Genomic DNA, 132,877 nt, shown 5'->3' with positions numbered 1-132,877 from the left:
GGTTGTTTTTTGTTTTCCAAAACACTTTTCACCAATTCTAACAGCTTCACTACATATGTGCTGTGTGCTGCTCATGTCATGAAAGATGCTATTGTGATGCATAAACAGAAGGGGGCAGATTTAAAAGTTGCTATGGGAATCTCAACTCATCAGCTTCCTGACTCCTGCAGGATTAATATCTGTACCTTAATGATGCAGTTACATTTTTACACATAATTCAGGCCCCAGTCCTTAGAAAACACTAAGGCACATGAATAGTCTCATCCAGTGAATGCACATGAAGTTAATCAAGTGCTCACACCTTGCACAATCATGGTCTAAGGTTGCACCTGACTTTCCTTTAAAATCCACTGAGATATATATATCAGCCACAGAATTTGTAGGTTGCATACCCAGATGAAAAATAATTCATGACGAATCAGTGAATCAGACAAGGGGTTCTTGAATCAGGACCCTCCAAAAATTATATGGGACTGTGGTATTGGCTGTCTGCTTGAAAGGGGGAAAAAAAAAAAAAAGGCTGTCTAACATATTACATCAGCGAACTGCCTGTAATGTGATGGCCAGTATTTCCCTAGTGTGGAGTTGAGGACCATAACGTTTTATTTGGTGACAAAATGCAACTAAAAGCCAAAAATGACTGGGATTGTATAAGAGATTGTTCCTCTGTTGTTCATGAAAATGGGGCTGGAAGAGTGAACAATGTCAATATAGCTGGTTGGGTAGCAGTGAAATGCCTAACCCATGATTCACATGGTCCAACGTCACTTTTAATACAACCCTCTACTGTCACTCGTGCACTTAATAAAAATGTTGCAAAGATGCAGTTTAGAGTGGACATACCTGTGAAAGCAGTTTGATTCACTATGTTCCTTTATCAATAAAGTAATGGGCCCATTCCTATCTTTGTGAATCTCACTGAACAAAGCATTCTCTCCCACCCCCCGCCCCACGAAAGCTTCCCTGTGGTTTGTAAAGCAGAAAGCAATACCGGGTACATCATGTATATGGCTAGAGTAGTTATTGAGCCAATGCCTAATTCGCTCTATAAAAGCAGCAAAGAGGCCTGTGGCACCTTATAGACTAACAGACGTTTAGGAGCATGAGCTTTCGTGGGTGAATACCCACTTTGTCGGATGCATGTAGTGGAAATTTCCAGGGGCAGGTATATATATGCAAGCCAGAAGCTTGCACATATATACACACACATATATATACCTGCCCCTGGAAATTTCCACTACATGCATCCGACAAAGTGGGTATTCACTCACGAAAGCTCATGCTCCTAAACGTCTGTTAGTCTATAAGGTGCCACAGGCCTCTTTGCTGCTTTTACAGATCCAGACTAACACGGCTACCCCTCTGATAATTCGCTCTAGATACCTTCTCCTCTATGGCAAATAACCTTCTTTATATTGCCAGAGTGAACTTGCATAGAAACTGTGTGATAAAAGTGTTTTCTTTCTCAGTGGAGCAGTTTTGCGGAGACCCAAGTCAGAAATTCTGGTGAGATTTTTGAGTATTTTTCCAAGCAATATAAGTAACAATCTCCAACTCCCCACCTCTTACTTTTTTTAAAGAATGGACAGTAGTTTTGAAAAACAATTATGCACTATCTGGAACACATTAGATGTAATCTTGTTATTACTTAAAATACTTGCTTCACCCCTAAGCATTTCCTGTGGTTTGGGTCATTTTTAGAACAATTTTTTTTCCCCTTCCATGCTAAAGACATCACTCAACTGCTGTTACTGCAACTGTGTGTGTGCATTGTTGTCTGACCATATTCGGGGCCTGCACTTCCTGTGCGAGGCAGATAAAAACCACATTGGCTGCAATGAAGAGTAGGCACTGACCCATTGCAGAATACTGTAGAGCCAGGCACAGCAGCACCGGCCCTGTTCAGCAGAGCATTTAAGCATCTGCATAAGTCCATCCCTACTCAGCACCAAGCATGTGCTTAAAGTTAACCAAGAGCTTGTATTGAATAGGGATGAATTGGGTATCAAATTCCTGAAGAAACATATGCCCTAGTCAAGCTCTTGTAAAAGAAAACTCTTTTTGCAGAGACCCAAGATAAACCCCCTTTATCTCTGGCTGGGTGAAATACACCACCACGCAGTTGAGCAGCACATGCCTAAGTGCCACTTAAGACTTCCACCTCCGCACAAGGTTGCACCCAGGGAGCCCAGCCGTGGGTAAAGGAACTATTGTTTTCATAGCCTCCTTTCAAACCACACATTAAATGAGATTATATGGAACATGCAACTCCTTGGCAGTTTCACAGTCCCATCCATTGATAATGGCTTTTTCCGGTTGGCCATGGCAAAGCCTTCAAGCAGTGAGTTCCTCTCGATGCCCCTTCCAGGGGAGGGAGCTTTTCTTTCCTGGTTTATCATCTTGACAGTTCCAGCCTGTCATAAATATTTTGCCATTGAGATAGCGCCCTGCCACAGACTCAAACATCTCATGGAAATTGTAACCCAAAATGTGTTATTACATCAGGAGAGAACTGCTGCGCTCCCTCTCCAGCTGTCCCTCTCAACCACCCCAGAGAGCTGCTTGCAGGAGTGCAGGATCCTAGATACCATTTCTATGTACTTCAGCACTGTTACACCAGCCCTGGATCTGGGTGGAAGGAATGCTTGTCTGCGTGCAATTAGAGAGGGGTGGGCGTCTGATCCTAGAGGCAGATATCATGCATTAATCATGCCACAGCAAATCATTCAAAGAACTGTATTTTTTTTCTCCTTGCTTCCCTTAGCTGGCTGATTCATGTCTGCCTCTGGACATCATCTCTGCTGGTGACAGTAAGAATGAACCACCCCTCGCCTACCTCCTCCCTCAGTAAAACTCAGAATCATCATCAGGGTTTGTTATTACAGTAGCCCCCCAGAAGACAGCCCTTGCCCCAAGAAGCAGTGTGAACGCACAGATAAAGAACATGCACTGACTGGTTGTACATTGGTGGGCAGATTCACTACCTGGGACAGTCCAAATACAGTCTAAATACTCCGGTCAGGTTCCATGGCCTTTTCCTCAAAGCAGGTTTCCTTAAATAACAGAAGCTGCAAAAGTCTCCAGGTAAGTAAAACAGCACATTTAGCAACAGAGACTTACCCCACTTTCTGAAAACTGAGGAGGGCACTTCCCTGCCCAGTAGGAAACCCTTCCCAGCCATTATAGGACACCCCACCTTCCATGTCCTAGCTACATCCCCCGCTATTGAGGGTAGGCTTTTCCATTTATAGCAGGCATCACTTCCAACCTGGAGTCACATGACCCCTCTGTCATGTGCTCCCGACCTCATAGACTTTAAGGTCAGAACTCAGAAGCAGGGCCGGCTCCAGACCCCAGTGCACCAAGCAGGCGTGTGGGGCGGCAGTGTCCTGGCAGGGCGGCATTTGGCTCCGGCGGACCTTCCGCAGTCATGCCTGCGGGAGGTCCACCGGAGCCCCGGGACAAGCGGACCTGCCGCAGGCATGACTGCGGCGGGTGCGCTGGTCCCGCGGCTCGGACGGAGCTCCCGCAGGCATGACTGCGGATGCTCCACCGGACCCGCCGGACCACGTGACGGTCCGCAGGCACTTCTGCCCCGGCCGCGGGACCGGGGAAGGGCGGCGCGAGCGGTGCGGTGCGCCGCCCTGCTTGGGGCGGCGGAATTTCTAGAGCCGCCCCTGCTCAGAAGGGACCATTATGATCTTCTAGTCTGACCTCCTGCACAACGCAGGCCACAGAATCTCACCCACCCACTTCTGTAACAAACCCTGACCTATGTCTGAGCTACTGAAGTCCTCAACTTGTGGTTTAAAGACGTCAAGGTGCAGAGAATCCTCCAGCAAGTGACCCGTGCCCCACGCTGCAGAAGAAGGTGAAAAACCCCCAGGGCCTCTGCCAATCTGCCTTGGAGGAAAATTCCTTTCTGACCCCAAATATGGTGATCAGCTAAACCCTGAGCATGTGGGCAAGACTCACCAGCCAGCACCCAGGAAAGAATTCTCTGTAGTAACTCAGATCCCACCCCATCTAGTGTCCCCTCAGTCTCAGAAGCATAAGCCTTAGAACCTGTGCACTGTTACCCAGGAATCAAGAGGTCTGGGGCTCCATTGCCATGCACCTTGTGTGGTCATTCACAACAAGCACAAAGTGGGTATAACAGTCTACCAGGGTGACTTGTCAGCCTTTTATACTCCCAATGCACCGGTGCACATGGCTGTGCAAGGTACAGGGCAGTGGAGAATCAGGCCCAAGATTTATAGGGGGCTGTATTGCAGCACAGGTTGCAAAAGGGATAAATACCCAAAGCCATGCTGCCTAGTGACAAGCAGGTGACAGGTTTAGAGGCACTTCATTATACCCTTTAAAATGTCTTTTCAGGTGGGTGAAAGGTGCTGCAGCTTCAGTTACCCTCTGCTTAGGTGGCTCCTTTTTAGCTCACAAGGTCATGTTTCCTAGTCAGCCAGTCACCAAGGTGTGATTGGGTGCATGGTGGGGAATGCAGTTTTTATCATTTCTGTCTCTTATATTCACTTTAAAATTCCTTTGTACCCAGAACATTTTTGGGCAGCTCCTCCAGCCCTGGGAATGGCCAAGCACATAATGATAACTGTGAGTTACACATAAAACGATGCACGTGTTTACATATGAGCATATAGTAAATATCTGCAGAATTATTATGTAAACACCTATAAGCACAGCTGCAATCATAAATATGTGTGCATAATGCAGTTGCAGTATGCAAACTCTCTGTGTAGGAAAAGAGTTGGGTGAACTAGTCTCAGTAAACAATTTATCTGGTGAATGGAGCCACTTTTTCTTTAAGTGAATTATCCACAGATGGATTTGGCTTTTTCACAGCTATTTTTCTTATTTTGAATGATTTAATTGCTAGTTTAGGCTAACGTATTTCAGCCTGTGGGCTGCTTGCAAGCTATTTGCCATTCTGTATAATTGTTCACCTAAGTTACATGGGGGCCAGATTTTCAAGAGCTCAGCTCTCATGAAGGCACCAAATTAATTGGCCAGCTTTTCAGAAGAGTTGGGTCCTGAGGCCTTTTAAAAACCTAATTCTGGGTGCTAAGCACTTGAAAATGTGTCCCATGCTGTTGTTCCTGCTTTTTGACTGGGTGTCTCCCACGTTCTTTGGGAGATCCCAAGCCAGTTGCCTGAATACATCTGACATGAATACTTGTGATCGTGTGCAGAGGCACATTTACACGAGTACTTATGATCCTTCCCCTTTCTGGGAATAAAATGGTGCTTGCACAGACGATAGACAGCAAAAAGTAAACAAGTCAATACATGTGAACACCCTCAAAATTAATTAATGCCTTTTAATTAATTAAAAAGGGAAGGTGCTCAGAGTGTCGCAGCTAAACACAAGATCACACAGATAGTTTAGCACAAGGAGTTAGGGCATATTCTAGACGTATGTCTACACGGCAAACAGGGCCGGCTCCAGGCACCAGTTTACCAAGCAGGTGCTTGGGGCAGCAACTCCGGAGTGGGGCGGCACTTTAAGGTATTCGGCGGCAATTCGGCGGAGGGTCCCTCACTCCCGCTCGGAGCGAAGGACCTCCTGCTGAATTGCCGCAGATCGCGATCGCGGTTTTTGGGGGTTTTTTTGGCTGCTTGGGGCAGCAAAACCCCTGGAGCCAGCCCTGACAGCAAAGACAAACCCGCGGCTGGCCTGTGCCAAATTAAGCGGCCAGCTTTTCAGAAGGGGTCAGTACGTTGGGGCCTGAGGCCTTTTAAAACGACTCAGACTCGTGGGGCCCAGGCTAACGGGATGTTTCATTGCTGTGCAGATTTCTGGGCTTGGGCTGGAGCCTGAGCTCTGGGACATTCCCGCCCCGCAGGGTCCTAGACCCTGGGCGTCAGCTCAAATCCAGACATCTACACAGCAATGAAACAGCCCTGCAGCCCGAGGTGGCTAGCATGGGCCAGCTGAGGGTATCTAGTTGCTCTGTAGATACACGCACCCCAAGAGACCAGTCTAACTCCTTGTGCTAAACTAACCCATTTGATCTTGTGTTTAGCTGTGACACTCTGAGCACCTCCCCCAGGCCTGAAGAAGAGCTCTGTGTAAGCTCGAAAGCCTGTCCCTCTCACCAACAGAAGTTGGTCCTATAAAAGATATCACCTCACCCACTTTGTCTCTCTAATATGCTGGGACTGACCCAGCTACACCACCACTTTTGTTCATATAAACGTGTGTAACAAAAAGTTAGACCTCCCAATCTGGGCTTTTTCATTAGTCTATCCAACAAGTTTGTCTCTTCTAATTATTCTCTGCTTTCCACTCTTTCCATGTGCTCGCTTCCCCCTTGGAAAGTCCTGGTTGATGTCTGTTAGTATTTCAGACTTAGCAGGAACGTCTTTGGGGCAGATACAGTGCTCTGCTCTGCTAAGCAAGGCTCTGATCAGCGTTCTCACCCAGGCGGACACTTTCTGCTGGATTTCTCTTTCAATATTTCCACATGCAGCACAGAAATGGCATTTTTCACCGGCGCATGCTCAGACTACCCCTGCCAACTCTTTTTTCCTTTTTTTTTCTGGCTACTTTGCACCGATTAAAATGTTCCATGGAGTATTTTTAGATCGGGGCATCTTTTGCAGACCTTGTGACTGCACTAAGGCCTTGGACTGAAACAGCCCTGTTTTCTACTAGCAGTCACATGGGAGCAGATCACGTGGGCACTCCCGATATAGTTAGGGTATCTGGGCTTTTTTCTCTCTGGCTCCTCATTTTTTTTTTTTTTTTTTTGTGAGGCTTTGCCTGTTTTCTACTAGCAGTCACATGGGAGCAGATCACACGGCACTCATATAGTTTAGGGTATCTGAGCCCTTTTCTCTTGTGGCCCTGATTTTTTTTTTTTTTTTTTTTTTGGTACAAACTCCCTTTGGAGAGTGGGATAGTATATGCATATAACTGATCAATGATCCCATCGCTGCACCAAGCCTCAGAACCCCCAGCTCCCCCTTCTCCAGCCGCTGGGGCTGGGGGAAGCAGAACAGGAACTCCCTGATGAGGGTGTTGTGCCAGCCCCTTGGAGCAGCAGGGACTCCCTCAGCAACAGCTGGGATCTGCAGCAGGGCAGGGAGAAGCCCAGCCAGAGCCCCCCGCCTTTCTCAGCACTACCAGAGCCGGCTGGCCCCCTAGAGACACCAGGTCCAAATTCCCCATTCCCTTCCCCACACACGGATTGGCAGAAACAGAACTGGGGGGAAGAGGGCGGACCATGGAGGCGTTGGAACCTTCCTCAGCAATAGCCAAGAGGAGCAGCAGGGGCTTGGCAGGGCAAATCCCAGCTAGTGTGGCCTACCTCCTCCTTCCACTTTTCCCATGCCTTCCTCGCCCTGGGGCACCATCAGACTCACGGTCCAGCTGGCTCAGTATCCTGTCTGTGGGCGAGAGTGGTCAGCACCACATGCTCCAGTGCAATAATGCCACAGTCAGCAGATGTGCAATCTGTCCCCATCCAAACTCTTGATAGACATTGGCGTAAGCCTTGAAGCAAGAGGTTTTATATCCCTTCCAAATTTTTTATTAGCATTAACTGTTATAACTCTGGGTATTCTTGTTAGCCATATAAGTGTTCAGTTCCTCTTTGAATCTTGCTCAGTTCTTGGCCTCAATGGCATCATGTGGCAGTCAGTTCCACAGTAAACTATGTGTTGTGTTAAAATATTTTCTTTTCTCACTTTTGCATTTGCCACTTTTCAATGTCAGTGCATGTCCCCTTGTCTTGAGTTCTGAGGCAGGGAGACTCTGCAGACTTCACTATAGTCTGAGCTCTGGACATGATCTTCTGTTGGCAGATTGTTATTCTGCCCCAAACTCTACTCTCAGCCTCCCTTCCCCTGACCTCCATGCTTCTCCCCATTATATGGTTAGAGCACCTACAAGCCCCATTCATGGACCAGAACCCCATTGTGCTAGGCGCTGCACAAACACAGAACAAAAAGACAGTCCCTGCCCCAAAGAACTTACAGTCTAAGTAAAAGACAAGACAACAGCTGGATACAGACAGACAGGGGAATACAAGGAAACAATGTAACACTCTTGGGCAGCGGTCCAGCTTACCCTCTCCCCTTTGTCCCTCTCCCCTTCCTTGTTTTTCAATTTGCTCCTACTCATTGCCCATTTACCTTATTCCAGTCCCATCATACAATAATAATGACAATACATACATTAATTAAATACATACAATCATAGAGAAATGAGAAATGGAGCTAAGAAAACTTATGGCCATTCCAGTAGGGCCGACTCCAAAATGTTCACAAATCATAAGTCCGCTTTCACTTCAAAATCATGAACCAGAGCCCAGCACCATGAGATTGGCTTAAATCTGATGGGATTTTAAACAATAATAAATGTGTGTGTGTGTGGGGGGGGGTCTGTTTGTTTGCCTGCTGTGCCTTTAGGGTTCAAATTTTCAATCTTTTTCCCACAATCATGATGTCTAGAAATGCCCCCCGCCCTTTTAAACAGCAGCTGAGATTCTAAGATAACATGACTCCAGGATCTGGGGCTTTAATACAATTCCCAAAATCACAAGTGTTGGCACCCCTGCCATTCTCCCCCAGTCACTTTATTTGCACGTTGTGCTGCTTATCTCCACCATGGGTTGGCTGTTTGTCTCTTTACACTGTAAGCTTTTCAGGGCATGGCCTGCACCAGCCTATGGGTTTGTGCAGCACCCAGCACAATGGGGCTCCTGATCCCAATAGGGCATTAAGTGCTACCACAATATAATACATAATAGCCACATGCTGCATGCAGAACACACCCTTCATTATGAGTTCAAAGGCACAGCGTGGTGGGAAGAGGAAAAGCAAGATCTCCCAGCAGGGCTGATTGTAATAAGCAGAAGCTGAATTAGTCACTGTGAAAGTTTAATCTCTTTAGTCTCTGTGGACACACAAAGTGCTACTTGTTCAGGGCTGTGTAGCTCATATGACCATGTAACGTGCTAAGAACTGATGCTTCAAGCTCCTTGAGAAGAACAGCGTCATTTCTATGGAGCCATCTGGCTCTTGTTGGTTGGGGTGGGGGGGGAGGCAGCACAGCAGGGTCACATCCTCTAATGCAGCATGCTGTGATGGGTGTGCCCAGAGCAGACTCAGGGGCCATGATTAGTTCATACCCAGCTCTGGGTATATTTATAGTCTAGGCCAGGCTCACATCTATACAGTCAGGGAAGGAGAAACCAATCCCCCAAATCCTTGCGTAAACCTGAAAGAACATCCAGTTCTGCATTGGGTTGGCCAGTCAGGGGGCCAGCGGCATCACGCCAGTGAGACTCACCTCCCTGGCAATGCCCAAGGCCCTTGCTGTCTCTGGCTGACATTTGTCCTTTTTATTGATTCATTCTAGTGGAAGGATGTCCAGTGGTTAGGGGACTAGCCTAGGACTTGGGAGACCTGGCTCCAGTTCCCTGCTCTGCCAGAGACTCTCTGTGTGACCTTGGGCAGCTCTGATGGTATAAACTGTGTCCACCCTAGGGGTGCTTTGCTGGCACAGTATAAGGTGCAGCACTCCTCATACAGACCTGGCCTGGGTGAGCTCCTAGTTAGACAGGGAGAATAGGGAAGCAACTCAATAACAAAGGGCTTGGCTACACTTGCAAGTTGCAGCGCTGGTAGAGGCTTTCCAGCGCTGCAATTACACCTGTCCACCACACACAGGCAGCACCAGCGCAGCAACTCCTGGCTGCTGCAGCGCTGCCACACACCCAGGTCTGCTTGGGGGTAAGGGTTGTTGCAGCGTGTGTGGCTGCTGGTCATCAAGACACACACTCACCAGCGCTGCCTTTTTGGCCCAGGGTATAAGGAGTATCCCAGAATGCTTTTAACTAAATTATTTTGTTTTGTTGTCAATTCGGAGCTCCGTGCACACACCGGGCTGCTTTCAAACATAGCTCCTGTTTGCTGTCATTAATCTGTAACTACTGTCAACAATGAAATGAGATAACCCTGCAGGGGTTGGAGTTTGCTTTGCTTGAGAGAAAACGGGGGAGGGAGGGAGGGAAGACAGTATGTTGGATGCAGGTTGTTTGCAGTTAACAGTAAGGGGTGGAAAATTTTCTGATTTTGCCCTGGTCCCTGGCACACAGCCCCACACCCCCCGCCTTTGAAAAGCACGTTGCTGCCACATGAATGCTGGGATAGCTGCCCAAAATTCAACACACCCAACAGCGCTGCAAATGCTAAATGTGGCCACACTGCAGCGCTGGTAGCTGTGAGTGTGGCACAACACCAGCGCGCTGCACCTGACTTGATCCAGCGCGCGCCAGCGCTGCAGATTTGTAAGTGTAGCCATACCCTAACTCAGGGCCTATTATACTGCTAGCTTATGGCTTAGCTGTGAAATGAAAAGCAATATCTTTGATGTGCTTTTCAACTGCAGAGTTTATTTGACTTCTACCTGGCTTGGTCTCTTGAGATTTAAACAGAAAACAATCTGAAACCCTCTGACTCTAGCGCAGAAAGAAATTAGGGCAAACGTATGAGCTGCTAAACTGTTAGTTTTAACAACATCCAGCATTACAGTATTACAGCTAGCAGGTAGGCTGGTTTAGCAGCTACCGGTGTATTTCACATTTCCTTTATTGTTGTAACAGCTGAGCTTTCGTAATGAAAAGCATGACACTGCGCAGCATCACGTCACAGGGAACTCAACAGCAATTTCCCAACGACAGCCACTGCAATGAAGATGGGATAGTGAAACTGCGTTGAATCCCCTGCGTTCCTTGTCCCAGCGCTGGAGTCTTTCTGGGGCCCATTGCAGTCATCACTGAAACAGCACTCCAGGGTGGCCCCGCTCGCACTCCTGTACCAAGCCTGGTCACAGAAGGACTTGTAGGAACAAGACTTAATGACGCTATCTGAAAAGAAACACGCGTATAAGCTGTTACATATTGTCATGGCAGTAGGCTACTGTATTGAACAATCTCCTTTTCTCCTGGGATAAGCTGATCTGTCGAGTCCCATCACTGAGTGAGCTAGAGACCTCCTTTATGCTAGAGATGTGGAGTAAAAATGCCACCTTCCCTGCCCCAGAACTGACTCTCCACCAGGAGATACATCAGCTGAGACAGCTGAACAGCAATGCAGTGCTGCACAGTGAGCCTGGGGAATAATCCACAGAACTGATATGGGTTCAAAGCCCTCCAGAATCAACTCTCACCATCCCACTGTGCAGTAGGTGGCTAAGTATTGTTCACAGCCACATTGTTTGAAAGGCCAAAGCTACACAGTGGAACAGTGGCAGAGCCCAGAGTAGAATTCTGGCCCATCTGCCTTCCAGCCCTGTGCTCTCTGCTCCACACCACTCTGCTGTCTTTCAGCTCCTGGGTTGGAGGGAACTTTCTGGTGTCAGACTGTTGTTTCTGGAGGACCAGAACAGCGCATCGTAAAGAAGGACTTTCTCTGCGGTGGAAAATTCTTGCTATATATCTCAGACCAATTGTGATTATTGTACAGGATGTCACTGCCCTGTGCACTCACTACTAAAAGCAGAGAATGCCACCAATACCCACAGCTGCTGCTACTTCTTAACCAGAAGTCAGCATCAGAGCTGCGACGGTGGGCAACAATTATGGAAACTGCTGGGAAAAATCCCAGTTGCACAACAGGCTTCCTACAAACCAGCAGGTGATTGCACACAATCAAGACCAGCACATCTCTGCCTGGGATACAATTACAAAAATGCATGAGTTAGGGGTTTGTTATAGAAGTGGATGGGTGAGATTGTATGGCCTGCATTGTGCAGGAAGTCAGACTAGATGATCATAATGGTCTCTTCTGACCTTAAAGTCTATGAGTCTATGAGCTATGGAATTCTTAGTTTCTCCAGAAGAAAATCTAGGGGGAAATGGTGAGATTTTACTTTTGACCAAATTCTCATTAAAATCTCAGTTTCTGCACACAAACCTTCTCCAAGTGAGGATGGATTATTTCTCCCAGCTGTCCTCAGCTGACCTTTAGAAATTCCTATGGCTTTTAGGCTGCTTTCATGCCTTAAGTATTGGAAACATCACCACTTGAATTAAACTGTACATATTTCTGCATAAGCCAGCGAAAAATAAATACATTCATTTCTTCTGCTCAGACTGTTTATGTTTTCATAGCTGGAAAGGAATATCCTTGAGCCCAGACTATTTTACGTATTCTATTTATTCATCTTTATGTTTTCCTGGAGCTCTCATTGCTGTACTCTCTGAGCTCCTCTAATGGAGTTTTCTGCACATCTCTCAAGAAATACTTTCTCCATTACACTGAGCCACAGTGAGGGTAAGGCTCCGATCCTCCAATGTACTGAGGTATTAAATATTTTTGAGTATCTGGGCCTACGTGACTTGCTGAAAGTCCAGCAGTGAATCTGTGACAGAGATTGGAATGGGGCCCAGCTCCTCCAAGTTCCTTACCTGCAAGCCAGCCCATCCTTCCTCTGACTGGTTTGTTGAACTAACAGTGTTGCTTGATTTGAATGGCAAAGGCAAGTCCCAGTGGAATGGTATCATACTGACAAAAGCACCCGGTTTTTATGCACACTTCAGTAACAGGAAGTCTTTTAAACAGCCAGGCTCATTGGCCATTGGTAAGCCCACTTACCTAGGGATGTGGTGCATTTTTTGTCACTTGGATGCAGGAACCACTGGATACAATTATCTGGCCTGTGCTATGCAGGAAGTCAGCCAAGAAGCTCAGAACTGGTCCCTTCAGGCATTAAAAATCTCTGTATCTATGAGTTTTGGCTCAGCGTAAACGAACCTGCTGATTCAGTGCAGACCAAACCTCATCCTTGTTAAAGCTGAGCTGTGAACTAACCACAACACACTTTTACTACCTATAAGCCGTCTCAGCATTCTCCTTACTTACCCTCTGCAGTGCATGGAGTCTAAGGCCCCTGCTGAGCACTCTGCTTACTCCCTACCGGCCTAGGAAGCCATGTTAGCTGTTAGGTCATTAACACTTCACTATATTGCTTCTTAGTGGAAACAAAGTCAAGCCAATTCCAGTGCTGTTTCTGGCAAGTCTGCTTAGCCCCAGGAGACTGGCTGTTTGTTTGCTGTAGCATTTCTCCAGCTTGAACATTGACAGCAGCTAGACATTTATTTAGACGTCTCAAACAGGATTTATGGACTTCTGGGATGGCCCAGAACCCAGGACTGCTGTTTTTCATTTGGCCTTCACTGTGACTTCTACTCAAAAGCTTGGAAGCCTTTGCTGAGTCCTTCCAGCATGCTGCTGACGCTGAACTCCCGGTGCCACAGGAGCAGGCTCTGCCAAGCCTCAGTTCTTTGATCTTGCAATCTGGACGAACCCTCCAGCTAATACTGCCTCTGACAAGCCCTTTCTGTGCACCCCCTTCCATCACAGCAGCAGACTCTGGACATCTGCAGAGAATCCCCTTGGGGAAAGTGCTGCTTCTTTTCCTGGAACCAATTGAAACCTAAAACGAACATTTTAAAAATAAACTCCTTGCTGGGGAAGGTTTCCCCTGCTCCGTTCTGAGCTCTTCGTCCTTGGGTTCTGCCGGGGACCCTTTCTCCTCTATAGCATGTATCCATTATTCTAGCTTTTGCTCATTTTGTGGGGACTATTTTTTCTCTGCCCAGAGTCATCCCCAGTCTCAGTTACCTTTGCTGGCCTCCTAACCGCAACCCCCCACCCAATTCTCTCACCTCCATCTACTGCAACCTACTCTCCTCATTCTCAGCACCATCTGCCCCTCCCATCTTGCTCCAAATCCAATTCAGAATTGCTCTAATGGCTTTGGAAACACTCTCCCTCACTCCATAGCCACCAGCTTTCCAACTCACTTCTTCCAGCCTGGATCCATCACCCCTCCTTGCTAGCTCTCCACAGGTGATGACTGCACATTCCTGAGTGCTCCCTCATGTCCCTAAAACTCACTTCTCTTCCTCCAAGACACTGTCTTCTCCTTTTAAAGTCTCTTTTCTTTTTAGCTTGCATCTGACTTTTTTAAAGAAGTAATTGATGCTGCTGCATGTGAAGTGTTATGTTCCTGGTATATGCACACAGAGAAGTTAGATAAAAACATAAATGCTCTTGCTGGAAGGTTGCAATGTAACATGACTTTATGTCTTAGAATTCAGAACAATAACACCCAAGAACCCCAAAACAGAGAGAGACAAAGCAGGCTGCTCCCTAAAACACAGAGGCACAACTCATTCCACCTTACCTTAGGCTGGCTGCCAGCAGACTCCTGCTGGTAGGCCCAGGTCTCACACTTCCCTTCAGATCCCTAACCTGTAAGCAGGCCCAGAACCTGTCCTACACTTGGCAATTTAAAGTGATAGCCTACAATTATAAACACAGTTTTCAATACACCACATGAAGGTCACAGTATAGGAAAAATTTGTGCTGCTCTATGGAACATGCCTTTTGGGCCTGACTGTGTGTTTGCTCCCCTAGATATACATTCACTAGCAATTGCTTTGTACTTGTCAATAGGGACTTACCTGTTGCAACGATGGTGGAGCAGGCATCTGCATAGTGAGGACAGCTGTGGGATCCTTGCTGGTTGCAATCATCCTCATTCGATGCAATGCAGCTGTGGCACTTTAGAGCCATCCCTTGGCAAAGAGGACAAGAGAAGAGCATGAGTGGAATTGTGCTGCATGTCCTGCAGGCCCAGCCTGCTTTGTGGTGCTTTTCTGACCAAACAGCAAAAGGCCGTATGAGGGTTGTGACACCTCACTGCATGTCCGCAGGAAAGCTTGATCGTGGGTACCACTGCATGACTTGTCAGGACCACAAGAGTTCCCATACGGAATCAGAAGCCATAGATCCGTCAAGTCTTATTGCCTGCCGCCAATGACCAATAGCTAATGCTTCAGACAAGGGTCCTCTTTGATCCCTGTGGTGATTGGTTTATGTCCTGATTCAGGAGAGCCAATTACGCGTTATTGCCAGCTACACGAATTAGCAATGCTCATAAAATTATCCTGGCCTTTTATCTGTAAACACCTGGAAGATAATAGGGTTATAAGGAATAGCCAGCATAGATTTGTCAAGACCAAATCAGGCTAAATCAGCCCAAGTTCCTTCTTTCCTAGTGGATGGGCGGGGGGGACAGCAGATGTGATATACCTTGATTTTAGTAAAGCTTTTGACACAGTCCCACATGATATTTTCATGAGCAAACTAGGGAAATGTGGTCTAGATTAACTTACTATCAGGTGGATGCATAACTGGTTGAAAGACTGGACTCAAAGTGTAGTTACCAATAGTTCACTGTCAAACTGGGAGTTTCTCTTTAGTGTGGTCCTGCAGGGGTATCTATTTAGTGTGGTCCTGCAGTGGGTCCCGCACTATTCAATATTTTCATAAATATCTTGGCTAGTGGAGTAGAAAGTACACTTAGAAAACGTGCTGATGACTCAAAGCTAGGAGGGGTTGCAAGCTCTTTGAAGGACAGGTTTAGAATTCAAAATGACCTTGACAAATTGGAGAATCAGTCTGAATTCAGCATGATAAAATTCAGTGAAGACAAGTACAAAGTACTTCACCTTGGAAGGAAAAATCAAACGCACAGCTACAGAATGGGGAGTAAGTGGCTAGGCAGTAGTACTGCTGAAAAGAATCTGGTGGTTATAGTGGATCACAAACTGAAAATGAGCCACCTATGTGATGCAGCTGCGAAAAAAAAGCTAATATTCTGGAGTGTATTAATAGGAATGTTGTATGTAAGACAAGGGAGGCAATTGTCCCATGCTACTTGGCACTGGTGAGGCCTCAGTTGGAGTACTGTATTTAATTCCAGGCAGCACACTTTAGGAAAGATGTGGACAAACTGGAGAGAGTTCAGAGGTTATCAACAAAAATTATAAAAAGCTCTGAAAACCCGACCTATGCGGAAAGGCTAAAAAAACTGGGCACGTTTAGTTTTGAGAAAAGAAGATTGAGACTGGACCTGTTAAATAGGATAAAGGCTGTTCTAAAGAGGACAGTGGTCAATTGTTCTCATGTCCACTGAAGGTAGGAGAAGAAGTAATGGGCTTATTCTGCAGCAAAGGCGACTGAGTTTAGGTGTTAGGAAAAGCTTTCTAACTCTCAAGTAAAACTATTTCCCCATGTTTACTTTTTCCCCCTACGGTTCCTCACACCTTCTTGTCAACAGCTGAAAATGGGCCATTTTGATTACCACAAAACGTTTTTTTTCTCTCCTGCTGGTAATAGCTCACCTTAACGGATCACTCTCGTTAGAGTGTGTATGGTAACACCCATTGTTTCATGTTCTCTGTGTATATATATATATCTTCCTACTGTATTTTCCACTACATGCATCCGATGAAGTGGGTTTTAGCCAATGAAAGCTTATGCCCAAATAAATGTGTTAGTCTCTAAGGTGCCACAAGTACTCCTGTTCTTTTTGCGGATACAGACTAACGGGGCTGCTACTCTGAAACTCTCAGGGGAGTTACTCTCTGGAACAGGCTTCCAAGCGAGGTGGTAGAATCCCCAGCACTGGGTCTGGATTTGATGCCCTCGTGAAGGCCCTTCCAGCCCTATAATTCTATGATTTGATTTGATTGTCTCCCACCGCCGTGAATTTACACGGTAATCTCGTTATCACACAAAACTGTGCCCATAGTAAAGACAATTCTCTCTGCTATGTGACAGGCTTGATTCTGTCAGTCACTGATTGATTGGGAAGAAACACCTGACTAGTGCTTGAGCTAATTAACTGTAACTTTCCTTTGCAGAACCTATCAAAGGTGCTGCTCTCAGGAAGCAGTAAAGGGGAGAAAGTATGAAAGATCATTTATAGCACTATTAATGCACAGCCCGTGTGGTCCAGTGGGTAAGGGCCTTGCTTGGGAGTCAGGAGATGTGAGTGACTTTAAGCATGTCACTTCATCTCCCTCTGTCCCTCACTTTCCCCTGTGTGTGCGAGGGGAAGTGCTTTGAGTCAAGTCTCTCTCACACATGCAAAATATATTCAAAATCTTCCAGAAGTGACTCAAGCTGATGAGAGCAAAGCTAAACTGGACCCTCCGTTCCTTCCCAGTTCTCGTTCTGCAAAATCTTCCTGACGTTACTCTTTCCCCTATTCCCTTAATCTTACAAATCACCAAAAAGAACATTTTCATTAAAAAAAACAATTAAAATAACCATCTATAACTCTCTGTGGCCTTTTGTGCTAAATTCCGCCCTGATGTAACTGTTTATGGTGGCGTTTTCAGACGGCAACAGGCACAGTATACAAACCTGAACAGCACAGACACCCTTGCAACCAGCAGTTTTACCAGGAAAATCATGGCACAAGAACTGCTGTGATGTTGCCGTGGCCTCTGCTGTTCTCATTGGAGAGTAATAGCTGTAAGAAATGACTTAGCAGGGGCATTAGTGCAGTTCTGGTTTCCAGAGCAAGCAGGACCTCCCAGAGGATTCAGGGGGCCTGGCGGTCCCGAGGCGGAAGGACCCCCCGCCACGGATCTTTGGGGCACTTCGGCGGCGGGTCCCGGAGTGGAAGGATCCCCCGCCGCCAAATTGCCGCCGAAGACCCAGAGCGGAAGAAGCTCTGGGGGCTCGGCCCTCACAGGAGTTTTCCAGGGCCCCAGAGTGAGTGAAGGACCCCGTTCCAGGGGCCCCGAAAAACTCTCGTGGGGGACCCGCAGGGCCCAGGGCAAATTGCTCCACTCCCCCCCCGGGCAGCCCTGAGCACAAGTGGCATGCTATGGGAAAGGCCCAAATGCCACACAAACTACTCAGGAGCCTGAAGATATGGGTAAATCCAGCCTGTTAGTATATAAGCATGTCAACATGGACTCCGACACTGGGGAGACCTGCCCATTACTCTAACACATCTCTATGAGCTCCTGGGGCAATCCTCCCATGCATTGCTCTCAGGCTTTTGCATGGTGCCTTCCAAAGACCTGAGAAGAAAGCCTTGTGCTAAAGTAGGACGTGCCATGGGTTGAGGCTCTCTGCTTTGGAGAATAGGAACAAAGTCCCTCAGTGCTCCACCCAGCAATTGGTGGTGCTCCGGCTGCAGCTTCTCTGACCTCACACCCCCACAGGCTAACCTCCACTTCCAGAGTATTCTCAGCACCTGCCAGCTGTGCACACAGCAGAGTGTTTGGAGCTTAAATCCATAACCTCAGGATTGACCCAAACACGGACATGCTTGCATTATGACATACGGCATGCACATTGGATATGTTGTGCATTTGAATGAATGAAGCTCTGTCGCATGTAGCACCTTGCCTATAAGCTGCATCCCAGTGTGCTGTACAGGAAGAGATTAAACACAGGGTTAAAATGATTGTGGAGCATCACCTGCTCACATAGACCCGCTGAGAAGGTGCTAACATGTTTGTGTCACTTGAGGACAAGAGACTTTAAAGCACGACACTGGTTTACAACACCTGCAGACCAAAAACCTCAACAAAAACTAAAGAATCCCATCTGAGTCTAAACCTTGGTATCTACGAGTGTTTGATATTGAACCATCCCTACCGAGATGATATTTATGTGGTCAGCTGTACCTCATGCCAGTACCCATGTTCTCAGCTGAACAGAGCCCTCTTGTGGCCAGAAAAAGAGCTCAGGATACCACTGGGAGAGCAGCTGGGTTTGAATAATCTTGGCTGCCTATTCTGTTGTTGCTGCTGCTGCTGTGTTACGAGGTTTACCTCAAAGGAAGCGAGGGACTGGATCTCACAAGGGAAATGGGACCGTAATGGGGCCAAATGACAGTAAACACTAACCATTCTTTCCAAGAAACAGTATAGTCCAATTCATAGAGCTCTGGCTCGTTCTCTGTAGTGCCAGCGCAGTGCAGGTGAGTCCTGAAAACCCAACTATTCTGCATGGAACCACTTGGAGGATTGGTGGTGCCACCCTCCTGTGAAATGGCAGCGTGTGCACCCTCTCTGTCGGGGAGAAATTCTGTAGCCAGTGGGAGCGTGGCTTATGTAAAGACTGGGTCAATATTGAGTATGGACATCAGGATTTGGCCTTAGAGACATGGATATGCCCCTGGCCAGTGCTCCTGGCTGTATCCTGGCCCCCATATATGCACTGCCCTCCCCTCCCCCAGCATGTGCACCTGTCTGTATCCTGCCTCCTCACCCCTGCCCTCCAGTATATGAACAGATGGATACGACCTTCCTGCCCCCCTGGTATAGGCAGAATTCTATGCTGGTCCCACATACTGCACAGAGATCTAACTCTCACCTGTCTGTGAGAGAGGAGAACATTTTAAAATATCAGCCATTGCAAATCGCAACATCTCTACAACTTAGTGCACAACACGAACGACAGTTACAGCAGTAACAAGTTTCTATCTGTAGTTCCAGCCATCCCTTCTGAACACTGCAGTGTGAATCTGGTTACGTTTACAGAGGCTCTTGCCTCATTGTTTTAAGGTGTCACCCGCTCGCAAACCAAACAGCTCCTTGGTTTCTATCTAATTGTTTCTCCCCAGGATGTCAACGTAGAGGTTCTCCTAGCCCACCGAGATGACTGCTAGCCCAGTCTGGGGAAGCAGAGTGAGGCTTCCAATCCTCCATTGGAGAAGTGGGCAGATAAGACTCCCCGCCGTCACTGCCTGAATGGGAAGGGAGCTGGCAGGAAGAGAGAATTCTCAACGGGCCTTTCCTGCTGGGAGGAGAAAACATCCTTGGAAATGGTGCAGAATAGCCTCTAGTGAATGAATAAAAAACGCCAGCGTCTGTTCAATGAGGTTGTCTAATAGCTCGTCGTACCCTTCTAGCCTGGCTGCCTTTGGTTTTGCTGAGAAGCAAGTAATAGCGCTGCACTAGACTATAGGACCCGTAAGTCTATATAACAACACACTCTACGCCATGGCATGGCACTTTCAGCTGCAAAACAGCTGCTCTGCCTCCCTGCTTCAAAGTAGCTTTTCAAAGAAATGATACCAGAGAGCGAAGTTTTAAATTTGCAACCAACATCCTAGCAATGAAAACATCACCCTAATCAGGGAACAACTTGGATGATCCAGATCTCCAAAACACAAGGAACCAGCCATTTCTCTTGGGAGAAGCTAGTTCTGGAGTTTCCACATAATGCAAAGTGGATTTTACGCCTGCATTTCAAACATCCTGAAGAGGAAAGTGTGAAGGGAGGTTATTTCCTTTTGAGCCCTCTCCGAAAGAGAAGGCACTTTCCTCTGAACAAAAGTGAATTCTCTGCTGGGGAAGGAACGCACTGTCCGATAGGTGAGGTATTACGCTCTATAGAGATGAAACAGGGCATAAGACAGACAGATAAGCTGGCAGCTAACAAGCAGTGCCGAGTTATGCCAAGAGCTGTTTCTTCTACCATCAATTCCCACTACATGGCACTTACTTTCTGCTGCCAGGGACATGAAGATGACCAGTGCCAGGAGGGTCTTCATAGCAGACATTTCCTGGAGTCTCTGGAATGTTCAGGACAATTTCTGGTGTGTAGTAAGGTCTTCCAAGTAATCTGCCAGAGTGATGGGCTCAGCTGTCCAAGGATAACATACTTAGTGCACAATCTGTGGTTAATACCTTCTTAGCCACATAGGACAAGAGGCAGCATCCAAGGGCACTGCCAGACCTGAATACAGGGAAGGGTTGACTGTAGGCTGTACTCTGGGTATCTCAAGGCATAACTTAGTTTTCAAGGATTTTTTATCCTGTGAAAGAATAAATCAGGAACAGTCAGTGACTTACTTAATGTACCATGGGTGGCTTTGGAGGGACCTTGGTTTTAGCAAAGCACCTGACCACAATATTCTTCCATCAATTTAGACGTAAGCTCCTTAGGGCAGAAACTTTGTCTTTGTGCCTGTCAGTAGAATGTCTAGTACAGGTAGCATTATACAAAAGATAAATGATAATGGTACGCCTGGCTTGGATGAGTACCTCGTCCCTGTCACCTCTAATCTCTAGAAAGCACAATGCAGATACTTCTCCTCTGAGTGAGTAGGTATTGGGTGAAAACAGGCTCATTCAGATGAGCGAGGTCTATCTCCAAACCACTTCTTATAATCACAATGAAAAACAATCCCACAGGCAGGAACTGAAAGCAAGGTTCCCTACCTTTATCGGGATTACCCCTGGATCAAGGGTTGGAATAACACACTCAGAGAGACGCAGAACTGTCTAGTGGTTCATGCAGGCAATTCTGAGACAGAATACCCACAAGCTAATCCTGTGCCACTGTGACCTTGGCCAAAGTCAAATAATGTCTCTGTGTCTCAATTTTCCCACCTGTTCAAAGAAAAGGGGGAACAGTGACACTGCTCTACTCTTGCCAAAGCATTCTGAGATCCTCACACAGAGAGGATCAAATACAGCATGGAAGCTGGAAATACAGCATGGAAGTACAATGTCCCACTCGTTTTTGCATATAGAATGCTTCTCAGCTGCTGGAAAACACTGATGTTGCGGTGGATTTTTAAAATGCTGATAACGCTGATTGACAGTGCTAAAAAAGGAACCCGCCTCCTCCCATTTGATGGAGCTCAGCCTGTACAGAGTTCTCCCTTCCCAAATCCTCCACCTCCATTTACTTTGAAACTCTCCCAGCCTGACGATTATCAGTGATGAATATTAACACTAAGCATTTACAATGTGCGATGCTTCCTTGCCCTTCACAACCCCACGGTCAGGCTGGGAAATATCTGCCTTTTTACAGATGGAGAAGCTAAAGAGGAGAGGTTAAGTGATTTACCTGAGGCCATCAAGAGAATTGGTGTCAGAGCTGGGATTAGAACTGAATCCTGTCTCCTGATCTATGACCACAACCCTCTATTCACCCTTCTGCAGCCAGCCCGCCCAAAGTCTGTCACCATGTAAACCCACAAAATACAGGGAACATCCCCTCAAATTAGTATGAAACTATAAAGCACGTGACCTCAGGGCCATAAAAGCCAGTCTCAGGATTTGATTCTGATCACACTTGCACTGGTGTAAATCAGGAGTAACTGCATTGAAATCAATGGAGTGACACCTAACCCTGTGTAAATGAGGTCAGAATCAGGTCCTCAATACACATACAATAAACCAAAACAGGAAAAACATCCAAGAATGGTAAATACAGTTTTTATTCAGGCAATGAAACATGGAAAAAATATATTAGTAATCATTATTATAATCTCATTTGTGTGAGTATAACTCTTACAAATATTTACCTGACATATAAAAGGGAAATTATTGTACATATAAAATTTATGCAGATGGCAGTTACATACACTGTACAAAGCAATCCTGATAGTAGTCAATGCAGAGTTCTTCTTCCTGCCTCTGGGAGGGAAGAGACTGCACGAGGGATGCAGTGGAAACAGATTTGCAGTCAGGATGGTCATTAATTGGCACTTTACTGCAGACAAGAGATCTATTGCAAATGTACACTTGTAGACGGCAACATTAATAATTTTACAGGCAGGCAACTTTGACAGTTAAAAGGGGTGGTGCAATTCTACTGGAAAAAAGAGAGAGATCATGCTTTGAACTTGGTGCATGGCCATTTGCAAGTTTCCGGGTATTAGCGATACATCTTGGCTTGTTCATTAGGGAAGGAGTTTTGTGTTCACAAGACACTTGTAAAAATTACTCAGCAAAGCTTGAGTATTGCCATTATCTCCCTGTACAGAGAACAGCAGCAACTTTCAGATCTTCCTGCAAATGCTACTGAATGGCAAAAGATGAAGCGGCATCTTTACAGACCTGAATAGAAGGGTCTACCGATGATGAGCCAGTGTATACCAAAGCTTTGCCTCTGGGTCTGCACACTATAAAGCAGCATACAAGATAAAACATTCTCACTGATTTAAAGTTCCATACATCTTCCATTATATATAACTATAACCATTATATATGTAACTATAACCATATTATAGTTAATAAATCATTCCTTAGGAATCTCATTTGCCCAAATTCTAACGGCATGCTGAGAGGCACAGAAATGGAACAACCAGATGATACAGACAGTGAAAGTGCAATCACTGGACTCTGGGGAACAGATACAAATGGGAAAATGCTCTCAAATCAGATTACTACTGAGGGGGAGAAAGGAGCTCTCTGCAGAACTGTCTTGCATTTCAGCTCTCTTACCTTTGGAGGAGAGGGAGGTTTGTTAAAGATTTACTTCGCAATTTGCAAGCTACAGTTCTGTATAGATGCTGAGACTCATGACTGTATTTTATGGAGCTGTGTTCTCTGGAGTTTATCAAAACCTCTCTGCCAGGACGCATCATCTAGAGCTACCGAAAAAACCTCACAGAGAGACAGCTACCTCAAAACATGCTAAGATTTGAAGAATCAGTCTCCCGGCGCCCTAATGCGCTGGATCTCCAGACTTTAGCCCTCAAGAAGCAAACCTTTCCTGCTTTTGTTTTAGTCCCTTATGGCCCCAGTGAGATAGCAAATGCAACTACGTTTGCTCAGAAATCTAATTTCGCTTCTCTTAACACAGGTGGGAGTGAACATGAGTGGCATAATATGGGGCCGTGTATCTGAGGGCAGAGATCACATCAAACAACTATTCATAACAAAGAAAGAATGGACCTAACGGACATATTTTACACTTTTTATGTGGATTTTTTTGGGGATGAGGAGACCCTGTGATGTGACTCAAACATAAAAGGGGTTTTTATTAAACACACTTTATTAAGAAAGCTCTTCTCAGTTCTGTGGCAAACTCTTGTTTATTCAGAGGCTTTTCTCATCGGGTAGTACAATAATGTTTTACAAAAACTCAGATTTGGTTCTGGAGCTGCCAGGCAGGTTTTCAATGCCATTTGGTTACTATCTAAACTCTGCTACAACATGGACACTGTTTGCAGAGAGCAGGTCAGCCCGGGATCCTGGCTGCTCTTTTACAATCTATGAACGGCTTTATTTAAACGCAACATTTTGAGCACATTGGGTGAAATTCACACCTGTGCAGAGGACTAGTGCCAAGACTAGGTACCACTCAAGTCTTATCAAAATCACATGCGACATGAGTGGTGCATGGACCTTGTGCTGGAATTTTGCCCATTGTTACTAGGGGGGAGTTAAATGGATCCCGATTAAATCAGAAACAACCTGAAATTTGCCCCCAACTCAAAACTAAGCCAAAATAACAAATAACATCTTCTGAGATCTGAAAAAAACTTGATAACTCTCCTCCCTCACACAACTTTTTTTCCTCTACTTTTTACCCATCCCTGCCGGGGCTGGAAGTGGAGAGGCCAAGCTCCTCCCACAGAATGGTTGCTCTCAACAAGGTTTCTAGCCCAAATCTGCAGACCCCAGAGGTTCAGAGCTGTATCTCAATGTTTGGCTTCTTTCCTTTGGGGGCTCACCTTTGATTCATCTATTTGCCATTGTCCACTTGCAGTAACATCTAGCTAACGCCTGCCAAGAAAGAGTCATTATTATTCAAGAATCACAACACGATTTAGGTACGTTCTGGAAACAAGTGAGTGAAAGAGAATGGTCCTACTTCAGTCTGGCCATACTCAAACTATGGTATAACCCAGGGGCAAGCAATTATTTTTTGTCAAGGTCCAAAATTTCTTGGTTAAGGTATAGTCAAGGTCTAGACTTCAGAGAAAATAATTTAAAAAATAACAATAATGACGATAATAAATAAATTAAAAGATTCTGGCATCCGTTCTAAAGCATCTGGCCATCTGGATTTGGCTACCTCTGGTGTAACCAGATCACTGACGTTGACAGGAAGAGCAGCCTCGTGGCTGCATGCTCTCCTTTGTGTGTGGTTGGCTCACTTACTGCCTGGACAGAGGTGACCCGTCCCCCTCTGTAGATCATCTGATACAAGCTTTCCTACCAACATGCTTGAGGGCTGTGTAACTACTGCACCCGGGGGAACAGCACAGGAATGGGGGGGTTCCTTTCCTGCCACCACAATAGTCACAAAAACGCTGGGGGTCCATATCCCATCAAGGGAACTACCCTGGGCTAATTTTGGAGGGACCTTCTCCAGTGCACAGCAGGATACTACTTTCAAAGGAGGCATGCTAAACTAGTCCAATTAGCTAGTCATGCGCTAGGGGCAGGGTGGCATCATCTTAGTCTTGTTCAATGTATAATCATCATCTCCCTACAGAATACATTTCATAAAGTATATTTTAGAACTATGGCTCCAACAGAAACAGACGTGCTCTGCATGGTCCATGTTAGGAACCAGAAAATAGAAGAGTTTGATTTTGGTATGAAACAATAGCAGCCAAAAGTCTTGCTAAACTTTTACATCTGCCACCAGCTAGGGCTCAGTTCCAAAACAGCAAATCCTTCCCTGGTTTGATACTTCACCACTATCCACTCAGGACTTTAAAATAGGATCCACTGCCACCCCTCTGTTGCCTAGCACAGCCTATGTTTTGTTCTGGAGTTACATTCTCTGTCTGAAGGGCAGGACTGCTTTGCACAAAACCTCAGACAAATGGTTCCCAAGCATAATTCCCTGACCAAGAGAAATTAGCATGGACAGAACAGTTCATACAGCTTATGAGCATCACTGCTGTCAGGCTAGGGGTACTGCACCCTAGTGAATGCCATATGGATGAGACCAGCTGCAACTCTGCAGGGTGGGAAAGCATTGCCAATGCGCAAACTGGTAAAAGTCATTGCTAACGTTGGCTCATGCAACAGCATTCCAAGTATGGTACAAAAACAAGCTACATACATTTAAATATACGTCACCCTGCAGAACTTCTGGGTCTCTACTGCAGTATGAAAGGTGCTTCAGCAATTCTGCATGAATTTGGCTTGGTCCAAACAAAGGGAAAATGCACACTACAGTTCCACTGAGTGGTTTGCTTTCATAGCTAGTATGATTTGGTTTCCTGCCCATTTGGACCTGTGAGTTTATTTAATGGCTGTTTGCAACTGACTTTGCTTGTACTAGTTTCTGGTTCTTTTAGTATTCGTAAAACTGCAAAGGCATTTCTGAGAGCAAGACACAGTCCAGAGCATTTTGCATCATTTTAAATGGCATTCAGTATGGACTTGGAGAAAAGGATTTTAGGACATTCACCAGATGCATAAATTAGGGCCTGCTCCCTTTTTTCTGCAGTCCCCAAAGGGAGAGGTCACTCCTCTAATCTCACAGCAGCATTTTGAACCAATACCAAAGAGCTCTGCTTTGCATATTTTGAATTACTATGAAAATACTACTAATCAATGCCAGGAAATGATGGTGCTGGAGGGCAGCACTGGGGAAGTGGTACCACCCCAACAGGATATGTACAAAGTAGGTTACCAAATATGCACGCACATCTGTCTGGATGGAAGCTCCAGCTGTGCAGCTGTGAGGAAGGACCCACCAAGGCTGATGAGAGAGAACAGAGAGCCCTAGTGCAAGGACAATAAAGTGCACTGACCAAGGATACCTCTGCACTGCAATCTGAGCTGTGACTGCAGCTCAGGCTAACACACCTGCGCAAGCCTGGCTAAAGGCAGCAATGTAGATGCGCAGGACAAACACGCCAGGGACCCTGGGTACCTACGTGCATTGCTGAAGCCCATGCTGCTGCCTCTACATTGCTATTTTACCCATGCTAGCACAGGTATGGCTACCTGAGCTGCAATCACAACTCAGAGTGCAGTGTAGACATATCCAGAGAGACACTTGGGCTTCCCTCCCTAGCTGCTGGCAGGACATGGGATCAGGACTTGCTAGGACATGTTACATGAATATACACTCGGATCAGCATATCAGAAATGAATCAAACCACTTTCAGGCAAACCACTTCAGGTGTAGGATTAACCAGCTAATCAAAACCACATGCTGTGGAGTGTGTGTGTGTGTGAGAGAGAGAGAGAGAGATTTCCTGTCAGATACCCCTGATTTTAACATCATTACCTCCCTATCCCAGACACTTCTACTTAGACCCCACAGTGCCTTCCTTTCTCAAGGTGCCAGTATTGCCCGGTCAGCTCTTGGCATCTGGGTGTGGGCTCAGCATCACCGCTGGGACCTCCCCGTTGTTTTTATGAGAAAAATGCCAGCTGGTTAGGTGCTCGATAGAATGTACCCAATAAAAATCCCAGCTCTCATATAGGTACAACTGAAACCAGCTCCCTAGCTGCCAGGAAGGGACCCCAGAAAATGTCCACAGGCCTAATTGAGGTGCTGTCTGTAGGGGTGGGCATGTGGCTGCTGATGACACCATAGGAAATGCACATGTCCTGCTGGATTAGGGAGAAACTGAGCTGAGCCCTAAAAACCTGGGGCTGCAAACCCTCTGAAACAATCAGACTAGAACCCTTTGGGACACCAGCTTTGACTCTGGGGTGATGGGATCCTGCAGTCAAGTGGGGCAGGCAGCTGTGCATATGTGCTTTTCTCTGCTCAGGGGAGATTATTCCTAGAGAATAAGGCAAGGTGCGCAACGTTACAAAAAAAGCAGCCAAGTGCAGAGTGTTGGACGAAGGGCGGCGAGGCTCAGTCAGTCTTTCCCATCTTTGCAATCAACTCGTCACAGATCTTGGTCAACTCTTCAATTTCTTGGTTCTGAAAGACAAATGGTCACATGGAGATGAAGAACTGAAGTTCCCCGACGGCCACAGATAACCAGTGAGTGATCAATTCCAGACCCTTTCCCCACCGGTAATACAAATAAATCATCATCATCATCATAAAAGGGAAGGCATGGCCCCTTGGGGGTAGGGGGGCAGAGCCAATCTGCTTCTACTGCTGACCCTCTGCAGGGACTGGGGCTCTATCACATGGCGTGCGGGGGCCAATGAGATTGCTCTGCAGTTGGCACTGTAGTTCAGGGCATTCGTTTCTGCAAACAGCATTATGGCTACTAATCCCTTTGTAATGCCATCCATTGCATTTCAAAGCAGCTATCCTTGTACTATGCAGGCACTCTGGCATGTGCCAGCTGAGTGAATGGCAGAGAAGCATGTAGAAAAAGAGACTCACTATCCACGCTGATCCCCAGGAGATCTCCCTAGAATGATGCCAGGGATCTGCATTCCAAGATAGTCCTGCAGGATCTGCTGTCTAGGCTGATCCTGGGGGATCCTAATCACAATTTATTGCTCTCAAGCTCCATATAACTGCCCACCAGCCCAGGTCCCTGTCTAGGAGCACAATCCTGATACAGCTCAAGGCGAGGATCAGCTGGGACACACATTCCATGGTGCATGTGGGTTTAACAGCCGCATGGAGACACCCCAGTATCATTTATCGTCTGGATTTCATGTCCCCAAGTGGACGGTGCAGCTTGAAATGCAGCTGTTCCCAATAGCCACAGCAATATTCCAGTGTGATGGTAAGTGGGGAACAGGCAGAGATTTAAAGAACAGAATTTATATTCCTCCCCTCCTCACTCTGCCTGGCTTTGGGTTAGCTTTTCTGAGACCCTCTCTCTCACGCCGGCTGTGATCTGAGGAATGATCCCAAGATCAGTAGGAGACACTTTAATGGCAACTGTTTCCACTGAAATCAATAGCTAAACAAACACCACTTCGGGATCCAGATGGGGGCAGTGGCCAAGGGGCCTTTACCTTCTGTTGGAGGGCTCTCTCCAGCGATTCCACCTTCATCTGCTCTTTGCGCAGCCCAGCATGGAGAGCTGCACTCTCAGCTTTTGCTTTTGTGCGCACCTGAGCAATTTCTTCATTGGCTCTGCGTTGGGGTTTAGAGAGAGAGACACACACACAGAGTGAGCAAGAATATTTATCGCATTGGCTACAGCCCAAGAGAGTAACATTACACAGTGCCACAGGGTACAGTTATCTAAACGCCTAACAGAGCAAAGGATAAAGTCACCTGTTAAAGCAACCAGTAACAGCTGCACTTGCTGTGCTGGCTCCAGATCTCCTCCATGTTTATGAGCAATAGATTCTGAGGCTGTGTCTACATGGGGATGTTGCAATAGTTTAAACTTAAATTGGCTTTTAAACTGGTTTATTTAAGATGGGCAAACCCCTGTGTAGACACACTGCTTTCAGTTTCAGAGCAGCTTTTCTTGAGGTAGCTTAAGTCAACTGCAACAAGTTTAAGATGAACAAAAATAAGCTCCTTATACCAAAATCAGACTGTCAACACAGGGGTTTGACTGGTTTAACTACATCAGTTTAAATTCACACCTTCATGAGCTAATTCAGTTCAAACTAAATGGAAGGATAAACAAAAATGGATCTGTGACTAGGGTTTTTGTTTCAAAAGGGCTAACTTTACAAAATTAAGGAAATTAGTTAGGGAAGTGGATTGGGCTGAAGAACTTGTGGCTCTAAAGGCAGAGGAGGCTTGGAATTACTTCAAGTCAAAGTTGCAGAAACTATCAGAAGCCTGCATCCCAAGAAAGGGGAAAAAAATCATAGGCAGGAATTGTAAACCAAGTTGGATGAGCAAGCTTCTCAGAGAGGTGATTAAGAAAAAGCAGAAAGCCTACAAGGAGTGGAAGATGGGAGTGATCAGCAAGGAAAGCTACCTTATTGTAGGGTGACCAGATGACAACTCCAAAATATCGGGACCGCCGCAGGGGGAGCGCCTTTTCAGTTGTTACACTCACCGTGTCCGGGTCTTCGGCGGCACTCCGGTGGCCGGTCCTTCAGTCACTGATGGTCTTCGGCGGCATTTCCGTGGTGGGTAATAAATCTTGCCGGCAAAGAAAGAAGTACCCACTGCCGAAATGCCGCCAAAGACTGTCAGCGAGTGAAGGACCCGCCACTGAAATGCCACCAAAGATACGGACATGCCAGGTGAGTGTACCAATTGAAAAGGCGCTCCCTCTGCTTGTCACCGCTGCCTAAGCAAAAAAAAAAAAAGGCCACCCTGCACGAAACAAAATATCAGGACAAAAGACATCCTGACCATACTTCGGTTGGGACGCAAGACAAACTGCTCAATATCAGGACAGTCCCAATTTTATCGGGACATCTGGTCATCCTACCTTATTGAGGTCAGAACATGCAGGGATAAAGTGAGAAAGGCCAAAAGCCGTGTAGAGTTGTACCTTGCAAAAGGAATTAAAACCAATAGTAAAAGGTTCTATAGCCATATAAATAAGAAGAAAACAAAGAAAGAAGAAGTGGGACTGCTAAACACTGAGGATGGAGTGGAGGTTAAGGATAATATAGGCATGGCCCAATATCTAAACAAATACTTTGCCTCAGTATTTAATAAGGCTAATGAGGAGCTTGGAGATAATGGTAGGATGGCAAATGGGAATGAGGATATGGAGGCAGCTATTACCACATCCAAGGTAGAAGCCAAACTCGAACAGCTTAATGGGACTAAAATCGAGGGGCTCAGATAATCTTCATCCAAGAATATTAAAGGAACTGGCACATGAAATCGCAAGCCCATTAGCAAGAATTTTTAATGAATCTGTAAACTCAGTGGTTGTACCGTACGACTGGAGAATTGTTAACATAGTTCCTATTTTTAAGAAAGGAAAAATGTGATCTGGGTAACTACAGGCCTGTTAGTTTGACGTCTGTAGTATGCAAGGTCTTGGAAAATTTTTTGAAGGAGAAAGTAGTTAAGGACATTGAGGTCAATGGTAATTGGGACAAAATACAACATGGTTTTACAAAAGGTAGATCATGCCAAACCAATCTGATCTTCTTTGAGAAGGTAACAGATTTTTTAGACAAAGAAAACGCAGTGGATCTAATTTATCTCGATTTCAGATATAATGACAGGAGACTCAAAGAGCTTGGCTTGTTTAGCCTAACCAAAAGAAGGCTGAGGGGAGATCTGATTGCTCTCTATAAATATATCAGAGGTATAATTCCTCTCCCTCCCTGGTATTTATTTAAACTCAGTACCAATGTGGACACAAGAACAAATGGATATAAACTGGCCATCGGGAAGTTTAGACTTGAAATTAGATGAAGGTTTCTAACCATCAGAGGAGTGAAGTTCTGGAACAGCCTTCCAAGGGGAGCAGTGGGGGCAAAAGACATATCTGGCTTCAAGACTAATCTTGATAAGTTTATGGAGGGGATGGTATGATGGGATAGCCTAATTTTGGCAATTAATTCATCTTTGACTATTAGCGGTAAATATGCGCAATGGCCTGTGATGGGATGTTAGATGGGGTGGGATCTGAGTTACTACAGAGAATTCTTTCCTGGGTGCTGGCTGGTGAGTCTTGCCCACATGCTCAGGGTTTAGCTGATCACCATATTTGGGTCAGGAAGGACTTTTACTCCAGGGCAGATTGGCAGAGGCCCTGGGGGTTTTTCACCTTCCTCGGCAGCGTGGGGCACGGGTCACTTGCTGGAGGATTCTCTGCAGCTTGAGGTCTTCAAAACACAATTTGAGGACTTCAATAACTCAGACGTAGGTTAGGGGTTTGTTATGAAGTGGATGGGTGAGATTCTGTGGCCTGCATTGTGCAGGAGGTCAGACTAGATTATCATAATGGTCCCTTCTGACCTTAAAGTCTATGACTCTATGAGTCTATAAACAATGAGCAGGACCCTTCTCAACGTTACAGATTCTTTCAAAGACTCTGGTCTGAATCTAATTTTTTATTTATAAACCTGGTTGAAAGACTGAAATCAAAGCTCATTCTTGTTTCTCCCAAAGTTCCAGACTCAGCCTGCATTCGGCAGAGCCCACATCTGGGATTCTTACTTGTCTAGTTTTTCTTCTGCATGGATTTTCAGGGCTTGATACCGCTGCTCTTCCTGTTTGACCCGGGCTAAGTAATCCTGAGCACATTTTTTCAAAGCTTCTTCATTCTGGAAGATAAAAATTGCAAAACAATGGTGACTACTTTGAAATGGAGTTGAGCACGTCACACTGTGCTGATACGAACTACAAAACTGACACCCAGATGGAAATTGAGGTTCACAATTTGAAGTATTTTTTATTCGTCTGACAGATTGCTCATTTATGCTACGGCCTTTTTACGCCACTCTGATAATGTTTTTATAATACCTTGCCTTTGCTCCAGCCCTTTGCTTGTATCCCTCTACCACTTCTGGTGTCTATTGTTCACAGAGTACAGGGAGAATGTGACCGTAAAATCTATAAAGAGGAACAGGCTCCCTGCTGCGATCAGCTCCAGCAGCTCTTATCACTGGCTTCCTGTGACATTTACAGCCCAGAAAGGTACCCTGCTTATTCATCCCAGTGTTGACAGATAAACGCAAGCACTGGAAACATCCTTCAACTGAGGGCAAGGAGTAGAGCTGGGCAATTTTTTGACTTGTTTTTGGTGAAAAATGAAGATTTGGCGACATTAAAACAATTTGCAAATTTGTGTCAATTTTGCCAGATTGTTTCAAATGAAAAAAAATCTGAAAAAACCTAAACATTTAAACTTCAACGTTTTAAAAATAAACCATCCTGATGTTTTTATTTGAAATGACTTTTAGCTTAGAAATGTCCTTTAATTTTATTATAAAAAATGCTCCATAGCAAAACAAAACGTTCTGGTCACCCTGAAATGATTTTTTTTTACTTTCTGATTTGCTGAAAATTTCAAAAAATTTCATTTTCAGTTTGACCTGAAACAATTCCATCTCCCTTCCCTCTCCCCCGCCGCTCCAAAATCTTGGCCTTGCCAGTGTATTGAGAAATCTGTTTTTGCCCAACTCTACCGAGGAGCATTGATTCAAAGTGGCATTGGGGACATAGGACGACCAGAACAGTATTGAACAAGAAACAGTAATAGCCTGTGTGCTTCTATAACCCCTTAACCAGAAACCATCAGACAGAACATCACACAGGCAGCACAGGAGGTACAACAAGGAAGAGGAAAGCAAGTCTCCAAAGAGAGTAAAGGACCTTCTTAAACCCTTCCAGAATGCCCTTCAGGTTCTCGTATCTCCGAAACAGATCCGACAGGGACCTTTCTACGGAGTTCAGGTCTGCCAGGGCCTGTTCCTTTTCCATCGTGAGCTGCTGCAGACTCTTCTGGGAGGCCATGTTTGTCCTCTGTTCATCTTCTGTGAATTAGAAGTAAATTATATTTACATCAAAACTCTCCTTTTCTGAAATGGAGACTGCTGCCGCTACGCCCCGGGGTTATCGCTCCAAATTGCCCCGTGACAGCCCTGGCTTGGATTCCAAGCAGGAGGGACTCCCAGGAGCAAGCAGGGATGAAAGTACAGCTGCCGTCACTGCAGTGGTCCTCACTGGCCAACTTCAGATGTTGCTGATGGCTCTTCCAGGGGAGCTTCTGTCAGCCCACTTTGGCTGGACGATACATCGTCACGGTGGAAAGCCAGGGGCGGCGGGATGGGGTGGGATGTCTAACAGAGAGGAACGTCCAGGCTATGGGAACACATGGAACCTCCCACTTAGAAAACCTAACGGTCATTTGTCAGAATGGAGAGAAGCTGGTCAGGGCAGATGGTGCAGTGGGAATAAGGGATTCTGCTGCATGCTCCTTATGGAGGCCAGTCCTGGTTGTAACAGCAGATGGGCACTGAACATGGGGAAGCAGATGAAACTGGGTCCATTTTTCTCTGTGTTGTTATTGTGATCAGCATCCCACAAGCCATCCCGAGGCCACCAACTTCCTAACGCTAGTGACGGCTGCCACCCAGAGAGGCCTTACCTATCATCTGGGCAATGGTCTTTTCATATTCAGCCACGATTTTCCTAGAACGAAAGGGGACAGGGGACATTTACACACAGTCTGGGGTTTTGTTTGTATCTGTGAAGTTCTGTTGCTGGCAAACTGCAGCTGGTATGTTGTTGCCAAGCACACTTCTTAAGGCTTTGGAAAACAAAATGACACCAGCCAGTTCCAGAGGCAGCCTGTGTGCACAGTCTGAAACTATATATAGTCCCTGAAACAGTCTAGATTATAGTTCTGATTCCTCTCAATCACCTCTTCTCTTCTCCAGTAATATCTGCCTTCAGCTTCCACCCAGCTGACCTGGCCTTCCCCTGGGCTCTCAGACATGCACAGTTAATAGGATTTTACTCTTAGCACAAAGAACATGACAGACTTGTTACAGTCTGAGCATGATGAGCTCACGGCTTGTAACATGTTCCATCCTGAGCATGGCTATTCATGTTATCTTATTACCACCAGAGCGAACTAAACCACAAGAATCACAAAAGAAGAGATGCATGAGCAGCTTTTCAGTACCAACCAATTCAGCACCCCAAAATCAACAGCTTTGCTTCAATATACCCCAGTGGCTGCATGGAATGTCCCCCAAGAGTCAGGCATGATTGGATCTGTAGCTCTGTGTGGAAATGCTAAAGGATAACGCTGGAGGGGTGAACACCTGAGAGCTCAGATTTTTACCTCATTTCCAAGACTTCTTGTCGGCTCTCCTCATATTTTTTCTTCCATTCATTTGCTTCGATCTCCTTAGTGATTATCTACATGATAAAGGAAACAAAATGCAAACTCTAACTCTCCACCTCCAGGCATACAAGGGCTGTCTTCTGGGAGGTGGAGCCCGACAACTGAAGCTCAGCTTCAGACTGTGACTTGGGAATGTCATAGAGTATAATCAGAGACATTAAATCCAACCACTAGCAATGCAACCCGAATGCTCTGATATCAGCTGAAGACAGCTCTTTACGGGGGAGGGAGAGCTCAGTGGTTTGAGCATTGGCCTGCTAAACCCAGCGTTGTGAGTTCAATCCTTGAAGGGGCCATTTAGGCATCTGGGGCAAAATCTGGGGATTGGGCCTGCTTTGAGCAGGGGGTTTGACTAGATGATCACCTGAGGTCCCTTCCAACCCTGATATTCTAAGATTACTAGCAATGGGCAAAGATTTAATCTAGATTCAAGTGCTGGCTCAAAATGTTCAGAGCCTCTAATTGCAAACATTTATGAAGCATTTCTGCTGAAAATTACATGCTTGTGCCACTTGAAAAATAAACGTTAAGTGGCAAACTTGAGGCATAAGGAGATGATTGCCCCAAAGCCTGCCACTGCACATCAACACAGGTGCTCACCTGGGGCTTTACAGTAAGGGACCTGTACAGATCTTAGATACATTCATGGCTACAAAACTCTCCCCTTTTGGAGTCTTGCTTTTACCACAAGACGATGGAAGTATGAGAGTGGGGGGATCTGCTGCTATCTTCTTTGCAGGCACCTTCTGCAGGCCAGGAGAATTGCTAGCCAAGCAGTAGGAGGGTACCCAAGAGGAACCAAAAGATTCTCCAGCACTCGATGATTTAAAATCCAGACTGGAGGCCTTTCTGGAAGGTGTGCTTCAGCCAGACACAAGATTTTGGGCTCAGTACAGAGTAATGGGGTGAAATTGTAATGGCCTGTGCAATAGAGGTCAGCCTAGATCTACTGTTCCCTTCTAGCCTTAAACTTCATCCCCTGCTCCACCTTGTCCGCTGAGAATGTCACCCCGCAGAATCTCTGCCTCTCTGGGAGGCTAGTTCCCACATCCTGGATACACCTGTGATGTGGGGCAGCAGAGGTTATAATGTGTGGTAGTCCCTAGAGGCCCCAGTGGAGATCAGAGCCCCATTGTGCTGGCTGCTTCACACAGGCAGAGACAAATTCCTGCTCTAGGTGAACATGTTTTGCTGCCCTAAGCAGGCACCAGCCCCGACGGTGCAGAGTCACCATTACCTCTTCTCTTATTAAAGTGAGCACGGCTGTTTTGTCAGATTCACTGAGGCAAATGCTTTCCAGAGGACTTTCACTTCCACTCGCTCCGGTTGTCATGGCCCCAGGGGCTTTGTCCTTTGAGTACAGGCCACAATCGCCCTGCGGTGACAAGAATTACTGCTCAATGATACATTCAATCTGCAGCTTTTCTGCCCAACTGCCCGTCTTTGGGGTATGTCTCCACATTCTAAAGTCCTTCCTTCACCCATCCTGTCTTTGTACACTGAACATTCAGAGGCCCATCTCCATTGTGGGAAGGAAACAGTGGAGTGTCTGGTCTGGATACAAACCCTATCACTCCGGTCATGCCCAGTCCCCTTCAGGTCCCATTGTCTATTGAGCCAATTCCACCCTCTCTTGAGGCTGAATGAGTGATTCCCTCCAAAGTCACTTGAAAATGCAGCTGTCAGATTGGCATACGGGCACATGCTTCCATTGCAGAGTGAGGGGGTTTGACGCATGCTCTAGAAGGAGCAGGAATTCACAGGATGTGTGCACAGGGAAGGGAAAACAGGCCCCCAGGGAAGTCTCTTGCTAATGCACCTGATGGGCAAGGGTGTGAGTCCCTTCCAGGTCAGCCTGGCCTCTGTCTCTAGGCTACCACCCTTTAGAAATCCAATAAACTTTGAGTCCTGAATAGGATGCTAGATTTAAACCAAACGTAGAAATGACAGAAAGCCCGTTTCCCAGGGCCTATATCAGACAGTTTCTAATGAAGATGTTGCCAGAGCCAGATCCCACAATATCATCACACTCGCTTTGCTACATGCCCCGTGCTGCTACCAATTTAAAACAGCTCCAGGCACGTGAGCTTTGCTAAGTGTTGTTAATTGCAGCAGCCTATGTCAGGGCCTGCAGGGGACAGCGTATCCTGTGCCAGTCACCTCCCATTTAATGGGGGATTCACTACAGCGGGAAGCAGTTGTATAGATGTTTGCTTAGCATGGGTTATTTTGCTGGGCTTCACAAGTGGTTCTAGGGTCAGACAGCCTTCATGCAGGGAGCAGTGTCGATTATCTGTCTCTGCAGGGCAGCCATCTAGCTGACACTCCTGTGCAGACAGGGTCCAATCATTGCTTCCCTGATTGGAGACAGATCGCCATCCCCTTCCCTCTGCATTAGCATGTGCTGTGCAGCAGCAACCTCCTCTTGGAGCAACTGGGCCAGCCGGGTATTTAACATGCTTCCTTAGAGCAGGAGGTCATCGGATAGGGCCCCTCCAGTCTGTGTTCTCTGGAACGCTTGCTGCATATTCTCTGACCAATTACTCAAAGCAGCCTCATCCGGGACACACCCCATGAAAACCAAGAGTCTCTCCTGCCAGGGAGAACTTCACAATCTAATACCCTGATCTGGAAATCAATGCACCTTTCACAGATTTCCCTTGCTAGTTTTACTAATGAGCAAAGTCACATGTGCTCTGCCTTGGGACTTCTCCACTCAGAACCCATCTCCTCTTACTTAAATGCAAGGAAATCACAATGCTAAAATCATTTAGAAAAGGCCTCATATACTGCACTGCTGAGGGGGTCTATTCTCCACTGTTGCAGTCAATCTAGCTTTAAATATCTCCTATCCCTTCTCTTGGGAGATTCCTCCACGGCCTGACCGATCTCACTGTTAGAAAATCTTTCCTGATACCTAGTCTCCTAAAATGTCCTTTTCTTAATTGTATGCCACTAATCCCAGCTACACTCCCTTCCCAGTTATCTGCTTGGCCACAGGCCACAAAGAGAGAAGCATTATACCGAGGAGCTAGTCAAAGTTTGTGCAGTGTTTTGTTAATGAAAAACACCCTTTCTCTGAGCAGTAAGTTCTAGTGTTTTTCAGTCCCAAGCCAGACACAGAATCTTGTTTGGTTAGTGAGGGTGAATGTTCTTATTACGCAGCACAGCGGCAGGTGAGTGAACACAGCACAGTAATGGAAGCGTCAGCTGCTCTCAGCACAAATGCTCTGAGACCCCAAGCTGGTGCAGTTGGAAAAATCTCTTTAATGCAACCCTGCCCAGGGCCATGCAGTGCACCAAGAGCGGAGCTCCTTGGGAGTAACAGCTCTGGGTGTAGCTTGGAGACTCCCCGATGACACCCTACACTAGGGCACATGCTCCTGAGCACTCGGCAAGTAACAATCCCTCATGTTTCCCGCTCCCCAAATCAGCCGCTCCCACTTTCTGCTAAGCTCCCAGTTCCAAGGAAGGAACAAGCTGCCCTGGACACTGACCATGATTTGTCTGACTGAGTGGAGAGTCTCCCTCTAATGTGGCCCAATACCCCGCTGAGCCCTGCATGCCCACGTCCACCCCAGAGCCTCTCTGTACCAACTAATGCATTACACTGAACCGTTAGAACAGCTGCAGGGCTCTGGAGACCTGAGCTGGGAATCCCCACAGAAAGCAAGTACTTTCCCCTTGGTTTGCTTTACTCATGTCCTTGGGAGGCTTAGGGTAGTGAAATCTGTCCCAGGGAAGCTGAGCTGGCTGCTGGGGTTAATCTCATTGTCATCTGCCTGCCACCTTCCTCTCTTAGCTGTTCCAGCCACATGGAGCTGAGCCGGCGTAGCACGCTCCCTTGCCCACGGCTCTGTCGCAGTAGGGAAGGGATTTTATCTACACACCGGTCACAGCTGCTCTGACACTGCTGCCTGGCTCCCAGCAGTGCTACTGTGCATGAGGCTGAGCTATCAGGATGCAGTGCTCTCTTGATCACCAGGGCTGTTTTATCTCCTCTTCAGTGGACACCATCCTAGTTGTAGGGAGGGAGCAATCAAGCTGGCTTCCAGAAGCAGAGTTTGGGGCCCTTTCCAATAGGGTGTGAGAGCTTACTTCCCTATTGCTATTCACTGTGATTGGTTCCAGAGAGGCACAGGATTTTTATTCACTCCACCAGTCTGTGTTTTCTGTTTCTCGCTTTTCCTCTCTTCTCCCATCCCCAGCAGCCCCAGCAGCAGACACTGCAGCGGCACACTACCAGAGACCACTTCAGCTCCATGCATCGCCCAGCAGAGGGAGCCGTGCATGCAGCCCATGCGGACAGCAGACTAGCTGTGCATTGAGGGGCACACCTGGCAGCGTCCCATCAGCTTTTAAAAGAGCCTCTTGCCACATGAATCCAATTCATGTTGCAAGGGGATTACACTGCCGGTCTAACAGAGTCCACAAGAGCATGACACCACATGCCAATCTCCCCAAGCACATGGCAATGGGAAGGCAGCTGGCAAGGACAGAGACGGTCTGCAGGCAAACGCAGCAGCTGTCACTGCCAGCACCTCACAGCCACCGTCTGTCTCTGGGGAGAGTTGCTGTGGCTATCGGGCTGCATTGCCTGCTCTTCACCAGCGGCTGCTACAGGATTCCACGTGATGGGGACAAGACTCTCCCTTGTCACTGGTCTGGGCTTTATCCCCTGACTTCTCCTCTTCCACTTCATTCAGGCTGTAAAGCTTCATATCTGGGCATCTTAAAAATGCTCTGACAGCATCTGTGTATGTCTCCAGTGCCCATCTGATTCTGGGGACCACAAACATCCACCTGTCCATCACTTGCTCCTGACCACGTGTGGCTCCCACGCTCCCACCTGTCCTGATTCTCCACAGGATTCCTGGGTGTACAAAGTACCATCCCCTCTGCCGACAGTTCACGTGCCCCTGCCTTTCCCTGCCCATCTGCCTATTCCAGGACCATCCCATCTGCCTGCCTGGACAAAGCTTTGGGCTGCACGCACAGAAGGAAGGCCTCTCTCTAGAGTGCACTTCAGGGGCTGCTGTGAAATCAGGATTGGTTAAATTCCCAGTTCACAATTTTAAATACATTAGCTCCCAAAGAAGCTTTCTCCTGAGGTGCTTTCAGAAAGACTTCCCACCACTGTGAGGCTGATCCAGAGGCCACTTGGCCATTTCTGCAGCGCCCTGGAGGATTCAGGCCTGTATCAGGGAATGTGGGATATTAGCAGTCAGAGAGCAGGGATTTGGGGTGTTCATTTAGTATATTCAGCATAGTCTCCCACTTTTCACTGTGCATGCAAGTGTCGCAATATGCAGGCAGAGGCCCAGCTCTTACTCACAAAGAGCACTTCTTACTCATGCAAACAACCCTGCTCAAGTCAAGGAATGTGAGTAAGGGCTGAAGAATCAGGCCCGTGGTGAATCACGGTGTTTCACAGGAGGTCACTGGCACAGGAGAAGCCACAGGAGGTCAGAGTAAAGGTGAAGCTGCACTTACCAGGATGCTGCTGGGCCCATCCTTCTCCTTCTGTTTGGATGTCTCTTTTTCGAACCCTAAAACACAGGGCACAAGGTGTTACAGCCGCCTTGAGAGCATGACTGTCACTCCAGCAAAGAGATTTGCTGGAATAGAAGAGTTTAAGGCCATCTCTTCCAGTTCCCCAAGGCTCAGGATTCCAGGCTCTGTGGAGTTCCTTACACGGATGGACAGTTTTATTTTGGGTCAGCACATGGCCTATCAGTTTTCCTTACACACAGGGACATGCCCACCCAGGGGGAAACCCTGACAACAGCAAAGGAGCAGATTTTTTGAGGTTTTTAAGGTCAGGCTTGACAAAGCCCTGGCTGGGATGATTTAGTTGGGAATTGGTCCTGCTTTGAGCAGGGGGTTAGGCTAGATGACCTCCTGAGGTCCCTTCCAACCCTGATATTCTATGATACCAGCACCTGCTTTCCAAAGGAGCTGGCAAAGTATGCGGAAGACAAAGCAGCAGCTCTGTGTAGGTACAGTGCCAAACCGTACTGATATTGAATAGGGGCCCCAGGGAGGATCAGAGCCCAGAGCAGGAATGATGGGCTAGGGGTGAGGCTGCTGGACTGAAACTCAGGAGACCCAAGTCCAGCTCCTCACCTTGGGCAAATCAATCTATCCTGTGCCTCAGTTCTCCATCCGTACAATGGAGATGAATGATACCCCACTTCATTCGAACTGTGGGGATACAAGCCATTAATGACCAGGAAGTGCTCAGATACTGTGGTAAGGGGGCCATACAACTCCCTAGATAAGCTGCGTTAGGTGCTGTACAAATACACATGAAGATGAGATCTTGAGCTATTCCTGTTTTCTAACAGGATTTACTTGAGTGTCTACAGTCACGGTCATTATCCATGTACTCTGTAAACTTTGGGGTGTTCTTTGGGATCCTTTGGCTTGGGAAGTGTCATATCAATGTAACACAGAATCACAGAATTGTAGGGCTGGAAGGGAGCTCGATAGGTCATCTAGTTCAGTCCCCTGCACTGAGGCAGGACCAAGTGTTATTGGTCCTGGCAGGTGTTTGTCCAACCGGTTCCTGTCAGGGATGGTTCTAAGATATTATTAGAATTAATAGTCCCTATGGGATAAGGTGACGTGCAACATAGGTGGCAACTGCCCACCCTGAGAGCTCTGGGTCAGGCACAGAGGTTTTGCTCCAGCCCCGGGGCTCAAGACAGGAGTAATGGATGGGCACAAAGGAGATCAGAGTTAAGGGGAAAACCCATCACGTGATGGAGCTTAGAAGGGATGAGCTGCTTCACTCATTCAGCATCTTTTGCAGGCCAATTTGTAGAGAGGTCCTGCAGGAGGCAAGGTGGTGCAAGTCTCACTCATTGGGTGAGAGACTCACTCCCTAGCACACTCTCTCACTCTCACACACACTCCTAAGCTTATCACAGTTTTAAGTAAATATATAGAGATTTCAAATATTTTTACTCAGGCACTGCAAGAGACAACAGTAAGCTTGGAAAGACGCTTCCCAAGCTTGTGTACTGCAGTAACCATGGAGACGACAGGCCTTTGTGCAGATACATGTGCAAGAGGACAGAGGCGGCTACGTGGGGGAAGGCGGGGGGGTTGTGTGTGTGAATACTGGATGGTCAAAAAAATATGAGTTTGCCCAAAAAACGAGTAGGACTTGATCAAAAGTTTGCAGGTTCTGCAAAATACAGTTCCAAATGTAAACTGCACTGAGCAAATTCATGTCCTCAGTGATCTCCAACCACCCAGGTTTTTGTTCCAACCAGTGAACAATTGTTTTGATTAAAATCCACTAGTTTGCACTGCATACAGAATTCTCACGTGCCCTAGCCTTTAGTGTGAATTAGGACAATGAAGCATTTCCTATGCAATATTAAGCAGTGTACATTTTAAAACAAACTATTAAGTGCTGGTTGGATTAAACACCTGGCTCACTGGATGTCACCAAGGACCAAAGACGAGAGTCCCTGTCTTAAGCAGTGACCGAGCACATCTCCTGGAAAGTGTCTCTCTTTGGCCTTGACCCTCACTCTTGAGGACAGCCAGCCCTTGGCATCTCTGTACAGGGCTGGTGTCCATCTGCTCAATGGGCGTGGGGATAAAGGGATCCATGTAAGTGCAATCAAGGGAGTGGGGACTCTTCCCCTCCAATGAAAATCACTGGCCCGCTCCCCACAGGGGCACCCAAGAACAAGAGTGGCAGCAAAGCGGTGGGCTTGCTGATTCAGCATTACCCACCCTGTAGGGCTTCCCTGCTGCTGCACTCAGAGCAAAGGGGGGAACAATGCTTTTGTGGCCATGCCGCAATGTGCCGTTGTCCTTGACAGGTGCCATTCACACCACTCCCCTCGACTGCTGGCTCCTGACCTTGGCAGTGACAAGGTATTTTCAGTGGACCTCCCAAGTTTTGAATTTAACCCCATCTGCATCATATTGTTGGTAAATGCAGAGACTGTAGGACATTTGAAAAAGACATAGAGCAGTTGGGACTGGCTGTGAACAAATTTTGCCTCTGGTGTGTGTTCATAGAGATCATAGACTATCAGGGTTGGAAGGGACCTCATGAGGTCATCTAGTCCAACCCCCTGCTCAAAGCAGGACCAATCCCCAGACAGATTTTTGCCCCAAATGGCCCCCTCAAGGATTAAACTCACAGCCCTGGGTTTAGCAGGCCAATGCTCAAACCACTGAGCTATCCCTCCCCCCTTTTTTATAGGGATCATAGATCATGGGTTTCCTCTGGCTTCCTGTGCCCCAGGGCACCCATCCCCTCACTGTGCTTTGGCCTCAGAGCCAGCTCTGTCCGAATAAGCATTTAAGGGCAGGGTTTTTCCCCACCTTTGTGCTTGACAAGACGCTGCCCTGATGGCCCCTTTTCTCCATCACCACTTAGAGTAGCAATGCTGGTTGGTTTTCTAGAGGAGGGAGGGAGGTGCCCACCATGCCTCTGCCCCCCATACTCTCCCCTGATGCTGCTGCCACTTGGAGACATTGTCACACACCAAGAGGAGGAAGGGCAATTTCAGTCCTCCAGGGTGCTGCCTCTGAGAAGTTTTGACCACAGCCATTGACCTTTCCAGAACCACACTCAGTTTGGCGTGTGCACAAGATGTCCCCCATCTTTCCCCCCCTCTCCAGCTCCACAATCTGGATTTGCACAACCACCGGCAACAAGTGTGAGGCTGAATACTGATTGGGTGCAAGATCTTTCACTCCCTGCATGCTACCAAACAGGTTTGTATACTTGACGGCCAGAAAAGACTATTGTGCCCCTCCAATCTGAGTTCCTGTATAACACAGGCCATGGGATGGCCCTAAATTCATTCCTAACTAGAGCAAATCATTTAGAAAAACATCCAGTCTTGATTTAGAAATGCCAGTGATAGAGAACCCACCACAAACCTTGGAAAATCATTCCATAGGGTTAATTACTGGTGCTGCGTTCCACCTCAGAGGTGTCTGCATTTCAGTGATGGTTGCAATGATTCACACATATATAGTCTCTGTAAAGTGGAGGGATCGTTTGGGATGAAAGGGTATTGATACTGCAGGTGGTGACAAGCAACAGCTGTTCCCCCCACTCTGAATAACACAACTATAAGCCTCACACCAACTGGCCCCAATGATCTGTCAAGAGAGTGGTTCATGTGTCCCTTTCTATTCTCACCAGCAGCAGAGGAGAGTAGATAAAGGCTGCCTCCTCCAATAACTGATGTCTGTGGATATCGTGCAACCCTACATGACTCCAGTATATAATTTATGAACCCTATGTTCCTAAATTACACTGTGGTGCTCTGTGAATGTGACTGGCAAAAGCAAATGTATCATCAGAATACAATTATGATGGAAAGCAGGAAGTGAAAGGGCCCACTCTCCACTGCTACAAATTCTAGTTCATTTTCTCCACTTGGTCTATTGTTATTTTTTATTGTCTAGATTTTCAGTAAGCCTGATTCTGCATTGCCCTGCACTGTGGCCAATCTCTTCCATCAGTGGAAAGTGAGTGCCGAATGCAACCAAATCAGAATGATGGGAAAGACGTGAGTTTTGCACTGTGACACATTGCTACCCAAAGAGCAAGGTGATGGGGAATCAGGCCCTGTGAGTCTACAAGAACAAATATGTGAAATAAATTTTTTTCTCCTTATTCCACGAAACCTTTATTTCCCTGGAATACTCAACAGCTCGTGGCTCAGTTAATTATCAACGGTGACCTCCCATGTAGAGAAAAGTAAGAATTCTCTCCTCCAGGAAATATGCCCACAGAGACTATTACAGCTATTTCTCACATTTCAGGAGAAATGATTAATGTGTAAGAAACAAAACTGGCCAGGAGATGGCTGCAAATTTTCAGTGTGGCAGTTATTGCCGTTCTCACCTGTACCTTTGACATAGATTTAACATCACCCTTGCTGACTTTTAATTATTTCAAAATGGATTGGCTGGAGCTGCAAATTCAACAGAAGACAAAATACTGCCACGACTGTTTCTGCAGACCTTGCTTAGCAAATCCAAATGTCCTTACAGGCACGTATCCAGAACAGTTGTCATTTATACGATTCTAATATACAGATCTACATGATCTAGTAGATAGGTCCTGGGACTAAAATCTAGGCACATCCAATTTCTAGTCTAACTCGAATTAATGTGTGACCCTTAGGCAAGTCAGCTTAACCAGTTTGTGTCTCATTGGCTACACTTGCGAATTACAGTGCAATAAAGGAGCCTCGGGTGCCCTAGCTCACTTCCCGTCCACACTGGCAAGGCACGTAGAGCGCTCTGACTCCGCAGCTACAGTGCTGCTTGTACTCCACCTTGGTGAGTGGAATAACGTTTGCTGCGCCCCCGATGGAGCGCTGTGGCGCCTGTGTGAATGAGGTGTTGCGTTACTGCGCTCTGATCAGCCTCCGGAAACATCCCACAATCCCCTTAAGTCAAGTGGCCACTCTTGTCATTGTTGTGAAATCAGCTGCAGGAATGTGGAAATGCCCTTTCAAAGCTCCAGTTTGGAGAAGCCGGCTGCTTATCAGCTCCGAGAAAAGGTACATGTGCTTTGAGTGAGTGAGAGAGAAGCGGGGGGAGGGGGGTCTGAACTTACAAGACAGCATGCTGACACACTCTCAGCACCCCAAAAACCCACTCTCTCTCTCTCCCCCATACGCATAACACACTCCCTGTCACACTCCACCCCACCCCATTCCATCCATTCGAAAAGCAAGTTTCAGTCACTTGCATGCTGGGATAGCTGCCCATAATGCACTGCTCCCAGTGCTGCTCCAAGTGCCGCAAATGTGGCCACGCCAGTGCGCTTGAAACTGTCAGTGTGGACAGACTGCAGCGCTTTCCCTACTGCCATCTATGAAGGCGGGTTTAACTCACAGCGCTCTACATCTGCAAGAGTAGCCGTGCCCCTAGTGTCCTCACCCGTAAAATGAAGAGAATACCTTGAGGGATGAGCTACCTTACTGGGCTGTGAGGACTAGTTAACATCTGAATAGTGCTTTGAACACAATGTGTTAGATAAATTGCTCACACTTTTTCTAATTACCGTTACTAAATATCAGTCCACATGTTACCAACTCTCAGTCTCCCCACACTCACACTGGGCAGGTGTCAAAAAAGCAATAGCGCACCTACAGGAATTGATTTTTGATTCACATTTGATTGTTCTGAAAGAGCACAAGCCGGTTTTCAGCTTGATAAAAGGTTGGCCCCACTTCACCCCATTGGATTCACATGACAGAACAGACTCATGGCTTAGACAGGGAATTTGCAGAAGCAGCAAGGCAGCAGGAGAACCAGTGTTGTGAGAGAGGGGACTGTTTGTGATCCTGGATTTATTCTGTACATCCATTGTCTGAGCCAGATTCAGTCAGTGGCCACGGAGATGAACTTTCTAATGTAATGCTGTGAGCTTCTGTACAGCACTAAATTAAAAAGGGCCTATATAAAAACAACCTACAATCACTGATTTTTCATAATGTAAATAATACAGATGAGCAATTTGAGCCTTTAACTAGAATATACTGTAGCTTCCTGCCCAATTAATGTAAATAAGATGTGGGATGCTGCTGCTCTCATTGCTCTGTTTGCCGTTAGAGGTTATTTTAGAGGTCACTTGGATTTCTGAGTCTACATGCTGTATATGTCTATAGAGTTAGAGAGAGAGATAAATAGATATATGCTTCCATACCTGCTTCTGAGGATGAAAACGCATGATTTATGGTAGATACAGGAACATTGGAACATTCAAAGTACTCCAGGTCGTCTTCTGGCTCACCTTTCACCTCTGGCCCGGATGGTTTCTGACTGGAGGATGTAGATGCCAGCTTCTCTTCATCAGTAGCGTGGCCATCACAGTTTGCAACGTCTGGGATTTTTGAGATCAATGCTCCTTCATCCTGTGGGATCAAGGCAGGCAATTCAGGAGGGCTAAACTAATCCATAGGGATCAGGCTAATGCGTCATCAGAACAGCTAATGGAAAACAAAAGAAAACTCGTCAAGCGGGCAAGCTGCTCCTATCGGCACCTCAGGAAGGTTTTGGAAGAGAGAAACACATGGCAGAAAGGAATGGACAAAATCCATTAAGCTGTGTGATCACAAAACTTGGCACCACACCACTGCCCCAGAAATGGACAGGGGACACTTTCAAGGTATTGCCCCGGTTCCCTCCTATGAACAACACAGAAATGTAGAGACCATGGTTTCATTTATTGGCCGAAAAACTTATCAGGGCAGGGAGGGGAGGATTATCGGATAGTTGCACATAAAACATCTCCATCGTGGATTCTTCCAGCTCCTCCTCATGTTGTTCACCTGCTCCCAGAAGCCAGGATTTGGCAATGTTGAGAGCGATTTTCATCGGAGAAGGGGGATGTAGAGCAATCTAGTGTTTTCCGGGACGTCTGCTGGCTGGTTCTGGGTTTTTACAGGTAAATATCAGTTTAAAGCTAAGCCCTCCAAGCTCGTCTCATGATTATGTCCCCCCTACATCAGACTGGTATCAGGAAAGACATCCCTGAATCAGGATTGCAAATCCTCCTCCTTCTCAACATGCTCACTTCCCACACACAAGCTCCTGCTGGCCTCCGAAGAACACAGGTAAGAGCCATTTGCTTAACTGTACCTGAGTGCAAACATCCAGGACCAGAGATTGCATCTCATATTTCTTCACCTTGCAGCCACTCCTGCAACAAGAAAAAGAGACAGATTCAGACTCAGCTTTGCTGTTCTCACCGGGAGGAGGACGGGTGGAAGAAGAAGCATGTGCAGAGAGAGGCTGAAGCAAATGAAGGGCAGCCCCGGTGCTTGCATTGCATTCTGCTGATGGGACAGCCCCAAGCACTCATTAGGAAAATATTATGGCAAAGCAAGGTCTTAAAGCAAAACAAAAAAACAACCCAAACCAACCAACCAACCAACCGTTGTTTTCTTCAGAATATTTACTCCTTTGCAAAGGTAAAGCCCAGAGGAAGCACCTCCAGTCAGCTCTCACCTGCTGATGGAGAGGATTACAACCAACAATAAGCTCGGTAAAAAAGGTTTCTCTTACTAGGTCATTGCCCTGAATCTCTAAAGCTTTATCTGGAGATATTATCCAGGGGTTTGACATGCATGTTGGTCTTCCAGCAGGACGAACCGTTCCAACAAAGAGACCCTCCACAAGCATCAGTGCATGTCTCCCGAAGCCACGTGTTACTTTGTTCTATCTACCTCGCGGCTCTGCATAGCGCTCATCTCCATAGTATCCGCGCCTTTCCTAGCAAGTCAGATCTGCACAGCCGGGCCTGAACAGACTTTATGGGGTCTTCTGTTCTTCTCCCTTCCCTGGTCGTAGTGCACTCTGCTTGGTTTGAAGGGCAGACTCATTTCATTCCTTTGTATTTTAATGATCTATCCAGTGACGGTGAAAACGACGTCTCAAAGAGGAGCATGCTGCAGCATGCCCTAAAGAAGGCTAAGCTCAGGGTGACTCTGAGCTCTTCTTGTGGCTCATTCCAGACATGGATTCCCTCAAATGAGAATGCTCCACCTCCAGCTCTCAGGCATTTAGTCCTGGGTTTTGCAAGCTGCACTGTCCATAGTAAATCCTGGATGGAGATGTGGTTATAGGCGTACTTGGGTCCTAACACGCTGATGGCCCAGGCCTTGAATTAACTCTGGAAGCAGACCAGGAATCAGTGGAGAGACCATAGCATGGGGGTGAGATATGGTAGCTTGGTACATGTTCCCAGTTGTCAGCCCATTGAGGAGCTGGGTAGCTACATTCTGCCCAATCTACATTCATAGCCACAATCAGCAAGTGTGGCTTCACTTTCCCACCAGGTTGCATCCTTGCTTTAGGCCCTGTGCTGAGCTTTGCTTGGGTTAAGGGTCTGTTTTTCCTTGGACTCCATGTTGATTCATTTCAACCAATGTGTTAAACAAATCTAGCAGACAGCACTGAGCTCCAAGGGCCGAATCCAGCAGAAAATAACTCAGGCTCTCTAAACTGAGCAGTCAAGCATGCAGGGCTGAGAGGCACTAGTCTCATTCTGGCATTTGGCAAAACAGACTGGCCGTGTCTCATGGACCTGGAGCATGCACCAAGGGATGTGGAGGCAGGAGTCTCTGGGGCACAAGAGGAAATGGGGACACCTGCCTTGCAGCAGGATAACATGCACAAGTGCATTCATCTCTCTCAGACAGCACAGGAAGTCACATTTCACCATCTTGGCAGGGAGCAAACTTTCACCACCACCTCACTGCCTCAGTTAGCAACCTACTGTTCCAGCCCTTGGTTTTTGGTTCCCCAGAGGACAAACATTTGCTGAGCTTAAGACAGATCTTGTGAGGGTCCATTACAGACATTTATAGGAAGGCTCACTGCCCCCTGCTTTCTCAGTGCTGCTTACCAGCAATTTTGCAATGGTGAAGTATGAAAAGATTTGCATTGAGGCCCTACTCCAGGAGTCCCCATCGTGGTGCCCGCGGGCGCCATGGTGCCTGCCCGTGGCATCTATGTGCGCCTGCCTACTGGCTGCTGGAAAAGCAGCTACCGAAATGCCGCCGAAAAGTGGAACCTCAAGACGTCAACGTCAAGTGGCCGCTTCTTGGTGGCATTTCGGCAGCTGCTTGTCCAGCGGCCATGCTCCTCGGCGGCTAGTCGTCAGGCGCCCACCACACTGAAAAGGTTGGGGACCACTGCCCTACTCCATAATAATCCCCTTCTCCTCCCCTCAGTTCACTCTCAAATCGCCCTGTTCTGTTTTTGTGCCTCTGCCCATTTTCCCTCATGCACACGCTCCATGCAGGGATCACTAGTGCTCCAATAGAGCACAATGAAATCCATTATATGCTGGCCCATGAGGGAATCTGATTTGGAGGCTAACATTCACATCTGTGTCTGCCTCAAAACCCCATTCACTCAACTTCAGTTTTCTTCATAAGGTTCTAACACAAGCGGTTGAATCTCAGGTCCAATGGGGCTTGGCAGATAGCAATCTCTGTAGGTACAGAAGAGGGCCACCATGCGACTTGCTGGGGAGAGGGTTCTCATATCATTTGGTAGCCAGTCTGATCAGAGTGCCCTATCCCCTGGTACGTGATCCACAAGCTCGGGGGAAGGAGAAGAACCAGGCTAAGCTGCTCTCAGCCATAGGTTGCTATTACGCACATCCCACTAGCCAGCTGAGTTTTGCTTCTCTCTGCTAGACACATTTGTGCTCTTCTGCTGTTGTTCTAATCCTGGAGCATGAATATAAAGTGACCTGCTTCAATAACCTCCACGGCTTTCAATCAGCAAACCCTGAGGCTACCAGAGTCAACGGGGATATGGGACTACACAAACTAGGGAATGCAGGCCATGAATTACCCTCTTTCTACAGCATATTGGGTGCCAGTACTTGGGACTCAAACTAAAGCAAAGAAGGTTGTATTCAGCTCAGGAATATGTCTGGTAAATGGATTCCTAAATATGTGTACAATAGGAAGTCTCCCGTTCCAGATAGTTCTGAATTTCCCTAAATCTACCAGCATAACCTACATGAATCCTATCTCCTCGGCTGCTCTCCAGAGTGGGCGATGGGCGGCGTTAGACAGTCACGAGTAAGATGAGTCCACCTGTTCCAGGAGAGTAAAAGGACCCTAGAAACCTGGTGTCAGACGATCTCTGCTGCTCTCCTCGTTACTACAGGAAAGCACAAGGGAAAGTGCAGAACTTCCACAGTGACAACACCGGGAAAAACACAGCAAGAGGGGGAAGAACACGCAATATTTCACTGGTCCATTGTGGCCGGGGTGCTCATGCAAAGTGCTGTGGCGTACATGGCTAGTTTGTTATGGTCAGGCTGATCACACATGCAGGCTGAGCGCACCGGTGCGTTACTGTCAGGGGCTGATGCAAGCTGGGGTGGCACACGCTGGTTTGCTATTGTAAGGTTTTGTGATGGGTCCAGATGAGGGACAATACCCCAGCATGTTTCAGTCTATCTGGCTGCTCTAAGCAGGCTTTAGGGGCTCAGTTAAAATAAGTAGACAATCAAAAAGGTGTCGCCCCAAGGTGAGAGCTATAACCTAGGAGTGCAGACAGCTGCCCCGACCAGTCACTAAGCAGAATTAACCAGAAGAATGGTTTTGTGCCATCAATGTTTGAATCCATCAAAGGCAGGATTCTCTCCCCACTCACGGCAAGCCTGGGCCCAAATGCCAGCTAGATAGCTCAGACTCTTCGGGGCATGTTCCTCTGACAGCGTGGGGTGTCATTCCTCACGCCCGGCTCCTGAACAGGCTGCCTGATGTTCTAACCCAGTGCTTCTCAAACTTTTGTACTGGTGACACCTTTCAACCACTTTTTTATATAGTTAATACCATTATAAATGCTGGAGGCAAAGCGGGGTTTGGGGTGGAGGCTGACAGCTCGCGACCCCCCATGTGATAACCTCGTGACCCCCTCAGGGGTCCCAACCCCCAGTTTGAGAACCCCTGTTCTAACCTAACCCTAAGATAACAAGACAGGGCACTGGCCTGGCAGGCAGGAAACCTGGGCCTTATCCCTGGCTCTCCCACCGACCTGCTGTACGACTTTCAGTTACTTGTGTTTTCTGTTTCTCCTGTTACCCTTTGTCTGTCCCGTCTATTTAGATGGTAAAATCTCGGAGGCAGGGACTGTCTCTTACAACGTGTCTGTGCAGCAGCTAGCACAACAGAGTTCTGATCTTGGCTGGGCTCTAGGTGGTACTGCAGTACAAGTAATTCACATTAATCTGTGCACTGAGAGTGTTCGGTCTCCACCCTGCCTAGAGAGAGGCTGTTTACCGTCTCCTTGCCAATCACTGGATAAGGCCAGTAGTAGTTAATCCATAATGCTAACACTTCCCTTGCTGAAGGTTGCTATTCTTTGCAATCCATTCTGGTTTATTTTATTGTGCAGGAGATCTGCACTGAGCAAGGTAAACCCTCCCCAAGCCCTAAAGACATTACCACAGGAAGTATGAAAAAGAAACTTAGGTTTTTTGAGTCCCTGGGCTCATCACAGCCTCTGTGAAGCTATTTCAACCTGTTCTGTCCATCGTCCCATTGAGTCTCCTGCCCTTGGAGCCATTCCTTTAGTATTCGCTGCCTGCCTCACTACTTTACAAAGGCTAGTCAGGTGGGGAGACTTCCCCCCGGGGAGAGAATCATCTGAAAGACAAAAACAACCTTTGTCTCTACAGTTTATGGATCCAGGAGACGATCCCCCTAACCCAGTGGTTCTCAACCAGGGGTACGCGTACCCCTGGGGGTACATCAACTCAGCTAGATATTTCCCTAGTTTTACAACAGGCTATATAAAAAGCACCGGCAAAGTCAGTACAAACTAAAATTTCATACAGACAATGATTTGTTTATACTGCTCTGTATACTATACGCTGAAACGTAAGTACAATATTTATATTCCAATTGATCTATTTTATAATTACATGGTATAAATGAGAAAATAAGCAATATTGGGGTAATAGTGCATTGTGACACTTGTGTTTTAATGTCCGATTTTGTTTTTAAGTGAGGTGAATCTTGGGGTATGCAAAATCAGCCTCCTGAAAGGGGTACAGTTGTCTGGAAAGATTGAGAACCTCTGGTCTAACCAACACATTGATTTCATACACTTCTATGTCATCAAAACACACTGGAAGTTGACATGCCATGGGAGCAAGCACAGACACACACCTACAGTACCACCACCGTCTCCCTTTTTCATTCCTTTGCACACAGTCCATCACAGGGCTAAGCTGTCTGATGAAATAAGGTCTGAGAGAGGTGAACACGAGTCAGACAATGGAACTCAAAAGGTAGGAAGGAGCCTGCATGCCATGGAGAGAAGAGGGGTTGGAGAATGCTAATAAACACTAGAAACAAATAAAGAAAACAGAAGAGAGTACTTACAACAGAAAACAGAGAAATTTCACTTGTTCAGTAGTCCTGATGCATCAAATAATAGACAGGAAAAAGAAACAGACAGATGGAGAAAAAAAAAGCATGTGAAACGACCTGGATATTATCTCTCATTCGAATAAATGTAACGAGTTGCACAGTTCTCTTTCTTGGGGAGGGGCATGCAGATAAGAGACAGTCCAATTCAGTGTTTATTATTATTGGAGAAGAAATGAACATTCATGCAAAAATCCAAAACCCCGGGACCCAGGTGCCTGGAACAGTTTATTCTGCTCCTAAATAAAGAAGAGATGGCACCTGAAACTTTAAGTGATATTCCATTGTCTGCTAACTCTTAACCACTTCAGAGTCAAACACAGAGGAGTGCTGGGATTTAACAGATCCATATAGATTCCTTGCAAGATATTTCTGAAAGATGTCAGAGAGACCAGTTCATTCAGGTTTGCCAGGTTTTCTCCATTCTCTCTCAGTTAAAATCCATCCTCCAGGTTTCCCCCCTCATTAAAATTTCACCTAGACAACCAGTGAGCAGAATGGTGGCTTGTTTCATTTTCAATTCAAGCACAAACTGTGTGCTTCCCAAACTTCCCCATTTAACCTGTTTCCTGCCTCTCCTTTTTCTGCTGCTTCCACCTGCCCCTTTGGCCATGTGAATGTCAGTTAATAATTACAAGAAAAAGGCCCAAATATTTAGTGCGAAATGACTCTCTTATAATAATCCTTTCTGCCTTCCTGCCTGTTCACAAACTACATACTGGGGTTATATCAAAAGATTAAACTGTATTGTGATATTCTGTTTCTGGTGTTTTGTATGTTGCAACTTCAAACTCTGGGACTCAAGTCACCTGGAGACATCAATAAGGCACAGACCCTGCTTGGAAGAAACCTGAGATACAACGGGTGAAAGGCTTATGGTGACATAGGATACAATTCAGCCTGCATTCCCAGTTGGCACTGTGAAACCTCAGTACTTCCATGACCATTTTAAATAGCATGCTTTAAGAACGAAATATGTATTTAAAGAATCCCACATGTACGTGTACCAAAATAGTCCTGCAAGGGAAGGCAAACTGCACGCTGTCTGGGCAGATGTGATACAGCCGACGGAACAAATAGCCTGACTGTTTAACCTGTACTTCTCGTCATTAGCTATGAAAGAGGAGGTTCCAGGATGACCTGAAAACCATTTCAGCAATATGTGATGAAAGAAACATCCATTTGTATTGAGTGGAAGAACCACAGAGCCCGCGGCGCACCAGCAGTTGGAAAGCCCCCTCCTGCCCAACCCTCACATAAAGGATTTGTTTTGAATAAACCATTTAACAGCAGGGGATTTTAAAGTTTATACACTGGAATCTCAACTACCTGTTCTCTCTAACATGCCAGGATCTCAGGTGATTTCTTACAACCAGGTCCCACTAAGAGACACTAGGCTACTTGGCTTTTATGACTAACACATGCATTGCTGAGTGTATTTGGCTTGTTCATCCAGCCAATTCATGAAGAACCACTGGATGAGAAAAAAACAAGACGCAGCCACCTGTGTGCAAATACAACAGGGCAGGAACAAAATGTAGTGACACTGCAGAATCTGGCTGCCTGCCATAGTTGTCTCTTTCAGCTCATTCACCAGCAAGACTAGCCTGGATGAGAAAAACGTGGCAGGAAACAGGAGCATTGCTGCAATTGCTCCCAAGGCATCTGGGAAACAAACAAGCAGGCTGCCATCCCACAAAGCAAACCTCCAGCTGCCTGACCCCACAGAGAGCACAAAGAGCAGCCAACCCAGCACGCGGCATCACTCACGTTATCAAGCGCGACTTGGCCTTCTTCGGAGAGGCTTTGCCTATCGTCAGCTCCTCGCCCTGAACCTCCAGGGTCTGAGACTCCAGAATTTCATTGAGATTATTATCAGCCGTGGGGCAGGAATCAGCAGCTGTGCTGGCTAAGCTCTTGGTGGGTTTAAAAGGATCCACTGTGTCAAAGTTGTTGGGGTCAAACTGATAGGAAGCCTTTGGGAGGGGTGGGGAGTTCTGCAAGTTCGAGCTGCTGCCAAAAGGGTTGAAGTTAGGGTCGTCCCACTGACTGGGATCCACCGGGTACAAAGCTTTGGGGAGAGGCACCTCTGCTGGAGCCTTTTCCAGGCCATCAGCACTCACAGGTTTATTAGCAGCTTCTTTTTGTCGTTTAGGAGTTAGTTTGCTGGCAGGTTTCCTGCCAATTTTCTTTGGCAGGGCTTTCTTGACCTCTCCGTTCTCCACCCCATCCGTAAAATCAAATTCCAGCTTCAGAGCATGGCCCCGGGACTCCTCAGCCAACTCCACCCCGGAATCATTGGTGTCGCTGTTTGAAGCCATGAAGGTTTGCTGAGCTGCAGGAGGAGAGTTTTGTATTTTGGAACCTCCCATCACAAAGGGGTTTATTTTCTCATCATACTCAGCTGGATTGAACTGGTAAGATGCTTTGGGGACAGGGATGCCCTCCGTGGGTGCTTCCGTTTCTGGGGTCTCTCCAGCTGTTTTCTTCCTAAGGGAAGATGGTTTCACTTTCTTGAGCTTGCTCTTGCTTGGCACTGACTCCAGGGCAAAAGTTTCAGCCTTTGACTCAGCATCAGCCAACCCTTCAAGAGTGACAACCATGTCTTCTTCTGACATCACCCACTCTTGGGTAGCTGTGGGTACATTGGATGGTAAAGTCTGGTCTGGAGCCGACACTACGGAAGATGGAGAATCGGTTTCTTTTGTGAGTGCTGAAGAAATATCCAAAGGTGGCTCCGTTTCTGGTGCAACTTGTGTCACTGATGAATCTTCATCAAGTTTGCAGTCAGTTTCTGCTTTAGAATTCTTGTTGGCTTGAAGAACTGCAAGATGAGATTGCACTTCATCCTCAGAGTGCTTCTGGGGTACGTATGTCTCAGAAATTTCAGCTACCAGCTGTTCATCATCTTCACGTAATTCTAAAATAGATAAAAGCAGCTATTAAAACCATGCCTGCTCCATAGCATTCTAGCATATTCTGCACCTAGACATCAGCTGAATGAGTTACAGATTGGCGTCCCTACGATTTTCCTCTTCTCAAAGCTGCTCCAAGATTCATAGACACAAAGACTGATGTATTTATTTAGATTTATAATTTATCCCCAGCTGCAGCTACTTTCTGTAGAATTTAAAGTACACAATCCAGAATCTGAAGGTCACCATGAGAGAGAATGCCCACCCACAGACCAGAGCTACTCACCTACCAACAAACCTATAACATCCTCTCCCTATGACAGTACTACCACCCTAATGGTAGGGGGCAGGGATAGCTCAGTGGTTTGAGCATTGGCCTGCTAAACCCAGGGCTGTGAGTTCAATCCTTGAGGGGGCCACTTGGGGATCTGGGGCAAAAATTGGTCCTGCTAGTGAAGGCAGGGGGCTGGACTCAATAACCTTTCAAGGTCCCTTCCAGTTCTAGGAGATTGGTATATCTCCCCTTATTACCTAATGCCCAAGAAGAAAGATGGGCTTTGCAACTTGACCGGAAAATTAACAAATCTGAGTTGCAGGGAACCTAACCCCTAGCTAGGACTGATCAGATAGTATTTATTGTGACTCCCAAGTATAAAATCTAGGTTGCAAATGTAGAATAAAAACAACAAAATGCATTATTGTCCACTCCAATGGGAAGTAAAAACACCAAAACAGTCTAAAGCAACCGCAACTTGAGAAAACAACCTAGAAGTTCATTTGAAACAACATAATTTTACTTTATTTCACAGACAGCGGCAAAAGGGGCAGGTCTCTAGGGATAAGTGGCAATACAGATATTTTTCAACTACCTTAGTTATATTTTGTCATTGAGCTAATATGTGACAGGGAATTTTTTCAAGTCCTTCTACAAACTACCAGCTTGTGCCTTGCTGTTATTCCATGGCCATAGCTGGACACGCATGAAGTGGCTTGTTCAAAAGAACACCAGTAGGAGCAGCTATGTACTTTGCCATTTGGACACAGCCAGTTAACAATGCTGCCAGCAGCCATCTCATAAGCTCCATGCCTTTCTCCACGTCTTTACTTCCCATCCCAATGAGGGGAAGTGTCCTGTCAATGGAAGAGGAGTATGGTACGGTACTACACCGCCTTCAGCCTAAGCACCATTTCACCCAAGTCCGTGCGATTCACTTGCGTTTACACGGAGGCTGGTTACACCGCTCCAGGGTTCAATCATGTCCACTTGAAGGCCCCATTACATTGCCAAAAAGCTGTCAAGTGGCCTCAGTGTAAAGAAAAGTAGTCCCAGTGTTTAAAGGACAAATTAAGGCTGCAGCTTGGGTTGCAAGGGCAGCTGTGCAGAGCTGGACGGTGCTATGGCGATTTGACTGTGAGTGCACATGTGGGTGTCCATACTTCACTGGGGGGGGGGGTTAACTGCAGGTAGTGTATGGTACACAGTTATTTACCTTTGTACAGTTCCACTTCGAGCAGTAAATGTGTTAGGTACCCAATTCCCTACACCCCTTTGAAAGCCACAACCTAGTGTCTCTCCTCTATGGCAGCCTTTGTTGGGTGAATGCAGATTTCAGGCAAAAAAACAAAAACAATAAAACAAAACCAAAAAGCAACCAGAGGAAAGAGTGCACCCTAAAGTCAGTGTTTGCAGTGCAGTCTGTGCATGCCCAGCCCACAGAAGCACAGTGTAACGTCCGTGCTGGGTTGGTCCCACGATATTCAGCTGCGACATTCTCAGTGAGTTTCCCAGGCCTGAAGAAGAGCTCAGTGTGAGCCCGAAAGCTTGTCTCTCTCTTGCCAGCAGAGGTTGGTCCAATAAAAGATATTACCTCCCCCACCTTGCCTGAATTTCAGCATTCCTGCAGGCGAAGGTGCTGTTCACAGCAGACAGACTGAGCCTTTGAGATGATGGCCCCAACTTTAACAGCTCCCCTGGATTCCAGTCCTCTTGTCTCTACGGCCACGCTTAAAAGTATCCTGCGAACTTACAGGGAACCTCTGAACACGATGCAGCCCAAGGAAAATCCCTTTGTATGTAGGTCTCTAATCTCCAGCAGTGACCAGTGTGTAACCACTACACACGCCTTCCTGCAGGGTGAGCGGTGCTATGCAACTCCCCCGCCCACTCCAGCACACGGAAAAGGCATGATGAGGCCTGAATTTGTCACAGTGACACCAGCAAGGGGGATGCTCATTTAGGTAAGGCAGCACCCGCCCCGAGTAAGGGTGGCTGGATCAGGTGCACAGTAAACATCTAAAGGTTTCCTAAGGACTCAAATGCTGAGCCCCGCCGCGCAGGAGTTGGTTTGACAGTGGCTCTGCTCGCCTCTGACATCCCTGCGTTTGCTCTCCAGAAACTGTCTTATTAATCCTGACAAGCACAGCAACCACTTGGGGGCTCATCAGCCACCAAAGAGCCCTCCTGTTGCATAACGCTCCGAACACCAGGGTGGTGATTCTGTGCCCCTTCCGGAGCGCTGATCTAAACCAGGAAGCCAAGCCAAGCTGAACTGTCTTAACCTTTCGCTTGCTGTCGTTTATTTTATGCTCCCATTTCCCTTTGAAGGATTCTTTATCTTCCTGGTAGTCATCTTCCTGGGAATGGGCTGTGAGCTCAGAAGCACAGAGCCGTCCCCTCACAAGTCAGGTACTGGGGAAGGCGATTATCTGAAGACAGTTTTTGCAAACATTAAAATGCTGTGTGTCTGAATCAGCAAAGGAGACACATGACCAATCAGTAGGTTCTCTGATTAGTATTTTAAACATCTGCTCTAGGTATAGAAGCCCCATGCCACCGGTTCTCTTTCATTTACACAAAATGCCTGGCTCACATCCCTGAGATGTATAAATGGGAGACGCCACAGTGCAGTGAAAGCAGACAAGTGTATATGCTTGAGGGGAAAATATACAAAAGGCAGGGTCTGTTAACAGAACGGAGGGTGTGTTCAAAATGATAGATTTAGCTCACAACCAACCAACCCAGGAATATCTCTGAGTTTTTCTATAAGATTCTCTCTCCCCCCATCCCTGGAATGTTGCCTAATCTCATTCTCACGGCAGCTAGCCCCCTCTGCAGAAATCGTGTCTACGTGTTCATATCATGCTCAACACTATGCTATCTGAGAGCCTCAATCCTGGATCCTGACCCACGACTTCATCGCTGCCGGCCACAACTACTGCAGTTCCCTCCCTCCCTCCATTCGTCTTCCTAAATCCTTTACTTTTTAACCTTTTCTTCTCTTTCAAGGGATCCTCCTCTGCTCAGACACCTTGAAAACCCGACAGCCGTCAAGTGTCTAGATGCAGAAGGGATGGTACAGCTGTGAGCTGGGCTGGGAAGGGAGGGGGAAATGCCTGCAGTAATGAAAGCCCATCCTCAACTCTTCTGCATGCCTCTTGCGTTTTGCAAAGGGGCATTTGGCCAGATTTCCCAGTACTCAGCACCCATAATTGAAGCCAGAGTTTTAAGTGCTCATCTCCCATTGTAACCCCTATGGCAAACCCTCTGGATGCCGCTGAAAAATCTGTCCTTGGCTGTGGTGTGCAGAGCTTATTTGAAAATCTGTAATAGCACAGGAGACTTCAAGGCACTAGTCCTGTGAAGCCAGTACCACGGCCCATGATTCTGTCTCTGGCCAGCCAGTGTAAGCAGTACAGCAACATGTCTGAAATAATGCAAATGCTAAGACACTTTCACAAGGGGAATATGAATTATGGTAGGCGGGATAGCCCATCTGGCCTGCTAAACACCAAAGAACTCATCTTCATAAGGGCTTTATGTCTATCAAAGTGAATCTGTCACTGTTCCATGTGTTCTGGCTCCTGAGTGCACCCCATGGATCAGCAAAGGAAGGTAAACATGGAGCAGAGAAATTGCCACATTCCTGTACTAATCCAGGATGCTGAACCAAGCCTGACTCAGCTGGTGGCTTCTGATTTGCATAATTGATCTTCAATATGCTAAAAGCCTTGGAAATGAAGCATGAAGGACTGTCTGCACTCCAGGCTGGGGAGGGAATGTCCTCCGCTAGAAACTACCTTCCTGCCCTTGTGAAATATATTACTAAACACAACCACAGTGAGAGGACCTTTGCGAAGCCGTGACTGTGTAGCTCTCCAAGCCAGCACTGGGGAGGGTCTTCCTCCCACTTGTTAACAGGATAATTAACCCTAGTTAACAAAGTCCACAGTACTTTACTAGGCCTGTTCTATAGTGTTTCAGGCTACTGCTGTGGTATCTGTTCCTAAGGGAAGATCTGACCCTAAAATTAAAGGGACACAGGACAGCCACATTTTATACTCCGGGGCAGTGCATTCTCCTTGTAGCCAACGTGCTGACAGGCATAAACTTAAATCAGTCTAAATTAATCTACCTTGAGTAAATAAAAGAACAAGCTACTCCATCTCTGTGGAGGTCGCCTCTCTGACCTCTGCTGTGAACCACACCCCTGTGTGAGAGTTGCACGTGGGTTTGGGCTCTGTGTATGAACGACACTTTGCTTATCATCATTTTGAGCTTGGATGTTGAGATTGGCTGGGGCTCCCTCATGGGAAATACTGGTGAACTGACTCTTCTGGGAAGGCACTGTGATTTTGTAATTTGCTCTCTCCTGATGCCCACCAGAGCCCAGACTTGCTAACCCTGCAGGCTGTGGCAGAGCCCACCTTTCCCCCAAGTACGTGGGGAGCTGGGTTATACTGGAAACAGGAAATGTGCATTAAGGACGCTGACAGGCTTGCGGCAAATTCCAAATGGCAAGAGATGATCACCGCAAGGCACTGATCATTTGGGTGGAGGACTGTCTTAACTTGATGGGAGGGACAGCGGTCACTAAAATCTAAACTGCAGAAACAAACAAACGCAGGGCTGGGGTCAGAGCCCCCAGCACCTGTGGGGCAACGGGGGATGCAGTGCTGGGTCTGGGGAACAGCCTATGTAAGAGAGAAAAGCCAGTGGGGCAGTAAAGAACTGCCTTATCTCTTATTCAAAAACCAATCCGAAAACACTTCAACCTCCCTGGTCACTCAATTACAGACCTAAACGTTGCGAAAAACTTCAAAAACAGACTCCAACGAGAAACTGCTGAATTGAAATTAATTTGCAAACTGGACACCATTAAATTAGGCTTGAATAAAGACTAGGAGTGGATGGGTCATTACACAAAGTAAAACTATTTCCCCATGCTAATTTTTCCCCTACTGTTAACCACACCTTCTTGTCAACTGTTGGAAATGGGCCATCCTGATTATCACTACAAAAGTTTTTTTCTCCTGCTGAGAATAGCCCACCTTAATTGATTAGTCTCGTTATAGTTGGTATGGCAACACCCATTTTTTCATGTTCTCTGTGTATATATATCTTCCTACTGTATTTTCCACTGCATGCATCCGATGAAGTGGGCTGTAGCCCACAAAAGCTTATGCCCAAATAAATTTGTTAGTCTCTAAGGTGCCACAAGGACGCCTCATTCTTATCTCTGCAGTAGAAATCCCCTCTTCACATTCCCCGAATGCACATGCCACCCCGCCTCTGAGGTAATCCTGGATTCCAGCTCCGGGGTCTGGCTACCTTGTTAATACCCCGCAGGGGACAGCGGTAAGGCAGCAGACGATCCTTGTACACACAGTACACAACCCCTCAGCTGTGTGAGGCCCGGAATGGCACAGTATGGCTCTGGCCCTTCAGCACTTGCCCACTCTCCCAGCAGCTTTGACTCTCACTGCTTCTCTCCGCAGTGTGTCTGAGGGGGTGTGAGGCTCCGTGCTGATTATGTGATAGGATTATTTTACACGCCATCGGTTTTCCCACATCACGGCCAGGCTGTACACAGCCCCCTGGTGGATCCTAGGCCCACCCAAACTGCCCCACAGGGGTGCTGGCTTATCCACAAAGACCTGTAGCTGGGAGGAGGCCAGGATGGGTAACATTGCTCACCCAAACAGCACTAGGGTGACCAGACAGCAAGGGTGAAAAATGGGGGGGGGGGGCAATAGGAGCCTATATAAGAAAAAGACCCAAATATCGGGACTGTCCCTATAAAATCGGAACATCCGGTCACCCTGAACAGCACTGTGTAAGGACAGGGAGCACGGGAGTTTGAAAATGCCCCTCCTTGAGCCTAGTGGGCCCCTCTCCACAAGTGTCAAACAGCGACATTATCTCAAGCGTGAGGGCGTTTTGCTGCCAGGAGCCATCGGGAAGGCCATTCTCCATGGCGTGCACCCCTGCGCAGGATGCATACAGGCTTACTATTCAGCAGGGCGTTGGCTGCATAGTTCAAATTCCCCTGTGTAGCCAGTTCATGGCCAGAGCCCACCCTCCTCCCTCCCCAGGGCCCACCCTCTGCAGGGAATCAGTCAGAGGCTGGGGGAGAGGATTAGTCTAAAGAGTTTTGAAATGAGATGTTCCAACAACAACAAAGCCCGTTATTCGATCCAGGCACTGCTCAGTACAAGAGCCCTCTGCTAACCTCCCAGCACCAGCCAATTTCTCTATTCTGCTTCCACTGCCTTTATCTGGGTTTGGGAGGGGGAAGAGAATAAAAAACTAGTCTCTCAACCCTTCATATCCAGCTATGCAAACTGGGCCAAATCCATCCCTCTGGCTTTACTAGCCACTATGCAAATTCACTGCAGCCTAATCTGCCTACCCAGTGGACAGCCCAGCCAGAGAGCCCTCCTCCCCCAACCTGGCAGCTGCTCTTCCTCCTCCCTGCATTTCCTTTGACTCCAACGTGCTCACCCATCAGTGGCAGAAGAACGACAAGCGTTTTTCAGGAACAATGATACAGGATGCAAAATGCAAGTGACCCACAGGGCCTTCCCTGCACTCGGGAGAAGAGTCACTGCAGCAGCAGACGCACGTACCTGGCAGTCCATCTATCCCTCCAGCTAGCCTGGGAATGAGCACAGCCATCCCAATTGCTGCAGTAAATGCAAGCTATTCCTTTTGGGAATACTTTCCAGCACTGCCCGTGCTGTGTGCTGCTCTGCCCCTTACTCAGAGGCCTGTGTGTGCATTTACATTCCAAAGAGAGTCTCTCCTGCCGCACAGCCACCCCCACGCTGCTGCTGCGTGAGTCATGTTTGGAGAATGTGCGTGCAGGCTGAGCAAAGACCACCAAGCTCCCCTTCCCTCACGTGTGCATGGCAGAAGAGCCCAAGTGCGGCACACTTAGCCGATGCTCCTCAAAGCCCAGCTGCTTCACCAGCCTGACTGCGTGGTGCTGGTTTGTATTAAACTCTACCAAATGCTCTAAAGTGACTTGGAAGGAAACAATTTTACGATTGACAGGCTGCTCCCAATCCGAGCCAGGCGGCAGCGCACACTGACCCGCTGAATGCAGCCAGATCACGACTCCTTTGGGGCAACTCTTCTTACTGACTTCTTCGCTGGCTCCTTTGATCATGAAAAGGGCACCCTAACTCTTCTGTACAGCACGTCAGAGACATGGCCATGCCCCGCAGTCCCATTGTGGAAACAGACCATGCAGCCTGTGAGCCATTCTCTGTGGCTCTGGAATCCACCGCAGGCCTGGTCACTTTCACATTGTAAGGGAAGATGAATCGTTTTGTTCAGGCTTTTCACCCACTGTAGATGGTGAAGCCTCCTGCGGCTCTCAGACTCATGACTAGGGAGAAAGGCTAGTCTTGGGATTGAGGCACAGAGTTGAAATCCAGGAGATGTGGGGCTGGACTCTCCACTGCCCTGCACCTTGGAAACTGGTGGCAGAATGTGACACCGTTCCATACCCTCATTGCACTGGTGCAAATCACTGCACAAGGTGCTGGGCAGTGGCAAACTGGGTCGCTGAGGTTTATCTCCAGCTCTGCCACTGACTTCCTCTGTGACCTCTGGCAATTCACTTCCACTCTCGGAGCCTCAGATTCACCATCTGCAAAATGCAGCCCCTGATACTCCCCTATCTCACGGGCATAAGGGCTGGAACAGTTTGTACTGTGGGGATGCTGAGAGCCATTGAACCAAACTGTAAACTCTGTGTGTGATGGAAACCACTTCAAGCTGGGGTGTGCTGCCGCACCCCCAGCACCCCTACTTCCAGCACCTATGCTCACTGGGGCAGTGAGGCTTAATGCGTTGGGATTTGGCAAAGCACTTTGAGGACCCCCTGATGGAAGGGGATATAGAACCATAAAGCAGGGTTCCCCACCTTTTTGATACCAGGGAGCCGCTGGCTGCCTTCCTAAATGGTGTCAGAGAGACTGGTGCCAGTCCATGGACCAGTTGTTGGGAGACGCTGATGGAAAGGATCGGCTGTGGGAGTGATGAATGCTGTGCACATGCCTAGCAAGGCCGCAGCGCTGGTCCTGTCAGGGTAATTGGTTTGCAGGATGGAATTGGTGAGCAGGTTCCCTATTTTATACTCACTTGAACAGAACGTACGTAGAGGGCACTGCAGTGGTGGCCACCTTATACACACGTACAATAACAACAGTACTCGCTAGTCTAGGGAATGAAATGCAACTACTGACTAACCCAAGCACAGCCCAAACGTCCCATCCTCTGCCATTTCCAAATGAGTCAATAAAAACTGGCAGCAGCAACACGCTGCAAAGACCTTGTTCCCTTTTTATTCTACACATTCCAGCCAAATGAACCAGCAATGATTCCCCACAGCCCTGCATGCCAAGTGCCTAGGAGAATAACCCTTTACTATCTATAGCCTTTCCATTTGACTCATTCTTTGTGTGTTCCATGTGTTACACATGTCCCTCTTCTTTGGCAGGGCTTAGACACCGAGCAAGCCCAGGATATTTGGACTGCAGACTCAGCTCATATTTTTAAAGCTAGACTTTTCTCTGCTGGTTTTTCACTGTTGTTTAACAGACACTGGTCTGTTTTAAGTCTATTTTGCTGTTAAGCATTAGGATACTTGTGAATGGTGCTTTACAAACCAACCAGTGATAATGCTGTTAATATACAGTATAACATGAGCCTGAATCACGGGTAAGAGAAGTAAACGCTGGTGAGAGCTGCTACAATCCAGGATCTGTTTTTAGTCCTTCTGCTTAATTCCTTGTGAAAACTAACTCTGTAGGAGAGGAGGAGGAGGTGTCTTTAGAGAGAGTAGGGCAGAATTAGGGTCTCTATAGTCCTGGATGATAAAGAAAAAGAGTTAAGAAGATTTTGTGTGGAAAGAGAGAATGAGCCAGTGGCCTGGCCTGAAAGATGAGTGGGACATTCTGTATCTCTGACTCTGACAATGTATCTATCTCTAGTTCGACTGTCTGAGCAACAGGCCTCCCCCATTCAGTGCTTTTGTCCTTACAGGTTTCGTAACCTAATTTTGTTTCCACATACTGATGATATCACAATTTTACATGGATAAATGAATTTCTAGTCCCACTAACCCATCTGAGCACTGGGAACGGCAGTGCCATGTCTGTGCATGAAGCTTCTCCGGACAGCAGCCATTTCCCAAACACTCTGGGCACTCTGATCTCGCTGTCCCCGATACCTCTGTTGTTTAAACACTGATAAGCAGTCATTAAACTGGATTGACTCCTGATTATTGTATCAATGACAGCTACCGCAGCTCTTGAGCACCAGGCAGCTCGCCTGCCGACTGTGCTAAGTACACTGCCCTTCCAGCCTCCCGGGCAACCAAGATGCATTGTTATGAGGAGGGTTTAATGTATGCATTAGCCAAGGTCCAGTAGCCTTATATCCCAAGAAGCCTTCCGAGCATAGTATATGCATCATGAGTGGCCTCACTCCATCGTTTCAAGAGCCGGGTACGTCACAGAAACTTTGCTGGTGGGCAATGGATGAAGCCTCCTAACAGACTGTTTTTCTTATCCGGAGAGAGATGGTGACGGCTACCACTGCCGGGAACTACCGGAGGCCTGTGCCTGCCTCACTCCAAGAAAAGCCAAAGGTTACTCCGTTTGTAGGCTGATGTTCTGGGGCGCAGAGGGTGGGATTTCTCAGGAGATTTTCCTTTTCTTTTGGCCAAGAGCTCCAGAGACCAAAGTCCATGTGGCTGGAGTTGGGTTTGTGTATTCTGGTAAGGTTCGTGTTTTCTAATGGATCTATTTCATCTAGAGCCTGATGCAGACATAGCTGGCAGCAGCTGAACCCAACAGAGATTACATTTGTCCTAAATCGGTTCCCCAGCATCCTGCCCTGGGTATATGGTCTACCGGAAAGGGTCAAGCTCGCCAGGAGCCATCTGTACAAGGTGACCTTCCAACAAGACCTCAGTCTATGTGCCACTCATGCAATTTGCTGCGCAACACCCATGAGGAGCTGGCTCTAGCAGCCAGTGGCAAACCCCTCCTGTTTACCAGCAACAGCACCGGTATGTAGCTCGCCCCTGACATTCAGCTGTCAGTGAATGAGAACATAAATACAACACTTCCTAGAGAGTGCAACTGGTTACCCTCCCTTCTCAGCAGCCCCAGCCCCATGCCCTGCAGTACAGTCCAGGAACACTGCAGCCTTTGTCCAGGATACCATGAGGAGCCAGTTCATTTGTGCACTGAATTTTGGCCCGGGCAGTAGTTTTTAGGAATAGTTCTTCCCAGGAAAATCAGTTGCAAAATGCAGTTCTCCGAGACATTTAAAATGTTTAAGTGCCTCCCTGAGGCCTTGTGCAATGTGCTTCCTTGAGCCAGAGTCTTTGTAGAGATGATCAGAAACCTTGCCAAGAAAATCTCCTGAGAAATCCCACCCTCTGCCCCCCAGAACATCAGCCTACAAATGGAGTAACCTTTGGCTTTTCTAAAAAGCAAAGAATTGCGCTGCTAGCTCTTGGCAGTCAGCGTGCGCGAACCTCTCCACTCAGGCAAACAAACAGCACCTGCTGCCAGTCTAGCTGGACTAGCACTAGGGTCTCTGCCCCAGCAACAGCAGGGGACCAGGGTCACTAATGATGGATGGTCCCTGTACTGGAAAGGCCTGGCAGCAGATCCCAGCGCTGACTGCATTCACGTGGCACTGGGGTCCGATGGTGGGCCGGAGTACAGGGAACATCACAGTAAGGAGCAGCTCCAACTCTTGAGCTCCACAGAGTCACAACCTAGAATGTTTCCCCGAGTCACAGCGCCCCACTGGCTGAAACAACCACCTAATGGAGCAGAGGTAACCAGCTGCAGCTCCAGGGAGGTGAATTACAAACCCAGCATAATCAGACTGAGCAATCAGCAAATGCCTGTGAGCTAAACACCAGGGCAATAAGTCCCTGTTGAGTGAGGGAGGGCAGAGACTAGATCAGGTCACCAAGCCAGCACTGCGTACCCAGTGAGAGTGGCTAGTCCCAATGTACTCCATGTCCCCGGCTACCCTCTCACCCAGAGACACTGCACTGGGCCGTTCCTACCCTCCTACATATGGCTTTGGAGGTCTACAAGTCACCATGCTCTGACGTGATTCAATCACCTGCCCAGCAGATTGGATGGGTGAGTGGGGAAGGTCCCACTGAATCCTTTTCACGGATAGCCTTTCACATGGTTTACAAAGCCACCACATTGCAACAAGAAGCAGATGCAGACATGGGATTTGACAACAGCACCAAGTCTCACAGGGGCATTAACCCTGATTTCCACTTAGAAATTCGATCTGGGAGTGTGAAGGGCTAACAGGGCTGGCTAGCACCCAGCGTAGTTCAGGGTGGCAGCATGTGGGAGAGAGCAGATGACTGGAATGAGATACAATGCTATCATAACTGCATCATGGGATCCTGGTTGATAGCAGCCATAGAGACACGAGAACCTGATTGGGCAATGAAGCCCTTGGTTCTCTGCAGCTCTCACTGGCTGTTTTTTAAACAATGAGGATCCGAGATTTTAACTTTCTAAAATTTTAACAGTAACTATACTGGGAAGAACTATAACTATTAAAAACCATTAGTGCATGAGAAGTATGCACATTCCAACCCCTTTTAGGGCCAGCATTTGAACAGAGGTAAATTCAGATACGATTCCTGGCATTCAGAACTAACATGGCTGTTACTCTTTTGCAGTATATTCAACCTACAGTTTCCTGTCAGAGCAGTGGACTCTGACTATTTCTGCACACAGTTTATATGCAATACCATCCGCACAGCATGAGATTCCTTGTACAGCTCTGCCAAAGCCCTTCAATGGTGGCCGGTTGGAGCCCCTTCTATTTCAGTGTTAATTCCCCACACTCCACCCCCAGCTCTGCCAATACACCTCAGCTGTCACCTGTTAGTCTAGATCTGGGCTTACAATGCACAGGCTATCATGTCAGATTGTCCAGCTGTGCTTCTGTTACCTGGACAAATGCCCAGGAACAACTAAAGTGAGACACCCAAATCCACTTAATTTGTGACTCAATCAGTCCCGAGTATCCAGAAGTCAACTTCTGTTATTTCTGCACCGTGCCACTGAGATATAAAATCCCCTGTCCCCATGCAACAAAATCTCAGCTGCAGACAGTATTGAGGAAGGGTTGAGGGATGAAACTTCACATCAGCTACTGTGAAAGGGGGCAGAGTTGTGCCATCGCAAATGGCCTGGCCACTGTAGGGCACCCATCAATCAGCTGACTATCAAGAGACTCCCCGAGCCAACCAGAGACATATTTACCCAGGCAGGGTTTTCAGGAAGATGTTAGGGAGGGCCCTTTGAAAAAGAAGAGTCTGCAAATACCCTTTGTGCCCTTCCATTCGACTGAGCAGCTTCTGGCTGCATGCTGTGCTCTCTATTGTGCCATGGGAAAAAGCCTCAGCCCCTCGGGGTAACTCACAAAACCGGATCTATAGACATCTTCGCTGTATTGCCACATTCCTGCTTGCTCTTTATCTCTGCTCTGGGGTAGCGGGTGGGTGTGACCAACTATTGCAAAACAGCCTGATTATAACTGCACACCACGAGGGCGAGCTGGGAAATCGATCTGACTCTGTCACATGTCAGTGCAACCCTTGGTCCCTCAAAACTGTTCAATAAATCAACATTTCACTCAACTTAAAATGGCCCTTTGCAGCAGGTGCATAGCCCAGAGCATCTGCATTTAAACTATCCAGCCCAGGAACTGCAAACACCTTGCAAGCATTATTCAAAAGAACAACTTCCCCTCCCCAGCCCCAACCCCTTTTCTGCATCCAAAGCAGAATAAAATGAGACCAGAAGATTCATGGCATCTCTTTACCTTGGGTCCTGGCCTCGGCCACATCCAATCCCAGCGATGGGTCACAGATCTCCTTTACAGGTGACCGGACTGGGGTTTCTGCTTCAGGGGTCTCAAAATTGCCTTCAGAATCCGAGCTACCAAGGAGGGGAAAAGAATGAAGAATTACCACTTTCAAGGCTAGCTCTGAAATGCTTCACATACATTCCCTAAATATCCAACCAGACTGGATTCCAGCTCCCAGGCCAACCAGCAAATCAACCGATCTGCAGATGACATCCCATGGCTGGAGTGATTCATTCCCAACACACCACGCTAACGAATGGAAAAGGTAGAGGAGGTGAAACCATGTTACAGTCAATTCCCCTTGAAACTTCCCTTCCAGCCTCCCTCCCCCAGATGCCCATCTATCAGAGATTAGTCACATAGCACCAGTACACTTTGGTACCTTTCACACAGATTGTTTTTATGTGAAAACACACACTGGCTATCTCAGCATGGGTCAGTGACCCCTGGGACATGGCATCTCCGACTGGAGCCCCTTCCTCTAAAGCTCCAGCTGCTCTGGATATTGGGAAATTCAGAAAACAAGCCTTTCCCTGCGTGTTTCATGTCTGCTAGCATTTGCACTGAGACCAGAGAGCACCATGTCAGAGCAGCTGCTGGGGCCTGCTGGACTGCTCTGCCACAACTCCCTTGCCCTATGATTGCTGCATCTTCGTGGGACTACGGGTGCCTAAAATCCACGAAGCTGAACATTTCTGAAAAGGAGCGCAGGTCCCAGGGTGCTGGGAATTAATAACGCTAACGCTACACACTGTCTAGGGAGCCGAAGGGAAGGACAGACTTAGCAAAGGCAGATGCAAATGATGAACATTCAATGCACTGAATAGCCAACAAGCTCTTAAGGGAGAACTGACAAGCAGGGCAGATGCAGTACATGGGACTTCACCGAGCCACAGCAGAGCATTTTGTCCCTGGAAGGATGCATCGTGCTATCAATGCCATTACACGTGCAAGTCAGCGGGGACTGGAGATTAATGGGACTGTGACAAGTTCAAAGGCTGAGTCCTAGCAACGCAGGGATGCTGCATACTTGCCTGAAACTCAATGATTTGGTCTCTGCCTGCGAGTCGTCCTCCTCTATCTCTCGCTCTACCCCACCATCCTCACCGTCTCCAGCATCCCCCCCTCGCACAGCAGACCACGTCCACTTGGCCCACTGGACTGGGGAGAGGATCTGCCAGGGGCTAAACGCCATGAGAGCAGCTTTCCCAGCTCCGGCTGCCAGGGGATTCTTTTCAAAATGGAGGGAAACGGTGACAAACGCCTGTAAATATTTCTAGCTGAGGCACGGATGTGGTTAAAAGTGAACCATCGGATCCCCGCTCTCGGCAGCTTCCTCTGGGGCAGGCTGCCTGCAGAGCTGCGGAGACTCTTCCAGATGCTGCACGCCCCTGTCGCCGAAACTTAAACAGCGGCACTGACTTGCACTTCCAAAGAATGGCAACAGAAAGGAGCAATTTGTCCCAGATTTCCAAGGCGCTGCACAAACCCTTGTCAGCAGAACCTGCTCCACCACCTCAGCCGTCTTCGCTTCATCTGAGCCCCCTGACTGCTAGAATCAGCTGGCTGCCAGATAACAGACTGTATATTCTCCAAAGAGCCTCCCCCTCGGACTGTACTACTCTCACTGGCAGGGAGGACGCCTGGCTCTGCGCCTCCCATCCTTGTCGCACGGGAAGCTTATTTCCCCTGCTGCTTGGAGACTGGTTGTGACCGATTTGCGGGGTGAAGTGAGCAGACTTCAGGCTTGCTAAGTTAAAAACACCAAGGGGAGAGGAGAATTCAAAGTAACTCCCCCCTATCCATGCCATAGCAACAGAGCATCCACTCTGGGAGTGAGTAATTGCTGCCTTTGATTCAGTCACTATTTATCCTCCCTCCCGCTCGCTATAGAACAGATCTCCTTAGGACCCCAGCTCTTCCAGGTAAATTATAGCTGCACACAGAGACCCCCTCCCGCCAGTGCACTTTGAGGAATCTCAGCCTCCTCTCACAGTGGCTCTATTTATCTCGGTACCCAGGGGGTCGGACACAAAGATGCTGCACCCGATGCAGCTGCCTTGTATTTTTTCATGCTGTTGTTGAGATGAACTTTCATTCCTGCCCCCCCCCCCCGCCCCGCCCCGCTTTCCCTTCTGCTTTCGCTGGGGTTTCTCTCGCCTTCTTGTCGAGCGGGCGTTTCTGAAGTGAGCTGGCTGACTGGTTAAACATCAGCTCCTCTGCATTTCTGACGGGTGTGGGGGAGCAGCTGGGCTTCCTGGTTCTCTTTTCACCATGCGGCATGTTTGCTGCTTAGGGGCTGCTGCTCAGAGCAGTTCACACGGGCACTGCCCGCGGGAGGACCGCTACCGTCCCGCAGAGATAGGGTAATGCCAACCACAAGCATGTGACTGCTTCTGAATGTCTTCCGCATGCCACTCCTAGAGCCTGGCTGAACACCAGGGACCCAATTCCCCCTGGCCTCCACCACGCGTGGGGTGTAAAATGCGACCGTTCCGCTCTGATAGCATTTGACACCCATGTTGCAATGGTGTAGACTGAGTGCACAAAGGCAGAGGAGGATTGGTCCCAAGGAGCGGGACTCTCCTCTCACTTGCACCACTCTAACTCCACTGAAGTATGCCTCATTTACACCAGCCTGGGTCAGGGGACTCAGCCCTGGGCAGTATCTGTATCTTGCCACGATGCAGCAGGAGGGACTCGATGAGCCAAGAGAGCCCTGCCACTAACTGCCAACACAGCAAACACGGTGCACTCGTGGGCAAGGGAGTTTCCTCCTCTACCCAGACCCACAGACGTTGTGGACAAACAGCACACCTGGCTTTCAGGAGGCCACTCTCCCAGACAGGAGTCCCCATACCCCACCTTCTGCAGGACATGAGGTTTCCGATCCCAGAGGCAGCACAGACCTGGTACAGCCACTGTGGCTGCATGTTCTGCTCCAAAAACCTCCCTGTTTTTTTGAGACCCGATTGGCATTTTAACCACCTCTGGGCAGCATAACAACTAGAGATCCTCAGTGAGTGTGGGTCCTCAGCCCTGCATCTCTCCGACATGCCAAAGAAAACCTGGTTCTGCTGCACAGGAGTGTTAGAGTGGCCCACTTAAAAGAGGTGAAGATGTCTTTGATATCTAAAGAGCAGAATTAATCCCCCCGCCCTCTTGCCAGCCCCCAGACAGATACTGTCTCCCCCCCGTGCATGCCTAGTCATTGGGAATGGTAGTAGAGGCGAGGTCAGCCTGGCAGCCGTCTCTGGGCTTGCAAGCTTACATGGGGTGCTGACCCTCAGCCATATGCCTGAGCACAGCCCCAGGCCTGCACTTGGTGGCCAAACAAAGAGAAAAGGGTATATTGGCCACGGGCTATTTCTAGGGTTCTGTGTTGTGCCCATACAGAGGGAACAGCCTCGTGGTCTTACTATCCAAACCACAAGCATGCACTGTACCACCTCTTCAGAAAGCAGACACTCCTCTTCAGAAAGTCCAAACTCCACCTGAAAGGTCACCAGCACGTGGGTAGAGCAGGGAGCTGGGCCGTGGTATCTGAACAGTAACTGGGGCAAAGCCCTGCCCTAGACACTTTCCCAGGAAATTCTGGCTCCATTAGCTTGGGTTGATATTTGGGGCTTTTAAAACCTCCCTGGAGGAGCCTTCCCAGGGCAAACCATTTATTTATTAAAAAAAGGTGTTTTCTTTCTCAGCCTTGCCTTGGGATGTGACCAAATTCCCTGCAAAAATAAGCTCAGCCAGTAAACACTAGTCAGGTGATAACTCTCCATAAACAAATGCCTCTGGAGCAATCCCTTGGGAATCTTTCCATAAAGTGGGATCAGGCTCTAAGAGTCATCAGAGGGTAGACAGACTGTCTTGAGTTCATTACTTCCCACACATCAGCGAGAGGTGGACCAGGTTCCTGACACCTCCCAGATTCACAAAATGCCAGGGTGGAATGTACAGAAATTTGACAGCAGGTTTGTTACAAACGCTGGCATCATCAGCTTTGAGTCAATTGCTGCTAGGACAATCTCAGTCTTCCAGAGCAGAATGTTTGCAGATGAAGATCCAAGCTGCGGAGTGAAATCTTTGCATTACCTTGGAGGAAAAAGGTTTGTGTTTCAGAGTTGACTCATCCACCTTCTTCCGCTGCCACTTCCAGAAACATTCCGGGCAAAGGGGTGACAATTGGAACAAAAGCTGTGAAACTCAGCTCAGTGTAATGCACAGAAGTAATACTGGCCTTGAACAATTCTACGCAGTCTGCATGTGACAGGCCAGGATCACAGATAGCATGCAACTATTCTGTAAATGTGCAGCTAATTGCAATAGTGTGGAATGCTTTCACAGGAGCATAGGAATGCCAGATACCAGAGCATAGGCGATACCAGATCAGACCAGTGGTCTGTCTAGTCTAGTGACTGTCTCTAACATTGGCCAGCATCAGATGTTCAAAGGAAGGTGCTGGAATCCCCATTGTGCAGAACTGTCAAATAACGTCCCCGATGCGGCCCCATTGTGCTAGGCACTCTGTGAACATAGAGTAAAACACTGTCCCTCCCCTGAAGAGTTTACCCTAAATATACAAGACAGGCAAAGGATGGGCGGCGGGGCACAGCTGAAGGAACTTGTTCAAGGTTATGCAGCAGGGCCAGAAATAGAACCAGGTCTTCTGACTCCCAGTCCAGTGGCCTGTCCACTGGGCCACACTGCCTCCCATGGGACACTTGAGCCCTACGAAATTCACCCTCCCAACACTCCTGTGATGTAGGACCGTGTAATTATCCTCTCTTCACAGAGAGGAAACTGATGCTCCAGCGGCACATGGGTTGGTGTCAGGGCTGGCTCCAGGCCCTAGCACGCCAAGCGCGTGCTTGGGGCGGCATGCCGTGGGGGGTGCTCCGCCGGTCGCCGGGAGGGCAGCAGACGGCTCCGGTGGACCTCCCGCAGGCGTGCCTGCGGATGCTCCACTGGAGCCGCGGGACCAGCGGACCCTCCGCAGGCACGTCTGAAGGAGGTCCACTGGAGCCGCGGGACCGGCGACCGCCAGAGCGCCCCCTGCTGCGTGCCGCCGTGCTTGGGGCGGCGAAATTGCTAGAGCCGCCCCTGGGTGGTGTGTAGTGTACAGGCACTACCCGTACCGCTACAGGCCACAGTAGGACATTACACGGCTAATAATTGCAGGGTAGAGTGGGAGGCGCTGCTTGGATGTGTAGAGAGCCGTGTAGGGTACGTACCCTGCAGGTTCAGGTGTGTAGGGCACTCACCTCGCCTAAGCTGTGGCTCTAGGGTGACCAGATGTCCCAATTTTATAGGGACAGTCCCGATTTTGGGGTGTTTTTCTTATATAGGCTCCTATTACCCCCCAGCCTCTGTCGCGATTTTTCACACTTGCTGTCTGGTCACCCTATGTGGCTCCCCATCTACACAGCTATTTATGGCCTTGCTAGCTGAGTGTGCAGTGTCTGTACTCCACATGCTGCCTGAGTGTAGACATACCAGAGGAGTTAAGTGACTTGTTCAGGGTCACACAGGAAATCAGTGGCAGAGTCAAGAATAGAACCTAAGCATCCTGACTCCCAGCACTAGGCTTTAATAACGATGCCATCCTCCCTGCTGGCTGGTTGTAATTGGCATAGAAATCAGTTGTTTTCCCCTGCAGTGTGTGCACTTCTGGGCTACAGAGTATAAGCTGGTTTGTGGGGGAAGATCTTTACAGAAGCTGATTTTGAGATATGTGATGATGTTGCATTAATAGTCCGGTAGTGCTGCACACTATAATCTGAACACTGCCTCCCCTGAATCACTGTTTACCCAAGCATCTAGCTAGTGTGACTGCATTGCTGCATTTAAAAATAGAACACGGCAACTCGGATTTTGCCAGTGGCTCTGCTGAGAAAGATGACAATGCGAACAATGAAGAAGTAAAGATGGCCGGGCTGTCGGCAGTAGGAACACAAGTCCATCTCTGCTGCAAAGAGGAAGTATCTGGCTCAGCAAATTTCTATAAACCTCCACTTGTTGGACGGGGATCAGAGACACGTGAGCCAATCAGGAGGAGGAAGTTAACAGCATCCTTCAATTGTGAAGGCTGCACAATCAGTACTGCCAAGAAAGGAGCCTCCCGTCATCCACAGGAGAGGAAGCAGGCAGGGATGGGGGTGGTGAAACCAAACTGTAATGCTTCAGAGGCACTGTAAGAGACCTCAGGCAGGTGGACAAGCTTTGTACATGCAGTGCCCGAGGGCGTGAAGATGCCTGGGATGGTTTAAGAGCACAATCAGCATCCACTTGCCATTTATTTATGATAGACAATTAAGAAAAAACCCAAACCATCCCAGCCTGTCTGTAATGCTAGCACACACAGAGCAACACCCAAGTGAAAGAGCACACAGCTAGGAGGAAACCGGATTTTGACATGCACCTTCAGCATCACCAACTGCCAAATGCTGCTCAGCACCATCAGCAGGTGTGATCCCCCAGAGCAAAGAGAAGAGCGAATCTGCCGGTTTAAAAGCCACTGAGCCCATAATGAGATCCAAGGGGGCACAGGCAGTCTGCAGCCTGTGCCTGGCCTGCCCATTGAGCAGCATCAGTGATTGTATTCACTGTAATGCAGTATGTTCCTGGACAAGTCCTCAGTGCGCTAGGTGCTGTACAAACACATGGCAGCATTAGAAAGAGGGTAGTGCCGTATAGCCTTGGATTACGCAGCCCAAGTCTGCACCCGGGCTCACTCAGTGCCTCCATCTGGAGCTCCCCACTCCACAGACACACTCCCGCATCACACCATCCAAGGTCCCACGGTGCCCTGCCCTCCAGAGTTTGTCCCTCACTATGTTTTGAAGGGAAGATCTTCAGGACTGAGGGCAGAGGTCAGCCCTGTCCTCAGACTGTGCCTGAGCCTAATGTTCTTATGTGAGAATGAGCCATGAAGTTTCCTGTCAGCTTTGTGATGTACCAGAGCCCCTGGCAATGCAGGGCAGAAGATTCTGATCACAGTCACTCTGATTCAGCAGTTCCTGGGCCCTGCTGGGTCCCGCAAACAAATGACTCTCCTGGCTAGCTTTAGTGTTACTTTTAAATGAAAGTCTAAAAACCAGAGGCTGTTTCCACACAGCAGCAAAGCTCTGCAGAGGTTTAATATCCATCTATTTAAAGCTCAGCTCCCTGGCTCTCTCTGTTCACAGCCTCCTCACTCGGCGCTTTGCTTCGCCAACTACTGTTAGAACAACTCTTATGTGTTCCTTCCACATTACGAACACTGAGAGCTCCATTGCCCCCCAAGGTGCCCTGTGTATACGGTCACTGAAAATGTAATTACAAGGTCGCTGCTACTATATCAGTGTCTGCAAGGCTATCGTTTGGTGTCTGCTTTAATGGAGGCAGAAAAGCATAACTATTTCACGGACCGACCTGTTCGGTTTTAAAGGTCAGTCTGAACTGAACGTCAATACATGCAGCTTGCACACTGTTATTGTGTACTTTAACCAGACTTGGCTGGCTCTGCCCTATCCCTTCCTGAGACCTTTCTTTAAAGTGCTCACCACCAGTTAACACTAGTCTCGAAAGGGGCAGCCTTGCAAACTCCCATCAGCACAGGGTGAGCTCCACAAGCAACGTTCACGAATTGCAAATGAATCCCTACATCTGGAGCATGTTTGGAGATGTCTGTGCAGATCAGTGGCTCCAGAGGGAGGGTTATTTTAGAGTCTATCCTGCATTTTGTGCTCCTGCCTGGTTTCCAAGTGCTTTTGAGATGCTACTTCTGGACGGATGGCAGTACTTGCGGGAGGAAGCCCCTCTAAGTCCTCTTCCCAGCCTCAGCTTGCTCCCCTCGTTCTACAGTGGGTTATGTTTAAAAACCCAACACAACATCACTGCTCCAACTAAATAAGCAAAATGCATTTTTCCCTTTTGTATTTTGCAAGTGAGAAAGGCAACAGCCTGAATGCCTTGGAGAGCAAATTTGTCTTCACACAGGTGCCCCATCAGCAAAGCAGCTTCATTCACATGGCTCCACCCTAAACTAGAAGGATCCCGTCTCTGCAGGCAAGAGGGAAATGGTCTCTATGGCCCATTCAGCCATCAGCCCCTCTGCTAAGTCTACCAACAGCGGGACTACTTAGTTCCAGTTCTTCATGCACAGATTTGCAGGCCAAAAGAGACCATGATGATGGCCCTGTCTGATCTCTCCAATGGTTATGGTGGTGGCTGGGTGATAGCAGGAATGCATCCACCGACTGGCTGCCAAACAGCATTCACACTGTGATGAATTTGGATTGGGACCAGTAATTCGGAGGTGAAAAGCCTCATTGTCTCCTCACCAGCCAGCCAGTCTCCCCTGAAATGTCACTAGTGACCTTATTAACCTGCTCAGGGACACAAGTCTATCTTTCCCGTCTCAACACACCTGCAATCCTTTTGCTTACAGAATCAACCAGGCTCTTGCTGCGCCAGCAAATTTTGTGTCCCTGTTGATCACTGGTTTTGCAGCGTTTGTGCAGACTCCATTCTAGCTGCTTTCAGGAAGGAAGTGGAGAGCGTACAATGCAGGGCATGAATCCCTTGTTCCGTGACAGCAGCTGCACATACCAAAAGGCTCAGAAATCATCTCTAAATTTGTACCTTGCTCTGGCTTTTCTAACAGGAAAAATTTCTCTGTTTTCCTAAAATTATAGAAATGTAGGGCTGGAAGGGACCTCCAAGGGCAATCCCGGTGCTGAGGCAGGACCAAGTAAACCTAGATCATCCCTGACAGGTGTCTGTCTAATCTGTTCTTAAAAATGTCCAATGACGGGGATTCCACAACCTCCCTCGGTAACCTGTTCCACTGCTTAATTATCCTTAGAGTTAGAAAGATTTTCCTAATATCCAACCTAAATCTCCTTTGCTGCAAACTATAACAATTATTTCTTGTCCTACCCTCAGTGAACATGGAGAACAATTGCTCACCGTCCTCTTGATAACTTTTTTACACATCTGAAGACTTTCATCTCCCCGCCCCCCTCCAAAAAAACAACCCTCTCTCTTCTCTAGACTAAACATATTCAGTTCTTTCAACCTTTCTTCATGGGACACGTTTTCTAAACCTCTTATTTTTGCTGCTGTTCTCTGGATTCCCATTTGTCCACCTCTTTTCTTTTAAACTGAGGTGAGCTAAAATAAGGTATTTTACGCAGAGCACCACCTAGTGGCTGAACAGTACAGTACAGTTTAACATTCCACTACACAGTGATAGCAGAGAAGCCAAAGAAGGGAGCATGGAGAATGGGTCTTTTCTCTCCCCGGGAAGTGGCTGCTCAAAGGGTAGGTCTATACTTACCGCGCGGGTCGACGCGGAGAGTTCGACTTCTCGGAGTTCGAACTATCGCGTCTAATCAAGACGCGATAGTTCGAACTCCCCACGCGCTCCGGTCGACTCTGGAACTCCACCACCGCGAACGGCGGTGGCGGAGTTGACCTTGGAGCCGCGGACTTCGTTCCCGCGGCGTCTGGACTGGTGAGTTAGTTCCACACACCCCCCTTAGTGTAGACCAGGCCAAAGACTCATTGACCCTAAGATCACAAGGGACCTTTCGTGATCATCTAGTCTGACCTCGTGCACATCACAGGCCGCACAACCTTGTCCACCCCCTCCTATAGCAGGCCCATAACCTCTGACTGAGTAACTCAATACCTCAAATCATTATTTAAAGATGTCAAGTTACAGAGAATCCCCCATTTACACTAGTTTAAACCTACAGGTGCCTCGTGCTCCATGCTGCAGAGGAAGGTGAAAAACTCCCAGGGTCTCTGCCAATCTGACCTGGAGGAAAATTCCTTCCCAACCCCAAATAGGACCCTCAGTTGGAGCCTCAGTTAAGGCGCCTGGACTGCTGGGGGAGCAAATCCATCGCTTAATTTTACAAACACGAAATAAAGCCTGTTGCAAAGAGGGGCCAAAGCCCCAGCTACTGCTAAGGAGCACACAGCACAGACAACAGGTCCTGGGGGGCTGCATACAAAGGTGGAATAACACTCACACTTGCACCGCTCCCACCCCAGACAGGTCCTCTGGCAGGTGTTAAAATAGTCTCATGGTTATGCAGGATGCCAGTCGCCAAAAATGACATAAAGAACGGCTATACTGGGTCAGACCGATGGTCCATCTAGCCCAGTGTCCTGTCTTCCGATAGTGGCAGGTGCCATATGCTTCAGAGGGAATGAACAGAACAGGGCAATTATTGGGTGATCCATCCCCTGTTGTGCAGTCCCAGCTTCTCACAGTCAGAGGTTTAGGGACACCTAGAGCATGGGGTTGTGTTCCTAACCTTCTTGGCTTATTTCCATTGATGGACTTATCCTCCAGGAACGTATCTAATTCTTTTTTTAACCCAATTATACTTTTGGCCTTCACAACATCCCCTGGCAATGAGTTCCACGGGTTGACTGTGTTGGGTGAAATAGTACTTCCTTGTTTTTGTTTTAAACCTGCTGCCTCTTAATTTCCTTGGGTGACCCCTGGTTCTTGTGTTAGGTGAAGGGGTAAATAACACTTCCTTCTTCTCTTTCTCCAAACCATCTATGATTTTATGGACCTCTATCATATCCCCCTTAGTCATCTCTTTTCTAAGTTGAACAGTCCCAGTCTTTTTCATCTCTCCTCATACAGAAGCTGTTCCATTCCCTAATCATTTTTGTTACCCTTCTCTGTACTTTTTCCAATTCTAATACATTTTTCTGAGATGGGTCGGCAGAACTGCAGGCAGTATTCCAGGGGAGGGCGTACCATGGATTGATATAGTGGCATGATATTTTCTGGCATCTGAGGAAAGCTATGCCCACACTCCTTTCTTCAGGGATAGTGATGGCGTAAGAGCCTCTCCAGAGACTCAACACAGCCAGGGGAACCCCCTTCCTTACACTGGGGTGATCCTCCCAGACACACCAGCCCAATGGCCAGTTCCCTCCAGCAGCGCCACACTCAAGAATCAGGCTCCAGAGCTTTGCAATCCTCAAATCCTTCCGCAGCTGGCAGACTATGAACACTCTGTGCAGGACAGTAAAATAATCATCATCATGATATCATTTCTTCAGCGGCCCCTGCTCCCTAGCCCGGAGCAGGTATCTCACCGTGCAGTGTGTGATGCGCACACCGCTTTGCCACATTTCCAGCCTATGGGCCTAGCCCTGCAAACCTGCATGGCCAAGGGTAGCCCTCATTGAAGCAGAGACTCTGTGCTCAGTGGGGCTGCGTGAATGAATAAGGCTACTCATGGAGTAAGGGTCAGGCCACAGGACATTATTTCCTTCAGCAACTGCTGCATTTTCCTGATTGCTGCAGTCTTCTTCCTCCAGGAAGGCAGCTGGAAATGCAAGTCTAAAAGCCAACACAGCATGACCAGTGTTTGTCATAGTTTAACCCGAGATGCCCTGGGTTGGAGAAAGGACCGTGTCTGGAATATGTGTTTTGGTCCCGGTGTGCCAGCTCTAGGAAGGTATAGGTCTTGTTTTGATCTTTTTCAGGAGATGCACTGTAAGTTGTCTGGTGCACACATGGCCAGTGGTCCATGGCCATCATTTGTACTTGTCATCAGACTTTCCTTTTTCTCCTTCAGCTGTTCAGCTGACTGAGAAAGATTTCATTTTAACAGTTCTGTTCCTTTGCAGCCTTCAGTTAATTGGTTCCATTGTACTGAATTTTCTCCAGCTGTGATTAATGCCAAACTGGCAATTGCAGAAACTCCACTTTATATAATACATTTCACTACCAATAAACAACTGTATATGAAGGCTGAACAACCCCAAAGCCCATAGTTTGGGTCAGTGAACTTTAGGAACTTCTCCTGCACAAGAAGTTACATGATCAAAGTTAACTCTTAGGAGTCCAGTTCAGAAAATTACCAGTTTAGGCAACTGAAAAGGCTCTGCTCTGCCCTGGAAAATGTGCCCAAGCAGAGCAGGGAGACTGGGGTGGGTATATCTCCACAGCCTGCAGCAGTGAGTCCCAGAACCTGGGCTGACACACTCGGGCTTGTGGGGCTTGCACAATAGCACTAAACCCAGCTGTGTAGACATGGCGGGTTGGGCTCTGAAGCTCACCCCTGTCACTAGGCTTCAGAGTCCAAACATCCCCAGTTATGTTTCGTGCTGTAGTGTGAGCCCCGAGACGTGCTGCCGTGGGCCGCATTTCACTGCATAGGCGTAAACGGGTGTGCACAGAGCTGGGGAGAACTCCAGAACATCATGGGGGCAGTTCACTTCGGGTGAAACTCGTTCCTGTATAGAAGGGCAACGTGGCACTTAAACCTTATGCTGAGGGCCTAAGTGGGATTTCAATGGTGCAAAGACCTTATCTTGGCACTCTGCACCAGCATTAGCTCCAGCTCCACCCCACGATAGCCTGGCTCTCAGGGAAGATGTTTTGCCTCAGTAACAGCGGCACACCCCAGAGACCGAGCTTTGCTAATGAAATCCCTGTTACTGAGCTCAGATGTTTCCTCCTCTATGTGCAGCCAGGCTCCGCACTGAGGCTGCCCACACAGACAGTGGCTTTATCCTCAGTCAATGGCCCTGTGACAGGTTGGATCACAGAAACCCCCCATGGGAGCTGCCAACCGATGTGCCAGGACTACCTCTGCTCCTGTTTTCCCTGCCAGCTCAGGACTCCAGCACCCTGTCTTGCTGAGCCAGACACTCCTGTCTGCTCCAGTAAAGACCCAGGGTCTGAATTACATGCCCCAAAGCTGCAGGTTTACCTGAAAACAGCTAACAGACGTGTTCCTGTCTTTTAACACTCAGATGCCCAACTCCCAGTGGGGTCTAAACCCAAATAAATCTGTTTTGCCCTCTATAACACTGATAGAGAGATATGCACAGTTGTTTGCTCCCCCAGGTATTAATACATACTCTGAGTTAATTAATAAGTAAAAAGTGATGTTATTAAATACAGAAAGTAGGATTTAAGTGGTTCCAAGTAGTAACAGACAGAACAAAGTAAGTCACCAAGCCAAATAAAATAAAATGCACAAATCTATGTCTAATCAAACTGAATACAGATAATCTCACCCTCAGAGATGCTTCAGTAAGTTTTTGCCTCAGACTGGCCACCTTCCAGGCCTGGGCACAATTCTTTCCCTTGGTACAGCTCTTGTTCCAGCTCAGGTGGTAGCTAGGGGATTCTTCATGATGGCTCTCTCCTCCCTTTGTTCTCTTCCCCCCTTTATACATCTTTTGCATAAAGCAGGAATCCTTTTGTCTCTCTCTGAGTTCCCACCCCCTCCTTCTCAATGGAAAGACACTAGGTTAAAGATAAGAACAGGAGTACTTGTGGCACCTTGGAGACTAACAAATTTATTTCAGCATAAGCTTTCGTGGGCTACAGCTCACTTCAAGCTTATGCTGAAATAAATTTGTTAGTCTCTAAGGTGCCACAAGTACTCCTGTTTTTTTTTGCGGATACAGACTAACACGGCTGCTACTCTGAAACCAGGTTAAAGATGGATTCCAGTTCAGGTGACATGATCACATGTCACTGCAAGACTTCATTACCCACTTGCCAGCACACAGGGATACAGGAAGACTTACAAGTAAAACACAGCCATTTGCAGACAATGGTCCTAGTTAATGGGAGTCATCAAGATTCCAAACCACCATTAATGGCCCACACTTTACATAATTACAATAGGCCCTCAGAATCCTATTTCATATTTCTAGTTTCAGATACAAGAGTGGTACATTTATACAAATAGGATGATCACACTCAGCAGATTCTAAGCTTTGTAATGATACCTTACAAGAGTCCTTTTGCATGAAGCATATCTCAGTTACATTATAGTCACTTATTATTAAATTTTTATAAAACCATATAGACTGCACAATGTCACAGCCCCATTTCCACAATGTGCCCAGTCTCCGATCTGAGGGCGATGCCAGGGTGTGAGCGTATTTCCTACAGCCTCTCCGTGCCAAGGATGGACAGACACAGTTCACGTGGCAGCCCTGGCCCCACACTCACTGCTCTTCAGCCAGGGGCTGTTCACCCATGCCAGGTTTCCCTGGATTCGCTCTGCACTTTTCACAGAAGTTCAGCTCTACTGAGGACAAAACAAGAACATCACCGACTCACGAAATGCTGCTGGCAGCATTGCAGGGCCCTTTGCTGGTGGTCTGGGTGCAGAGGCCCAGGCCGGAGGGAATTTCTCTCACACTAGAGCCGGCCCCTCCAGATCAGGGCAGATACAGTGGGGTGCCAGCCTCTTCCCTCGTTTGCCCATCAGGAGCCCAGCGCGTTCAAGGGCAAGTGGTTGAGCTTAGAGATTGCTTTCACCACAGCACCCTCGGTCAGGAACTGGAAGGGGCTTCTTCAGTGCACCAAACTGGCCCAGTAACCTTGGGGGGAGGTCAGGTACGGTGACATTTCCCTGGTGCTAAACGGATGAGTTGCCCCTTACCCTGGAGAGCTCCAAGCACACAAAGTGAAGCTCCCTGTAGATGGGAGCATGGCCAAGAGGCCTCAAAACGTGTGCTGTTGTTTCACAAAATCCTGAGAAGGTCCTTTCCCCATTTCCTTATCTGAGGTGTCAGTGTTGCCAGCTCCCAGGAGTCTCCTGAGAGTAGGCGTTTTCCTAACAATCCCAGCGCCTGAATTGACAGGGAGAACACGAGAACATCAGCCTTCCTTTAAAAAATAAAGTAAGTTTCTAGCCTTCCTGGTTGCAGAGAGAAACCTGAAAACATGACCCCTGATGGCTCCAACAGCAGGAGGTAAACAAACAGACCTCAGCATTTTATGATTATTTTTTTAAATCTCAGGAATGTGGGGGCCTGACTCAGGATTTCTGAGCTCCGGAGGGATACTGAACACTGCATCCGATCCTCAGCCCAGATGCCAGCACAGCTGTTGCTACGGTGATGCTGTTATCTGTGGATAATGGGGAACAAAAGTCTCCGATTTTCCCAGTAGGTGCAGGGGATTTGGGTTCCATGCAGTCAAACCAGAGACCTGACATGAGGTCATAGCTGAGCTGCTGTCATTTAAATGCTGATGAAAGAAGCTCTTCATCTTAGCAGCAGGGCTGAATGGGGAGAGCACATGAGAAATCAGCGATGGGTTTCTTTGATTCTGGGAGGATTGTTGGCGTGGGAGCTGCCAGCACTGGCCACACATTCACCAGGCTGGCTTCCTCCAACTGCTCTGCCATTCAGATCAGTGGGGACCTGAAAGGACCCATTAGCTGAGCCCCAGTGACCCCACAGCTGAGACTGCCAATTGTAAGTGTGGTGCCAATGTACTAGTCCATGGCGTTCAGTCGATTTATGACAGCTGCAGAGGTGAGACCTAAGTTCCCCTAAGCTGCATGGCTGCGCAGCTACCTATTAAGCCCCGTGCAGGGGCTCAGGGCTGCGGCGGGGAGAGGTGCCTCTCCCTGCTGATCCCAGCACGGACCTGCCCCGTCCAGGGGAGAGACACCCCTCCCTCAGCCCCAACCCAGCCCTGGGCACGGACGTGCCGCAGCCCAGGGAGAGGCACCTCTCCCCCCCGAGCCCAGGTGCTGCTGTAGGGAGAGAGAGCTGGGGGGAGTCTTCTTGTCACACCATAGCCCCCAGGCAGCCTGCACCCCAAACCTTCAACCCTGGCCCCACCACAGAGACTGCACCCCCAGTCAGAGCCCTCACCCCCCTGCACCCCCAACCTCTGCCCCATCCCCGAGCCCCCATCCCCACCCCCAGAGCCCTCACTCCCCCCCCACCCCAATCCTCTGCCCCAACCCCACCACACAAATTTTATGTGCACCAATAGGGAGGTGATGTGTCAAAACATCACCTCCCTATTGGTGCACATTACAAAATTCATTCTGCACATGGGTGGGAAAAATTAGAGGGAACACTGGGTGAGACTCCTAAACTCAGTTCTCAGACAGTTGCAGACCAGATTTGGACTCTGTTCCCTGGCCAACGCTTGGCTCCGATAATGGCTTTTGATAGTACTGACTTGCCAGTTTCAGATATAGAACTGAAAGAACAGAGAACCAACATGTAGCCAAAGGTGAAACTCCGAAGGGGATCGGAGATGCTTTAGATCAAGACAGTATTTGGTCCTGCCATGAGGGCAGGGGACTGGACTCAATGACCTCTCGAGGTCCCTTCCAGTCCTAGAATCTATGAAAAAATATTTGTCCATAACTGGTTATTCAATAAATCACCCAAGGTGCACAATACATTCAAACCATTCCATTTAAACAGTTGTGTGAGGATATATTTACTTTACAGTGGGTGAGGGGTTTCATTGTTTTAAAATGGGTACCTTTATCATAGTAGAATCATTTATTAAAAGCATGTAAATAAACACGGTCTTTATCGCTCCATTGCAAAAAAAGCAAACCTTTGGGAATGGTCTTAGAAGAGAATTATTCACAGGAGGAAAAAGTTATTTCAGTGACAGGTGCTATAGAAAGCACTGGATAGAAAGGTACATAGAAGGTTTCATAACAAAATTTCCTGACTTCTGTTGTGACACCAAAGAGATGAATGTTGGATAACTCCTGTCTGCCACTCACCTACAGATGTTAGAGAGAACATTTAAGGAAAGGCTTAATATAGCTCTTTCCCTGACAATCTGCCTAGTCTAGATAAGCAGCATGGACCTAGGAAAGAGTGAGTAACGGAAAGATTCAGAAGGCTACTAGGAAACAAGAATAAAGATAGAAAAAAAGATCACAAATGTATCTCATGGAAAACATTCTGCAAGCAGGAAGGGGAGAAGGAATAAGACAAAGAAAATCAGGGGAATAAAGAGGAATGACTTAAGGGAGGGAAAGGTTAAAAAGTCAGGAAATGAGAGATGGCCATTGGTTCATAGCCTGCAGTGAAATTACTGTGTTCTGATACTCTTACACGGCAGATGAGGTTGAGCTGGGTCACTGCTTGGATGGGAGACCTCAAAAGAAATCCTAGGAGCTGCAAGAAGAACAATGTTTTGGTGATTCAGCAAGGAGCACTCTGCCCTGTAAGGCTGTGCTCTGCCTTGGTGCTTTCAGAGATGTAAAACTAAGGTCCTGCCCACCTGCAGTCATGAAGATCCCATTTTCTATTGTGTAAGAGCAGGGATATCACTCCCAATGGCATGGAAAAATTCCATCTCAGATGCATTGCTAATTTCCCCCCAGCATCCTCACTTCCTGCCCTGAGCTGTTGTGTGATGTTGACATTAAACAACTGCTGTGACCCACCACAGCAGTGGGTGAAATGACCCCTCTGTATCTCTCCTCTACCGCTCAGCAGGGATGTGAGATGTCATTCAGTAATGTATGGAAGCATTCTGCCACTGTTTGCTGGACAGAAGGCAAGAAGGCACTAGAAGAATCCGACAGGCTAGCAGTAGATTGAGGTCTTTTCCGTGTTTTGGTTCATCTTGGAAAGGGAATAATTCTTGAACAGCTTCATCAGTCCTGTTGTTCTTACCAGTGTGGAAGCCAGTAAATAATTAACAAGGATTTGAAGAGATCTTAATGAATGTTAGTTAGCAAGAGTCAGGCCATACTGTAACCTTAATGACGTAAGACTTGTAGGAGCAAAGATAGTGCGAGGCGACAGGACAGGAACTGTGTACAAAGTTATTATGACCTTGCAATCACTAACCAAAATGCAGGCTTGCTTTTCTTAGGATTGAGACAAATAAGATAAGCCTTTTTGCTATGTATAAACAAAATGTAGTTGTTGTTTTTTACTGTCTGTATTATTGCTAGAAATTGTCTGTAAAAGGTATAAAGGCTTGCTGTGATTGTTTACCAGTTGAGAGACCTGTCCAGGACCCTGTGTCCTATGGCACTCTCTCCCTCCATGGTAATTACTGGAGAAATAATAAAGTATTTGATTTTGCTGCATCCAAACAAAAAGTGAGAACTGAGTTTTTCTTCGACAATTTGGGGGCTCGTCCGGGATGGCAACGCCCACGGACCCACAGACAACTACTACGGATCATTCCCTTGAACCCCATGGCGCCACATGAGAGGTATGAGACCTTTTGAAATCTCTATTGGGGTATCGGAGGAGGATTTTCCCTGAGGACGTCTGTCTCTCTGTTGGGCTCACGCCATCTGAACTTATTGACTGTGCAGCAGGATCAGATGCAAAGTGGTATTGGGGAGAGGCCCCAATAAGGTTAGTTTATTGCAGTACTGGGAACTGCTGAGTTGGCCAAGGAAATGCATAAGGTAATGCATAAGGTAATGCATAGGTAAATGCATTAGAATGCACCGGTGCTGAGGGGTTTTTACCGCCTCAAGAGGGGTTGTCATACCGCCTCATGGTATTGGTCCGGACCAGGTAAAGATGCATCATGGTTTAAAAAAAAAAAAACCAAAAAAAAAAGATAAAAAGGTTGAAAAAGGGTTAAAAAAAGACAGAAAAAGAAAAAGGAAGAAAAAGAGGCCTTGGTGTGTGTGTGTGTACACCAGTGTGAGTGGCTGTTACCGGGCTAGCCCAGTAACTAGTGGATCTTTAGGAGATCCGACCCATGGTGGGCTGACTCAGCCTGGCATAGTCCGGCGAGGAAGCTGCCTGGGTCTAGGAGTGTGTGAACCCATCTTCCCTCCCCTTTCCTTGTGAGTCTCTCCTGTGTGAGTGGAAAATGGGTAAGGGACTGTCTAAATATTCCACCTTACCCCCTAAGGGTACCCCAGCATATTACATGTACGTACATTATGGTCCTAAAACCTGCAGGTATTTAAATGATTGGAATCTGTATACGCGTGAAAATTCATTTAAACAATGCCCATTAGAAGGTACCTTCAATCTAGATAAGATCATATATCTCAGTGGAGCTTTATTCACAAAGAAAAACCTCTGTTACAGTGTGAGCAATTTGTCTAGGAACGGGTTAATTTGAAATTCGGCTTAGCCCTGAGATAAGGGAGAAGTTGTTTTGTCTTCAAGGTCATGAATTAGTGTGGACTATGCTAAGTGCTAAGTAAAACTGCTTCAGCCCCAGCTGGTTGTGGAAAATAAAAAAAAAGGCAAACCAAAAAAGCAGTATAAGTTACAAAACTGAGATTGCATTTGCAAAGCTTAACGGTTCAGTGAGATCCAACAGTTTTTGCAACCCTGAAGCCGGACAGGCAGCTGACCTGAACTGGAATCTCTGAAAGAGATGCCGCAGGAGATTCCAGGGTGTAAAAGAACAGCCATCCCAAGAGTGGCAGCATGTTGGAAATGCTGGACAAGCTGTATACAGGATAATCTCCCGTCCACCTATTTCCCTTCTCTGAACATTATACACAGACATGCCAGTCTGGATATGTAAGTAATAAAGTGGCTTAAGGCTTGGGGCATTCATATTTTTCCCGAGTGATGTGGGAGCATTCCCAACACTCTCCATTGTTGTTTTATTATTTTAATGAAGCTTTAAAATTTGATTATATGCTCTGTCAGTTTGATCACCTGACATAAGGGATAATTGGTAACAGAAATTTGTCACAGTTTGGTGAGCAATAGAGAACTGGAAAGCACTGTAGAATTTACACCATCTATCTGTTTTACCCTTGTTAGTTTATGTTTGCTTTGTTTGGTACTGTTGGTGTTTTGTGTTAAGAATAGCATGATTATAGGTGAGCTCTAATAGAATAAGGAAACACTATTTGGTTTTGGTGCACTATTTAGCTTTGGCTCTGTTTTGTTTAACCGGTTACTGATGTTTTTCTGCTCTGTTCATTTGGGCGTTAGGTGTGTGAGCGGAACTGAACTTCTCGTTCGTAATTCCTCAGAGTGGAAGCCATGTGTGCGATGAAGCTCTGAGGTTGTCCTGAAATTTTACAGTCCCGCCCCCCCCATAGCGGACAATATAATAGAAGTAGAAAAATTTGGCTTAGACTGTAATTTTCTTTGTTTTTTGTGTAATTTTCTTTTCTGTTTAAGTGTCAGCAGACAAATGGGTGGGTCTCTGGGTATGCCCCCAAAGGGGTTTGGATTATGTGTTAAGTGAATGGCCATGTATTTTTGCCCAGGTGGCAAGCCTTACTAGGGAGGACTTGGGTAGTCTTGTGAGTAGAAATGTTTTGGGGAAAAGACCAGAAGGGTGGGGCTAGTTGAGGAGCTCACCCTCCTAGCTAAGAACTGGTTGTGGAACAAGCTAGTGTCCATGGACGGGACGATTCAGCGAGGAAAAAAGGATCGGGCCCAAGCGGGAGGGCAACAGACACAGTGATTGGAAAACAGGTTGGAAACTTTTGAGGGTGTAGTGGAAAGAAGGAGTAAGTGAATATAAGCATGAGGATTTCAAATACTCAGAAGGATATTTGGAATGGTGATTTGCATTGGTAAAGTGGCTGTTGGAAGGAGAAAGCAATTGATTTTTAAGGGAAAATGAAAAATTGACTCTGTGTTTGCTGGGGGGAACAGCAGTTGAACTTTGTGAAGATGCTAAAGAGAACAATTTTTGGTGTCTTTGACATGTTTGTGAATGAATTCAGGCAAAGAAATTATTAGATTGCACTCATTTGGCTATGAACAATTTTGTTAAATCAGTTGAAGAATGTATACAGTGCTATGTAATGACATTTTATTAGGCCCTACAGGCACTATAAGTGGTGATGTTTTCTTTCAGTGTTTAAAAGCAGGAGTTAAAAGAAATAAAAAGCAAGCCAGAAATAATCTGTGTTAATGCAAATTAACTAACTGATAAGGTAGAGGCCGCTGAACCAGGGCTGTCTAAGAAGCACATACGAGAAAATATGGGGTAATTCCTCTGTTTTGCCTAGAATCAACAAGAGTATTTGTATATTTTAAGTATTTACCTGCCCCGAAGGGGTGGACCTCTGTTTTTGTCTTTCAGATAATTAAAGAACATTAATGCCAGCTGCACAGCATTCAACATACCTTGATTTACTGGCACAGTAAAAAAATTATGTTGTGTGTTCTATGTTCTGTTTTGTGGTGTTTTGTCTTGTGGAAAAAAAATTGTTGTGTTTAATATTTTCATGAGATGGTCTGATTTGACATCAAGCGAAAATGTTGCATTGCAATGCAGATACTTGTTTTGTTCAACTTCGAGTACAAAGTGTTTAGTTATATCAGAAAAATGTGATATACTAAAGTCTAATACATTTTCTTAAGTAAGAGAAAGAAACTACATTGGCCAAATCTTTTAATTGAGAATTGTTGTTAAAATTTGCATACTGACAGTCTTTGGAAGCAAGGACATGAAAAGTTAACCCACTCCCCATATTGTACAAGGGATCCTTCTGGCTACCTCAGACTTTTAGCCAGAGGGCTGGGGATGGTGGATAGCTATTGGACTAGAAGTTATATTAAGTGAACTTCTCAAAGTGGGTGTGCTTGTCCTGGCTTGTTCTTCCAAAGTTCTGTAATAAGATTATTTTAGTGAAAGGGTATATGTGGCATACATTGAATGATAATACTTCTGTACTGTATAACAGTACTGTTTATGTGTTCATGGTATGAAAAAGGTGTATAATTGAAGAGTAAAAGTTTCCTTTGTAGGTTAAATGAAGAAAAAAAAAAAAAGCCAAGTAGAGAATGGCTAACATGCGCTGGCCCCAGTCAAGGACACCGCTTGGCTGCCTACCAAGGGAAGGGGGGGGGGGGGAAATGGTTGTTGCAGTTACACGAGATTGGTGTGCAGCGGCCAGCCCACTCTCCTCCTTGGGGAATTTTTGTGAATATTCAGATTGATTTTATTTCGATGTCTACATGTTGTGGTTATGGATATGTATTTGTTTTAGTTGATGTATTTACCAATTGGGTTAAAGCTTTTCCCTGCAGGAAAGCAGGTGTCAGGACTGTTGTGACATTTTGCTTAAAGATTTTGTGCCACGTTTTGGCATCCCTGTGACTATCAACAGTGATCGTGGAATTCATTTTTACTGGACAGATTGTACAGGAGTTATGTGCAACTCACTGCCCTCACCACCCAGAATCTGCTGGGACAGTGGAACGCCAGACCGGGATTTTAAAGAATAAACTGGCCCAGATTTGTGCTGAAACGAACTTAAGGTGGCCGGATGCCCTTCTTTTGGCACTGAGGTGTATGAGAGCCATTCCCAATCGAACGACTGGACTCAGCCCTCATGAAATTTGACAGGACACCCAATGCCGACTACCAACTGCACCCCCACTTACCCCAGCTCAGATGGACATTCATTTGCTGGATAACATAATGCTTAAATATTGTCAGGCACTAATGAAATGTGTTAAGTCTTTTTATACACAGGTGATGGAAGCACTACCAAAGGATCCTGTGCAACCTTGCCACTCGTTGGAACCAGGAGCCTGGGTCTACATAAAGATCCATCAGCGAAAGACTGCCTTGGCTCCATGCTGGAAAGGCCCTTTCCCAGTCCTGCTGACTACCGACACCGCTGTGAAGTGCCGCAAACTGACTGCTTGGACCCAGGATTCTCACTGAAAAAAGACCCCTCCACATCAGGAGAATTTTCCTATTGATGATTAGCCTATTCTTTCTTCTAGTTCTACTGTGCTTCTGGACAGCAGGGAAAAAGCTCCCTTGACCACTGACAGACCAACTGTGCCTTTAGACTTTTCTAGAAAAGAGCACAGCTATTACAGGGTGATATGTGCTGGAAACCTCTCCCCTGTAGGATGCTAAACCTCGATTGTTTTGAGAAAGAAGACGACACACTCACTCCACTGACATTGCCAAAGTCCAGGAATTCCTGGCTGAAAAGGACATTGAGAACTGACCCTGGTGAAGAAACAAAGAATTGTACACTGGCAGGAGGAAATTTGTGGGACCCATGCTTGGGACTGTGGTATTAATTGGATTTTGGGGTTTATTCTACAGGCTGCGCCCTGTGTTCTGGATAAATCCTTCCGTATGTATTGCCCTCCCTAATTGGATTTTACCTGACATTGCCCTTATCCAGTTTTCTACATACCCAGATTGCTCACAAGGGGCTACCATTAGATTAGCACAACAAAAAGGCCTGGGTTATTTCCTCTGGACAAAAAGGGAATTGACCAGATCCCTGTGGGCTGGGTTATTTCATCTGGCCAATAGTGTAGTAGCCATTTGGACTATTCTTCCAGGCCAAGAACGTGATAAGAAATTGGGGCAACTACAAAAGGCCACTAGTCTTATTTTTGAAGCTCAGCTATCTTCAGTACAGGCTGGAATTGCTGAGTTACATGTAATTTCCACCCTTAGTTCTATGACCCAGAAGTTACTGACAGAGATGGTATTGCATATCACTGAGGCTGGGAAGGTATTGCAGTGGGATCTGGACCAGACTTGGCCCACTGCCCTTCCAGACACGTCAGGTGTACCATCTGATCTGTGGTCATGAAGACATACTTGGACACTTTCTGGATGGAAGTGTGGACATTCACAGTGCTCCTTCCAAGCATATGGACCGGTTAGGGTGGGTGTGGGCTCCCACATACCGAATCCTGCTGGGTCCATGGGGAGGATGCCTGTGGGACTGTAATTGTTTACCGAGACATCTGGGGAAATTAGACCACCTGGTATCTCCAACTGATTTCTAGACAGTACCCCTAGAATGACACCTGACATTTTGGATAAGAATAGAGAGTCAATGGACATTTTGGCCGTTAGAACCACCACAGCTCAGTGTATCTATAAACTGAAGCTAGGGGAAGTTGTCACTGTTTATAACAATATTTGTTGAGAGGGTGGAGGTCAAGGAACTACCCTGACGGGACACCCATTTTTTTTCAACCTAATGATAGCTGTGTATGCGTTAATGCCACCACTTTACAAGATATACATATTGATCTTACCACTGCTGCAGGCAATTATATCATTTACTGGCCTGCAGATAGAATGCAGATAGAATATTGTAAGTAGCTCTTGGATTTTAGGTATATTTTGATTGGACTAGAATAATGCCTGATCAGTTTCAAAATTTGCTTTCATTGTTACCAAAGGTTCAAAGAATCTCTGAATTGCAAGGGCAAATTCCCATGCTTTAGAATATATATCAAGATGGAAGGAATGCCTATCATACAGCTTATAGAGTGTTTACTTTATGTACTAGGTATGATGTTTTGTGCTTTGTGTTCGCAATTGTACAACAGCCCCATTATATTATTCCTATGGGATTGTTATTGTTTGTAATGTTGTTAGTTAATTTAGGATTATATTATTGTTGTTGTTGTTGTAAATATTGTAAGAATAGCAATACCTTTCATGTTCATGCTAATTATGCATTGTCATTACGTCCCATGATGGTTGACATGTTTGCTGTGGAATCTGAAGTCCATGGTTTCATGCGAATTGAGATTTGAAATTGTTTGTTATACTAGAAGTACAAAAGGGGGGAGTGTGGAAGCCAGTAAATAATTAACAAGGATTTGAAGAGATCTTAATGAATGTTAGTTAGCAAGAGTCAGGCCATACTGTAACCTTAATGACGTAAGACTTGTAGGAGCAAAGATAGTGCGAGGCGACAGGACAGGAACTGTGTACAAAGTTATTATGACCTTGCAATCACTAACCAAAATGCAGGCTTGCTTTTCTTAGGATTGAGACAAATAAGATAAGCCTTTTTGCTATGTATAAACAAAATGTAGTTGTTGTTTTTTACTGTCTGTATTATTGCTAGAAATTGTCTGTAAAAGGTATAAAGGCTTGCTGGGATTGTTTACCAGTTGAGAGACCTGTCCAGGACCCTGTGTCCTATGGCACTCTCTCCCTCCATGGTAATTACTGGAGAAATAATAAAGTATTTGATTTTGCTGCATCCAAACAAAAAGTGAGAACTGAGTTTTTCTTCGACACCAGCATCCTGCAAATCCAGTCCACACTGGATAAGCTACTGGTAACACGGACATGCATCCGATGAAGTGGGTATTCACCCACAAAAGCTCATGCTCCAAAACATCTGTTAGTCTATAAGGTGCCACAGGATTCTTTGCTGCTTTTACATGGGCTTTGTTGTGAAGGATGGAGAAATCAGATAAATGTAGGACTATAAGAGACCTCGAGAGGTCATCTAATCCAGTCCCCTGCACTGAGGCAGGACTAAGTATTATCTAGACCATCCCTGACAGGTGTTTGTCTAACCTGCTCTTAAAAATCTACAATGACGGAGATGCCACAGCCTCCCTAGGCAATTTATTCCAGTTCTTAACCACCCTGACAGTTAGGAGGTTTTTCCTAATGTCCAACTTAAACCTCCCTTGCTGCAATTTAAGCCCATTGCTTCTTGTCCTATCCTCAGTGGATAAGGAGAACAATTTATCACCCTCCTCTTTATAACAACATTTTATGTACTTGAAGACTATGATCATGTCATCCCTCCTGCTCAATCTTCTCTTTCCAAACTAAATAAACCCGTTTCTTTCCATCATTCCTCGTAGATCATGTTTTCTAGAGCTCTAATGATTGTTGTTGCTCTATTCTGGACATTCTTCAATTTCTCCACTTCTTTCCTGAACTGGACACAATACTCCACTTGAGGCCTTATCAGTGCTCAGTAGAATTACTTCTTGTGTCTTGCTTACAACGTTCCTGCTAATACATCCCAGAATGATGTTTGCTTTTTTTGCAACTGTATTATATTGTTGACTCATGTTTAATTTGTGATACACTATAACCCCCAGATCCTTTTCTGCAGTATTCCATCCCAGGCAATCATTTTCAATTTTGCTTTTGTGCAATTGATTATTACTTCCTACATGTAGTACTTTGCATTTGTCCTTACTTAATTTCATCCTGTTTATTTCAGACCAGTTCTCCAGTTTGTCCAGATCATTTTGAACTCTAATCCTGTCCTACAAAGTGCTTGCAACCCCTCCCAGCTTGGTATCATCCACAAACATTATGAGTGTACTCTATGCCATTAACCAAACATTTATGAAGATATTGAATAGAACCAGACCAAGGACAGATCCCTGTGGGACCCCACTCGACATGTCTTTCTGGCTTGATTTTGAATCTCTGAACCAACTACTCTCTCAGTGTGCTTTTCAAACCAGTTGTGTACCAACCTTATAGTAGGTTCGTCTAGGCTATATTTCTCTAGTTTGTTTATGAGAAGGTCATGTGAGGCAGTATCAAAAGCTTTAGTAAAGTCAAGATATATCACATCTACTGCTCCCCCTGCCCCTCCATACACAAGGCTTGTTACCCTGTCAAAGAAGGATATTAGGCTGGCTTGACAAGATTTGTTCTTGACAAATCCACATTGACTTTTACTTATCACCTTAGACTTGCTTCCTGTGGAATCTTACCTACTAATTCTATGAGTTTGCTAAAGTCTGCCTTCTTCAAGTCCATTGTTTTCCCTCCTACCATTCCTTAGAATCATGAACTCTTCTTATTTCATGATCATTTCACCCATGCTGCCTTCTGCCTTCAAATTCTCAACCAGTTCCTCCCTGTTTGTCAGAATCTAATCTAGAACAGCATCTCCCTTAACTGCTGTCTCCAATGCATTCCACAAACTTGTTGGATAATCTGGGCCCTGCTGTATTATTTTCCCATCAGAGGTCTGGGCAGTTGCATTCCCCCATCACCACCAAATCCTGTGTTTTGGATTATTTTGACAGTTTTAAAAAAAAGCCCCAACCACCTTTGCTTCCAGGTTAGGTCTATAGAAGACGTCTCCCATGATATCACCCTTGTCTTTTATCCTTTACAGAGACTTTCAGCAGGTCTGCATCCCACTCCTATCTCAACCTCAGGGCAAGAGTTTACATCTTTGATATACAAAACAATATCTCCTCTATTTTTTCCCTGCCTGTCCTCCTGAACAAGCTGTATCCCCACAGGCGCCAATTTTTCAAAGTGCTGGGGGGGGGATGCTTGACCCCTGGCTCCACCCCCACTCCACCCCGGCCCCCAACGCCCCACCCACCCCGCCTCTTCCCCCCACCCCGGCCCCACCTTTTCCCACCCAGTTCTGCCCCCTCCCCCTCCCCCTTGCTCCTCCCTGTTTGCGGTGGGTGGGAGGCGGACGCACTGATCCGCGGGGCCCACCAGTGGGCAGGAGGTGCTGAGGGGGTGGGGGGAGCTGATAATGGGGTTGTTGGCACCCACCATTTATTCCCCATGTGTGCTCCAACCCCAGAGCACCCACAGAGTCAGCGCCTATGCCCTTCTATACCAATACACTAGACATGTGAATTATCCCATCAAGTTCCTGTAAAGCCAATTATGTTGTAATTGTTATTCACTAGTATTTCTAGTTCTTCCTGTTTGTTCCCCATACTTAATTTTTAAGCGACTTTTCAGTGTATCTACTGGGAACGTTAGAAGCAATAACCACTAGAGGGCTCCCGAGGATGGCTTTTTCAAATGAAGATGACTGAGTTTAACACTCTGGCCCCCCTTCCTGCCACCCACTATAAGGATCACTACAGGCGTGTCTGGGATGCAGAGTACACGAGAGGAACAAGTTATTCCTCTTACAGTATAGCCAGCACTAGCCAATGGGTGTGAGGGGAAAGACTTCAACACTCGTGTATGATTTCCTGCTTTGAGCACCTTTATCTAACTGGATAATTTACACCAGTCAGAAAGCTCAAAGCAACGGCAATCATCGCACAACGCCCTTCTCAGACAGAGTTTAATTTAAAGTGAAAAGTGCTGGTTTGGCAACCCCGGAGAGTGAATTCCTCCATTTATCCAGGCAAGAGCGGTGCCAGCTTCTCCACCGTGCTGCCGGTGCCTGACCTTGATGGACCACCGTGCGGAGTGAGATGGAAGCTCAGGCTGCAGGACCTCTCCGCTGAGACTGACAGCTGGGGATGTTTCGGGGTGGACACCTGCTCAAGATGTCTAAGAGCAGCAAATCGCCACAGCTAGGGCACCCAACCGCTTCCAGGCTGGAATGCCTTTCATTCATTTCCTCCCTGCGCCAGACTGGCACCCTGAGCTACAGGCAAATCCCATCACTGAAACTCTCAAGCCACCTATGTTCTAAGCACAACAGTCTAAACATCTGCACAGTCCATTCCTGCGTTTTAGCTCCTTACCCAAAATTTTCTACCCTGGTCCTTTCAGCCTATAATTAGGCCTATTATGAAGCACCTCCTCATGAGCGGAGTTGTGCTGTAACCACAGTTCCATAACATTTTGCCGTTGCTAGGAAATGTGCAGGGGCAAGCAGCTCTGACGAAGCCCAGAGGAATTCTGTAAATGAGTGCAGGAGGGGAGTGCTGTTCCTGCTTGCTGACAGCTGTGTTCAGGGGTATCCGTATCTAGCCCTCGCCCCGTCCCAATAGGATGGGATGCTGCTTTCTCAAATATTTGACGTTTGCCAGCCAAGATCTCTAAAAGGGAATGAATATTCTGCGTGTGACGTGACCTCTGCGTCTATTTCTTTGATGATCATTTCTGGCTGCAGGGAAAATGGCAAATAGAAGCCACAGCTGTTTTCTAGGTACAACACCCTGGTGCATTTGAGCTGTCACAGCAGTTCTCAAACTTTAGCAACCTGAGGACCCCCATTTTGATTTTAAAAATTTTGCAGACCCCCAGCCCCACGCTCAGCCCCAGGCCCCACCCCCACTCCACCCCTTCCCCCTAAGCCCCACCCCCACCCCTTCCCACCTCTGCCCCACCCCTACCCCGCCTCTTTCCGCCCCGAGTGTGTCCCATCCCCACACCTCCCTCTCCCTCCCAGCGCCTCCTGCATGCTGCTGAACAGCTGTTCCGTGGCGTGCAGGAGACGCTGGCGGGGAGAGGGAGCAGTTGATCAGCCAGGCCGACAGCCCTGGACATCACTCACAGACCCAATGAGAAACCCTGAGCTATCACAAAGGGCACCATGGGACGCACGGCTTCCCTCTCACTACCAACTGCCTCCACATGGAGGGAATGCCTACGAGAGGCAGAGATTATTCTCCATGGGCTATGCAGCTGTTGAGATTGCCAACATGAGACATCAGATGGTAATGAGGACTCTTTATCACAACTGATCTGGACATATTAATGGAGGTAGAAGGTTCCATCTCCCATCCTTAGCCCCTTGGACTATCTGCTTCCCTTACGCTTAGCTTTATAGTAGTTCAGTAATTGCTAAATACTGACACGGCATACCAACAAAGCCAGTTCATCATTTGGCAGTCTATCAGGCAGAGTCTGGCAGCAACACAGTATTAAGCGTCAAACCAAGTGCTTTCCAACTTGTTGTAGGGTGTGAAACCTGGACTGCTACAGGCATCACATTCAGCTTCTAGATAAGTTCCACTTACGACATCTGCGTGCCATACTCTGCAACAGACAGCAAGATAAAGTTACCAATAATGAGGTTCTGGAACATAGTCACTCTGCAGGGACTGAAGCCATGCTCATCACATCACAGTTATGCTGGGCTGGACGTGTGCTGAACAACAAATTCAGTATTTGCCTTAGTCTCGCAATCGGCTGGTTGATACAATTACATGAAAATATCAAGCGCAGAGAGAGATTTAGAGAAGAAGCAAAATCTTGGCTGGAGGTTTTAAGAGGCAAAACTGAGGCTTCAGATTCAGTGAAAACTGATGTGTGCCTACTTTTCATGCTGCTCCACAGAATATGAGAACAGAAGGTCACTGGCTTAAATTAATGGCAGGTAAATTTAGACCAGACACTAGGAAATACTCTTTTATGCTGCATGCAGCCATCTTGCAGGGCTCCCTGCCACGGGAGTGAAGCACTGTATTACAGCGGAAATGCTAAAAAGGGACCGGGGATAATGTAACAACAACCTGTGTCATTTGATGGGTAAGATAAGGGTCATCAAATCACATGCTCCAGGATAGAAGCCGCCAGAGGGCAGGAAGGAATCCTACACTTGATATACAGCATTACACAATTGTTCTAGTATATTATGGCAGTTTGCCACTTTCCTCTGAGTTGTCAGGGTTAGGCCATTGCCAAGGGAGGATGAAGAACCTGAAGGACAGGTCTGTTCTTCTGTGGGAAAGTTTGTGTGTTTCCGCAATGCGTATGAAAGACGCATTCTAAACATGGACCATTTGACTCTGAGACACCTAATGAATACTGGAATTCGAGGCAGGCAGAATGCAATTTCCTCCCTTCTAAACTCATTATCGCCACCTCGTTCCCAGGAGGCAGCGGGAATCTTAACTCCATGGGGCATACATGATGCCCAGGAGAACCCAGAAGGGATATTCTCTGTGGCCTTGAGGAGGTACGAATGAAATGTTTCAGCCCATTGTTATTGGTCACTGCTCCTCGAGGTGACATTTGCCAATTGTCAAGGTCCCATCGAGAGATCATTTTGCACAAAATGAATAGGTGGTTACTGCCAAGTGTTGTGAGCCCAAAAGGCCATCAACCAAGAAACAAACGAAGGGTACATTCTAAATATCTTCTCCCACCATTCTGTTACCAAGACATTTAAAAAATAATCACCAATGTTTATGTAGGACTTACACAACAAATGAATGTGCCTGCTGCTTCTAATTTGTCTTCAAACTCTGACACCAGAGGCAAGAGGATGCTGACAAACTGTGATGATACAGTCACTTCTCTCTGGCCCTCCCCGCCTCTTGCTTGCTCTCATTGGAGGCTGGTTTGGGAATCGGGTAAATGCTCTAAAACTAGTTTTGCTAGCTGGCTCCGGGTTTCTCAGAGAATTAGAATAAAAGGGCAGGTGTCTGAGTTACAGCAGCAGCAGAACTCCGTTTCAAAGATGATGAACTCCTCCGGGCATGTACCTTTGTTAAGCAAGATACAGAATTCAGGTGATCCATACATTTTTGTTATTAATATAGAATAATCAATAACAAACTAATATTGCCAAGATGGTGAAGACCCAGCACACAATCCTTTGACAGCACCGAGAAGACCATCAGACTACCTAGAGATAGTCAGGTTACATCAGCTAAAATAAGCCAATACCTTTTCTTCCTTGGTCGGTATGATGTACGGTCCCATCATGGCAGCACCTTCCCTCATACCCGGCTCCATCCTGATCAGTTTGCCAACCCAGCTCCTCTCCCTCCTGTAACTGTCCTGTGCATTTCATCTCATGCCAGGCCATTGTTATTTCTTTCTTCTTGTTACCAGCCCCCGGCTCTCAGCCCCCAAGACACTCTGTCTTGGACATTAGCTGTTGTACTAATTGATTTGTTTTTATAATAAACAGTTGTGCCAGGCTTTACTCGGTTTGGCTTGCTTTTGTCACACCCTTGGCTGTTTATTAAGCATCTTTTGCATCTTCCTAAGGGCTACAAAGCAAGCCGCTGCCTTTCCATTGCTGTAGCATGTGCTTTCCTCTCAGGATTTTCTCACACACAGTGTTGGCTAATTTGTCGTCAAACACTGGCTCCAGCATCTATAGCAAACAATGGTGTGTTCTTCTGTTTGGGATCACCCTCCATTCACATTCGAGAAAGCATTGTTCATGAGATACAGCAAAGACTTTAAAAGCTAACTTTGCTAACTCCCTCTCTGAATCCAGTGTTTGTGATGCAAACAAGGACTGGCTTGTTAAATATTTACTACAGGTGAACACCTGCTTCGGGTGTGTCTCCCCTTCTCCCAAACCTGGCAGAGACATTAACGCACTACAGTACACATTTGCATAAAACAGGCACTGGTTATCTAACTGCATAATTAGGGCCCTACCAAATTCACAGCCCATTTTCGTCATTTTCATGGTCATAGGATTTTTAAAGTTGTTAATTTCATGATTTCAGCTATTCAAACCTGAGATGTCAGGATGCTGTAATTGTAGGGGTCCTGACTCAAAAAGAAGTTGTGGGTGGGGGTCAAAAGATTATTGTAGAGGGGGTTGCAGTACTGGTACCCTTACTTCTGCACTGCTGGTGGTGGGGCGCTGCCTTCGGAGCTGGGCACCCAGCTAACAGCCACCTCTTTCCAGCCGCCCAACTCTGAAGGCAGCGCAGAAGTAAGGGTGGCAATACCGCGACCCCCCTAAAGTAATCTTGTGACCCCCCCCTGCAACTCCCTTTTGGGTCAGGCCCCCCAATTTGAGAAACACTGGTCTCCCCCATTAAATCTGTATAGTATAGGTAAAAGCACACAAAAGATCAGTTTTCATGGGGGAGGCCAGATTTCATGGTCCGTGACGTGTTTTTCACGGCCATGAATTTGGTAGGGCCCTATGCATAACCAAAGCCTTGACTTAATGCCTGGTGTATCCCACATGCTGCATGAGTTAGCCCACGAGTATATTCTCATTTTAAATCGTTTTATTAAAGCAACATACCTTATAACATGCAGATAGTCCAGGGGTGGGGACTGTAGCAGACAACTAGCTTATTCTTTTAAAGTTGCTATGAAAGTTGGATTTTATGATTGGCAGTATCTGTTCTTCCTTGCAGATCATTTAATAATGTGGTTTTGCCTCTGTTTACAGATTTCAAACTCTGCTGGCTGAGAACAGCGTGTTCTGGGCTTACAACATACAAAACCATGTCTTGGTCCAACTTCTGTGCTACCTTTTCTAGCCACCACTGACAGACAGCAGTGCTCTAGGCTTAAAAGATAAAGTTTTATTCTATTAAAAGGCTGGGATCTCTTTGTGGGGCTGTGATTTTATCGAGTTGAAAACTTTCAGGATTATACTGAGCGGTGCTGAGTTGAACAGGCTTTTGTTCTGTTCCCATCGCTGATACAAAAAAAAGAAGTCCCAGCAAGGAAGGGCTGTTTCATGTGCCAAATCAGATTATTTCTTAAGGGCAAAGGCATTTTGAGGTCACAAGTTTGAAAAATGGACCAGACTTCTTACCCACTTTGAGAAAAACATATAAACCTCTCCCTCTCTCTCCTAACTGTTCTAGCCTGCTCTGGTATCACCAATCTCCACTTGTTATAACCTGGTTTATACTCACGGGGTCACTTTATACCATTTAACTTTAATTATAAAGTTCACTCCTTGCTGTTTTCATTATGACTGGGAAATATAAACAAAATGGCAACTGTTGATTTTGACTTTAAACTTCAGATAAAATGGGAGCACTGCCGAATAATATAATCTGGAAGCTGCAGTTTCATCATTAGCAGCAGGGAGTAGAAGTATGCAACAAACACAACACTCCACTGCACTAGATCAGGAAAGAGAAGGTGTCTTGCCAATAACCAATCTAATAACCTCTTTCTAGTTAATACACATACTTACAAACCATTTTTTTCCTGCATAAAACATGTTTCCCAGTTCTTTCCCACATGAGACGAATGAGCAGACATAGTCACATCAATAAGATGCTTCTGGTGTCATACTAAATAACATTTTTTTAAATAAACCACTAGAAAACTCTCCAGTTCCAAGAAGCCCCGGTATTACAGACTTTGAGTCACTTTCTTTGGTCAGGGACAGCAACCCTCTGCTGGGAACCCCCTCCCCCTTCTGCATCACAGAGGCAGCGCTCACAAGGAGCTGGTTGGTTCATGCCTGGGGAACATGGACGGGGGAGAATCACAAACCCCATATGCCAGGCCAGGCCAGCTGGAGCAACGCAGCACAATGGGACCCTCTCCTGCGCCCCCAGCCTCAGCCAGTGAGTGCTGGGAACAGGAAGGGTCACAGGGCAGGTGCCGAGAGTTGTGGCTACCGGAGTCCCGCGCCCTGCAAGTGTAACCCGAGTGCTGCGGGCCCCCCCGGGATTTACCTGGTCTCCTCGCGCCCCGGGGGTCTCTGCCCTGCAGGCGGCTCTCTCTGCCTCTGGCTCTGCGCCCCTCCCATGGTGCCTGCGCCCGCCGGGCTGGGGGCTGCGAGCTCAGGGGCTGGGGCCCCGCACTGCTGCCGCGCAGCTGCACTGGCCGCTTGGGACCGGGCGCTGCTGAGCCCCCGCCAACGCCTCCGCCTCCGCCTCTCCCGCCGGGCTGGGCGGCTGCAGCCCCGGGCCGGGCTCGCCTGGTGGCACGGCCCAGGGGGCGCCCCGGGAGCGCAGCGCCCGGTCCCCTCTGCTCCCCGGACAGCGCTCGGGCTCGTCCCCGCTCCAGCCGGCCCCCGCGAGCAGCTGCTACAGCAGGGAGGGGGTTTCCGGGGGGGGGGTGAGGATGCCCTGCTGCAGAGGGGCAAAGGGGGGGTTACATGGAGGGGGTGAGGATGCCCTGCAGAGGGGCAGTGAGTGGGGGGGGGTGTTGTAGGGAGGGAGATGAGGATGCCCTGCAGAGGGCAGTGAGGGGTTCCAGGAGGGGATGAGGATGCCCTGCAGAGGGGCAGTGAGTGGGGAGGCTGCAGGGAGGGGGGGTGAGGATGCCTTGCAGAGGGGCAGTGAGTGGGGGGAGGCTGCAGGGAGGGGGGGTGAGGATGTCTTGCAGAGGGGCAGTGAGTGTGGAGGGGGGTTCCAGGGAGGGGGTGAGGATGCCCTGCAGAGGGGCAGTGAGTGGGGTGGTTGCAGGGAGGGCGTGAGGATGCCCTGCAGAGGGGGCAATGAGTGTGTGTGGAGGGGGGTGCCCTGCAGAGGGGGCAGTGTGGGGGGTGGGATGTATGAAGGGCAGGAGAGGATGCCCTGCAGCAGCAGACAGTGAGTTTGCATGGGTGGAGAAGAGTGCCTGCAGGAGGGAACTGGGGGGCCAGGTGCCCTCCCTGCAACCCCCTGAATCCTCTCTTTATTTCTGTGTGAGATCACGACATTTCACACTCTGTTCAGATTTCACTGCAGAGAATGGTGTGCCTGCCAATGTGCAGAATAGGAGTCAGACATCTTGGGGGCTTAGGAAAAGAGACCACTCAGTGCTCAGCCAGGAGGGGAAAAGCCTGCAAGCCCTGGGGCTTACATCATTTTGTGGGGGTGCACCTTCTGCATTGTTTAAAGGAGCAGGATGCAGTATACTGCACATGCACAGACATCTACAGCTGTTCCTGATCCACAGAATTCCTCCAGACAGGTCCCAAGCTCACTGGACATTGAGTCCAGGCCAAAGCCGATGTTTTACATTTACATTCCTTGCCCAAGTAAAAAAAGAATAAGAACTAAACCCCAGCAAACTGGTGACATGCCATTGTTCCTTGCTCGCTATCTCTGAATGATCACAATGTCAGATGTCCCAAACAAACTCAACTAGCCTGTGTCCGGTGTGGGGGTTGTCATTTTCAGTCAGTTCTGAGGGGAAGATTTTCAGAAGTGCTGAGGTCCATTCTTCCTTTTCTAAGTGCAGTTGCACCTCCGCTTGAAGGGTGGGTGCAAATCTGGGTGCTTGCCCCTCTCGCTTCCTGACCATGGGTGCAACTCAGGCAGCTGGAGCTGCAGGTGCTCTGATTTCAATTCATTCTGCAGGTACAAATTGCAAAGGAAGAGCAGGCCTCAGCCCTGTTGACTATTTCCTCACACCCGTCTAAAAGTGGGGGCATAGAATTAAAGGGCCACCTGCACCATAACAACAGCCCCACTAGAGCAGTCCTGTAGCAAAACCCTGTTTCCAAGGGGTTCATAATATTTGTGTCAAAGTAGGAGAGAAACAAACATTTTATAAAGAACTAACAAACAGCCAAACAGAAAATACCAGCAAATGGTTTTAAATGGTCCAATTGGAACAAAACCATTTTAGTTTTTTTGAAACACTTCCTGTAATCTGGACAGCATCTGTCACACACAGGCACGGGAGACTTTCATCCATATAAACCTGGCCTATAAAGAATTCTTGTACTAACAAACTACTGAAACAAATTGCAGTGCGCACTTGGGACCCAACTATGTACTTCCAATGCCAGAAACTCTCCCAGAGAAGCCAGTGAGTGTTTTCATGTATAAAAGATACAGCATTGGACCCGTGGTGATGGTCGTACAACAGGAAGGGATGGCAGCTGGGGTAATATGAGGTGTACACCTACAGAGAGATTTTTAAATTAATGTTGGTAAATGCATCATTATAAGAAACGAACATGGTACGGGAAGGGGATGCTGAGGAGATCCCATTTTCTGGCTGATTTGCGAATGAGCCTTCAGATCACCCTGTTTGTGTACAGAGTGCATGACTTGTTGTCATTGGTATGTAGTGGTTACTGGGCAATCGTCAACCATTCTTCAGCACTAGTGATTTTCATTTTTATTAACAATGACAAGCTGTAATCTGGATGTGCCTCTGTGGTTAAAATAACAGCCAGGTATGGGTGTAATAATAAAGTTGTATCCTATTTTATTAAACTAAACATTACCATGCAAAGCTGTACTTAGAGATGCAGGATTTTACCTTTTGCATAGAAACCACATTCATTTGCACTTTTCTGGAGCTTTTTATCTGAGGATATCATTGACCTTCACAGTCAATATGCCAGATCCTCCACTGGTATAAATCACCATAGTCCCACCAAACTCAATGGAGCTACAGATTTACCCAAGTGGAGGATATAGCCCATCGTGTCTAGCCCATCACTGTGTTATCTGGTCACATTCATTAATCAACCCTCTCAGATCCTCTGTAAGCAGCTGTTAGCTCCATTCCACAGAAGAAACCGAGGCACAGACTTGCCCAAGATCGTGCTGCAAGACAGTAGCAGAATCACAGACGATCCAGGAGTCACGATTCCCAGAGGTTCGGACTCCAAGCTCCTAACTAGACACACTTCCCTGCTCTCACCACTCAATCCATTTGCTGCCATTGTATTGTAGTGGTGCAGAAAATCCAACACCGACTGCGTTTAACTATACTACTCTCATCCATAACATTATTAATTATACCACAGTGAAAGTCTGACATCAAAGTACCAGTATCCAGAGACATTAATCAAGTTCCATCATGTTTATGTTGGAATTGGCTGTTTTCCAAGGGTTTTTTGGGGTGAATTTGAGGGCTGTACCCTTCTTATCTTATATGTAATGCACTAAAGTGTACACTGGCAGAATGGGAAAGACCATCGAAATCCCATCTATGCAGCAGGACATGTCCTGAGGCCAGGGTTCTTAATGTTGCATTTTAGGAACAGACGTAAACATAATAGGTGGATTTTTGTGTGTAACAACTGCAAAGTCTGATTCACGGCTGCTGACAAATAATCTCCTCTTGAGTTTGTGTCAAGAGCAATCAGAGGCTCAGTGACTCTTATCTGGGGCAATCTGGAACCTGATCAAGGAGTCCCTGGTGAGGCAGATATTTCCATCAGTGCCGTGTTTCCCTGAAAATAGCCTCTCCTCCTGGAGAAAACCATTCCACAGGAGTGCTGCAAAGGATCTGGGGGGTTACTGTGGATAACAAATTGAATATGAGCCAACAATGTGATGCATTTGTGAAAAAGACTAATATCATTCCGGGTTGTATTAACAGGTGTGTTGTATGTAAGACACGGGAGGTAGCTGCCCTGCTCCACTCAGTACTGGTGAGGCCTCAGCTGGAGTACTCTGTCCAGGTGTGTGTGCCCCACTTTAGGAAAGATGTGGATAAATTGGAGGGAGTTCAGAGGAGAACAACAAAAATGATAAAAGGTTTAGAAAACCTGACCTATGAGGAAAGGTTAAGCTGGGCATGTGTAGTCTTAAGAAAAGAAGTCTAGCGGGAGGGGGAACCAGAGGGCTGGTGTACCCAGGATGTCGATCAGTTGTTCTCCATGTCCACTGAAGGTCGGACAGGAAGCAATGGGCTTAAACTGCAGCAAGGAAGATTGAGGTTAGATATTAGGAAAAACTTTCTACCTATAAGGCTAGTTAAGCTCTGGAACAGGCTTCCAAGGGAGGTGGTGGAATCCCTGTGACTGCAGGTTTTTAAGAACAGGCTGGACAAACACCTGTCAGGGACGGTCTAGGTTTACTTGGTCCTGCCTCGGCACATGGGACTGGTCTTGATGACCAGCATTTGAAACACATAGAAGACGACATCACTGGTTGAAGTTTTTCATTTGAACATTTTACTTAGTTAGTTAGTTAGTTAGTTAGTTAGTTAGTTAGTTAGTTAGTTAGTTAGTTTTTGGACAAAAAGTGGCTTTTTTGACAACAGGAAAACTTCTGTGGTCAATTCTGGGAATTTTTGTCAAAACACTGAAAACTGAAAAATTGAAAAATGTTCAGTTTGGGGATTTTACTTTTTTGTTTGACGAAAACCCAAACATTTTCAAAGAAAAATGTCAACACAAAGGAAAACTCTTTTCTGATTTCTTTTACATTTTTTTTCCCTACAAGAACAAAAAATCATTTCACCACAGCTCTATTGCTGGGGTATTTCCTCGGGGGTTGGTCTGACGGGGTGAAATACTTGTTACTCATTTGGATGAACTCTGCACTGCACGTACCCATGTATACACACAACACTGAAAGATGCCAGATGTTGTCCACATAAATAAAGACCCAGAATTCCTCCCCTCTGCATGCAAAGGGATCACAGACTACAGCATTTAGGATGGTTCTAATCACAGGAGCACGAAAACCTTCCCAAATTCCCCAGAGCCTAACGAAAGCATTTTAGACAAGGGAAAATTACCTTCTGTGGTTCAGTTCTTTTCAGGGAAAAGTCTGATGGTCTGGAGGCTCCTGCTGCCCTGAGTATCACCCAGAAGAAAGCCAAGTCAGGTGAAAGTCATGTGGGCACTGCAGTAGGTCTCCTACCGGAATGCATGCAGTCTACAAATAATCCCTAGGATGTGGCTAAAGCCAGCTGACATGTGCAATGTCCCGTGTCAATGGCTGAGCAGTGCAAGCAGTTCCCAAGGCCTCCTTGACATGCAGGGGGATTGTCTGGGTTACTTATCAGTAGTAACTGCCAAAGAGTGGCCTCCAGCCATCCGAGGCGCTTATTGTTCATCTCACTCAAGGGTTTGATGGGTGGGGTGGGGTAATAACCCAAACAAAAAATTATAACAACTAGAAAACAAGATCTAGGGAAACGTGGAGAACTTGCTAAGCAAGACACCTCAGTTCCAACGACCATTACGGGTGGTAAGAAGAAACTGAGGGAGCACTGCGTCAGCAGGGTCATATATTGAGTGCCATGAAGGTGCCACTCCAGTGGGCTCCACAGCCAACCCGATGGGTGCTGCTAGGGGAAAAACTTTCCAACAACTTTGCACGCAGCACGCGCACACCTAATTAGAACAATTAAGAGCAGGGCTCAGAGAATAGCCTGGAAAGAGCTCCCTTAAGAGTCTCCAGCACAGCATCTGCACAGCATCAGCTAAAGGGACATGGCAGGACGGTGTCTGAAGGACCGATTGCACTGGTGCAGCTATTAGACGAGCACTTGCTGTCTGCCCTGGCAGTGGGATGATGCTGAAGAGGATGGTTCTTAGCCTAGCTCAGAAGAAGTGCAGGCACGTTGGTGGCGTGAAAGCCAGTGTGCTGCTGGACAAAGCTGTGCATGGGGACACGGGGTGCTTTGCAGACAGGCTAGATGGTAGCCCTTGGAATGTTCTAATGTAGGCAAGGTTGAAGAGATGACCTGACGGGCTCTTTACTGGCTAACACCTGCCTTTCGGTTGCCCTGCGGCAGGGAAACCCTAGCAGTAAAGCAGAGCAGAGAGCGGCATTCTGTCTCATGTTCCAAGAGTTCTGGGTGTTCCCAGCTGCAGAGGGGAAGCACAGAGCCCTTATCTCAGGTCTCGGCAGGCAAGTGAAGAGGGAATTATTTTTGATACCGTTGTTTTTACCTGTCACTTTTAAGCCTACACTTATTGTACATTCTGCTGCTTAGCTGGGATCTTAAAGAACTGTTTTGTAAAATAAATCTGGCCAGTGTGTAGGATAGGTAGCAGCACTTTAATAGCTTGTAAGCCCCTCTGGCCGTGGTACTTATATTCTTTGTGTTAGGGGCAGTCTGTATGTAGCTAAACTGCATGTTTGTATTTACTATTTTGTATTTGTATTCACTGTTTAGTAAACACAGTTATTCAGGACCCAACTGTGGTCCTGCAGTTGTTGCATATATATTTTGTTGTGCAAAGAGTAAAAGAAACTGCAACTCCCCTGGGCTGAGATCAGAGAAGATGCTCTCCTGACACTGACAGTCCCTAGATATGAGCTGGGGGGCGTTGCAAGCAGTGTGTTTTCAGGTGGGTCTTTAGCCCAGGAAGTTTGTGCTGCTCCTTGTGGGCACCTTAATGCAGCACCTTCAGGGCCAGATTTCCAAGTGCTCCTCACCCAGTACCGGAGCCAACGTACTGAGCTCTATTGAAAGCCTGGCCCCGATGTGGGTGCTGAACTGTACTAAAAAGTCCAGCCTTCCAATGTCATGTGCCCAGATGCCACATTTTTGGGAGAATCACATTAATTAAACAACAGGTGACATATTTTTAAGCCCTGAGATTTTTGGATCGACTCCGTAGAACACAATGACCCCAGAGCCAGGCTTTGCCAGTGTGTAGTGTTGCTGGATTGGGAGTTATGAACACCATGCTGGGCATTCGCTGCTCCCGGCATTATTTCTGTCTCTTTCACTTTGCAGTTGTGGGCTAAGTATTGTCTCTGCCTCACCCACGGGTCTGACTAATACGGAAACAGTTTGACATTCATGAGAAACTGGCCTTTTCTCAGACGTAACAGATCCTTGCACTGATGTGGTGGGAAGGAAAGTTACAAGGGCAGTGCCGAGACTGGCAGGGCTCCTTTGGGCCAAGAAAGCTCTTTAATTTTGATGCCTCTGGTTTTAAAATAACTCCCAGCAGCTATTTTCATTTAAAACAGCTTTTAAAGTGCTGCTGTTTTCTGCCTCAGTAAAGCCCAACATGCCTGCAGATGCAAAATGCTACCATAACTGGATGCATTTCAACTCAACCCTGCCACCTTGCCTCCCCAAGCAGATTGAAGACGTTTTTTGGCTCCTGACCTCACTGCAGGGCTGGGGTGTTCTATCTGGGCTTCAGTGATTTATCTCACAGATGTGCCTTCACCAGGCATCATGAGACAGGGAGTGCTGCCAAGCTGCAAGAAGTCAATATTTCCTAAGAAGTCTGTCCTGTCAAAACAGCCATCTGACCTTAAAGGGTGAATCCTCCCATAACACATATGGGCCATCGGCTGGCTCGCTCCTTCGCTAGCTGGGCTGCGAAGGAGCGAGCCAGCCGTCAAATGGAGCCAACACTCATGCACCATGTGTGCATTGGCAAATGAACCTCAGTGGCGTGGGAAGGGGCCAGGCTGTTCTGTACCGGACACTGAACGAGCAAAGGGGACATGCAGCCTGGGTGCCACTGTCTCAGCCTGCATGTGGGCAGAGCTCTCTTGGGGTTCTCATTACGGGGCTATTTCAGTCACATCTGCAGACACAATGTGCCGCTGGCAAAGGGGCCTCTCCATGCTACTGATAAACAAGTGCCCCCATCACTGTGCTACTGTCAGATATCATCTCTCTCACACACACACACACACACACGTGTGTACATTCACACACACACACACACACACACACACACACACTTGCTTAGTTGACAATTATTTAGCTGTTCATGAGAAAATAGAGCTCTTGACACTGAGAATCTAAACACAGCGCTCTCTCATATCACCTCATGCATCCGACAAAGTGGGTATTCACCCACGAAAGCTCATGCTCCCAAACGTCTGTTAGTCTATAAGGTGCCACAAGACTCTTTGCTGCTTTTACAGACCCAGACTAACACGGCTACCCCTCTGATACTCACCCATTGGTAGATCTCAAAGCACTTGACAAATGCTAATTAAGCCTCCCAACCCCCATGAAGTAGACCAGGATTATTGTCCCATTTTTCAGGTGGGGAAGGTGCAGACACAGAGAGGTGAGATGATTTGTCCACTTGATAACACCCCTCCCAGAGTCTGGAAATGAGCACAGGTCTGTGAGTCAGAACACCTGGGTTCATTTCCAGAAAGTGGAAGGAATCACAGGACCTGTAATGTCCATGCACAGCAAACAAACCCTTAGCTATTCAGGCCCATCTGAAAGCATTTAAGACTGGCTCCTGATGCTGTGTAATGCATGCCAGTAATCCAGCTTCCCAGAGGGAAGCGACTGGCTGTCCTTGGGATCATCAAGAGGCAGAAACACAGCGGGCGTGTCCTGCAGAGAAAGTTAGACAACATCTGACCTTGTTTACAAAGCAGCCAGCCGAGGTGCCTGAGCACAGAGAGCACTGGAAATCTACTCACTCAAAGGGCTGCGGAGAAATTCACTGCAGAGTCCCTGCTCCTTCCCGTGAAGTTCAGAACAGCTTCCTGCCATCGGCGGCAGCCCCACAGCCCTCGGGCACCCTCAGGACCGACATGCGTGAACCAGCCTGTAGTGGCTGCTGCCAGCAAAGAAACAGCTGGTAATAATTAGGCAGAAACTAATTCCATGTAAAGTTCTATGCGCCTGGAAAAAGAGCACACCAAGCCCTTGCCTGCTGCCCTGGGGCTCAGGTTTTATGTTTTGTTTCTGGGGAACATGACTAAGACTGTACGTGGCTGTCACATGGAGTCTGACTTAAATGCCTCCTTGGAGCCTCCTGATTCCACGTTGAATGCTACACAGGCTCCAAATCTGCTCCAAGCACAGCACTAGTGGGGGCTGACAGGGACACCAGAGAGTGCTGCTGCAGAGGCCACAGGGTGCTTTACTGCTGCCAGGAGGCTCTGTCCTCCCAGCTGTCTCACACCCTACCTTGCCTACGGAAGAACATAAAAACGGCTCTACTGGGTCAGACCAAAGGTCCATCTAGCCCAGTATCCTGACTGCCAATAGTGGTCAATGCCAGGTGCCCCAGACGGAATGAACAGAGCAGAGAATCATCAAGTGATCCATCCCCGGTTGCCCATTCCCAGCTTCTGGCAACCAGAGGTTAGGAACACCGTCCATGCCCATTCTGGCTAACAGCAATTGATGGACCTATCCTCCATGAACTTATCTAGTTCTTTTTTGAACCCTGTTATAGCCTTGGCCTTCACAACATCCTCTGGCAAAGAGTTCCACAGGTTGATTATGTGTTGTGTGAAGAAATACTTCCTTTTGTTTGTTTTAAACTTGCTGCCTCATTTAATTTGGCGACCCCAGTTCTTGTGTTGTGAGAAGGAGTAAATAACACTTCCTTATTTACTTTCTCCACACCAGTCATGATTTTATAGACCTCTATCATATCCCCCCTTATTCATCTCTTTTCCAAGCTGAAAAGTCCCAGTCTTATTAATCTCTCCTCAGATGGCTGCCGTTCCCATACCCCTAATCATTTTTGTTGCCCTTTTCTGAACCTTTTCCAATTCCAAAATATCTTTTTTGAGATGGGATGACCACATCTGCACACAGTATTCAAGATGTGGGCGTACCATGGATTTATATAAAGGCAACATGGGAACATGCAGCATTCCTGGCTACCTGCAGCAGCCTCTGAGAGAAGGGATGCTGAGCCGGGGCCCCTATTCCTGCCAGGATTAGGCGCTGAGGGTTACTAGGCAGAAGCTAAAAACATCACTAACTTTAAGGGGGACCTTTGTGTCTGGGGAAAGGTTACTGTCCCCTGACTTCCGTGGGCAGAGACACGCGGGCACATTGCCCTGCTTCTTGATTATCAGAAGCACCTGTGTGATGTGAACACCAGTTTTCTCCCTTGCATGGACCAGCTGCCCCCCCTTAGCAATGCCGGCAATGTCATGATGAAGAACTTGGAGGGAGGATCCAGACCCCAAGAAGTGGGGCTGGCTGAAAATCTGTCGCTGTGGCTCATGCTAGTCTCCCGTTGAGCCAGAAGGCCGTAGGGAGGTTGTCGGTTGCCACAGGTGTCTTAGGGCTGATGGGCCCAGTGCTATAAAAGGGCCAGGTGGATGTTAAAATTCTCAGAGTACTTTGGGAAGAGTTAGGGATAGCTCCAGGGTCCCACCCCATTCCCTCCCTTCCTCGGGATCTATGCGCAGGGCTGGGTGTGAGCCCGTGCCGAGCGCAGGATGTCTGCTGCATTGGCCTGCATGGCCCCTGCACTGCCAGCACCAGCTCACCACTGCACAGAGCGCCCTGGGGGTCAGGAGCATGATGGGTGCTGGAGAAAACCCAGCCAGCTCTGTTCTCCTTTGGGGAGAAAGGGAGGGGTCTGGGATCAGGGGGCGTTATTAGCTCGTGGGGATGTTACTGGATGCCCCAATCTCTGCTTGGCTAAGAATGGAAACTTTAGTTCTCTGACACTTGAAAGTAGCCCTCACTCCCAGCCCTGCCTGCAGCTGCCTCGTGACAGCTCTGTGCAGCGTCTCTTCCACAAAGCGCCTTCCTACAGCACCCTTCCAGCTGCTCTCCCCCATCACCCCACCCGCAATCCATGCACCCAAGGTCCCAAGGCACTTCAAAGGAGCACCCAGGCAATCGGAGTCTGTGGTGCAGGAGGGTCTGAGCAACTCTCTTCTGCCAGGAGCTGGCAGTTTTAGGAGTCCATTCCCCATTCCGAGGGGGAAAACACCCATTTCCAAGGGCAGCGGGACAATCCCCCTGCTGTGAGTAACATGAGCTCATGGATAAATAAAACAATTCTCCGTCACAGCAGCTACCTCTCAGCCCTGTGATGGGGCCACAACCACCTCCCCTCCCAGTCAGGCCAGGCCCCATCCTGCTCATGCCGCAGTCAACAGGACCTGTGCCACTGGTTTCCCTAGGAGCAAGACTACACCCCAGCTCTTCTCCCAGGAGTACGCAAAGGTGCAGGGAAAGTAATCCTGGCTGAAGCGTGACATGCTGCCAGCCCCTTTCCCCCTCAGTCTGGCAAGAAAGCTCCGAGAGCTCCCTTTCCTTCCCTACCTTTCCAGCTGCAGGCTTCTCCCGGGTTGCTCTGGTGCTTCGGCTCTCACTGCACTACCTGGCCCTTGCTTCTTGGAAAGCAGCAAGCAAGCCCCGCGCAGGGAAGGAAGTGTGGGGAAGGAAGGGGACGGCCAGCAGCAGAGTGGGACAGACGGGGGGGCGGGAGGGTATCTTTCCGAAGGCTACGAGCTAAAAGGAAAAGGATGTTTTGTAATATTTGGCCAGCACTTTGCAGGCAGAGAGAGGAAATCAGCTGTGCCCTAGGGAGCACAGAGGCAGACCGCTCTGGCCGAGGCTTATAGATCAGCAGCTCCCGAGGTTGTCTGCAATTGAGTATCGCTGTTTAAAGCCCCGTCAGGACCTTGTACCTTACTCTCTCTCCCGCCCCCCCATTTCATTATTTTTTTTAGCCGAGGCCCCGTTGGCGTCATGCCATAAAAATGTGCTCGTGGGGAACTTGGCCAGGAGAGAATTTCTCCTCTTACAGAAGAGACGTGTCACGTGTTCGCCAGCCTCTGCTGGCTGGTGAGGGGAAATAAGGGGGCTTCTGTGAGGTCTTGTGTGGAGCTGCCTCGGTCCAGCACGGGTAGCAATGCTGCAGCCCTGGCCCCTGCTGCCCCACCAATGGGCCTCAGGGAGCAAGGGGGAGTGGGGTCTGCTCAGCCTTTGGTCGCTCATCTGAAACTGCCAGCAAAGGGGGTAGCGGATCTCTAGATGGAGGGGGCGGGGGAGGGGGGGCTGACGTGATGTATCCCCAGGGTGAGCTGTTTGTGGTTGCTGACCCATGCCAAATGTGTGCAGTTGTGTCTGGCCTGCTGCCAGGTTCCTTGTGCCAGGAGGGCGAGGGGCTCCGTGGTGCAGAGGATTCACCCAAGAAGGGGGTAACTGGAGAGCTGGCATTGTTTGTCTGCTCCCCTCCGCCAGCACATGACACAGTCTGGCACACCCCCACCTCCCCTCACTTAGTTCAGGGGCTCCAGACACTGCCCCACCCACCCGCTGGCTTGACTCCCCGTCAATGGTGCAGGCACCTGGACTCCCGCCAGCCTGCAGCCCAGCATCAGGACAAGTTACCAAGGAGATACAGGGCCGAGCTCAGGGCTGGTGTCAGTGGTGCAGCTGATGGAGTGGCACCGGCTCCTAGCAGGTCTGAACTTGGCCCATTACTGATAACTGTGGTAGGGTTCTGAAAGGGCCTGGGACAGACAGAGGCAGGTACAAGGGAGTCAGGATGACACTGTCACTGCTTCTGTGCCTTGAGGCATCAGCTGGGAGGCTCAGGGAAGGACTCCCCACTAGGGGAACATATCCTACGCTGGCCCAATGAGTTATGGGTTGTTGTTATTACTCCTTGGGGTAGCAGCAGCCACTGTCTGCCAGGCACTCTCCAAACACATCAGGACAGTCCCTGCCCCCATGGGCCCACCACATAAGGCTGCAAGTTCCTCGGAAGCATCAAAGAAGAGCTGCACAGCAGAGTACAGCCGAGCGGGACCTGCTGGCTACTCCGGTTCTGCCTCTCAGCTGGGAGACAAGTGGCAGGGAGCTAAGGGAACTCTCCGTGTTATGGCAGAACCAGGGCCCTCAGCCAGGTCAGGACCCCCCTGGGCTGGGCACTGCCTAGACAGATACTAAAAGACCCTGCACTCTACATTGAAAAAAGAACATGCTGGACGTTTGCGTTTCTGAAGGGGAGGCATCAGCAGTGGTGAGCTGGAGCCGGTTTGCTCCGGTTCATGCGAACCAGTTGTTAAATTTAGAAGCGGGTTTAGAACTGGTTGTTAAAGGGGTGGCCAAACTCCAGCCGCGGGTCCTTCCTGTCCAGCCAGTCTAAGCTCCCAGCTGGGGAGGCTCCCCTGGCCCCTCCCTGGCCTTCCCCCCTCTCACAGAGCCCGGTGCCAGTGCTCTGGACCGTTCCTGGGCAGCTCTGCAGCTCCTGCCCTGCTGCTTTGAATGGCATGGTAAGGGGGTGGAGCTGCGAGCTCCAGCGGGCCACGCAGCATCCTTACACGCTGCCCTGAGCAGCATGGTAAGGGGGCCGGGCTGGGGCTGGGAGGAGGGGTTGGATAAGAGGCAGGGAGCAGGTGGAGGGGGCGGAGGTTATGGGGGGATGGTCAGGGGACGGGGAATGGGGGTGGGTGGGTAGGTGTGGGAGTTCCGGGGGTCTGTTGGGGTGGTGGTGGATGGGGTCTGGGCAGTCAGGGGACAGGTAGCGGGGCGAGTTGGGTAGGGGGTGGGGAACTGGGGTGCAGTTAGGGTGCGAGGGTCTCAGGTTTGTACTCACTGACGGCGCTTAATAACTGGTTCCCTGCTGGGTCGGCAGCGGCACTCCGGCGGCGGGTGGTTCACTTGCTCTGGGTCTTCGGCAATACTGAAGGACCTGCCACCGAAGTGCTGCCAAAGACCTGGTAGGGAACCGGTTATTAAGCTTTTGGCAGCTCATCACTGGGCGTCAGGGTCCTCCGAACACTGCCCAGGACCCGCCCTTTTGGGGCGTGTCTGCACTAGGAAAAAGGTGTGTTCCCACCTCATAGTAAACTGACATTTGGTCAAATCCTAGCGAACACAAGGCAGTTTGTGGTTCTCCCCAGAGTTCACAGATCGAGGTAAAGTCTACAGGGGAGCCTAGGGCTTATCTGGAGCTGCGAACTCGTGGGAAAAACCACAACCTGCTTTGAGTGCACCAGGATTTTACCTGGTCTTAGTTACATGTTCACCACCAGGAGGTTAGAACCTTATATCCTAGTGAAGACGAGGCCTGGGTAGATGCTTGCCCAGCGGAGGGGCTGACTTGCTCTGCTTGCTGTTCTGAGGTTTTCCCACAAGATGGCAGCATTATTATTCCAAAAGGTATCCCTGACTGGCCCCTTTCCAGCAGAGGAGGGCCGAGTTCTGAACAGCCCCTTAAGATCTCCCAGTTCGATGGGGCTGGGCTGGCTCCGCATCCCTGGCCAGTCACTCTGCCCAAATTTTGGAATGAACTCCTGCTCTCCCATAGTTCCAGGGCCCTGTGCCAGGATCTCTTGCTGGTGGAACTGGCATTTCATGGACCTAGACCAACACTACAGGATCTCTAGCCGTAAAATAAAATCCCCAAGACAGAGCTGGAGACCCATAAGCATCGATTAAAAACAAGTGCCCTAGGCTGTCGGCTCTATCTGTGATGGTGCTGCGGGATGGCTTGGCTCCCACACTCATTGTCCCCTTTGCACCAGTAGCCTATTGTTGTTATTTGTCTTGCGGCAGTGCCTGGGAACCTCAGTCAAGGACCAGGGCCCTCTTGTGCTGAGCACGGAACAACAGAATGTAACAATATAAACAGCCCCAGACACAATATTGCCAGCCCCAAACGTGAAAAAAAAATCATGGGTCAGCTCCCCCACCCCATGAGATTGGCTTAAAAATCATGAGATTTCAGAAATAATCGTCATCGTCATGTCTGGGCTCTTATTTCCCTTTATTGATTGTGGATCGGGTGGACTGGAGCCACATTCTCATGCTTGTCTCCGTAACCACAAGGGCTAGAAATGTCCTTAATTTTTGAATGAAAGTGGAGAGTCTCATGTAGTCACAGACTCCAGCAAGTGCACTCGAAGAAAGACCCACATATTGTGACACTCAGTCAGGCCACACCCTACCTATCATCTCTCATTTGCTACTGAGATAGCAGCTTCATCTCCCCTGGGCCCCTGACGCCAGTCTCCATCCCCCCACTTGTTAAACTTTCAAGCGAGCACTTTCGGGCTTTCTCCCACACTGCCCTAATTGCTTGGGAGGAGCTCCCTGTAAATATCTGCAAAGCTACCTCATGATCCATCTTCAAACGCTCCTCCAAACTCTCCTCTACTGTGATGCCTACATAAAACGTGACAATCGGTAGGCTTCTGGTGTGCTGAGACCACTGCCTATCGTGATGTCATTCTTTCTTATCCTTCCCAGTCTGTCTGTGTATCCAGCTCGTGTCTCTTGTCTTATGCTTAGATTTGTAAGCTCCTTGGGCCAGGGACCGTCTTTTTGTTCTGTTTGTGCAGCGCCTTGCACCTAGGAGCCTTCTCGTAAGATAAGTAATCAGTCATCATCAGAGGCAACACTGAAGACAGAAGGCAACAGCTGAACAAAAGAGACAACATGGGAGGCTGTGGGGATAAGACAAGTCGACCAAAGTTTCAGCCCCCAAAGTGAATATTACCGAGATCTATGAACATGTGGAACAAAGCGTTTTGCCACCTTGGCTCTTTTAGTCTATTGTGAATCGACACTCGACAGGCACTCAGGAGAGTGCCCAAGGACTAGGCTGTGGGGTGCGGGGAGAGCAAGGGATCAAAGGCGATTTCATAGTTTTTAACGCTCTCAGTGTTTCCCTTCAGAACTTCACTCCTCCGCACACTCCTCAAAGCAGAGTGTGATTAATGGGGCTCGGTTCCCATCTGGGCAGTGCAAGCTCCCAAAGCCCTGCAGAGGCAGAGAGAGCCAGGAGCCTGCAGAGGGAGCGCAAGGAGAGGAAATAAAGGAAGCTGGGTCTGCGCAGCAGCCATTTCAGCTTGGCAAGGAAAGTTGCTGTGGGTGGAGAAGGGGAAGGACCGCCTGCCGGGGGCGTGGGGTCATTGCTTTGGAAGGAGTAAGAGAGGAGGGGGTGGGGGAGAGAGGCTGCTTGGAACGGGCCACACACGCTGGGGGCATCGTTTTTTCAATCGGGTTCCATAAACACGAGATGAACTGAGCTCCCCTGGAAGTTGCTCTTTCCAGATTCTCTCTCCTGTGTGGAATGGGGGCAGGAAGGTGGCACTTGGCAGGGGGCGGTTCAAAGCTGCTCGTCTCACCACAGCTGCTAGCAAAAAGCGGGGGGGAACAGTGCATGGGAGAGGAGTCAGCATCCTCTGGCATAGCCATGCCACGCCCAGGAGACTATACCCTCCCCTGCCATCCTATCGCTGCGCTCTGCTTCCAGCACTATCTTGGCGCCACCCCAGCAGTGCCGCAGAACCTTTCCCAGGCGGGCTCTCCCGGCCAGCTGGCAGTGGAGGGGCACTCGTTCACCCCAGCCCACGCGCTGCCACACTGGCTTTAACAGCAGCTTGGATAAATCACGCCTCGCTCCCTCATTTGGAAGAGTCTCTCATTCATCCATGCCCTGGTGGCCATATCCTGATAACATCTCTGTCTATCTTAGAGTGCCCAACACCACCGCATCGAGGCGCCTGCCACACCAGAAGAGTAACCCAGGCACCTTAGTCAGTGGTGCCGGCAGCCGTAGACACGTTACGCATGCGTACCATTGGCAGGGGCAGGGCTGCCGGGGCGGGGGAGGGGACACAAAAGAGGAAGTTTGCCCTTGGCCCCCGTATGTGAAGGTCCCCAAACTGAGTGGCAATGCACCTTGTATGTTGGGCTGCAATGCTGCTCCCAGAAATTTGGCCCGGAGGCCCCTCCGTCACAGGGGAGGAGCAGCTGGGCCAAACCCGAGTGGCGCCAGGCTAACTTACAGAGTGATGCTGCTGCGCATACTGTATGAAGAATGCCCGGAGAGGGAGGGGGCATATGTTCCAGAAAGTGTCTCTGTATGGTCCCTTCAGCAGAGGGCAGTGGTGTGCACACGTGTTCACTTAATTACTGGCTGGCCTCCAGCGCCTAGAACGTCATCCCCAATCTTGCTCTTTCTTTTCATCTGAAACTTCCTGTTATTTATCATTTTCATTCTTTACCTCTTCAGCAGTGCAGAAAATTGGCACTTAATTTGCCCTGGGAGCCAATGCGCGGTAGATTAATTGACCCTTGTTGTATCCCCCATGTAATGTCTCGGTTAGTAAGCTCAGACTTGTGCCACATTCATTTCCTGTCCACTCATTGTCTTATCTGCCCATTCAAGAGACCTTGTTTGAGTTCAGCTCACAGCCAAGAGTCCCGGAGAAAAAACCCAGCTGCTGGGGATGATGGGCAGGGAGAGGCCTGAACTACACAGCTTTGCAGGCTTCAGTGGAGCTGACTTTACAAACAGGTTTTCCTGCAACCTCAGGTCATTCACTGTCTCCAAGGAGCAACAGTCTGTGCATCACCCAAGCACTTGTGAAGCCCTGACCCCCTGCAGGCAAGAGCTGAGCAGTTCAGAATTCCCTCTCCCTGCGAGCTGTACTCTGGCCAGTCTGAGATACTCTCTCTGTTGCTTTTGGGTTGTTTTCACTTCTCTTCCTCCCTGAACCGCCCAACAGACAATTCTAATAACTGCCACATTTCAGTGAGCTGCCTTTAGAATAACAGATCCCAGAGTAATGTAATTACCAGGGCCGCCCACGTGTTCAGCAGGAATTGCTCCAAACTCAGAGCATCCTGCCACAATCCTGACTTTCCCTGTTGTTTTCCAGTCAACAACCCAGTTGTTTGCCTTTGTGCACGCTGCAAGGACCTTACAGCAAGTGTGTTGTTTTAGGCTGGGGGAGTGCAGAGCGTATGGAGCGGCAAGCACGAAACTTGCAATAAAAGCAAATGTATCACGATCACCCAAATACAGTCTCGGCTTCGCTCCATTTTCCTTTTTGTAGCATTTGGGACATATGTGAGGAAGGTGCAAGTGGAGCAACCTAACAATGCAATTCAGAGCCTAATACAGCTCCATGTGTGGCTCATGACTCAGGCAGAGCTGCATTAGGACCAGGATCTAGCAGCAGACTAAGATTTTCCAGGAGAATTGGGGCAATGTAGTAGGGAGAGGAAAGACCGAATTCTTCTTTCTTGGGATTTCTGGAAAAGGCACATTAAATGATAAGTGCATTTCCCTGCAAGCTCCGGAGACTTTTCATACTGTTTATTTATTAGAGGGGCACTTACTAAATCGGTGATTGTGTTGCTAAATATACACCATACTGCACACAGGATAGGTAGCAGGGCTGCAGGAACATTGCTATGGTGCCATCAATTCTGTACTGTGCATCCTGAATGTTGCATGAAGGGAGAGTTTTTTGGACTGAATATGTCACTACTCACTGTGCATAGGAGCCTGTACAGTGGGAGTACAATGAGTTTTTATCATTTGTATCCATGCCTAAAGTGTGCCAGCTGGGAGCATGTTGGGACCAGATTCATGTGTGTGGAGCCATGGAGGAGACACTTCAAGGAGTGACTGGAAAGCTCGAACCCAAAATTCAGTGACAGAGCTGCATCTGTAGCTGCTCGAATTTCTCTTCCCAAATGATCACAACTTCCAGATTCTCCTTTTAACTTTCTCTTGTCCCATGGATTTGCTTCACTGTGTTTTCATTACTTGGGTTCTGCATGCCAAATGGAATCCTGTAGCATGTGCACCTCACTGGATGGGCTCCAGATGCAATGTAGCTGTGAGCAGGTGTCTCATGCGTCACAAGGAGCTTCTTTAAACATCAGCCTTTTCATTTGGCTATACGAGTTGGGCATGCATGGAGGCATCAGCCACTACTCTGTGTCTGATAACACCAAAAATGCCCTTCTGGCGTTCAACACAGCCCCGCACCATCATCTCTTACACCGCCCGGTCTGGGTGGAGTGGCTTTTCCAAGTATTACTGTGAGCGAGTGAGAAATTTGACAATATATGGAATTAAACTCTGGAGTCCAGATGGATCCAGAGTGGCAGGACTGTATGCACCAAGTCAGAGAGACAGAGGTCTCTGTTACATACCGTGACTTAAGATTTTTTAGGCTCTGGGTTATACTGCACATAAAAAGATACAGTGCTGGCTCCGAGCAGTGAGTGGCCATGGGGAATTCATGTAGCAACCCCAGGGTCTTTGGGTTAACAGAACGTCTGGGCAGCAGCCAAGTGGAGTCCCTGGTGATAGAAAATGTGCTGCTGAGAGTGTGAAGGTTGCATGTAATTAGATGCCTTTTGGTTAGTGGTAAGAACTTAGGGTGACCAGATGTCCTGATTTTATAGGGACAGTCCTGATTTTGGGGTCTTTTTCTTATATAGGCTCCTATCACCCCCCACCCCCTGTCCTGATTTTCCACATTTGCTGTCTGGTCACCCTATAAGAACTGCAGAAGCAACCTGTCCTGAAGGTGAACGGCAGGATGGAGGGGACTAGCTGGCTACACAGAGTTCCTCCAGATGGCAGCTGGAGTGAAACATTAGAGCCCTTCCTCTCACCTTCCCTGGCCCTGCAATTGCACTTGGAGAACAAACTTCTTTCAAAGTCTACAGGCAGAACCATGGGTGCTTCCTCACCTGTCTCTACTAGTTCAAAGTCCTTCTGCACATAACCTTACCCCACTGCAACAATCTGGCTTCAGATACCTACTTCTTTCATGCATTGTGAGCACAAAACCTGTTGAGGAACAATGTGATTTTGGGACATGCATCCATTATTCCCTACGGATCTGAGTCTGCTCTCACACCGCACCACCCTGGCTCCCAGCACCATCCTCACCCACAGCAACACAAATCTGGTCGTATAAAAAACTGGAAAGCTGCCTATTTTGCAGGAGAATGTGCCAGTCCCTTAGCATGGGAAGGAGGAAGGAGTCATCTGCCAAAGTGGACCTTGAAGGAGAGGAGATGGAGAACCAGTGCTACCCAAAGGAGATCAACTTGAAGGGCCAAAAATGAGCTGCTTTAAGAGCTCATTTTAACACATCCCTGGTGTGACTCCACTGACAGCCATGGCCCAAGGGCTGTGTGATTTTAACTAGAAAGGTTTAAGTGTTGTGTTCACTTGCAGGAGTTGCCCAGGGTATCATGGAGTGTTGCCAGTAAGAAGCTTCGCTGCCCTAGGATTTGGAAGGGGATACCATGTTTCATGGAATGAGGCCAGAGAACTCCAGCCGGGGGGCTGGAGCCAGGAGGAACACTAATGGAGCTGACACTCCAAAGAGATTCTCGCCACAAACAGGAATAGGAAAACTCTGTGCTGGCTGGATGGTACTGTTAGTGGCCAGAGGAAGGAAGGGAAACAAGAGTCTGGGAGGGGTTTCTCCTCAGGCTTGAGGTCTGTTTAGCAGAGGAGGAGAAAAGGGGTTTGAAACTCTTCCAGGAATCGACTCAACACACTAACAAATCCATCTGGGGACCATGAGAAATTGGATTAAACTGTGGAGAAGAGAGCCAAGTCTGGGACCCTCTCTTCAAAACAACACCCAAAAGGGAAAATCCAGGTCAGTGCTTTGACCAAACCCAGCAAGGGGGGCAATGGCAGAGCAAGGCCAGTGGGCAGAAGCAGAGCTGGGCATTGGGGATGGAGTGGGGCAGCACTGCCTGCTGTTGGAGCTCTCTGCTTGGGCTAGTTCTTCTCACCTGCGCCAACCTGTCCCCATTCCAAAGATCTCCTTAGCTGTTCACTTAGCTGAAGGCACCGGACCCCTCTGGCCCCTGTGTAGCACTGCTTGGTCACCCACAGTCTAACAGTGAGCTGTTCCAGTCAGCTGGCGTGCAACAGAGCAGGCATGGTGGAGCAGTCTGAGCACAGGGCAGGGCCAGTAACTCTGACGAGAATTCCCTCTCTGCCCTTGGACATTTCACTTGCCCGTAGATGAACGAGCTCCGCAGAACAGAGAATGTCTCTCTTTTTCTGTGTGTAAAGCACAGATTAAATATATGGCACCATATACATGTTTGTTATTAATATTTGCTGTCTTTACAGATATTATAACAGTAGCCAGCAAGCACTGGCCTGTGACTCAGGAATCCTGCCATTGGCCTGCTGGGTGACCTGGGGCCAGTCACAGCACTGCTCTGTGCCTCAGTTTCCCCATCTGTAAAAGGAAGATAATGATACTGACCTGCTCTGTAAAGTGCCTTGAGATTTACAGATGACAAGTGCTGTAGAAGAGCTCAGTCTTATTCTTATATCTGTGACCCAGCTCAGGCACGGCCAGGAAGAGAATCATTACCTGGGCAAAATGCCTTTCTGCCTGTGAGAGCTGCTGAATAAAAGGCCAAAAGGTGTGTGCTTGTCATTTTAAAACCACAGCAGTGTGGGAAAGGACCCTTGGGTCAGTCCCTCAGGAGCCATTGGTTCTGTGTGAATAATCCAACAGGGGGACTTTGTCTCCACGGATCCTGAGGGGCACCTCTTCCTAGTGAATGAAATAGGAATGTGATTTTTAGCAGTTTATTAGTCGCCTAGAAGCCACCAGTCTCTCCTGTGACTAGGCCTTCACCTAGTCATTGGGACACTCAGCAGGGCAAACTCAAACACTAAATAAAATAAAGAAATACCAACCGCCCTCTCAATTCACTGAGGGGGGGAAAAGAATCAACTCTATCCTGACACCAACTGTAAGTGCCTGGCTTTCTGGAAGAGCTATAACCACAGGCCTTTCCTGTTGTGCTGAGTGCAGCGATTTATGAGATGACTTGGAGAGAGGCTTCAGTGGAGATGGAGTAGCTGTTCAAGAGGCCACTAGGCTATGTGGACGGGATAGCATGGATGAGACAAAGAACTAAAGCCTGCTTTGGCCACCCTGAATTTTGCTCTTCCACAAATCACCGTTTAAAATACTGTTCTCCAAAATGAGTGGCTGGCCAGATCCTGCACTTGTGTTGCAGTGAAAATATTACTTTTACTCAGACCCTGCCTGGGTTTTAATAAAAGGCTATGCTCAGTTTCTGCTTAAATGTGCCATGCTGTATATTCAAATTACAACTTTTTCTGGCATGCAATGTAAATTCCAAATGCCTCTTTTAAGACCCAAGCATTGTGCTGCCAAAGAAGTGCTGTTTCAGCTGCGTTTTTTCCAAGCCCCCAGTTTTATCCCACTGGATGGTTAATTTCACCACAGGTGTGCGTCTTCCCCCAGGCCCATTCCAATAGCTCGCTGGCACCATCTGTTATTTAAGATTGAACCTTTCACCTTCATGGCACAAACTGCAATGCATAAATAGTATCTGTGTGTGTGCCAGGCTCGGTGTGTGCCTGACCTGGCTTGCTCGCTTGTATAAACGCTCTAGAGAAAAGCATTGCCGGCTTTGGGATGCCACCGTCTGAATTTTTCTCCAGAGGCGTGTTCTAGACCTGTGGTATTAAACAGTGTGTGGGTTCAGGTCAAAGTTCTAAGGTGTTTTTCTCGGCATTGGCTTAATAGTACTGTGGCGCAATGGTCTATCCTTCAATATGGCATCACGATAACAGCGGTCATAGAAATATCTAAGATTAGGTCATGGGTTCTATGGACCTGGTTCTCCACTCACTTATACAGGTGTAAATCAGGAGTAAGGTCAATTGTGTCAATCGAGTTTCTCTGGCGTAAGGAAGATGAGCCAGGCCCTGTGCACGCTGCCCCTGGGGAGTTACGTTTTGCCATGCTTTAGAGGTAGCTGTTTTTCCTCTAAATTTCCACGTAAATCTCAGGATGCGGTTGGCCTTGTCCCTGTGCCAGGACTGCCTTCAACAGCAATCTCTTGAGAGGCTCATTTGAATTTAGGAAAGGAAACCGAAGAATTTCCTTTTCTTGCTTCAGGGCAGAACAAATAATGGGGCCTTTATTCCCTGATAATTAACTTGCTTTTTACATGGCTTTAACTTTGCTCCAGCTCCAGCCTTCGATGTGAAAAGAAGCCTGTTACAGGAATCCTGGCACGGAACGACTTCCCCGTGAATTCTAGAAGAGCGTGATAACTGCAGAGACGTAGCAATATGTTTCCAGAGTGAGCGGAATGGCTCCAGGGAGCGCTTTCCAAACAGACAGAGGAGTGTGTTCCACTGGAGGGACCCGAGAAAGGCATTAGAACGTTATAAAAGGCACACCAAGTAATGCCACTGTTGTTATGCTGGCAGGTAAACAGGGTGGATAAACAGTCGGCCATAGAGGGCAAGCATTCCCAGTCTTCATTCCGGCACAAAACACAAACCTTACACCAGTGGCCCTGCCAGCTGCAGCATCCCCTTGATTTCAATGCAAATTTTCAGTGGGGTTGCACTGGTGTAACTGGACCTTTCTGCACCCAGGGCATTGAGGTCTGACAGCAGCTCAGTGACCTTGTGAAACAGAAGTGGTGGTGTGGGGGGGGAGGACTCAATCTGGTGTCTAGGGGGCAGGTACCAATCTGACAAAAATTGCCTTCATAATTGGGCCCTATTCAGGCAGCATCAGCAGAGAGGCCAAATGTGAATAAACTCCCTTCCAGGGAAGAGGCAAGGCTCTGGCAGGGGACAGCTCGCGTGGGAAGACTGTAGCTATTCAGTCGCCACCACTCCCACCCCGGCGTGGGCCGAGGAGCGGGACAGAAAGTGACCATCTTTGCCAGTCCCAGGTTTCTCCCATTCTTATGGGGATTCCTGCAGGAGGGTGGGGGTAGGAGGACTGGTTTTGCCCCCCTTTAAAACTGTATGGAAGCTAAAAAGGCCAGACCAACCAGAATTTTCAAAATTCAGAGTGTGTGTGTGTGTGTGTGTGTGTGTGTGTGTGTGTGTGTGTGTGTGTGTGTGTGTGTGTGTGTGTGTGTGTCATGGTGGCCCGTCCGTGTTGGCTTTACCACCACCTGACTAAGTAGAGAAAGGAGGTGGGGGCAGAAACGCTTGTTATTTTTTAATAACTGCCAAACAGATGGAGCAGCAGCAGCACAGAGCGTATTAATGGGGAATTATGTGCCAGGGAAAATGGAGCTATTGTGCACTCACCGTCCTCAAGGAGTGGAAGCCAGAGCAGAGGGAGATGGTGGCCCAGCTGCTTACAGCTGGGATTCTCTTTGAGCTGATGACTTAATACCTGTGAGTGGCTCAGACACTTACCTCCCTCCCCCCCAAGTCATATTTATCCTGCCACAGCACCTAGGATCTCTGAGATCTATTGGCACTCATCCTCCAACCCTGCTCACACCTACTCCCATGCCCCCGCCTCTGAACACAGCTGCTGCGGGGCCCGTTTGGCACTTACAGATCAGAGACAAAGTTTTGCAAAATGCTATTTAAATTCTTGTGCTGTTTTGGTTAGAGAAGGACCCATCAAAGCCCAGCAAACCTCCAGCACAAAACTTTGGAGGAGCGATTCAGATGCTTATTTGTCACGCTAAGGCAGGAAATGATGTAACCCTTTTAAAAATCTCCATTCAGCTGCGTTGCCATCAGCTGCTGAGCTGAAGTTCCTTCCTACTCCTGCCATATGAACAATAACCCTCCCCCACATCTTCTGTGAAGAGCAGGGCCCTATGAACAACACGAGAGGAGATTAAATGAAGTCCAAGGAGAGCCATCTGTTATTGGAGTGCTTTACGCTGTCTCAGAAGCTACAGAAACTTTCCACAGATAAAAGTAGCACATCTGCCACACCCTGCAACCTGCCTCACAAACCTGTCCTGAATTAGCTAGACGTAGCCAACAGGCATGGTTAGTGCCTCAGGCCCCGGAGATATGGAACCTGTCCCCTCCGGAACACAGAATCGCAGCGCTAGACCCTCTGCTCTGTGAGCCTGACTTTGCACTCGCGAGCAGTGCCGAGATGGTGTAGGGCACCAGATCCTCAGCTGGTCTGAATGGACATGGCAGCTCCACCAATGTCAGTGGAGTCATTTGGAAAAACAATTGGCATTTTTCAACCAGCTCTCAGAAAATTGTGCAAAATCTTTTCTTCTTTCAAAATTGCCTGAAAAAAAATTTTTTTTGCGCAAAAAGACAAAATTGAAAAGTGATTAAAAACAAAACAAACCCCCAAAGAGCTTTTGGTTTGGGGTTTTTTGATGACACTCCCCCCCCCCCCCATTTCAGCCAAAATTGGAATATTTTGGTTTGGTCAAAATTTGTCACTGGAAAAGTGTTTTTGATATAAAAATTTCAGCCAGTTCTAGAGTCATGCTGATCTACACCAGCAGAAAAGCTGCCCAGAGTTGGCTTCAGTAGCCAACTGGAGCTTCCATTTTTATAGGGAAGTCCATCAGGGGAACAGAGATGTCAAAACCATCTTTACCCACTCCTCTGCCCCCTCGCAAAACCTAGCATAGGAGGCATTGGGGATGGGAGGGTGCTGAGAAGAGGGAACCATGTAGCTTGCTGCAAATTAGAGAAGCCCTGAGACTGCTCTAACTTGCACCAGGGTCCAAACTACCTCAGGATTGGGGGAAAAGGAATAAAGGTAAGCAGCAGCCCACCAATGATCTAGCCCCTTTAATCTTCAGGTGTAAAAAAATCCTATTGCGTCATCTAGTTTATCCCCCAGCTGGGACAGGGTTGTTCCCTATTGTACAAACATGAGTGTTTTGTCCAGTCTAGTTTTAAAATCCAAAGTGATGTGACTTGCACCACTGCTTCCTTGGAGAAACTGTTCTGGAAACCAACAGATCATGCTCTCAGCAAGTTTCTCTCCTGGGTTGAAGTCTCTTTGGTGTGGGAGAACCTGGATCCTATAACAGATCACTTAAGTAACTTTGGCTAACTTCATCTAATTAAATCAGTTTCCCTCCTATGCCAAAGCCATCAAACCACCACTGAACTCCCAGGCTCGCTGTGCAAATTAATTGAAAGAAATGCTACCTTGGCAAGGATGGAAGAAACAGCGTCTCAGTTGTGAGGAACAAACCCAAGATGCAAGAATGTGTTCATTAAGGCTTCTGTTCAGCAAAGCACTTAAATGTTAAGCACATGCTTAAATACTTTGCTAAATCAGGGCCTCAAAATACACATGGAAGGTAAGTGTAAAAGTGTAGCGTATGGCAGGGAGCTGCTGGTTTTCATATAGAATAATATTATTAATGGCTGGCTAGGAAAAAGGATTGTCTTTCCATGTTTAGGTTAGAATTTCCTCCTCCAGGAAAAAAAAAAAAAGGGATGGGGGTGGGGTAGAAAACAAAAGATTCCTACAGCTCCTCTGAGTCTGGCAGCGAGATCGCAAAACAACAGTTATGCCTACGATTTGCAAAGGGAACCTTCACTAACGGGTAAATTCAACTACAAGAGCAATCAGGACAACTGCAGTCTGGTTGCTGAGAAACTCCAGAGCAAGGTACCGACAATGCACCTAAACACACAGACATTTTGCCCATTTTAGCATCAGGACACCAAAGAATGTTGCTGTAATGGACACACAGTGGAAGAATGACTCTTCCTCCTGAGTGGAAATGGCAAATATGATGAACATAAGAATGGCCATGCTGGGTCAGCCCAATGGTCCATCTTGCCCAGTATCATATCTCCAGCAGAGGCCAGTACCAGAGCTTCAGGGCAAGTGTACAGAACAGTGCAGTTGTCTTCCCCTCTTGGCAGTCAGAGGTTTAGGGTCATCCTGAGTGAGGTGTTATATCCCTGGCCATCTTGGCTAATAGCCATTGATGGACCTATTCTCCATGAACTTATCTAAATCTGTTTTGAACCCAGTTATACTTTTGGCCATCACAATATCCCATGGCAATGAGTTCCACAGGTAAGTTGTGCATTGTGTGAAAAAGTACTTCCTTTTGTTTGTAATTCCACCAGCAGCCTATTAATTTCATTGGGTCACCTCTGCTTTTTGTATCGTGGGAAAGGATAAACAACACTTCTCTATTCACTTTCTCCACACCAGTCATGATTTTATAGACCTCTATCATATCCCCACCTAGTTGTCTCTTTTCTAAGATGAGGAGCCCTAATCTCTTTACTCTCTCCTTGTATAGAAGCTGTTCCATTCCCTTGATCATCTTTGTTGTCCTTCTCTGAACCTTTTCCAGTTCCACTATGTGCTTTATGGGATGGAGCGACCAGAACTGCGCACAGTATTCAAGGTGTAGGCGTACCATGGAGTTATACAATGACATTTTGATTCTTCTGTCTCTCTTAGTAGTTCCTAACATCGTCAGCCTTTTTGACTGCTGGTGCACACTGTGCTGAAGTTTTCACAGAACTATCCTTGATGACTCCAAGGAAACATGGACTTGGGAGCTTTGGAGATAAATGTAGAAGCTGCAAACAGGCCTATGGACCCTAGAAGTTAACTCCAGATCAGTTTTGTCCTACCTTAAAGATGCAGCAACAGGCTGCCTGATAAACCCAAAGCAGAGCCGTCTCCTCCAATGCCTGCCATTCACAACAGGCGAGTCTGAAAAATATGTGGGCTGGTGCTTTGCCAAAGAGGGGATTGATTAGACTGTGAAATTCAGGGTTTCACAGCTGACCAAACTACTCAAAAAGCTCAACAGTCATTTCTTCCCATTCAGAGAGAGAGTTACCATCTCCTGGTTCCAAAGCCATGGCAAATGCAAAGCAATTCCAAGTATTCACCCCTCCGTTTACAGCTGGGAATGCAGAGAGCAGTGGCGACCAGCAGATCTCAACTAAGGACTTGACTTTTAAGGGGAAGGAGACAAACCGGCTTGCTGGGCTCTGCAGACCCTTCTTGTACAAGAGCACTCTACTTGTAGCTGAGAGAAAATGTTCCCAGAGCCAGTGCTCAAGACAATGTAGCAGATTCTGGGTTTGGAAGGGCCCATAAAGCTTGGGGTTGTTTAAGTGGTTCTATTCACCGTCCAACCAAAGGTCCTGGGCTCAAAAGTACCCCAGGTGCCAATGAGGAAAGACATTACCACCTGCTGATGGCTTCTTGGCCTGGGTAAAATGAGTTCCATTCCCAGTGCTGCTTCTGTGAAATGGGTGCATTATCACCTTCGGCACTAATTGTTCTTTGAACTGGCAATCTCAACAGAGAGGCCAATGACTGAATGGGCCAATGGAGGCAGAGCTCCCCGGTCTGGCCCACTGGGATCCCTGCAAGGTAAGGCTAAGGGACATTGGCAAAGATTCGTGGAGGGGTGTAAGTGGGCATTTCTGCTCCTTGTATTGCATCCTATTCTGTTAATAAGTCATTAGAGCAGGAGACTGCAGCCCAGGAGAAGCAATAAGACACTTTTCACTAGCACCCGCTACAAAGGATAGTCACCAAAACAGCTCTGACATATGCTGCTGTCCTTATTATTAATCATCATCTGTATTACAGGAGCGCAGAGATCCTAACTCAGCTCAGAATCCCATCATGCTACGTGCTGTACAGATATGCAGGATGGCCCTCGTCTTGAAGATCTGACAATCTACATAGAGGAGACTGAAAAAGGGTGGGAGAAAGGAAAGATTATCCCGGTTTTATAGGTGGGGAGCTGGGACATAGAGCGATGTGGGGCCTGATTTCCAGGTGCTCAGCACCCCATCAGGCACCCAATCAGTGGCTCACCCAAGGTGACACACAGACAACTACAGCAGAGTTGGGAACTGAGCCCAGATCTCCTGAGTCCCAGCCCAGTGCCTGAGCCATAAGCCTAGCTTCCCTCTCCCTTTATGTGATTAGACGACGAATGGACCCACGTGGCAGCAGCTGGAGTTCTCTAATATTGACCTGGAGTTCCCTTTGCTTGCGCTCTCCCTTGATATAGGAATAGAGACTGGGTTAGTGGGGTCTGGGGGTGGGAAGCAAAGTGCTATTGGCAACCTGCAAAGGGAAGCAGGAAAGTGGAAATGTGTCAGGCAAGAGACTTGTGGGTAATTTCTCTAGCAGGGTCACCAGAGGGAGAGGAACAGGAGCCAACCCCTGCTGAAGAGAGAAACGTATGGAGTGGATTGTTCTACAGAGATGTGCACTGAGCAGAAAAACCAGCAGCTGCTCAACCTGCAGCAAGATTCCAGTCTGTTCCAAGGGGCTCTCTCTTGTACTGACGTTTCTCTGCTGCCGCAGACATGGGCTCAGGGCCATAAGCTTTGGAATGAGCATTACAAAGAGGAAGATGCTCCCAGGTTAGCTGGGGTTCGGGATGTTGAGCGGACTTCAGTTTCCTGTTTGCAGACAATAAGTCCCTGCAAGGCCCTTGCTCTGTGGAGTTATTTGGCTGATGAAATTCCCTTAAAATATCTTCACTTAGGGATGAAATGATTCAATGTGCATGTGCCTTTCATTAAGCAAAAGCCTTGGCAGCAGAGCTCAGCTGATAGGACGATGACTTAACACAACCTCTACCCCTCCCCCAGTATTACTTAAAATTGTAACTTCTATTGGCCGCATTTTGCATCCATCTGCAAAAACACATTAAGGAGAGAGAGCAAGAGAGAGGTTGGCAGCTGACTGCAAAGTTATTCCCTTGAGAGTTACTTACCTGACTTTAACCAGATGCTGTTTATCGGCCTGAGTGTATGCTTCATGCCCAGCGTGACAAAGACAGGAGAAATACAAGAAATACTTGTTATACTCTGGGCTTATTCCCCCACTCCCCAATATCATCCTAGGACCGGATATACAAGTTCCAGGAGAGGAATGTGTGTCCCTGGAGTCCCACATCAAATCTGGAATTCATGTATTCTGTAGATGTACTTTATTACTTACAGGCATCAAGAAAGGTTTTGGAATTATTGTACTGGAGAGCTGGATTGTGTAGTTAAGGCTTGAACGTAAGGGATAATTTTAGACATGTAATGCAAACTGTCAGCCCCATGGAAAATGAGGAGTGGCATATTTTGGCTTCAGGTCTTTTTCCCTTTATACACCCAGGCAGCTAGTTCTGCTCCAAAGCCCTTTGAAGTCAAAGGAAGGACTCCAGTGGGGTCTGGACGAACCCTACCAGGCTTGATCGGACTCCCATTAAAATCAACGGCAAAACTCTCTGCCTTCAATAGGAGCAGGGTTGGAGTTTTGGAATGCAGCAAGCCTGGCTCGCCAGGGGGTAACTAAGAGGTGGTGCGGACACCCGTGAACTTCACCAGCGAGAGGACAAACACCTAACAAGAGTATTTGTGCCAGAGCAAAACTGTGGCTGTGACATTAGCTTCCTGAAACCAGAAAGACTAACAATCCCCTCTAGCGAGGGCTCTGCAACACTGTGGAGCTCTAGTGAATAGTCCAGACTGGAGCCCTCCTAAGCTAGTGCCGCAGGGGCTCGGTAGCAAAGAGCATGTACAAACTGCTAGGATATCCAGGGCCGTGCCTGGGTTTGTCTGGATGTGACCATGGGCATCTCCTTTATAATTCCTGCACGCATCTTACTGCCCCTGGCATTAGCTGCTCTACCATGCCAGTCTGGACACTCACATGAGAATTCACTCACAGATACCATGCTTTTCACTGCTCAGCAAGCAAACATTTTCCAGGCCTAGGAAGCAGAGGCCTATGAGGGATTATTCTGTCCCATTGAAGGTTAGACAGTGGTAAGTGAGGGCAGGCAGAATTCATCCCTTCCTATCAGGCAGCTGGACAGAGTGAAGAGGACACTGAATTCATGACAGGTTTGCATTAGGCAAACAGGCAAGAGCAACTCGTGATCTGACAGACCAAAGAAGGAGCTGGGACAGACAGGTTCCAGGGGCTGGAATGAACTTGTGTGTGTATATATATATGTAGGGGAGAGAGAGAGAGAATGGTAGATGGTATGAAGGATGAAAGCTGGAAGATCAGAGTCTATTCTCCTTCCAGGCCCTCTGTGGTCTGTGTCCCTGTCCCTCAGTCCCATCCTGCAGAAGCAGTTCTGCACTTCACACATTGTTCTGTAACTCTCTCTTCACTGTGGACATGTGGTAAGCTACTGCTGAGTGCTGGACAGATAAGCCCTCTGGCTCTGCATCGTGGCTGGCTCACTAAGCTTTCTGGATTACTGTCTCAATTATGTCGGGCATAAAGAACTGTTTGTAATGGCCCCTCGAGAGGCCACCAGAGGAAAGCAAGGGGATGGTTTTTATGTTTTCCTAGCTCTGTGAAAGCGCTAAGTGGAGGCCAGTTGCAGGCTGTAGCCCCGCCATGCAGAGCTTTGCTCAAGTGGGCCACTCAGCACAAAGTTCACCCTTTTACCCAACAGATTATTAAAGGTCTGGAGACCCAGCATTTTATTCTCTTCTAGAAATGCTTCTGAGAAGTTCAGGCCATAGAATCTCTGTGAATAACAATACTTAACACTGACCTACACCTTCCACCCCCCAGCTTTTCCTCCATGGATCTCACAGGGCTTTGCACAGACAGGTGAGCATTATTAGCCCCATTGTAGTGATGGGGAAATGGAGGCACAGACAGATGATGACAGAGCAGGGAACAGAACTCACAAGCTCTTGACTTCCCATCT

The 132,877-nt window shown here is 47.8% G+C and overlaps 1 protein-coding gene across 6 annotated transcripts; it reads right to left on the bottom strand.

The window, feature by feature from the left end:
• Nucleotides 1–22,066: 22,066 nt before the first annotated feature.
• On the bottom strand, nt 22,067–113,042 carry TACC1 (transforming acidic coiled-coil containing protein 1). 6 transcript variants are annotated; one of them, XM_039523323.1, is made up of 14 exons: nt 112,922–113,042; nt 68,335–68,450; nt 54,016–55,165; nt 52,201–52,236; nt 46,925–46,985; nt 45,990–46,197; nt 39,776–39,831; nt 35,520–35,657; nt 34,220–34,296; nt 33,518–33,561; nt 32,743–32,903; nt 31,585–31,691; nt 28,500–28,620; nt 22,067–27,495 (listed from the first exon to the last, which is right to left on the bottom strand). In XM_039523323.1, exons 3-14 carry the CDS (start codon nt 54,861–54,863, stop codon nt 27,427–27,429), a joined length of 1,926 nt encoding a protein of 641 aa, XP_039379257.1. In that variant the 5' UTR covers nt 54,864–55,165; nt 68,335–68,450; nt 112,922–113,042; the 3' UTR covers nt 22,067–27,426. The 6 variants fall into 6 exon arrangements, with proteins under 6 accessions (XP_039379257.1, XP_039379255.1, XP_039379256.1 ...); XM_039523321.1 differs by lacking the exon at nt 112,922–113,042 and adding an exon at nt 101,941–102,085; XM_039523322.1 differs by lacking the exon at nt 112,922–113,042 and adding an exon at nt 69,414–69,962 and having other exon boundaries at nt 46,077–46,197.
• Between the last annotated feature and the right edge of the window lie 19,835 nt (nt 113,043–132,877).

Source organism: Mauremys reevesii, linkage group 2 (assembly GCF_016161935.1).
Source record: "Mauremys reevesii isolate NIE-2019 linkage group 2, ASM1616193v1, whole genome shotgun sequence".
Taxonomy (NCBI): Eukaryota; Metazoa; Chordata; order Testudines; family Geoemydidae; genus Mauremys; species Mauremys reevesii.
Note: the sequence above shows the minus strand (reverse complement) of the source record. Positions and strands in the feature narration are given on the sequence as shown.

What these genes read in the sequence shown, in the direction of transcription:
- TACC1 (XM_039523318.1), bottom strand. Translation starts at nt 69,574, where the DNA reads ATGGCGTTTAGCCCCTGGCAGATCCTCTCCCCAGTCCAGTGGGCCAAG. An exon ending in CAAGAAGTCTTGGAAATGAG is followed by an intron (nt 33,562 to 34,219) that starts GTAAAAATCTGA and finishes CTTTCGTTCTAG; the next exon opens with GAAAATCGTGGCTGAATATG. An exon ending in AGAGAGCCCTCCAACAGAAG is followed by an intron (nt 27,496 to 28,499) that starts GTAAAGGCCCCT and finishes TTTGTCTTTCAG; the next exon opens with AACCAAGAAATTGAAGAGTT.